The 143,044-nt window shown below is 40.7% G+C and overlaps 8 protein-coding genes across 10 annotated transcripts; all 8 read right to left on the bottom strand.

Moving 5' to 3' along the window:
• Positions 1 to 5,716: 5,716 nt before the first annotated feature.
• Positions 5,717 to 9,916, bottom strand: LOC108416412 (DLA class II histocompatibility antigen, DR-1 beta chain-like). Its single transcript, XM_017689381.2, has 6 exons — positions 9,843 to 9,916; positions 9,391 to 9,660; positions 7,097 to 7,378; positions 6,843 to 6,956; positions 6,731 to 6,753; positions 5,717 to 6,647 (listed from the first exon to the last, which is right to left on the bottom strand). The coding sequence occupies exons 1-5, from the start codon at positions 9,886 to 9,888 to the stop codon at positions 6,743 to 6,745; spliced, it is 723 nt and encodes a 240-aa protein (XP_017544870.1). The 5' UTR covers positions 9,889 to 9,916; the 3' UTR covers positions 5,717 to 6,647; positions 6,731 to 6,742.
• A 1,888-nt stretch (positions 9,917 to 11,804) lies between these two features.
• LOC108415515 (H-2 class II histocompatibility antigen, A-U alpha chain-like) lies at positions 11,805 to 16,031 on the bottom strand. Its single transcript, XM_037536270.1, has 4 exons — positions 15,916 to 16,031; positions 13,647 to 13,895; positions 12,914 to 13,195; positions 11,805 to 12,338 (listed from the first exon to the last, which is right to left on the bottom strand). Exons 1-4 carry the CDS (start codon positions 15,968 to 15,970, stop codon positions 12,088 to 12,090), a joined length of 837 nt encoding a protein of 278 aa, XP_037392167.1. The 5' UTR covers positions 15,971 to 16,031; the 3' UTR covers positions 11,805 to 12,087.
• An 8,835-nt stretch (positions 16,032 to 24,866) lies between these two features.
• Positions 24,867 to 34,551, bottom strand: LOC108415516 (DLA class II histocompatibility antigen, DR-1 beta chain-like). Its single transcript, XM_017688556.2, has 6 exons — positions 34,487 to 34,551; positions 33,812 to 34,081; positions 26,583 to 26,864; positions 26,278 to 26,391; positions 26,169 to 26,186; positions 24,867 to 25,749 (listed from the first exon to the last, which is right to left on the bottom strand). The coding sequence occupies exons 1-5, from the start codon at positions 34,536 to 34,538 to the stop codon at positions 26,176 to 26,178; spliced, it is 729 nt and encodes a 242-aa protein (XP_017544045.2). The 5' UTR covers positions 34,539 to 34,551; the 3' UTR covers positions 24,867 to 25,749; positions 26,169 to 26,175.
• A 2,315-nt stretch (positions 34,552 to 36,866) lies between these two features.
• LOC108415517 (H-2 class II histocompatibility antigen, A-R alpha chain-like) lies at positions 36,867 to 41,263 on the bottom strand. Its single transcript, XM_017688557.2, has 4 exons — positions 41,150 to 41,263; positions 40,383 to 40,631; positions 37,757 to 38,038; positions 36,867 to 37,428 (listed from the first exon to the last, which is right to left on the bottom strand). Exons 1-4 carry the CDS (start codon positions 41,202 to 41,204, stop codon positions 37,178 to 37,180), a joined length of 837 nt encoding a protein of 278 aa, XP_017544046.1. The 5' UTR covers positions 41,205 to 41,263; the 3' UTR covers positions 36,867 to 37,177.
• Positions 41,264 to 47,462: 6,199 nt separating this feature from the next.
• Positions 47,463 to 51,702, bottom strand: LOC108425024 (DLA class II histocompatibility antigen, DR-1 beta chain-like). Its single transcript, XM_037536278.1, has 6 exons — positions 51,644 to 51,702; positions 51,146 to 51,415; positions 48,869 to 49,150; positions 48,615 to 48,728; positions 48,503 to 48,525; positions 47,463 to 48,419 (listed from the first exon to the last, which is right to left on the bottom strand). Exons 1-5 carry the CDS (start codon positions 51,687 to 51,689, stop codon positions 48,515 to 48,517), a joined length of 723 nt encoding a protein of 240 aa, XP_037392175.1. The 5' UTR covers positions 51,690 to 51,702; the 3' UTR covers positions 47,463 to 48,419; positions 48,503 to 48,514.
• An 8,237-nt stretch (positions 51,703 to 59,939) lies between these two features.
• LOC108413978 (H-2 class II histocompatibility antigen, E-S beta chain-like) lies at positions 59,940 to 78,871 on the bottom strand. Of its 3 annotated transcripts, none has more exons than XM_037536276.1 (6): positions 78,808 to 78,871; positions 78,378 to 78,650; positions 76,190 to 76,471; positions 60,497 to 60,610; positions 60,373 to 60,401; positions 59,940 to 60,079 (listed from the first exon to the last, which is right to left on the bottom strand). In XM_037536276.1, the coding sequence occupies exons 1-5, from the start codon at positions 78,857 to 78,859 to the stop codon at positions 60,379 to 60,381; spliced, it is 744 nt and encodes a 247-aa protein (XP_037392173.1). In that variant the 5' UTR covers positions 78,860 to 78,871; the 3' UTR covers positions 59,940 to 60,079; positions 60,373 to 60,378. The 3 variants fall into 3 exon arrangements, with proteins under 3 accessions (XP_037392173.1, XP_037392171.1, XP_017542197.1); XM_017686708.2 differs by lacking the exons at positions 59,940 to 60,079; positions 60,373 to 60,401; positions 60,497 to 60,610 and adding exons at positions 74,093 to 74,387; positions 74,469 to 74,491; positions 74,572 to 74,685; XM_037536274.1 differs by lacking the exon at positions 59,940 to 60,079 and having other exon boundaries at positions 60,351 to 60,401.
• Positions 78,872 to 79,598: 727 nt separating this feature from the next.
• Positions 79,599 to 82,837, bottom strand: LOC108415462 (H-2 class II histocompatibility antigen, A-Q alpha chain-like). Its single transcript, XM_017688503.2, has 4 exons — positions 82,755 to 82,837; positions 82,243 to 82,497; positions 80,114 to 80,395; positions 79,599 to 79,871 (listed from the first exon to the last, which is right to left on the bottom strand). The coding sequence occupies exons 1-4, from the start codon at positions 82,807 to 82,809 to the stop codon at positions 79,750 to 79,752; spliced, it is 714 nt and encodes a 237-aa protein (XP_017543992.2). The 5' UTR covers positions 82,810 to 82,837; the 3' UTR covers positions 79,599 to 79,749.
• Positions 82,838 to 107,774: 24,937 nt separating this feature from the next.
• LOC108415461 (H-2 class II histocompatibility antigen, E-S beta chain-like) lies at positions 107,775 to 129,827 on the bottom strand. Its single transcript, XM_037536271.1, has 6 exons — positions 129,683 to 129,827; positions 112,902 to 113,171; positions 109,490 to 109,771; positions 108,580 to 108,693; positions 108,441 to 108,469; positions 107,775 to 108,317 (listed from the first exon to the last, which is right to left on the bottom strand). The coding sequence occupies exons 1-5, from the start codon at positions 129,789 to 129,791 to the stop codon at positions 108,447 to 108,449; spliced, it is 798 nt and encodes a 265-aa protein (XP_037392168.1). The 5' UTR covers positions 129,792 to 129,827; the 3' UTR covers positions 107,775 to 108,317; positions 108,441 to 108,446.
• Positions 129,828 to 143,044: the final 13,217 nt, after the last annotated feature.

The following is a 143,044-nucleotide window of genomic DNA, read 5'->3' as shown; positions in this document are numbered from 1 at the left end:
TGGTTCAGTTTCACACCTAGCGAATTACCCAAAATGTCCAGCGAAGCAAGTGACATGTTAAAAGTGTACAAAAATTGGTGACCGTACCAGACCTTACAGTTCTGAGCGTTACAACCCCATTCACTGCAGAGCAAAGAAAGAAGCTCACCTGTAAGGTGACTCTGAGTGATGATGATGGACAGTCCGTTCAAGTAGATCTGCTTGTAGATGCTGGTTCCGCTGTTTCAATTCTGCCTGTGCAGATTTTACAGACAATACTTTTCAACTCTGCCACTTTCTTCCCCAAAAGATCATCTGATGACGTATATGAAGAGATGAATTCCTGTGCTGGGGTGCATTGCTCTCAGTGTCACATGTTCTGCTCACTGTACACAAGCGGATCTTTATATTGTGGAGAAAGGAACTCCATTGCTTGGCATGGATTTGTTCACTGTGCTGCAACTTGAAATACGAGATGGATGTGTTATGCCTTCGGCTGGGTGTACTGCTGCTGTCAACCTTACTGATGCTTGTGGTGTAGCTGAAGGATTTGTACACAAAGCCAAACTACGCTCGGATGTGCCACCTGTGCAACAAAAGCTGCGTAGACTGCCATTTGCTGTGCGTGACTGTCTCACAAGAGTTAAAAAGACTGGAAAAGGAAGGCATCATCGAGAAAGTAGACTCCTCCGATTGGGTCTCACCCTTAGTCATTCAAAAGAAGTCAGGAGGAATCAGGTTGTCTGTTGACCTGAGAGAGCCGAGTAAGGCTGTTGTGATGGATAGCCACCCGTTACCGCATATCAAAGAAGTTTTTACAGAACTCAGGGGATCAGCTGTGTTTTCGACCATTGACTTGCAGAATGCATATCACCAAGTGACTTTGAATGAGATCAGTAGAGACCTTACAGCGTTTATTACGCATGACGGACTGTTTCGTTTTACACGGGTCCCGTACGGGCTGGCTTTGGCTCCTGGTGCATTTCAGAGAATAATGTCACAGATCTTGGATGGATTGGACGGTGTTCAATGTTACCTTGATCACATCATAATTCATGCTGACACACCTGAGACACATGAAAGAAGACTTTGTGCCGTGCTACATCGTCTGCAAGACCGTGGTCTTAAGCTCAACATGGAGAAATGCTCCTTCAGAAAAACGGAGCTTCCATTTTTAGGCCATGTCATTTCAGCTGCTGGTCTGCATCCAGATCCAGAGCATGTTCTGGCTGTTACACAAGCTCCGCCTCCACAGGATGCACATGCGCTACATTCCTTTCTTGGGCTGACAGGATGGTATGCTAAGTTCATTCCCAACTATGCTACTTTGGTGGAACTGCTCTGTGCTGTGCTGCGGAAATCTACTGGATTCTGTTGGACAGATGAGGCAAATGAAAATTTCTCTGGTGTGAAGCAGATCATTTCTACCAGCCATGCTCTGGCATTGTCTGATCCCTCATGCCCTACTACTGTCACAACAGATGCCTCAGATTATGGCTTAGGTGCTGTGCTTACGCAGTGGCATGGAGACACTGAACTGACGGTTGCTTTTGCCTCCAGAACACTGTCTGAATGTGAGCGTAAATACTCTGTGACCGAGAAAGAGGCCTTAGCATGTGTTTGGGCTACAGAGAAATGGCGCACCTACCTTTGGGGTCATCATTTCACCCTGCAAACAGATCACAACCCGCTAACGACCTTGCTGTCTGCAAAAGGCCTTGGTAGAGCAGGTATGAGAATTGCTAGATGGTCTGCACGCTTGCTGTGTTTTAATTACAGCATTGTCTACAAGCCTGGAACAGAAAATGTAACTGCTGACTGCTTATCACGTTTGCCATTACCCTGTACGAAGGAGGAACAAGAACAAGAGCCTGAAATGGTTGCAGTGGTGTCGCCAGGGTTCGCTGCTGTAACAGCTGAGGAACTCCAGCATGCTGTTGATCAGTGCCCAGTGTTGGCCTCGTACTGCTAAAGGTATGGATTCAGCTCTTACTCCCTTTTACCGCTTACGAGACGAACTAGCTGCGCAAGAGGGATACGTCATTCATGGCACTCATCGAGTGGTAGTACCTGCAACTTTGCAGCTCAAGTTCATTCAACTGGCACACGACATGCATCAAGGGATTGTTAGGACTAAACAGCGCTTAAGAGACCTCTACTGGTGGCCAGGTATGAACTTGCAAGTGGAAAATGCCATTAAAACATGCACTACATGCCTGCAGCATGACAAGACTGCTATAACGCATACTGCACCACTCCATCCAGTACCTATTCCTACAGCGGCTTGGGAGAAGGTAGCCATTGACATTGTTGGTCCCTTCCACCATGCTGTTCATGACTGTCGCTATGCAGTGACACTCTTTGACTATTACAGCAAATGGCCTGAGGTAGCATTTGCTTCTGAAGTTACTTCTGCCACAGTCATTGCATTCCTTTCTGTCGTGTTCAGCCGTGAAGGAAACCCGTGTGAAGTTGTATCAGACAATAGTCCGCAATTAATCTCTTCCGAGTTTGAAAGCTTTCTTGCCATGAGGGATATTAAGCACTGCCGCAGCTCCGTGTACTTTCCTCAAGCCAATGGGGAAATTGAAAGATTCAACAGAGTATTCAAGGACTGCCTTCAAACTACCACCATTGAAGGTAAACCATGGAAACCCTTTGTCACTGAATTTCTGCACACATACAGGGCGACACCTCATACCATTACTACGTGTTCTCCTGCTGAACTGCTACACGGCCAATCAATGCACACAAAACTTCATGTTCGAGATCTTCCGGCCGTGGCCCCTCCAAAGTCCGCAAAGACCTGGAAGCTGACAGTTCAAAGGAAGCCGCAAAAGGCAAAAGAGTACACAGACAAGCGTCAGGCGGCTACTGCTCCTGGCATTCAAGTGGATTCCTTTGTCCGCATTAGGAAACCAGGAATTGTCAGCAAAGGACAATCCAAATTCAGTCTGCCCTATAAAAGCTACTTATCTTCTGTCTGAGGGGAAAGTGTGGAATGCTGCTCACCTCGCCCCTACATCTTTGCCCTCTGCTGTTCCATCCACGTTGACTGTGCCTGAGGACACTTACGTGCCACACGAGGTGCATACACCTTGTGCTGTGCCATCTGAACATTCTGCCACAAACCAATTGCGTAGGGTTCGTCGTGCTCCATTCTTGCTTGTTTGAGAAAAAATTGCTCATTCTGTTTGTACTTGTTGTTTATGCTTTACATGTATGTTATTGTAATTTCTAGCACATAGTTCTTGTGTGGTAACAATACGCTTTTCTACAAAAGGGGAAATATGTTGTGTAGTATACTCCTGCCTGCAGGTGTCGCTGTGTGAGTAAAAAGAGAGCTCAATGTTCAGAGTGGAAGAAGTGAAGTAAAGAAAAGAACCGCGACAGCACTACAGTGTGTTTCCTGCTTATTTTCATTCTTATTACATTCTTTATCTTTTTTTACACAGATGCATTATTATGTATGAATGTATGCATGTTGTGTCAGTTTAGAAGGAATTAGTCCATATTTAGTCTTTAAGAATCTGCTTTATTTAATTCTAACAGTGCGGCCGTTATCAATGATGTTAATATGAAGAATATCAGAGTAAGAATGAAACACGGTCCTATTGTGTAGTTCATTTTAAATGAGTGCAGCGCTGATATTACATCAGTGACGTAATCAGATCTGTACTAATTAGACGTCCGATGAGCCGCGACCTTCAGAAACATTCACTTCAGTATAGATTAATATGCTTCAGCGTCTGGACGTCTGCATTTACACTTTTTCTGTCATATGATTTTTCAACATCTCACCGAAATTGGGATTCAAACTTTCCGAGCTGCTGAGTTTAAACCACTGACCAGTGAAACCGCACAACCAGTGAAAGAGCAGCAACAGAGCCGCTTTGTCAGCCTCTGTTAAACTGCACATCATTAAAACAGGAAGGGAAAGTAAGTTTCTTGTTTTGTACAGAGATTCATTAGAGGAAGTGACCGCACTGTCAGCAGACGGGCTTCAGGATCATAACATGTTTTCCTGACTACCAGACGGCACAACACAGATTAACAAACCCTGTTTTTGGAAAAGTTGGGACATTTTATAAAATGCAATAAAAACAAGAATCTGTGGTTTTGTTGATTCTCTCGAATGAATTTAACTGACAAAAGTACAAAGACATGGCTTTTAATATTCTGGCTGACAAACTTGGTTTTATTTTGTAAGTATGAACTAATTCTGAATTTCATGCCTGTAACTCATTAAAAAAAAAAGTTGGCACTTCAGGAATTGCGTGATGCAGTCAGGTCCACGTGGACCAGGATCTGGTCTTTACAGATGTTTGCACGCATAACAGCAGCGTATCAATAAGATGTACAATATTACAGAGCTCTACTGGTGACATCCTATATGAATAAAAATAATGAGTGACCACGACTTGGTAAGACATGGCCACATATTAGGATCTCGTTCCCACGCGTTAGTAAGGCGTGGCCACGCATTACTTTTATTTATACAGGATGTCACCAGCATGGCCCCCTGGAATATAAATAAAGGTCAACAATTAAATAACAACATCACAAAGACGTGTGGACTACAGCAAATGTTGTTGTTGTTGTTGTTGTTGTTGTTTAGGTCTTAATGTTTTGAGGTTTCAGCCAGATCTATTTAAACCGTTTGTAGCAACATCTGGAAGCCACATCAGGCAACATCAACTGAGAGCTCCTATCTGAGAGGCACAATGTTCCTACAGAGGACTCACTGCCCACCCACACCCATGGCGGTGAGATTGCTTTGTACTGAACAGAAATTGGCGGCAAGCAACACAAACTATGGAAAGCGAAACGTTAAATGGCCATTGTTGCCCACCAACCTTTCGTCCGTACAGACAAACTTCTCTGACGTTCCACAATTCCAGTGTTGCTTGCTGTTGACTTCTGTTCAGTGAGTGCGGTGCCGAGGGTTCGATTCGTGAAGGGAAATGTGAATTTGTGTGGGAACTGTGGGAACTGAACTGGATAACACTGGTAAGTGTCATGAACAGCTTCCAGAACATATGGATTTAGGGCCACTGCAGCAAACCCTGGCTGACCGGTGATGCAGTCTGCAACCTTGATGTCAAGCCGATGAAACTTTGTGACAGAGTTAAAAAAGAAATCCACTTTATTCATTCAGACTTCAGTGCATCTAAGAAACCAGGATTATATGGAATATGGACCTGCTGGACAGATAATTAGAAGCTAGCTGTCAGGGTTTTAGGAAATGTTCTATCGTTTGGCACCTCTTCCGTTCACATCCAATCATTTTCAAAATCATTGACGTCGTAAGACTCTCAGTTGCAAAAGCTCCATTTGATTATATCGCTCTCCATATTTTCTGGTAGGCCAACATATGCTAGCTCTAAAAACACAGCAGCCCAGCCGACCCGGGGTCCCTCGCAGCCCCACCTCCAAACACGTAGATCACTGCAGTGCCCCTTCCAGTGTGGCCGTCTCATTTTTGAGCATTTTTCAAAGTTGAGCCGGGGGTGGAGTCAGCTGAAAACAGTGGGGTGGAGTTACTTTTTAAGGAAAACAGTGATGATGTATGTGTCTGTGTCAGATAAACTGGCAAACGAGTTGTTCGCAAGTCACATGCTCAGAGTTGATCTGTGATTGTGACCCTGTAATTTACATTAATAAAATTATTGCATCCATCATGCGTCATATAATCAGTGTGATCGACTTTCACAGAGAGACTCAAAACACACTGACGTTAAAGAAATCTTTAAGAAATGTTTATTAGTAGCAGCAAAATACCCAAAATCAACAGCCACGTCAATAATGTTACACACACTGATCGCAATCTCTAAAAATCAGTGATTAATACAGAAAAGGCATTGACTGCAAACACATCGGCTCCTAAGGACTTTATATCAGCCTCTTAAAGAGGTCCTGGATAACCCACCCTGGACCTTTGTACCTTTTTGTTTTTTCTCTATTGGTGTAGTACGGAGCCTCGCTGGTAACATCCTGTATAAATAAAAATAATAGGTGGCCACTACTTAGTAAAGCGCAGGGCGAGATCCTAATGTTTGGCCACAACTTCGTAAGCCATGATCTCATTCCCATGCCTTACTAAGTTGTGGCCACACATTAGGATCTCATTCACACATTTTGATAAGGCGTGGCCATGCATTATTTTTATGTATACAGGATGTCATCAGCGGGGCTCCGTAGTACAGTGATGTAGGTGTACTTGTATTTTCCTTTGACCTGTTTGTCTAAACATGAGAAATGTAATCTCGTATCCTAAATTATGGAAACTACATTTATATAAAGAGGCATTATTTGCTAAAACAAAGTAAAAGATGGACCAATGTCTGATAGAACATGGATCTAGTTCAAACACTACTTGGTCCACTTTGTAATATACCAACCAAATATTTAAAACTTCAATATGTGCTTTAAAATGGGCTCTTTTTACAAAACCTATCCAGCAACCAAATCAAACATGTTTCTCTCATTATTAACATAACAAAGACATCCACAAAGCAAAATATGAGCTCATGCTTAAGAAAATTAAACAAATGATACAGACTAACGTTAATTCTGTAAACACAACGCAGGTAATTAAAGCTGTATTACAGACTTCAGTGCTTCACCACCTGACATTAAAGACGACGACTCTACATCATCAGAAGAACCTGCAAGAATTCAGATAAACGTGTAAAAGGTTTTATAACAGAACTGAGCCAATACAAAAAGAGTAAGACCAGTAAAAACTTACCAGCAGTGAACTTCACAGGAACTCTGTAAAACAGGAGAAGTGTTTTATACACATTAGTCACTCATCAATACTCCAGATGGATCAATGTCAGCTGAACTCTCTCGGATCTGACCTGGAGATTTCTTCTTGTAGTAGAGGAATCCAGCAGTGGACAGGATGATCCCCAACACGAACCCTGAAGCTCCGATAAAAATCTTGTCCCGGTCAGAATCAGGAAAAGAACCTCCTGCAGGACAAGAGCACCATTTCATTGATGTGATAGACATGCTGTTATGAATATGATGCCATTGTCACAGCCTTATAATGAACTCACTCTGAGTTCTGTTTACTCTTTATTGGTCTGTACTGATGTGTGTTCATTCTCACCCCAGTCAACAATGATGGGCTTCTTAGAGCTGGCGTGCTCCACCACACAGGAGATCTTCTCTCCAGATGTGGGCGTGTACTCCAGATGGGAATGGATCTGGTAGTACCAGTTTCCATCAGCCATCTCCTCAGTGGACACCACATCAGAGGTCACCTTTTCACCGTCTCTCAGCCAGTACACGTCGATGGCTGGGGGGTAGAAGCCATACGCGCTGCACATCAGCAGGGCTGGGTGACCCTGACTGGCCTGCTTTTCTGATGTGAGACGGATCTTCGGCTTGACTGTAAATATCAGATATTTAAATGACTGATGTAATATTAATAAACTATCATAATGGAACAGATTTAACTACTTAACAGCAATATTAGTGTATGGATAAATATAATAATAATTTATTCTTAAATATTGTAACATCTGGCCACTGGTTTGTACTGCTGTAGAGGCTCTGGAAGGGTGGTCATGCAGAGGGCCATGCAAAGAGGCTCATGAGAGGCATGCATTTCCCATATAAAGGTACATTTGTTGTTTATGTTGTTGTTGTTGTTGTTGTTGTTGTTGTTGTTGTTCCTGCATTTAAAGATGTGTGTATGAGTTTATTTTGTCATTTTGTGTTGGGCAGTGTTGTTAGTTTAAGAGGATAGCATCTACTGGAGAGTGAAGGGATATGGCCCTGCTACCCTTGTCTGTGTTTTGGGCTTTTCTGTGGCTGTGAAAAGTGGACATATTCCTATAAAATCATGCCATCTTCTGTGCATTATTGCATGCTTACTGGATGCTACGGTGGTGTCAAAAGTGGGATAGTGCACACAGGCCTTGAAGTTGTTTGAAGTGCAGTACAGGCGGCAGATGGTTCACTGTGCTCACCATCACATGTCCGCCAATAACCCTACTGAAACCAGGCGCGCTCACAAATGGCTGGAAGATGACCATCGTCCAGCTCAGATCAGCCATCATAGTCAGAACCCCAGTGTTGATGGCATGCTAGACAGCTGGGTGGAGTGCCGCTGTCACTGCCATCACCCATATCTGTGCAGAATTTGATGCAGCTCACTGTGGGGAGTTCCACCACACACAGGAGGAGCCACAATGGCTAGGAATCAGTCCTGGTGAAGGACTAGGGGCACTCGCTGCTGAGTAGAGAGTGCCCAGTGGCATTTGTGAAGGCCAGGACTGTGCACATTCAGGGACTAGCATCTCACTAATGGCTCATGCTGCCACAGAGGCTCTGGAGGCATGGCCGTGCAGAGGGCCATGCCACAAAGTTCATGCAGGGTTGTTTGTTAGTCTAAACTATGGTAAATGTTGCCTGTGTGCTTTTTTTTTTGTTGGCCAGTGGGCATAAACACTAGTTGAGTTGAGTGTCTACCACAAAACAGAGATGAATGGCCGGTGATGACCTTAATGAATGCTTAATGAATGAGCACTTCTTGCTCGCACCCACTGTGCCAAATATTTAAAGGTTTTTGAATCAAGTCATATGTTGTCCATTCAAAGCTTCAAGCTGTTGAGTCCGGAGGGCCAGACTAGAGTGTTAATAGGGGTTTTGATGCGTAGATGAGTCAGTCTGTGCCAGATAAACAAGTTTATCTAAGACTGGAAGAGAATAAAGAAAAGTATATTTATTTTAGAAATGTGTCTAACCTAATCAGTATAAACGTATCTTTTGATGTGTTAATGTTGTTTTACTATTTACATAATGTGAACTGTGTTAGTGTGTCCTTGAGCAAGACACCTAACCCCCAACTGCTCCCCAGGCGCCATACATAGGGCTGCCCACTGCTCCGGGCAGGTGTGCTCACTGCCCCCTAGTGTGTGTGTGTGTGTATGTGGTGTTTCATTTCACGGATGGGTTAAATGCGGAGGTGGAATTTCTCCGTTTGTCTCACCTTAATGTTTATGTTCTCTATTCAAAAAAGGTGTCATGCATAACATACGCAAGCTTATGAACGTGTCTTTAGTGTCCTGCTTTAAAAAATCCCCCTGTAGACACGAAAAGAACTGAAAACATTTTTTCTAAAGCAACTTTAAACACAATCACTCAAAATCACTGGAAGCAGCATAAAAATAGCACTGATGTATTATCAGCTGGCCAACATTCAACCAGCTGTGCAGTAAGTAAAAAAGAAACTGAACTCTGAACTGGTAATCTGTAAAGTCTGCGAATGAACAGTTTGAATCATGATTTAATAGTTTAGGACCCCTCACCTCCACCTCTGTTTTGCTGTGGTTTTAAAACTTTTGTATATTTTATTTTATCTGTTTTTTTTCAGTGGAGGTTACATGAGTTTCTTACCTGCTTTATCCAGAATATGAGTGTAGACTAACTGTAGGTTGGGTTTGCAGTATCTCTCCAGCTCGCCTCTCATCCGCTGTACTTCAGGTCCTTTATTAAAGAGCTCTGCGTTCTTCACTCCGAGCTCAGTGTATCCAACAAACTCCCCCACCGTGCTGTTAAACCGTAAGAATGGATCCTTATTGAAATAATATGTAGTAATATATTCCGAATCTGAGAGATCTGATGACCTGGAGATACAGTCTAAAACTTGGTACCAACTGTATCCATCTGGAAATAATAAGGAAAATAAATAGATTAGTTACAATTAAAGTTGTGTGTTTAAGACAAGCAAATAAATAAATAAATAAATCTTTCCTTCCTAACAGTCATTACAGAACAGAGAATCTAACAGAGAATCTACTTTACTCCAGTTAAAAAAACTGATTATATGACTGTAAATGTAACCAGACCTGCTCTCAGACTCAGAGCGAGCAGCAGCTGCAGAATCAGGATCATCTTGTTTCGACACCCAACGACAACTGAGAGTTTCAAAGCGTGAGTTCCTGATCATACAGACCCACTGACCAATCAGAAGCTCCTGACCTACTGCATCACATGTTCCTAAGCGGATATTAGTGCATTTTAATGGAATTGTTCAAAACAAGGGTTAAATTCTCAAACCAAAGAGTTTATTTGTGACTGTATGTGATTCTTTCTACTGAACTGGCTCTGAGTTCAAACACATTTCAGGCTTTTCACAGACTTTAAAATCCTCTTTGACTGCCTCTTCACCTTAATTATGCTTCCCTCATTAAAATAACTGATTTTGTTTGGTCATTAACAAAGCGGTTCTAATGCTACTAAAACTACCAAGAACTTCTGGAGTGACGGTTTCAGTTTTAGCTCATTTTGAGTGGAGCTATAAAACGCAGCCAGCGCATCAGCTGAACACAGAGAATCATTATATTTATCATTAAAACACACAAAACAGTTCACTAAACTGCAGAAAATCTGTTTCAGTGATGACAGTTCATAATGCTCCACACTGATTTTCAGATTTTGGGACACATTTACATCAAAAAGTCAAATTTAAGACTGAAATCTGTTTCTAAATATTCCCAAATGTCCAAGTAGATTATTGTTAGCAGTGCATCAGACGGTCAGCAGCAGTGGTTCGTGGTCAAGCGCAATCGCAGTATGATTCACAGCAGCGCTGCACTTTTTATCAAATGTAATATGAACAGAACACGATGAGGTTTAAGATCAACTCATTAAAAATCCATCTTAATTACAAGCAGTAATCAGGCAGCCCTTTTCTCAAGGAGCTAACATGATACTGTGAATCCAACAAGGTGGCATTTGAGAGTGATCGTTATTGCAGTGGTGTAAAAATCATGAAGATGCTGTCGTCTCATGAATTAAATTCTGAAAAATGATTTCACATCCACTCTGAGCAAGTCTCAGCCAATCAGATTTCAGAACCAGATCTGTCCTCCCCACCGAGCACTGATTCCAGACTGCAGGAAGGTGGAGCTGGACGTTCAGCACAGAATCACAGAGAGACTGAGTGAATCTACAGTTTGGATTGGATGTTTTTTAACCCCATCTTGGCCAATTTACATATTTCTTACCTTTTGCTGGCGCTATTGTTCTGTGGCCCACGTCAGCTTCCATTTGTTAACAGCAATCATAAATCAATTTAGATGCCAAAAAAAAAAGAAAACACTTTATTGCCATCTTTTTTTTAGTTTGAATTAGTTTGGGTACTTTGCATGGTCCATACTTACTAACAACCCCTTAGGCAAATATCACCAATTCTTCCTGCCAAAAGATTCTAGTTCTGTGAAATTCTTGGTCTGTCTTGCATGGAGATTCCACAGATTTTCAATGATGTTTTTGTTGGGTGACCAAACCTCCAGCTTGAGCCTCTTGAGGTAGTTCATTGTGGATTTTGAGGTGTATTTAGGATCATTATCTTGCTGTAAAACCATCCTCTTTTTTTGATTCAGTCTTATTCATCCACCCCCCATGTTTAACAGTTGGAGCGATGTTCTTATCATGAAATTCTGCTCCCTGTTTCTTAACCTTTGCTCAGTGCACCACCACTCCAGAGTCTTTGGCAAAATTTACTTGAGAGCTGAAATCTCTTGGGTGTAGTTCTACAGTTACAGGCTGTAGTCCATTTGATATTTTGTTTTGATCCAGTTATTCAGTGGTCAGTACCAGGAACCAATGGACTGCAGTCTGTAATTGAACCACACAGGGCTCATATGTGGTGAGTGGAGCTGATAAAATGGACAAAAAATGTAGACACATCAAAGTGTACCTAATGAATTGACCGGTGAGGATGTTTATTGACCGGTGAGGATATGATGTCATTTGTTTTCCAGTTAAGAGAGCAGGATTTCCTTAAGTCATGAAAAGTCATCAAGTGTGTTATTATAAAACTGGTGCTGTGTTTTTTCCACAGGCTTTTTATTTTTGAAGACAGATTTCAAAGTAAGATCATGTGTTCAAACCATCTGTTATCACACGCTTCATGTCATCATCCAGCTGTGATCGCTCGTCTGCAAACAAACTGGATTTCTATTCAAGCAGCACTATAAGATTTGGTTAAAGCTGTAAAAAGCAGCATTACAGAGTGAGGGGAATAAAAACAGGCTGAAATATGATGAGCGTGCTCTGCTGCGAGTCTCCCTGTAAAACCTGAAACAATCATTTAAAAGTCAGAGGCGTCGTTTTCCCAACCAGCTTCTTTTTCCCGAGGAGCTCGAGTAACTTCTGCTCTGAGAGTAAAGCCCACCGCACGAAGTCTGCACTCTGTTTCCCGCAGTTTCCTTTGCTGCTTCCTTTGTGGCTTCCTTTGATGAAGAAGAAGATTCCAACCGCGGTTCCCAGCAGTCCTGCAGCCAGACCCGCTACACAGAACACAGTCGGACCCAGACTGGGAGGAGGGACCTGCACATCTGTACAGCACAGAAAACACAAACATAAACGATGCTCATTCACAGAATGGAGTCCCAGTTTCTCACCACGTTTTAGCTCAATTCACAATATAAACTCAATGGCCCTGTTTACTCCATTACATCACTGCTGTCGGAACAAAACGGAAATTTCAGTTTTTGACATAATCTGAAAATGCCTGTTGTCTTTTACATGGTGTGTAAATTTCATGAAGAATGGACAAAAAGAAATGACCCAAAATGACTTGAAGACGTCTGGTTCCATTGACTTGCATTAAAAGTAAAGCAGTTTTTTTCCTTCTCCTCTAAAGTTTTTTTGAGGTTTTGATCATATAAGTTTCTGATTCTGTTCTTACTGACCACCAGTCTAGCAAATTTTAAATTATTTTCTACCACAACACGTCTGATCCACCTCATCAGGTAATTATTAAACCCATAATGATCAGAAAATAAATAACCCTGCTGACTTCTATCACACTACATCTGAACGGCCATCAGCAGCCTTTACTGTGATACTCAGATACTCATTAATGAAGTCCACTAACAGAATCAGGTCTATCAGTAGGTATAAATCTCACCCCATGCTTTGGTCAGTGGTCTGTCCAGGGCTGCATGGTCCACAGTGCAGGTGTAGATATCGTCCTTCTTTGGAATGAAGCTCAGACGAGAGACCAGGTTGAAGGTTCCATCATCAGTAACGTAATATCTGCTGAGGGAAGCTTCACTCGTCACATCTATATCATTCTTGGTCCATGAAACTTTCACGTGTGCTGGGTAGAATCCAGTGATGTAGCAGATGAGGGTGTTATTAGAGCCCAGCTCCACATCGTCCTCTGAGTAGAGTGAGCTTTGAGGAGCAACTGTGGATGAAGACACAACTTCAACATTAATCATCACGAATATTCAGAGAAAGCAACTTTCAATGTTAATATTGTGATAATGAGCATCTGATACTATGTGATGAGAACTTGATGCTATCAGGTGAGCATCCGATACTGTGTGGTCAGCACCCAATATCATCAGCTGAGCATCAGATGCTCTGCAGTGAGCATCCGATTCTATCAGGTGAGCACCCAATACCATCAGGTTATCACCTGGTACAGTTTGGTGAACACCTGAAACTATCAGATGAGCACTAGATACTATCAGAAAAATTTACTATGTCTGTATCTGGTGGTAACTTTTTCCCTAAACTGACATGAGGCATACATATTACTTATAATTTTAGGTAAATCTTTTTCTCTGCGCCATCTCTCTTTTATGTTTTATCTTCTCGTTATTAATTTTGTGCTACAGTGTCTCATGTCTTACTCTTTGGTTCTGCGGGGCTCTTGGTAGCTTCTACAAAAACAGCCAAGTTTTGTTTACAGACTTCCACATCAGCAACAGCCGCCTCATAGGTTCCTTCTACATAGGAGAAAGGATCTGCAAACTGTGGCAGGGTCATCACTCCTTTCCCCTCACTGAAGTCGGCGTGCCACATTTCTTCTCCATCCAGTCCGTACATCACCTCTTTCTCTGTCTCAGAGCACAGGGTTATGTAGGTGTTCTTGTGCTGAACTGAGGAAAGAAGGAGGAGAAAAGAACATCAGTACAGACATCCACACGCACTGGTTTACTGTGCTTTTTGATCGTAGGTTTGAGTGCAGCTGCTCGGCCATGGAAACCCATTTTGTGAAACTCCTAACATGAACTTCTTTTGCTGATGTTGCTTCCAGAGGCAGTTTGGGACTCTTTAGCGAGGGATTAATCAGAGGATAGGTACTGTGAGCTTCGGCACTCTGTGGCATGCTGTGACTTTTCCTTGGACTACAGACCACCAGACCATCATTTAGATAAGATAATACTTCCATCAGTGTCCATCAGAGTTAGCACAGTAAACAGTATGTACCTAATGAGAGAGAGTATACGCTCCTTCACCTGTGCCTTCTTCTATGTTCCTCCTCCCTCTTCCTCCCTTGCATAAACCCTAAAGCTACAAATTCACATCTTTAGATTTTTTTTTAACATAAATGATCAAGGAACAAACAAGAATTCAGATTCAGTAATTACACTCAACTGGCCACCAGGGCCCGATTCTGAGTTCTTATAGGAATTTGACTTTATCAAGTTTAATAACGCTCTCAAAGGCATTTGTGTCTAAGACTTTGCTGGTTCCTGTAGATCTGGTGGTTCATGGCTATAGAGTGTTATAATAAACTGGGAGTGCTGGTGCTGTCACACACTCACTCAGATTTGTTGATGGTGAAACATCTCAGGGAGCCTCATGTCTATTACCTTTCTGGCTCTCCCTGTTAGTCCGGCTGTAATAGCTCAACCTGCCAGAGCCTCTGCTGCTCTCTGTTAACACTGTAAACTGAAATCAGTGTCTTATAGCAGAACTAAATGTCTGTGTGTTTCCTTGCCAAGCAGAACAACTGCCCATCATGATCATGGGGTGCCCACTGCGCTCCCAGCTTCTGGACCAGTTTGACCACCATGGAGTTTCATGCTGTACAAAGCTGTGTAAACCTCACCTGCATGAACTGACCTTCCTGATGCTGATGCTGCTGCACAGACTCAAACTATTCAGTCAGAGCCATTTCTTCGCCTGCTTTTCCCCTTTTCTGTATAATGACATTTTAGACTAATGTTAAAATCCATCCATCCATCCATCCATTTTCTAAGCCGCTTCTCCGTCAGGGTCGCGGGGGGGAGCTGGAGCCTATCCCAGCAGTCTTCGGGCGGAAGGCAGGACACACCCTGGACAGGTCGCCAGTCCATCGCAGGGCAGACAGACAGACACAGACAGTCACTCACACATTCACACCTAGGGGCAATTTGGATGTCCAATTGGCCTGACTGCATGTCTTTGGACTGTGGGAGGAAACCGGAGAACCCGGAGGAAACCCACGCAGACACGGGGAGAACATGCAAACTCCACACAGAGAGGACCCCGGCCACCCTGCCAGGGAATCGAACCCAGGCCCTCCTTGCTGTGAGGCGACAGCGCTACCCACCACGCCACCGTGCCGCCCGACTAATGTTAAAATCTTATTGCTTATTGCAGTGCGGTGCTGACCAGAGGAGGACGAGTTTCCCTTTTGCGTCTTGGTTCCTCTCAAGGTTTCTGTCACCACTGCACACAGATTTTTCCGCAAAGCTACTTTGCAACAACATCTGATTTGAAAAGCACCATATAAATAAACTTTTACTTGACTTCATGTTGTTTTAGTAGCTCAGTTGTCTCAAAGATCTAGGTCCTTTTGTTTTAGCTATACTGTCCTTCCTGAGCTCAGAACATATGTAACCCTCACCTGGTCCCAGCCCTATCATTTCAACCCCCTCTTCACCTTCCTCCTCTGCCTTTCTGCTTTTCCCCCAACCCTCAGTATCTCTAGTGAAACCCTGTCAGGCTCTGTATTCATTGGTCTGGTGACTGACTGAGGACCAAGCTGTGCCCGTGCATGATCCTCAGCATGCACATGAATAAAACTCTGAATCAGATGATCCAGTCTCCGGACTCCTCCTCCTCCTGAATCTCCAGCACTAATATCCAGCACTACAGTTCACTATTAAACACTGAAGCATTGATACTCACTTTTAGCCTCTGTGGAGAGAAAAACTGACCAGATGAGAATCAAACACAGCTTCATCTTGATCAGCGTAGAGGAAACAAACTCCTACACAGTGAGAGCCGACTGATTAAAGTCTCACTGTTCCTCTGTCTCTCTAACGGAGACCTCTCGGAAAATCAGCCAATAGAATCATTACTTTTACTCTGGGACTGCAGTATCTGGGGAAGTTTCAGTCTCTTCTCCCTTAAAGGTGCAGTGTGTAAGGTTTAGGAGGATCTATTAGCAGAATTGGATTATAGTAGCAAAATGAACTTTTTATCACTGTATAATAAAATGACCTGTTACTATGAATCGTGGCTCTGTTTGCTTGGAATGAGCACAGAAGAAGCATAATCCTTATAGAAATGTCCTGCTGTGACAGCAGGTTTGTAATTTGTACTTTTTCAGTGCTTCTGCTCATAAACGTGGGACAACTGGGCTGCCAAAGTCAGAAAACATGGGATTCAACAAGTCGTTCAGACTTGGCTCCCTTTGTTAGATCAAGTGGGTTTATGACACCACCCCCACCTCCTCCCATGGCTTCAGAGCTGATCTCTCGCTGGTGGCGTTATGTAGAAGCTAACACCTAAAAGCTAAGACTTCGTCGTTTCTGAAAGGTTTTTTTTTTTTTGTTCACACCTTCATTCATGGAAAGTGCCAGTCTGATAATGCAGTAGCCCACTCAGGGGTGGAGCTTTCATGGGCCCACCCAGTCAGGTGAGGATTTTTATTATGTGACATTTTGTAAGGTCATGAAATCTGACTTGTTTTCTATGCGTGCTGTTTCTGTGTTATGGCCTTATCAGTGATCAGTGACTGGTTCTCTGACCTCTGACTGGCCACAGACTGAACTGCTCGCTCTGTGTATCTCTGTATGAGATGCTATGCCACCCAGAGCAAATTTGGCTTCTTGAGATGTTCAGATATGCAGTTCATTTACCGAAAGCTAATGTTGCTGTAATATAAAATGTGTGAGCTTTTTAACAGATGTGGTAAAAGGCCATTCATAACGTTGCAGTCAGCCAGCTTTAGTCTAGCGCCAGCAGCTTCTCGGTTTAGGCCCTGCAGTTGACAATATAAGTGATTAGATGAGAAATTGTTGTGTTTGTTGCTTTTTCTATGGTCTTACAACTGCAGTTTAAGTGTGTCTGGAAAAGTTGCTGTTTCCGAAGAATGATTTACAATGTCCAGCACACTTAGACCAAGACTGTGGAATACGTCTATCAAATGCTCTTTAGGATCGAGTCTGAAACACAGTTGAATTTAGCTGCATGGCAACTTTTTAAGGGTCTGTCTCATTGATCTTTTCAAAACTATTCAGTCTTTTGCTGTTGAAGAAAAATAGTCAACTATAAGTACTTTGGAAGTCATAACATGACGGAATGTGAATGATTTTTGTATTGACACAATGCAAAATTATTACATAATGATTTTAGTTTAGTTAATTTAGTTAAGTGAGTTTAGTTTAGTTTAGTTTAGTTTAGTTTAGTTTAATGAGTTTAGTTTCCCTCCATTGCTGTTCTGTTTCGGTCCCTTTTCAGCTGGTTACTCTGTTCATTTTTCCAGAGCTTGTTTGTGGTCAAGGACTTCTTCTTTAGTGTTCTGGTGCAACACTATCTAAAATAGATCTTAGCTTACTGATAGAGCTGCTGACCATATCATGCGCTGCTGAGTTAATATGTGCAAGAGTTGTGTAATGCAGTGTGTTACTAAAAGCAGCTGCTGTTGTTTTTAAGATTAAGTGACTCTTATTAGTCCCTTGTTGGGGCAATTTCACTTAACCCATCCGTGAAACGCCACATACAGACTGGTGAAGACATACACAAGGGGGCAGTGAGTACTTGCCCAGAGCGGTGGGCAGCCCTATCCCAGTTGGGGGTTGGGTGTCTTGCTCAAGGGCACTTCAGTCACGTACTATTGGCTCAGGGGATCAAACCAGAGACCTTCCAGTCGCATGGCTGGTTCCCTAACCTCCAGCCCACGACCGCCCCAGTCATGATTAAATACCACTGTGTTGTGTTAAATACTGTACTTTTCATTTTTTCTATCAACAGCAGCAATCCGATATGGCGAAATCCAAAATTTAATTTATGTTGATGAATAAACCTGGTGACATGAGTAAACCTGAAGTGGGACTATGAATGTGTGTCAGACCACTTATGTGCTCAGTAAAATTAAGTGTGTTTAAAAATTTAGCTCAGTAGCTGTTTGAGGCCTCAACATGGAAATTAAAAGCACCAAACAGAAGAATCCCATCATAATTAGTTACACAGATGAAAAATAGTTCAGACAATTCAAGTAAGAAAGAGCATATTTGGGTGGATGATAAACAACCATCAACAAGACTGGTTTCCTGACCCTTAGAACAGCAAAATATTCAAAAGAAGAAATTTTTCCAAATGAAATGTTTTTACAATAAAAAATACTGGAAAAAAAACAACTAGACCATCTCCCTTCTCACCTTCCTGTACAGTATGGATCAAATCATAATTCTGGAGCAGGTTCAATCAGAGAAACTGCCCTGTCTGAACTGAGCCAGGTTTCATTTTCATAAAATCCAGTTTCTGTTTAGAAATAAGATCATTGACAGGGCTGTTTTTGTTAGTTAGTTGCTCTTATATTCAGCAGTGCTATTAAAAAAATTTCTATCTGGCTTTGTTCCAGTGCAATAAGTAGGCTAACAAACTTCAACTGACTGCAAATATTTATTCCTTTTAGTTCCTGCAATGATATATGTGATGGCTCAGGTGTGGTCTGTCTTTGTGATAAAAATTTTTATAATTTTCAGTAAAATCCAACTTATTCCACATTTTCAGCAACTTGTTTAGAGCATAGAACAAAATACAATGATGTGCAAATAATTTAAAACCTATATTTAATTAAAACTAGTACAAAGACTACATATCAAATGTTGAAACTGAGAAATTGTATTGTTTTTTTAAAAATATGTCCATTTTGAATGTTATGCGAATAATACATTCCAAAAAACGTATGATGAGGCAACAAAAGCCTGGTAACTTTGTGTGATGTTTAAAAAACAAACAAACAAACAAACAAAAAAAAAACGCCTGTTGCCAGTAACATGATTGAATACAAAAAACAGCATCCCAGAGGGGCTGAGCCTTTCAGATGTAAAGATGAGGAGAGGTTCACCACTCTGTGAAAGACTGCACTATCAAGTAGAGCAACAATTCAAGAACATCAACATAAAATGGCAAAGAACTTCTGCTGTTAATCATCTATGGTACATAATAACATTAAAAGATTCAGAGAATCTGAGAAAGGTCTGTATGTAAGGGACAAGGCCAAAAACCAGTATTTGCTGGCTGTGATCTCTGGGCCATCAGGCAGCACTGCATTAAAAACAGTTATGATTCTGTAGTGGAAATCACTGCATGGGTTCAGAAACGCTATTGAAAAACACCATCTGTAAACACAGTTCATTAAAACCCTTAAATGCAAAGAAGAAACCAGATATAAACAGGATCCAGAAACACTGCCACCTTCTCTGGGCCCAAGCTCATTTAAAATGGACTGAGGTGAAGTGGAAAAGTGTCCTGTGGTCTGTAGAATCAGCATTTGAAATTCTTTTTGGAAATCATGGACACTGTCCTCCGGGCTAAAGACCACTCAGCTTGTTATGAGTGCACAGGTATGAAGCCAGTATTCACGATGGCTACGCTATGGGGGCAGAGACAGGCATAGATAGAAGAACTGCAGCCGATCTTTGACAGAACCCCCATTGTAATGCAGAGCAGCCGAGAGCTTCCTGTGTATCTCTGTTTGCAGAACTGTGTTGATGTAGAAGTTCCCTCAAAAAACACTATGGAACTGAATGGTGAACAACATTTGCCTAATCTCTAAGAAATGTGGGTGACCAGCTGACTCATAACTCTGGTTAACAGTAATTTCTGTAAAAGGCAGATATCAGGAACAGGTCTTAGAGGCCTGGGATTACGGGCAGCAGCATTCATTTTAATTCTGCCACAATAATAAAAATAGCTGCTATTGGAGTTGTTTTACTCGAGTCCAGTCTCAGTAGTATAAATTAGTGGTCTTGGTCTCAGCTCAGTCTCAACCACATCTGACTTGGTCTTGCCTTGGACTGAGGCTGAAGTGGACTCAGAAACTGTTGTCAAGATCAAGCGAGTGTCATGTCTCCGTCTGATGTAACTGGAAGCTGAAATATTTCTAAATATCAACAAAACCAGAATAACTACAGTCTTAAATAGAATCAAATTAGAATCATTAGGGTCATTCCTCTGCATCAGACCACTGTTTTCTAACATGCTTCATGTGAAGTTTGATGTGGCCCTAGTGTCAGGCTAAAGAGAGAAAAGCTGTAAACAGAGTTCTGGCTCAAATTGACAGGTTTAGATGGATATTCACTGTGTTCAGTCTCCTAGTGCTGGTTTATTTAATCAATGTCAATATGTCAGGTCATTTTTCAGAAGAAACGGTCACTGAGACTGTTGGAGCGAAGGCGAAATGGACCATTTAGACTGTTACCAGCAGTCAAACAAACCCAAAAGCCAGGATCAGTCCGGGTATGGGGCTGTGATGGCACCATTAATGCCAAAAGGTACATTTTGGAGCAACATATGCTGCCTTCAAGATGACGTCTTTTTCAGGGACAGTATTGCCTATTGCAACAAGACAGTACTAACTTCTAATTGACCAGGGTATATTTTGGTTTGTCCATCTGAATCTTACATGATCAAATCATATGGCAAATTATTCAATAACTGCATGAAATAAATGTAAATTATTTTATTTATTTTTTGTAAAGGTTCCCCTCAAATGAACAGAACATGTTTTATGATCTACACATATCACTATATGCTTACAATTTACTGCCAAAAGCCCAAAAATCTCCGACGCTCTTTGTGTTATTTTATAAAAGTAGTGTTTCCAGCGCAGATCACTGAAGAGACGCCGTCTGTTTATATTTTTAGCCCAGATTTGGGGAAAAACGGGTCGACTTTCAGTAGAAAAACGAACTGAGTTCAGCTTCTTTTATTATAAGGGTTTAAAATGACGTCACCGTCTATTAGACTGGAGAGAAGAGCTACAGCCTCACACGACGCCCAGCTTCTGAATGGAGCTTATGAAATATGAAAGTTATGAAGAACATGATGAAGTGCATTTTGGAACCACCGGTGGTCTCAAAGAGTTGAAAAGGCTAAACCACATTCTGCACACATTACAAAGGGGTGCGTTCACTTTAACAAACAGTGGGTCAGTTTAAGACCTGCTAGAAAAATCTTATGTACTTGAATCAGTATAAATCGTTGTTGTAAGTAGCAAATATATATTTAATTTTTGTTTTTCAACCATACTGCTTTATATCTTATTTATCTATAAGACGAACAGACAGCTCAGCTGACACACACACATCAAATTATATATGAACACTGACATGAGGTGAGCCATGATGAACAACATCAAACGGTGACAAATGTATTTTTATCCACTGTAGGACGGCAAGCAAAAACATCACACATGATTAAAATATGGAACATTAAAATTTGATTCCAGTACTGAATTATTCTTTTAATGGCGATCATGAATGAAAGAATTTGCAGCTTTGTTCAGTTTTCAATTTAATTTCGGTGCAATTATATGTGAATACTGGAAAAAACAGAAAATGGTTCGGAAAAAGGATCTTAAAAGTGGAAGCTGACGATGCTGCTTGATTTCTTAAGAATGTGCATGACCAGCTGACTCTTAATTACATTTAGGGGTGATTTGTGTGAAATGTGCAGATCAGGAACGCGTCTGAGAGGCCGGTGATGATCAGAGATCTGAATCCCCCAGAGAGCAGCGGTCATTTCAGTTCAGCCCCCATAATCAGTGACCACAGGAGGAGTTTTCCTTCTGTTTTCAGAGGTGAAACTAAACGTATTCCCAGAAAGGGACAGTCACAGACTTCCCCTTTTCCTGATACACCGCAGATGTTTGTCTTAACGGACAATGTTTGTCTGTATGCTGTCTCAATATAAAGGTGATGTAGCTCATATTTAGTCTTTAAGAATCTGCTTTATTTAATTCTAACAGTGCGGCTGTTATCAATGATGTTAATATGAAGAATATCAGAGTAAGAATGAAACACGGTCCTATTGTGTAGTTCATTTTAAATGAGTGCAGCGCTGATATTACATCAGTGACGTAATCAGATCTGTACTAATTAGACGTCCGATGAGCCGCGACCTTCAGAAACATTGGTTTCAATATAGATTAATATGCTTCAGCGTCTGGACGTCTGCATTTACACTTTTTCTGTCATATGATTTTTCATAATCTCACCACAACTGGGAGCTTCAAACTTTCCAAGCTGCTGAGTTTAAACCACTGACCAGTGAAACCACACAACCAGTGAAAGAGCAGCAACAGAGCCGCTTTGTCAGCCTCTGCACATCAGACCAATACGAGCCTGAAGGACTTCTCTAATACTGTTCTGTTCAACATGAGTGAAACTGAAAGATGCCAGTGAAGCAGAATATGAAAACCATTGTGAACACACTCTGCCACTACTTTAGAAGCTCTTACAGAACAGATGAGAGTTTGAGGTCATTCCTCTTTTATCACCTGCACTGCAGTGTTACTCTGAACACACTCAGGTAAAGCTGTGGTGATCACACGCTGCCTGAACTGAGCGGCTTTGTCTGTTGGCAGATCTGCACATAAAAACCACCACAGTGAGGAAAACAGGAAGGGAAAGGAAGTTTCTTAGTGGTGTTTGTACAGAGATTCATTGCTGCATTGTCAGCGTCTGTTAAACTGCAAATCAAGAATACTGTAGAGGATCAGGACTAAGGACTAAAGTCCATAGTGCAGGACTAAGAGAGTTCTGTTCAATATAAGTAACACAAAGTTGCTACAGCTACTACATAAGCCAAAGCTTAAAAATCACTTTAAGTGGTTCTTAAAATAAACCGTAAAAGTTTGGCTTTGTCATTTTGAAACACTGAGGAAGTGAAAGTACTTTTCTTATTAGATCCACTGCTGACAGAATGATATTTTGTGCAGAAATTCATAAAAACACGTAACAAGCCAGCAGACAGCCTTCATGATCTTAACAAGAAAGTTGTTTTGCAGGTGAAATGCAGTAAAAACTAAAATCTGTAATTTGTTGATTCTTTTGTTGTTTGAACCTTATTAAACTGACAAAAGTTTCCGTTCTAATCACAGTATGGAGACAGCATTGGTTTGTGTGGTGAATGAACTCAGGCTCAGCACTGATGCACAAAATCTATTTATTAGATACAGTTGACCATAAGATTTTAATTCAGCGTGTTCAGTGCTGTGTCGGCCTCTCGGCCAGTTTTAGAATGGTTTAAATCATATTCAGGCAATAGGCAGTTCGTGGTTTCAATAGGACATCATTCGTCAGAAAGATCTGGGGTGTCTTGTGCAGTCCCTCAAGGTTCAGTTTTAGGGCCTTTGCTTTTCTCCTTGTACATGCTACCTCTAGGTGATAACGTTAGAAAATTTTATATAAATTTTCATAGACAGTAACCCAGTTATATTCTATCCCTTCTGATGATCAAGACTCTGTGGATCGAGCTGACCAGCTGTGTGTGAAAGATTCTCAGTGGATATCACCAAATTTTCTACAATTAAATCACAAAAAAAAACTGAAATACTGATTGCAGCACTGGCTGTCTGCATCGTTCAGGACAGAGTTTAATGCTCTGCTACTGGACCTTAAAGCTCCACTTACATCACCGAGCGTCTGTCTGTTTATGTTCTTAGACCTGCGGATGTTGATCTTCTACAATCACAGAGAAAACGTGAAGAGACTCGTTCAGTTATTCTGCTTCTAAACTGTGGAGCTCAGTTCACTTTTTATTAGACAGTCAAGCTCAGTGCTCACTTTTAAGAGGGATCTAAAAATGTGTCTCTTTAATTTAACACTTAATTACTCTGCATCTCATGATATTTATCTTTTAATTTGATTCTGTGTCATTTTCTTATATGATTATAAATAAATACTTATAATTTCTTCTATCAATGTTAAGCTTTATCATCTGTCTGTAAAGCACTTTGAGCTGCCACCAGCATGAAATGTGCTATATAAATGAAATATTATTATTATTGTTATTATTATTATTATTATTATTATTGTTGTTGTTGTTGTTGTTGTTGTTGTTGTTACAAAAAATTACCATGAATGATTTGGCTGACCAACTTCAGTGTATTTTTAAAAATATAATCACATTTTGACTGCAGGAATTGCTTGATGCAATCAGGTCAACATGGACCAGAAACATAAACAAATGTTTCCAGCATCTTATTGGAAGAACTGAATGAAGAATTGAAGCTGTTCTGAGGGTAAATTAGGCTTTACACAGCATCACTATACCGTTCCTAATAAAGTGCTGTGAGGTGTATTTTATTTGTCTGTAATCAATAAAAACATTAAATGAAATAATGTCAGCACGCTTGTTCAGTCAGGCCTTCACACTCTGGAGCAGCTACACGTGAGTCTAAGCTCACCAAGCCCAGTGCTGAGCATCAGCTTGAGGAAAATAATAATATATCGCTGTTACTGGAACAAAACCTTGTATCTCCTTTTTTGTCGTTTTTCAGTTTTTGGCATAATTAGAAAATGTTTGTTGTCCTTTTAAATTGTGTGTTAATTTCATGATGAACCGACCAAAAGAAACGGCCCACAATGACATGTAAATACGTCTGGTTCCATTGACTTGCGTTAAACGTTAGGTATGTTTTTCCTTTCTCCTGTAAAGTCATTATTTTGGAGATACAAGGTTTTGTTCCGACAGTGATATGTACCTTTTGTCTTCAGTTTAACTGGTAAACATGTTTACTAGGTGTTCACAGTTAATTTACATTAATAAAAGAGCTGCTTCTATCAACTCAGTGTAACTGACTTTCACCGAGACACTTAAAGCACTGACGTTTCACAAAGAAATCTTTAAGAAATTTGTTTATTAGTGGCAGAAAAATCCACACAAAATCAACAGCCGGTTTACAACCGATTCAGTAATGTTACACACACTGATCACAACACCACTGAAAAGCCATCTGCTGCAGTGGTTGATAAAGCTAAACCTGAACCTGATACGGCATGAATTACATAGACATAGGTCTATTTTTTTGCCTGTTTGTTTCGTTGTTGTATTTTTTAGTATACAAACAGAATATTTGAGGCTTGAATATGTCCAGGGAGATTCACTTGAAAGAGGCCCCGAATATTCTGTTCTAACTCCCATTAAGATGAAGGAATCTGAACCAAAACAACTGATTGCATTACATGTGATGCCTTGAAGTGATCTACGTTTTCTTCCAGACACATGAAGGGGTACATGGGGTACCCCTGTACCTGGAAGTTGTAAAGGTTAAACATCATAACGGCTGTCCTGTGCCCACCTCACCGCTCCGACGCAGGGGCATCTCAGCTTGTTCGAAGGTCCATATACTGAGGAGCTCATGTTTAGTTCAGATTGCTTCATCCTAGAGTGAACTATTACGGGATATCTGGGGCCTCTTTCGAGTGAATCTCCCTGGACATTAAAATGGCCTCTTCATACAAAAGCTGTAGAAGACCTAAGTGACCGTTTTCATTTAAATTGGGATGATATCAAGTCCAAGTACATCTGTTGACCCAAAACAATCTAACAAAGAAGCCTCCACAAAGCAACCTATCAGCTCATGTTTAAGCAAACACTGATGTTCAATGAAACGGATATTTTAAATGAATTCTATAAACACAATGCAGGTAATTAAAGCTGTATTATAGACTTCAGTGCTTCACCACCTGACGTTAAAGATGACCCCACTATCAACAGAAGAACCTGCAAGAATTCAGACAGAATTTCAACAATTCAGTGTTATTGAATAAACACTAGATCTATTGGTCACACTTTTTTTTGGATGGTCCCCTATAGATGATAGAATCATTAAAAAACTTTCCGGTAGTGTTGAGTTGATTATCAACAACATTGTGATTAGGAGTAGATGCAGGTTTGGCCTTGAGGTTAGGCTTTAGGGTTGTACTTGTTGCATTTAATAGATATTTAGCTGAATGTTGCTTATAAACAGACTGAGCCTTTACCGAGCATCTATAATGGATCCTCCAAACAACAGTCAACTTAAAGTTCAGTTGCATTTAACAGATATTTAGCTGGGTTTTACTTATACAAAGCATCTATAGTGCACCAAGTGGCTTTTCTTGAATTACCAGCAAAAAGAGCAAACCCATGGTAAAGCTTACCGTTACTTCACAGGAAATCTGTAAAACAAACAAACAATTATATTATATAAATGACATTCATTCATGAAATACTCCAGATGAGTTAATGTCTGCTGGATCAATGTCTGACCTGGAGATTTCATCTTGTAGTAGAGGAACCCAGCAGTGGACAGGATGATCCCCAACACGAACCCTGAAGCTCCCACGATAATCTTAGCCATATCAGAATTAGTAAAAGAACCCTCTGTGGGACGAAAAACACCATTTCATTAGTGCTAAGTACCTTTAAATAGAAATGAGAATTTTTATTATAATCATAAACATATTGTTATGAATATAAAACCATTTCCCGCCTTTATGATCATTTCACCTTGAGTTTTGTTGAGTCTTCATTGACATTTCCTAACAATGTAATATATTTTGTGTATTTCTCACCCCACTCAACGATGATGGGCTCCTTGGAGCTGGTGTGCTCCACCACACAGGAGATCTTCTCTCCAGATGTGGGCATGTACTCCAGGAAGGAGTGGATCTGGTAGTACCAGTCTCCGTCAGCCATCTCCACAGTGGCGGTCACATCACTGGTCACCTTTTCACCGTCTATCAGCCAGTACACATCGATGACAGGTGGGTAGAAGCCATACGCGCTGCATACCAGCATTGCTGGATGACCACCACTGGCCTGCTTTATTGACCTAAGGCGGATCTTCGGCTTCACTGCAAATATCAGATATTATTAGTGCCTTCATAAAATTGTTTTTTAAATGACCATTTTTTAAATCACTGATTTAATAACTATAAAGTAAACTATGACACTGGCAGATGAAGATTTATCTGCTTAACCCAAATATATCAATAATCCTAAATATAATCTGAAAGAATTCATAAATACTACAGCATTCTGCTACTCATTTGTGCTGCTGTAGAAGGAGTGGAGGTGTGACCATGCAGAAGGCCATGTAGAGAGACTCATGTAGCATGTGACCCCCAGAAAAAAAGGACATTTTGTGTTGTTGTTCCATCATTGAAAGGTGTGTGTATGTGTTTATTGGGTGTTGGGTTTATTTAGCATGTGTAGCATCTACCATTGAGTGAAGAGCTATTGAAAGTAGTTCCCTGACCTGCTATCCCCACCCATGTTAGGGGCCTTTTTGCTGGTGTCAATTAAAAGATCACTTTTTGCAGCAGATGTATGTATTCTTTTGTGTCTTACTCTAAGGCAATGGTGTCAGAAGTGGGATACCCCCTCCCCATCAACAATGGGGCCATAACAGAAAGGCTTGATGGCAAATGTTACACATTGAGGCACAGCGATGTTGCTGGTGAAAGTGAAACCATTGAAAAACCTTGGTGTGGAAGCACCATAGCAAACAGTGGAGTGGTTAGTGAATCAGTGTTGGGGAGAGAGAGAGAGAGAGAGAGAGAGAGAGAGAGGGAGAGAGGCCACTGTTTCAGGTGGTGATGTGAGTCTGGACCAGCGGGTAAATAGATGTGGGCCAGAAGGTTCAGTGGTAGCCACAGGCTGTGGGTTGATTGCAGCATGGATGGCAGTGGGCTCATTGCACTTGCTATCGCAGGCTCACCATTATCCCTACTGCGACTTGGCATGCTCATGGACACTGAGAGAGGCATATCAAATAGCTGTTAGCTGACCATCATCCAGTTCAGGTCAGTCACCTGCGGCAGAGTTGGAGACCCAGAGCAAATGAATGGAGCTCACTCCATGGTGCATCAATAATGCGGTGGGAAGTGGAGAAAGTGAATGCACCCACAGTTGCACAAGGACTCGATGTGGTGTGCTGTGGGGAGTTACGCCATGTGAAAGACGAGCCACAGCAAGGAACAGCCTGCATGGTCATTGACTTGGCTCGAGCTGGAGGCGTAGCTATACAGAGGGCCATGCTAAGAGGCTCATGGGAGGTGCATGCTCCCCATAAAATGAGAATTAATTATTGCTTGTCATTGTTTGTTAGTTTAAGATCAGTGTACATGTTGCTGGTGTTATTGTGTGCCGGGCAGTGGGCTTAGGTAGTCAAGTTGATTATCTATCGTGAAGGAGAGATGTATGACCTCCCCGCTGTTTATGATGTGCCCAGAGCTTCATAAACGAGCACTTCTCACAGCAGAATCATGCCTCATCTGCCTCTTACTCCATGCTGAGGCCATCATATTAATACTTGAATCAGAGAAAACACACATACACACATGGGGAGGTGGAGCCTATCACAGTGGTCACTGGACGGATGGCAGGATACACCCTGGACAGGTCAGCAGTCCATTGCAGAGCTGAATCAAAATATATCTTGATATAATTTTGATGCCCAAATTGACAACAGAGATTCCTTAAAACACCCAAGTAAATGAACTGGGTTAATTAAGCCACCAAGACAAAAACAGACAGGCTGTTGCCTCATTTTCATCATATTTTTATAATACAGGTATTGCTAGCATTCGTTGATAGAAGATTGCATTGTGGGCACTGTTTGGAGTCTTTCAGAGCATGCATTGTTTGGATGAATTAGAGTGGCCACTGGGTGAATTTATTCCAAAGCAGCATTGTTTGCATTCATTCAGAGTGGGCACTAAATGCAAAGAAACTTTAAATCCATACTGTCTGTTAGTACAAGAGGAGGTATTTTATTATGGTTTAAATTCGATAGTTATTTATTAACAGTTTTCATATTTTTCCAGTGATTTGTACCAGAAGGTACTAAAAATGAATTAAGGCCTGGACCCCCTTAGACTTGGTCTTGGCTTGGCCTCAACTAGTCATGGTCTTACCCTTGACAACGGTGGTCTTGGCTCCAGCCCTACTTTCTTGCACTAGGTTTAGATAGATTGCCTATTTAAGATTGGCCCAGATTTGTTTTGGGGTTTAGATGGAGTAAATAATGAGAATTGTCATTACTTTTTCCTGGAAGTAATAAGTAAAGTGATCCCAAGACAGTATGAGGGATGTAGTGATTTGGATATTTGTTGAGTAACTACCCTGACCACTGGTTCTGTGATGAGTCCTTTTTTTATTTTGTAGCATAACCACAGTTTTGTGCTTTTGTAGTAGATCATGTGTCTAGCTAAAAACTTTAAAAGTCTAAATTTGCATTATATACTCACCGGCCACTTTATTAGGTACACCTTGGGACAATTTGCTAGTCAAAGGTTGGACCCCCTTTTGCCTTCAGAACTGCCTTAATTCTTTGTGGCAGACTTTCAACAAGGTGTTGGAAACGTTCCTCAGAGATTCTGGTTGGTTATTTGAGTTCCTGTTGCCTTTCTATCATCTGGAACCAGTCTGCCCATTCTCCTCTGACCTCTCACATCAACAAGGCATTTTCGTCCACACAACTGACCGCTCACTGGATATTTCCTCTTTTTCGGACCGTTCTCTGTAAACCCTGGAGATGGTTGTGCGTGAAAATCCCAGTAGATCAGCAGTTTCTGAAATACTCAGACCAGCCCATCTGGCACCAACAACCACGTCACGTTCAAAGTCCCTTAAATCCCCTTTCTTCCCCGTTCTGATGCTCGGTCTGCACTTCAGCAAGTTGTCTTGACCACCTCTACATGCCTAAATGCACTGAGTTGCAGCCATGTGATTGGCTGATTAGCTATTTGTGTTAACAAGCAACTGAACATTTACCTAATATTGTACCTAATAAAGTGGCCAGTGAGTGTATATGAGCTGCTTAATGTCCCTGTGGGTGTGTTCATATATTGCTCCCCCAAGCACTTCAACTGAGTTGATTAACAATGCACATACTGCTGAAGGCTTTATAATACTGGGCCTACAAGTGTGGGGTGTGGCGTTTAAGGGGTGTCATGAACTGACAACTGTGTCTCCCTCACTTTTAAAGTGGATGCCTTGTCCCTAGCGTTATTTACCAATAGCTGAAGAGGAGGGAGTGGGCAGTTTGGCGGTCCAGACAACCGAGGCTTGACTAGTCTTGTGTTTCCATTGTCTATACAGCTCAGCTCTGTACTGCATTAAAGTTCTCTGTTGTGTAGTACACTCCTGCCTGCAGGTGTCGCTGTGTGAGTGAAAGAGCTCCATGTTCAGAGTAGAAAAGAAGTAAAGTAAAGAACAGAAACAGTACCACAGAGTTCTTCGAGCTTATTTTTCCTTACATTTTTACCTACAAATACAACATATTGGCGACGAGGATGGCTTTACTTGGACTGCCACCACCACCTGCTTTTCTTGAGACTCCCCGTGATCCGTCTATGACATTCAGCTCCTGGATTCATATGTTCGCTAACTACATTCTGGCGCTTGGCCAAGACGACACTCCGGACATTAGCCTCGGTACCAGGGCCAACGCATCTTCTACACTTTGGAAGTGGAGAATGATACTTACGCGGCTGCTACTTTAGCAGATGACGTGATAAGAGATCAGCTTGTAGAGAAGACATGCAAAGCTCCTATTCGCGAGCGTTTGCTCTTGGAGACTGACCTTACTTTGCAAAAGGCAATTGCAATTGCGGGGCAAATGGAGTCGGCAGGCACTGAGGCTAAAGCAATGACATGCCCGGGCGATGTTGTGGTCAAGGCTGTAAATGCTTGTTCTTTTGTGTCTACAAAGCCTCATAGATCTTCCCAGTTTGAGGTGACACAAAAGCAAACAGCATCCAATTTTCACCGAACAGCCCATAATAAGACATGCTATCGCTGTGGTTCAGTTTCACACCTAGCGAATTACCCAAAATGTCCAGGGAAGCAAGTGACATGTAAAAAGTGTGCAAAAATTGGTCACTTTGCAAGAGTTTGCCGTAGTTCAGGAAATGCATGCAATGTACAAGAAGTGACCATACCAGACCTTACAGTTCTGAGCGTTACAACCCCATTCACTGCAGAGCAAAGAAAGAAGCTCATCTGTACTACCATTTGCTGTGCGTGACTCTGTCTCACAAGAGTTAAAAAGACTGGAAAAGGAAGACATCATCGAGAAAGTAGACTCCTCCGATTGGGTCTCACCCTTAGTCATTCAAAAGAAGTCGGGAGGAATCAGGTTGTGTGTTGACCTGAGAGAGCCGAGTAAGGCTGTTGTGATGGATAGCCACCCGTTACCGCATATCAAAGAAGTTTTTACAGAACTCAGGGGATCAGCTGTGTTTTCGACCATTGACTTGCAAAATGCATATCACCAAGTGACTTTGAATGAGATCAGTAGAGACCTTACAGCGTTTATTACTCATGACAGACTGTTTCGTTTTACACGGGTCCTGTACGGGCTGGCTTTGGCTCCTGGTGCATTTCAGAGGATGATGGCACAGATCTTGGATGGATTGGACGGTGTTCAATGTTACCTTGATGACATCATAATTCATGCTGACAGACCTGAGGCACATGAAAGAAGACTTTGTGCCGTGCTACATCGTCTGCAAGACCGTGGTCTTAAGCTCAACATGGAGAAATGCTCCTTCAGAAAAACGGAGCTTCCATTTTTAAGCCATGTCATTTCAGCTGCTGGTCTGCATCCAGATCCAGAGCATGTTCTGGCTGTGACACAAGCTCCGCCTCCACAGGATGCACGTGCGCTACGTTCCTTTCTTGGGTTGACAGGATGGTATGCTAAGTTCATTCCCAACTATGCTACTTTGGTGGAACTGCTCTGTGCTGTGCTGCGGAAATCTACTGGATTCTGTTGGACAGATGAGGCAAATGAAAATTTCTCTGGTGTGAAGCAGATCATTTCTACCAGCCATGCTCTGGCATTGTCTGATCCCTCATGCCCTACTACTGTCACAACAGATGCCTCAGATTATGGCTTAGGTGCTGTGCTTACGCAGTGGCATGGAGACACTGAACTGACGGTTGCTTTTGCCTCCAGAACACTGTCTGAATGTGAGCGTAAATACTCTGCGACCGAGAAAGAGGCCTTAGCATGTGTTTGGGCTACAGAGAAATGGCGCACCTACCTTTGGGGTCGTCATTTCACCCTGCAAACAGATCACAACCCGCTAACGACTTTGCTGTCTACAAAAGGCCTTAATAGAGCAGGTATGAGAATTGCTAGATGGTCTGCACACTTGCTGTGTTTTAATTACAGCATTGTCTACAAGCCTGGAACAGAAAATATAACTGCTGACTGCTTATCACGTTTGCCCAGTTGCCCAGTGTTGCACCAGGTTAAGGCCTACATAATGAAAGGTTGGCCTCGTACTGCTAAAGGTAGGAATTCAGCTCTCACACTCTTTTACTGCTTACAAGCTGAACTAGCTGTGCAAGAGGGATAAGTCATTCGTGGCACTCATCGAGTGGTAGTACCTGCAGCTTTGCAGCCCAAGTTCATTCAACTGGCACACGACATGCATCAAGGGATTGTTAGGACTAAACAGTGCTTAAGAGACCTCTACTGGTGGCCAGGTATAGACTTGCAAGTGGAAAATGCCATTAAAACATGCACTACATGCCAGCAGCATGACAAGACTGCTATAACACATACTGCACCACTCCATCCAGTACCTATTCCTACAGCGGCTTGGGAGAAGGTAGCCATTGACATTGTTGGTCCCTTCCGCCATGCTGTTCATGATTGTCGCTATGCAGTGACACTCATTGACTATTACAGCAAATGGCCTGAGGTAGCATTTGCTTCTGAAGTTACTTCTGCCACAGTCATTGCATTCCTTTCTGTTGTGTTCAGCCGTGAAGGAAAGCCGTGTGAAGTTGTATCGGACAATAGTCCGCAATTCATCTCTTCTGAGTTTGAAAGCTTTCTTGCCATGAGGGATATTAAGCACTGCCGCAGCTCCATGTACTTTCCCCAAGCCAATGGGGAAATTGAAAGATTCAACAGAGTGTTTAAGGACTGCCTTCAAACTGCTACCATTGAAGGTAAACCATGGAAACCCTTTGTCACTGAATTTCTGCACACATACAGGGCGACACCTCATACCATTACTACGTGTTCTCCTGCTGAACTGCTACACGGCCGCTCAATGCACACAAAACTTCATGTTCGAGATCTTCCGGCCGTGGCCCCTCCAAAGTCCGCAAAGACCTGGAAGCTGACAGTTCAAAGGAAGCCGCAAAAGGCAAAAGAGTACACAGACAAGCGTCAGGCGGCTACTGCTCCTGGCATTCAAGTGGATTCCTTTGTCCACATTAGGAAACCGAGACTTGTCAGCAAAGGACAATCCAAATTCAGTCTGCCCTATAAAGTCGTTGCAAAGCGTGGTCCAGCTACTTATCTTCTGTCTGAGGGGAAAGTGTGGAATGCTGCTCACCTCGCCCCTACATCTTTGCCCTCTGCTGTTCCATCCATGTTGACTGTGGACACTGAGGACACTTACGTGCCACACGAGGTGCATACACCTTGTGCTTTGCCATCTGAACATTCTGCCACAAACCAATTGCGTAGGGTTCGTCGTGCTCCATTCTGGGCTAAGGACTATGTTCCTTCATAGTGAGGAATAGACAAAATTCCTTAAAAGAAAATGCTTGTTTGAAGAAAAAAAAATAAAGAAATTGCTCATCCTGTTTGTACATGTTGTTAATGCACTACATTCATGTTGTTGTAATTTCTAATACAGTTCTTGTGTGGTAACAATATGCTTTTCTATAAAAGGTACACGCTCTTGTACCTTTTTTGTCAGTGAAGACTGCATTTATAGTGGAGTAATGTGTAGTAATGTACTACAGTGTTGTAGCACATATGTCTTACCTGCTTTATCCAGAATAGTAGAGTAGTATATTGGTAGGTTGTGTTTGCAGTATCTCTCCAGCTCGGCTCTCTCCTGCTGTACTTCAGGTCCCTTATTCCAGCGCTCTGCATTGTTCACTCCGAACTCAGTGAACCCTACAAACTCCCCCACCGTGCTGTTAAACTGTATATATGGGTCCTTATTAAAATAATATGTATTAATGTATTCCAAATCTGAGAGATCTGACGAACTGGTGATACAGTCTTTCACAGTGTAGTGATTATATCCATCTGGAAATGATATGAAGCGAAAAGGGAAGAAAGAATAAATGGATCAGTTATGGGAACAGTAATGTGTCTAAGACGAGCACAAAAATATAAAAGTTGTGAATCACAGTAACCGTTTAGTCTGGAAGCACTAAACACTGAATAAATTGGTTCTTGACATACAAAACGTCTTAGACTTTATATTTTTCTACCATAATTCATATATCATTATTCTATTAGTGAACCTTGAGCTATTTAAGGATGTTTTATAAACAGACTATGACATACAAGCTGTCTTTTGGATCATTTAAAACATCCTGTGTTACATAAATAAAGTTTCCCTCTAACAGTCATCACAGAATAAAGAATCTAACAGGAAATCTACGTAATTCCCATTAAAAACCGATATGACTGTAAATGTCAACAGACCTGCTCTTAAGCTCAGACTCAGAGCGAGCAGCAGCTGCAGAATCAGGATCATCTTGTCTCGACATCCAGCGACAACTGAGAGTTTCAGAGAGTGACTTTCTGTTCATACAGACTCACTGACCAATCAGAAGCTCCTGACCTGCTGCATCACAGGTTCCTAAGCAGATACGAGTGCTTTTTAATGTAAATGTTTCAAAAAGGGTGAAATTCTTAAGCAAAATGGTTTAATTGTGGACTATCATTGATCACTGGACCGTTCTGCAGAACTGGTTCAAAGTTCAACACATTATGGACTTTTAACTGACTTTAATGCCCTGTTGCTGTGACCCTTCACCATAATTATGCTTACTTTATTAAAGTAAATAACAATCCGATCATAAGACTACCGAAATGTTTTTACCGCAGTATCACGAGTAAAGTAGCTCTCCAGGACCAGGGTTTGAAACCACTGTAATAGCGATGAATTTTATTTAATGGTATAAAATCAGTATCATGTGTCTGTGTGATGTGGTCCGACTGGTTGAATGGTTTTTCTTATTTTGACCATAGAGAAAAATATCATGTTAGTGTTAAGATCAGTAAAAGTGGGTTAAATCCTTCAGCCTACGATGTATTATTTACTTTAAAGTACTTTTAGTACACTAGTTACAGTACTAAAGTATCATCTGACTGCATCGTAAAAATGAAATACATTTATATTGATTGTAATTATCAAGGTAAGGTAGCTCCTGTGTTTAAAAGATATATGTTTCAGTTTTGTGCATTTGATCAGGGTGTATTTGCATCTGTTCCTGTGATGTTTACAATCTTATTTCCAAAAAAGTTGCGATGCTAAGCACAATGTAAATAAAAACAAAATGCATTTCATATATTTCATTGAAAATAGTACAAAGACAACATATAAAATGTTGAAACTGAGAAATTCTATTGTTTATTGAAAAATATTTGCCCATTTTGAATTTGATGCCAACAACATGCTCCAAAAAAGTTAGGACGGGGGCATAAAGGCTGGTAAAGTTGTGTAATGCTAAAAAAGCACCTGGTGGTTGATTGGCAGCAGGTCAGTAACATGATTGGGTATAAAGAGCATCTCAGAGAGGCGGAGTCTTTCAGAAGGAAAGATGAGGAGGGGGTCATCACTCTGTGAAAGACTGCACCATCAAATAGAGCAACAATTCAAGAAAAAACATTTCTCAACATAAAATAGCAAAGAACCTCTGCTTTTCATCATCTACAGTATAGAATATTGTTAAGATTGAGAGAATCTGGAGAAATCTCTGTATGTAAGGGACAAGGCCAGAAACCAGTATCTTCTGGCTGTGGTATTTGGGCCCTCAGGCAGCGCTGCATTAAAACCAGTCATGATTCTGTAGTGGAAATCACTGCATGGGCTCAAACACTTCTGAAAACCACTGTCTGTGAAAACATTTAGTCATTGCACCCAAAAATGCAAGTTAAAACTATAAAATGCAAAGACGAATCCTGATATAAACAGGATCTAGAAATGCTGCCACCTTCTCTGGGCCTGAGCTCATTTAAAATGGACTGAGGGGAACTGGAAAAGTGTCCTGCAGTCTGTAGAATCATCGTTTAAAATTGTTTTTGGAAATCATGGACGTCTGGACTAAAGACGGCTCAGCTTGTTATCAGTGCACAGTTCAAAAGCCAGTATTTATGGTGATATAGGGGTGCATTAGTGTATATGGTACATGGGGCGTGTACATCAGTGACGACACCATTAATGCTGAATGATGATTATATGTTTTGGCAACATATTCTGCCATCCAGATGACGTCTTTTTCAGGGAAGGCCTTGATTATTTCAGCAAGACAATGTCAAACATTCTGCATGTATTACAACAGCATTGTTCCATATTAGAAGAGCCAAAATGAGCTTATTATTATTATTAGGTTTGACATCATAACAATAGAATAACTCTTCTTGGTGCTGTATATAGCCAAAAAGCATCTGTATAGAACCATCTACAGCACATTCATCATCAATCTGAAGAACCCTTACATGATGCAAAGGGTTCTTTGAGTGTTGATTGTTCTATATGGAACCATTAGAACCATTTTCTTAATTAAAGTAAGAATATATATACATATATATATGGCTGTTGTTGGAAGAAAACCTCATATCTCCGTTTTTGTTGTTTTTCAGTTTTTGATATAATTTGTATGTAGATTTCATAAAGAATGGACTAACAGAAACAGCCCAAAATGACATGGAAAAATTCTGGTTCCATTGACTTACATTAAAAGTAAAGTATGTATTTCCTTCTCCTGTAAAGTTATCTCCTGAAGATGAGGTTTTCCTCTGCAAACAGCGATATATATACATAGCACAACAGGATTCCCTTAAATCATCAAAACAGTCATACAGTTTTTTTTACAGGCTTTATATTTTTGAAAACATGGATTCCAAACAATGTTGGTGTATTAAAATAATCTGTTATGTAGGCTTCATATCATATAATCCAGCAGTGATTACTCTGGTCTGCAATCAAATCAGTTTCATATTTAAACATTTCCAAATTTATTTGGTCTCATATTCAAGTATGTTAAAACAGCATCACTTAAGATTTGGTTAAAGCTGTAAAAAGCAGCATTACAGAGTGAGGGGAATAAAAACAGGCTGAAATATGATGAGCGTGCTCTGCTGCGAGTCTCCCTGTAAAACCTGAAACAATCATTTAAAAGTCAGAGGCGTCGTTTTCCCAACCAGCTTCTTTTTCCCGAGGAGCTCGAGTAACTTCTGCTCTGAGAGTAAAGCCCACCGCACAAAGTCTGGACTCTGTTTCCCGCAGTTTCCTTTGCTGCTTCCTTTGTGGCTTCCTTTGATGAAGAAGAAGATTCCAACCGCGGTTCCCAGCAGTCCTGCAGCCAGACCCGCTACACAGAACACAGTCGGACCCAGACTGGGAGGAGGGACCTGCACATCTGTACAGCACAGAAAACACAAACATAAACGATGCTCATTCACAGAATGGAGTCCCAGTTTCTCACCACGTTTTAGCTCAATTCACAATATAAACTCAATGGAGTTGTTTATCAAAGGGTCCAGTTGTGTTTAAAGACCCCCGGTCTTGCAAACTTTAAACTATTCCCCACCACAACACACCTGATCCAGCTCAACAGGTAATTATCCAACCACTATATTAGCCAGATAATAAATAAACCTCCTTGGTTCTCATTCACTGTGATACTCAGATACTCATTAATGAAGTCCATTAACAGAATCAGGTCTATCAGTAGGTATAAATCTCACCCCATGTTTTGGTCAGTGGTCTGTCCAGGGCTGCATGGTCCACAGTGCAGGTGTAGATATCGTCCTTCTTTGGAATGAAGCTCAGACGAGAGACCAGGTTGAAGGTTCCATCATCAGTAACGTAATATCTGCTGAGGGAAGCTTCACTCGTCACATCTATATCGTTCTTGGTCCATGAAACTTTCACGTGTGCTGGGTAGAATCCAGTGATGTAGCAGATGAGGGTGTTATTAGAGCCCAGCTCCACATCGTCCTCTGAGTAGATTGAGCTTTGAGGAGCATCTGTGGATGAAGAAAGAATTTCGTCATTAGTCATAAAGACTATTTGTTCATATCAAGCAACTTCAATTTGCTGAGTTACTTAGATGCTGCAGGTAAACTGATCAAACTAGATATCATTGTTTTTATAATTATTGCTGAAATGTTTGCATTTAAAATGGTTTATTTCCAATGAATCTCTCTGATACTGAAAACAGTTACCATACAGGTGGGGAAAGAAGCCCACCCCAGGGGTCCCAATGACTGAATAATGTATCTAAATCTAACACGTTTGTAGCCCAGGGTCAAACCCATAACCCTAGTTTAACCTAGTCTCACTAAACATTTATTGAAATATGTTTTGTTGAAGTGTTTCTACCATGTGAAAGACTTTTAAGCTGGCGGGGCATAGCTAGCTGGCCTAACTAGCTGCTCCAGTTAATATGCCAAAGTAGTATGAAGCGTAGAGGAATCCCATGTGCTCCAAGATCTAGGAGAGGAGTCATGCAACTTGCGTGAATTAATAGTACTCCGTGTCTGAATTTATTCAGTTCTGTTTCTGTTTAAAGTGAGTAAACTGCTACCAGTCAGGGTTTAAACAGCAGTACAGACACTCTGCTGAAGTGCAGCCTGATAGGGGTGAGTTTGCAGTGGCTTCAGCATTAGCCGCTAACGCTAGCTCTAGTGCCATTCAGAGGTTAGAGTTTTGGACTGTAGTCTGCATGTCTGCCGTGATAAAACAAGCTACGCGGGACAACCGCTAGCTGATAGCGCCCTGGGTTACCGGAACGCTCAGGGTTCCTCAGTCTAGCCTCCGAGGGACGTGAATGCTGCCCGCTAGCGCTCCGAGTTACCGGAACGCTCGGAGTTCCTCGGGTGAGCCACCAGTTCAAGCCCCACTGTCTCCCAAGAGCCGCTTAAGGACGAGTTTGTAAGCACACCACACCTAAGAACTGACTAGAGTACTGTCCCAATAAAGGAAAAACAAGGGATTTCCGGAATACTATACTTCAACAGGCCTGCACCTTTTATTATTTTATTCTTTTCTTTGCCGGCTTTAAAAGATTCCTTAAAGAGTGACCGGTCACAGTAGCATTGTATAGATAGAGCCAGAGGCTTTTAAGTTTTATTTTCTCTAATATAACAATTATATTTGAGTTTACACTGGGTTTGAGAGTATAAATGCACGGTTGATTATTAACTCTGCTCAATTTTCAATAGTATTCAGGTTACTGGGTTAGAATTATTAATAGAGAGAGCAGTTACAATTTTTCCTATAAAGTCCAATAGGAGATTTCCTACTGCCTAGCAGTTATTTAACTAGTTAAGAGTATCCTTATCTAAATTGGTTATTTACAGCATTGGTACTTGTATATTGTCTTTTCGTTGCATAAAATATATTTTTATAACACACATTATTTTCAAAACTGTGTCTGACTCCACTCTATGGTTATATGGTTGGTACGTGTAGTACAGTTAGAACGGGTGAAGTTAAGTTAACTGGTAACAACGGGAGCTTAACTGGTGGGAAGCACACCCACGAACTCTGTATAACACAAACACCACCCCCTCTGTGGTAAAAGAGGGCTACACGTTTACTAAATATCCATGGTCAAATCAATTCCGAAATTTAACCTGGATTGCTGTATTCCCAGGATTTATTCCCTCATATTAGTCAGGTGTTAGTCAATCTAATGAAGTGTATTTGGTTTAGTCAACACTGGATTTAATCAGCATTGTGGTCATCTGGAGTTTAGCAGTTCAGGACAGTCCAGTCCACTCCAGCAGCTGTACATTAAGCTGGTTATGATGCGTTTACAAAGTTTATATTTACACCATTATTTTACACAGGTAGGCGAAGGTAGAAGGCTGACAGTCCATGATTGAAGTGTCCTTGAGCAAGGTACCTAACCCCCAACTGCTCCCCAGGCACTGTGGATAGGACTGCCCACCACGCCGGGCAAGTGTGCTCACTGCCCCCTAGTGTGTGTTCACTCATGTGCATGTATGAGGGTGTTTCCCTGCACGGATGGGTTAAATGCAGAGGTCTGATTCCACACAGTGTGCAAACGCAGTGACAAATGGTTCTAAATTCTATTCTAGTCTTAACCTCAACCTAATCCTAACCCTGGCCCTAATCCTATTTCTAACCTCAACCCCAAACCTAATTTTAAACCTCTACCTGGCCCTAATCCTAACCTTAACCTCAACCCAAAACTTTGGACTCCAAAAAAGTAATAAGTAAAAGTCTCTTGATAATCTACTAAATGTATTCACTGCTTTCACTATTTTAACAAATATTTTTCTTTGCATCGTCTCTATTCTGTGTGTTTTTCTTTTTTTAAACAATTGTTTGTTGCAGTCTTACCTTTTGGTTCTGCAGGGTATTTGTAAGCTTTTGTAATAATGTCCAAGTTTTGTTTACAGATTTCCGCCTCAGCAACGGCGCTCTCATATGTTCCCTCTGCATAGGAGAAAGGATCTGCAAACTCTGGCAGGGTAATCACTCCTTTCCCCTCACTGAAGTCGGCGTGCCACATTTCTTCTCCATCCAGTCCGTACAACACCTCTTTATCTGTCTCAGAGCACAGGACTATATGGCTGTCCTTGTGCTGAACTGAGGAAGGAAGAAGGCGTAAAGAACATCAGTACAGACACACACACACACACACACTGGTTTACTGGTTTAACGGTTTAACCCTTTGAGAACGGACAATAAACTGCTATTTCTGCTCTAAATCTCACAACCGGGGAAATTCCACCTCCGCATTTAACCCATCCGTGAAGTGAAACACCACATACACACTACTGAATACACACACACTAGGGGGCAGTGAGCACACTTGCCCGGAGCGGTGGGCAGCCCTATCCACGGTGCCCAGGGAGCAATTGGGGCTTAGGTGTCTTGCTCAAGGACACTTCAGTCATGGACTGTCAGCTGAGGGGATTGAACCGGCGACCTTCCGGTCACAGGGCCAGTTCCCTAACCTCCAGCCCACGACTCCATCAGGGTCCATCAGAGCCAGGACAGTAAACAGTAAATACCTAATGAGAGAAGGCTCCTGCTCTTTCACATGTGCCTTCTTCCAGCACTACAGTTCACTATTATGTACTGAAATATTCACTTTTACTCACATTTAGCCTCTGTGTGGAGAACAGCTGCACAGACGAGGATCAAACACAGCTTCATCTTGATCAGCGCAGAGGAACTGAACTCATACACAGCGAGTTCTGACTGACTGCAGTGTCTCTGTTCCTCTCTCTCTCTAACTGACACCTCTCAGAAAATCAGCCAATAAGATCGTTACTTTCACTCTGGCACTGCAGTTTCTGGGTGAGTTTCAGCCTCTCTGCTCCCTTAAAGGGGACGTATTATGAAAAACTCACTTTGCCAGTGTTCATACATTTGGGTATGTGGAGTGACTTCCAACCCAAAACCTGTAAAATAACAGAACCTAGTCGGTGTTTGGGAGCTGTCCGGATCAGAAAACATGTAGCAAGCCATTCAGATTTAGCTCCCCTTCTTACCTCAAGTGGGGACTCATTACAATAATCATTATAATAATTTACTGTTCCACCTTTAATTCTGCAGCAGTTACATGCTGGCAGCTCAGATTACCTATCCTGCTTCTTGTTTGCATTTTCCCATTCCACCTTAAATGGTGCACTTGGGACCTCCAGCCCATTTCACAGCAGACATGGTAACCACACAGTCTCGCACATAATATGCTCCTGAAATAATGAAGGTAACCTTGATTATTAAACCACCCGTGATTGCAAAGTCTGCTTTGAGTCCAGCACTGCCAACTTTCATGGATTCATCACGGAGATGCATTTCGGTCTGATCTCACGCCACATTCATCACGACTTGTCATTCTTATGCCTTGTGTCTCCCCTCTATACGATCTACTGATGAAAACTGAAAGCTGTTAAGCTCTTAAAAAGCTCTTAAAAGTCTGTTTTCCATTGCAGATATAGCGCCCCCTTCAGTGTAGCTTGTCATCATAACGAAACCAAATGAAACTCCCATGATGTGATGGGGACAATTTTGTTCAGAAGAGCCTGATGGCAGCAAGACAAAATACTGCTGACCAACAGGAAAGTTGTTTAAGCAGTGCTGCTGGAGTTTTTAAACACTGTGTCCACTCACTGTCCACTCTATTAGACACTCCTACCTTGTTGGTCCACCTTGTAGATGTAAAGTCAGAGACGACAGCTCATCTGCTGCTGTTGGTCGTCCTCTAGTCCTTCATCAGTGGTCACAGGACGCTGTTGGCTGGATATTTCTGGTTAGTGGACTATTCTTAGTCCAGCGGCGATACTGAGAGGTTTGAAAACTCCAACAGCACTGCTGTGTCTGATCCACTCAGCCAAGCACAACGCACACTAACACATCACCACCACGTCAGTGTTACTGCAGTGCTGAGAATGATCCACCACCCAAATAGTACCTGCTCTGTGAGGCTCCATGGGGGTCCTGACCACTGAAGAACAGCCTGTTAGGGGACTAACAAAGTATCAGAGAAACAGATGGACTACAGTCTGTAACTGTAGAACTACAAAGTGCACCTATAGAGTAAGACTTCAGGAAAACATGTGATAATCATGCCGCACTGCTCATCAGTGGCTTCTTCATGGAGAACATGATGGTTTGTAAGTGTACATCAGGACCACTGCTACCAGAAGAAAAGGGGTCAGAGGTGAGTCAGTGTTTTACTGATCTGTATTTATGAACAAATTCTCCCACAACTGAGGAATGAATCCCACTTATTTAGACTGGAACAGACACTTAGAGCAGTGTATAAAGGAACCCTTGAACCAGACAAGGTCTCTCGGTCTCTCTCTCTCTCTCTCTCTCTCTCTCTCTCTCTCTCTCTCTCTCTCTCTCTCATTAAGGAAATGTGAGCCTGTTTGGTGTTATATAACATTTTTGTTAACAGCTAAAGCTGTTTATAATAGCTCAGCAACGGCCTGCCTCACAGTCCTGCCCTCGGGTTGGTCCACAATGACAGGATCCACCAAATGGCTCCACTGGTGGGACTCTCTTCTTCCTGAAAGTTACTGCACTGAGCAGCCCTGTCACATTGTCACATTTTAGCCTTAAAACTCTCATAAAGATCCCAAAGGTCATTTCTGTCCTGACTCTAGTTTTTGTTTGAGCTGCACTGAACTGACTCTGAGGTCCCAGCGGTGGTTTGAGTGATCGAATTTGTTTCATATTCGAATGCGTCTTGTACGTTTATGCGACTTGGCCTCATCCAGATTTGGGCCCGAACCCATTTCACCCCTCGCCCCACCCACTTAGACTTCAGCCCTCTGTTTTGCGTGGTCAAGTCTAGGGGCAGGGTGTGGTGTTGAGGGGTTGGGTGAAGTGTTAGGGCTACATGGCCCTCCATGGCCCCTCTTTTTCACAGACTCCAAACAGAGAGTCTTGTGGATAAAACAGAAAATCCGGCAAGACGGCTGAAGAAGAGACCAAAGAAATCCACAAATGTGAGAATTTTCTTCTTTAAAAATGACAATAAGCACTATTTTCTTAGTTTAATGTCATTTCAATGTATTATGGTCCTTTTTTTGATGGTAAGCATAGAAAATGCACTAACAGTATGTTAACGTCTCGGTAGCTAGGTGGCTTAATTTCCCGTTCCACCTTAAATAGTCCAGCCGTACTTAAGCACCAGAATGTAACTGCTGCTCCATTTAAGGTGGAACAGAAAAATACAAATGAGAAGCTGGAGAATAGCTGATTCAGCTTTATGTCACCAAAGAATTAGGGGTGGGTGATAATAAATAATAATTACTATTAATTATTATTATTATTATTGCAACCCACCACTTTGAAGGCGTATGATTCCTTAAGTGTAACTAAAGCCCAGCAGTGAGGAGCTGAACTTTCCCCTCCTCTGCTGTCCCTGCAGACGGGCAGGGCGGCCTACAGAGCATCACTAGTAGCTGATAATGAAGTGATGCTCTTTTTATTTGAGGGGCTCATTTCAGAGGGAAGATTTCAACCACTGCCCTGTAACCCAGTTGTAAATTGTCACTCAAACACAAGGGGTAGGGGTACAGATAAGAAATAGGATTGAGCCCTAAATCTGATACTCAAGATGCATTAAGTAACCTTAGAAAAAAAAAAAAACTTTTTACAATATGAGCTCCAAGCTCAACAGGGTCCTCAAGGAATGTTTGGACCGGAGGTGGACTTTATTCATGCCCAGTGTGGTTAGCTTCAAATGAATCTGCCTGAAGCAACCAGCTCAGCTGAAAAGATGGTCAGAACAACAGCATAGCTCAAAGTTAGCTTGTAGGCCTCAGTTTGGGCAGCTCTGCTAAATTACAACAGCAACAACAACAGAAAACAGGACTACCTGTTTTAATGAAAGCAGTGAGGAACTTCTCAATCATTCAACCTTTATTTTGACTCAGAAGTACATTCAGGGCAACCCTCATTTTCAATGTAGCCGAGCGTTTACAAAAACAGGGATTTACATGACAAAGAAAATAATAACTACATTTAATCATTTTAACCCAGCTTCTGTCGGCATTTACTGACTAGTTTATTTATGTGTGGTTTCAACTTCTGAGTTGGAAAAATCTGTTATTTACAAAGCACGGGGTGGTAAACTGGGAACAGTCAGGAAAAACTGGTTTGCTAAGTCCGGCGAGCTCCACGGTGATCTCAGATTCACACCTGAAGGCCTTTGTAACGGCTATCCATTGTCTGAACACTGGAGGAATCAGGACATAAGGGTGTTTTTCACATGTGCTTTCAGTAAAGGAGTGTTTGTGTGGGGCTTCCCTTAAATAGTGGCTCAGAACGGGACCTTGAAACTGAGCGGTTTCAACGTCCTAAGCGGCTCATGACCAGCTGACTCTTAGTTACATTTAGGGGTGATTTGTGTGAAGTGTGCAGATCAGGAACGCGTCTGAGAGGCCGGTGATGATCAGAGATCTGAATCCCCCAGAGAGCAGCGGTTATTTCAGTTCAGCCCCCATAATCAGTGACCACAGGAGGAGTTTTCCTTCTGCTTTCAGAGGTGAAACTAAACGTATTCCCAGAAAGGGACAGTCACAGACTTCCCCTTTTCCTGATACACCGCAGATGTTTGTCTTAACGGACAATGTTTGTCTGTATGCTGTCTCAATATAAAGGTGATGTAGCTCATATTTAGTCTTTAAGAATCTGCTTTATTTAATTCTAACAGTGCGGCTGTTATCAATGATGTTAATATGAAGAATATCAGAGTAAGAATGAAACACGGTCCTATTGTGTAGTTCATTTTAAATGAGTGCAGCGCTGATATTACATCAGTGACGTAATCAGATCTGTACTAATTAGACGTCCGATGAGCCGCGACCTTCAGAAACATTCACTTCAATATAGATTAATATGCTTCAGCATCTGGACGTCTGCATTTACACTTTTTTCTGTCATATGATTTTTCAAAATTTCACCACAACTGGGAGCTTCAAACTTTCCGAGCTGCTGAGTTTAAACCACTGACCAGTGAAACCGCACAACCAGTGAAAGAGCAGCAACGGAGCCGCTTTGTCAGCCTCTGTTAAACTGCACATCAGACCAATACGGCCTGAAGGACTTCTCTAATACTGTTCTGTTCAACATGAGTGAAACTGAAAGATGCCAATGAAGCAGAATATGAAAACAATCGTGAACACACTTAATCACACGTTACCTGTTTGTTTAGTTGAAGCCAAAGTTTTAAAAATCTCTTTCATTGGTCAGTAAAAATTAAACTGTAGCTCTGCCACTACTTTAGAAACTCTTACAGAACAGATGAGAGTTTGAGGTCATTCCTCTTTTATCACCTGCACTGCAGTGTTACTCTGAACACACTCAGGTAAAGCTGTGGTGATCACACGCTGCCTGAACTGAGCGGCTTTGTCTGTTTGCAGATCTGCACATAAAAACCACCACAGTGAGGAAAACAGGAAGGGAAAGGAAGTTTCTTAGTGATGTTTGTACAGAGATTCATTAGAAGAAGTGCCAGTTCTGACGCCTTAAAACAGAAAAGGCTCCATACAAACCAGCAGACGGGCTTCAGGATCATAGCATGGAAGATGTTTTCCTGACTACCAGACGGCACAACACGGATTTCCAAACCCTGTTTTTGGAAAAGTCGGGGCATTTTATAAAATGCATTATAAAAACAGAATCTGTGGTTTGCTGATTCTCTTGAACCCTTTAATGTTTTGACTGAATAAAAAATGTGATGTGATTGCAGGAACTGAATGATGTGATCAGGTCAACGTGGACCAGAAACTCAAAGGAAGGTTTCCAACATCTTGTCGAATCCATATCATGAAGAATTGAGGCTTTTTTGAGAGTAAATTGAGGCTCTACTAGAAACTCTACAGTGATGCTGTGTGAAGTGTTTAGTTTATGTTTCAAGTTTCAAGTAGATTTGTCATTTGCACAACATGTCAGGACATTTATGCATCGAAATGCATGTGAGGCTGTGGTGAGGCCCAAATGATCACTCTACAGAAAGTAAATAAGTAAAATAAAATATAAAAAACTAATTGAAATATATGAAATATGCACAAAATACAGAGACAATATACATTTTAAAGTAGCTTAAGTGACTCAGTGTTGTTCTTAGTGTTAAGGTGTTATTGTCCATAGCAGAGATGAGTGAAATGATGATTGGGGAAGGACCCACAGCTTCACAGGTTGACCAGCCAGTGGTCACATTGGAATCCACTAAAGTCAGAGTACTTTATTCACTGCACTTGTTCAGTCAGGCCTTTGTTCATTAGTTTTCCTGTTAAATAGAAGACTCAGATCTGTGGGTGTTTCATTTTTAAACCTGAACGTCATCGAAATGTGTAGCTTTACAGGAATCTACATAGGAATAAGGCATTTTGTGGCTTCCTTTGTAGTTTTGCATGTGGATTTTTGAATCGCAAATTCCATTGCAAGCTGTCAGTCATTGTATTTGGTCAATGACATTTCGCTTTCTCTACAACATTAGAAAGAAGGTTCATTTGAAACACACTGTGAGGGCCAAGTGTGGTGGCATCAAGGCATATTTTGAGCTCCACCTTTTTATATACCTATGCCTGGAAGCCATCTCCAGCAATATCAACTGAGAGCTCGTATCTGAGAAGCACTATGTTCCTACTGAGGTCTCACTGCTCATGGTGGCAAGAGTTTGTATAAGTATTTCATTTAAAAAAACAAATTGGGTATTAAATGATCTCCTGCTTGCTTAGAGAAGGTTGCTGAACAAGCCTCAGATACCTAGGAAAAATGATGTTTCTGCTTTTGTTTCCAGATAAACTGCGAAATTGCTTGTCTTCAAATCACATGTGCTCACAGTTAATCTGTAATGGTGACCCTATAATTTACATTTATAAAATGTATAAAACATTTATAAAATATCAACTCATATAATCAGTGTAATTAACTTTCACCAAGAGACTTAAACCAGTACAACTGTATAAAATATGTTTATTAATAGCAACAGAACACATACAAAATCAGTAGTCAATTTACAGTCAATTCAATAATGTTACACATACTGATTACAACATCTCTAAAAAGCAGACGGCTGTCAAAGGTGTAAAGTCCAGGCCAAGAAAGTAAAAATCCTTCCCAGGATTTTCTTCCAACAGCTTGGTTTCTCTAGTTAGATCAAACCAGCCACAGAGCTGTCCATGCAGTTGCTACTGAAATGACAGGGACTGCTAATACACTGGATCTTAGCCTTATGAAGAGGTAGTGGTTGGTTAGTGTAGTGGTTAACACCTCTGCCTTCTACACTGTAGACTGGGGTGCAATCCCTATACCACTATACCAATAAGAGTCCTTGGGCAAGACTCCTTACATCACCTTGGCCTCCCTGTGTAAAATGATCAAATCGTAAGTCACTCTGGATAAGAGCGTCAGCCAAATGCCATAAATGTAAATGTATCCTGGATCCCCCACCCTGGACCCTGGACCTGTACCTGTGGTGTTTCTTGGTGGGTGTAATGATGTATATGTGTGCTTGTATTTTGCTGTGATTTTTGTCTAACACTGAATGATAAACATAATTTCCTAAATTATGGATACATATTTCTTAAAAAGGCATCAATGATCTAAGTTTTCATCTAAAACCTGTACATAAACATTTATTCATCAGTACAAGTTCAGAAGTTAACCTACTGACCCAAATCTAACATGTTTCTCTCATTATCAATCTAACTATAAAATATCAGCAAAGCAAAATATCGGCTCATGCTTAAGCAAACATTGATGTTTAGTTTTGTAACAAATTCTTGAAAATGAAAGACGTCTAACATTAATTCTGTAAACACAACGCAGGTAATTAAAGCTGTATTACAGACTTCAGTGCTTCACCACCTGACATTAAAGACGACTCCTCTACATCATCAGAAGAACCTGCAAGAATTCAGATAAACGTGTAAAAGGTTTTATAACAGAACTGAGCCAATACAAAAAGAGTAAGACCAGTTAAAACTTACCAGCAGTGAACTTCACAGGAACTCTGTAAAACAGGAGAAGTGTTTTATACACATTAGTCACTCATCAATACTCCAGATGGATCAATGTCAGCTGAACTCTCTCGGATCTGACCTGGAGATTTCTTCTTGTAGTAGAGGAATCCAGCAGTGGACAGGATGATCCCCAACACGAACCCTGAAGCTCCGATAAAAATCTTGTCCCGGTCAGAATCAGGAAAAGAACCTCCTGCAGGACAAGAGCACCATTTCATTGATGTGATAGACATGCTGTTATGAATATGATGCCATTGTCACAGCCTTATAATGAACTCACTCTGAGTTCTGTTTACTCTTTATTGGTCTGTACTGATGTGTGTTCATTCTCACCCCAGTCAACGATGATGGGCTTCTTAGAGCTGGTGTGCTCCACCACACAGGAGATCTTCTCTCCAGATGCGGGCGTGTACTCCAGGTAGGAGTGGATCTGGTAGTACCAGTTACCATTAGCCATCGGCTCACTGGTAATCACACCGGAGGTCACCTTTTCACCGTCTCTCAGCCAGTATATGTCGATGACTGGGGGGTAGAAGCCATACGCGCTGCACATCAGCAGGGCTGGGTGACCCTGACTGGCCTGCTTTTCTGACCTGAGGCGGATCTTTGGCTGCACTGTAAATATCAGATGACAGAACTTTTAAAATGACCTGTTATATTTGAGTCATTGATTTAATATGAATAGATTAATCTGTGGCACTAGCCGATGAAGATTTACCCACTTAATCTCAGATCAATTTTAAGGTACGGTTAAATATACCAATAAACATGTAATAATAAATATAATCAGGAGTCTGGAGTGGAGCAGCGCTTCAAAAACATTCGAGGTGAGTGGTGATGGAAGCAGAGCCTGGCAAAAGTCTGTGACAGTGGAGACATGCTTCCAGGCTCTACAGGGAAGCTTGACTGGGAAAGCTCAATGACAGAACCACCACAGTAACGTTCAATGACGGAGGCATGAGGCCGGTGCTGGTGAGAGGAAGACCAATGAAAACAAAAGCAAAACCATCAAAGGCCTCAACATGGAAGTGCCAAAGCCAACAGCAGAGTGGGTGGTAAGCCAGCATTGTGGCAAGAGAGGCCACTACATCAGGCGGGGACGTGATCCTGGGCTGGTGGGTAGAGAGATGCTGACTGGCGGCTTCAGCAGTGGCCGCAGACTGTGGGTCCAGTGCACCACAGACAGCGGATGACTCATTATGTTCACCCTTATGGGCCGATAACCCTACTGCGACCAGTCGTGCTCACAGATGGCTGGAAGGTGAACATCGTCCAGCTTAGGGCAGTCACCATCGGTGGAATTGGCCAGCACTGATGGTGCAGTGGGTGGTGCGCAAGGACTGGCAGTGTGTGCTCATTGCTGATTGGAGAGTGCCCAGTGGTGTTTGTGCTGGCTGGGTGTGCGAGTGCCCAGGGACTTGGTTCAACCTGGTGCTTTGGCAGGGCAGTCAAGGGGGGCAGTCAAACGTAATAGACTGACCAGTTTATTAAGTTTTAATAGCAGTTTTGATTCTTAGATGAGCCTCTCTGTGTTAGCTGAGTGACTTTATCTATAACTGGACGAGGATAACAAACAATCTAACTATTGTAGAAATGTTTCCAACCTAATCGGTTTAAAACAAAAATAATTTTTCTGACTTATTAATATCGTTTTACTCAAATACTCCACATGTTGTGAGCCGTGTTACTGTTGACATCATTTGAACCTTTTGCATTCATGCCATAACTGCATAATTGTCACGATTGGCTCCTCCCACTCCATGTGCATTTGTTTTTTTTTTTGTAACTCTGCCCTCATTCTTTTCACCTGACCCTCATTTTCCCTGTGTATTTAAGCCCTGTGTATTTAAGCCCTGTGTTCGCCGGTCTTTGTTTGGTGTATTCTGTCGTTGTCCTTGCCCCATGTAAATATTGATTGTCTGTCTGTCTGTCTGTCTGTCATGGCTTACCCCCGATCTATCCGTGTTGGCTCATTGACCCTGGACTGTTTTGACCACGACCCTGGATTTGCCCCTAATAAATCTCGCTTCTCTCAGCTCATGCATCCGCTTCCTCGCTCCACGTTACAATAATAAGACACTTCATGTTTATGCTGCCTCTTCAAAAAGCTGCCATGCATGAGATACAAATGCCCATTAATGTGTCTTCAGTGACGTGCACAGAGCTGCTCCATTAAAAATAAAAAGTCCTTGTGTAGATACAGACTTTGCTGCTGAAAACATTTTTTCTAAAGCAACCTGAACTACAAACTCACTCTATTAACAATTCAGTTCGTATTGGACTGCATCTGCTACGTCGCTTCTTTTAATACTGGATCATTTACTGTACAGAAAGCAGAATAAAACAGAGCACATGTAATATCAGCTGGTTAACGTTCAACCAGCTGTGCAGTCATTATGAAATAAACCAAACTCATTCGTACCAAAAGTAATCATCAGCATTTTATCTGCTTGTAATCAGTCTGGAGGTGTGATTCAGTCATTTAGGATCTCTGAGCACAGCTTACTCCAGAATACAGGAATATTTATCCATATTACTTTTACAGTGTCTGTACAGATCAGCTCGGCCTCGTGTGTCTTTTGATCAGTGGAGGCTACGTTTGTTTCTTACCTGCTTTCTCCAGAATGTTAGAGTAGTCTAACTTTAGGTTGGGTTTGCAGTATCTCTCCAGCTCGCCTCTCTGCTGCTGAACCTCAGGTCCCTTATTCCAGCGCTCTGCATTCATAATTCCGAACTCAGTGTACCCCACATACTCCCCCACCGTGCTGTTAAACCGTATATATGGGGCCTTATTGAAATAGTATGTATTAATGTATTCCACATCTGCCAGATCTGATGAGCTGCTGATACAGTCTACTACTATGTAAATGTAATATCCATCTGGAAATAATATGAAGAAAAAAAAAAACAGATTAGTTACAGACACAGTAATGTGTCTAAAACCACTGAAAAATATAAACGCTGTTTAAATTAATAACCATTTAAAGATGTAACGTGTAAAAACGAAACCCAATGTTTCTTAACAGTCAATACAAAATAGAGAATCTAACAGAAAAATCTATATAATTCCAGAAAAAACAGATAATCTGACTGTAAATGTCAACAGACCTGCTCTCAGACTCAGAGCGAGCAGCAGCTGCAGAATCAGGATCATCTTGTCTCGACATCCAGCGACAACTGAGAGTTTCAGAGAGTGACTTCCTGATCATACAGACTCACTGACCAATCAGAAGCTCCTGACCTGCTGCATCACATGTTCCTAAGTGGATATTAGTGCATTTTAATGTAAATGTTCAAAACAAGGGTTAAAGTCATAAGCCAAAGTCTTTGCTTGTGGACTGTATATGAGTCAGTCTACTGAACTGGTTCAAAGTCAGAGGTCAAACACGTTTGGGACTTTTAACTGACTTTAAAGTCCTTTAGCTTTGAGTGACCCTTCACCTTAATTAGGTTTACTTCATTAAAATAAATAATAAAATGTTTCCAAATGGCCATAACACAACTTAGACTTCACCAAAAAGTTCCACTAGTCACTGAACTCAAAAACGCTGGCCGGTACCAGTGCACAGGGGAACTGGGCCGTGGGTAATGGTGGGCCTGATTAACCAGGGCCCTGAGTGAATGGGAGACCCTCCAAAAGCCCTGCAAATAGATCGATTTTGCTTACTAATTTTGCTACTTTCTGTAATTGCACAAATAAATAATGCTTTAATGCTGCTTTATCTGCCTGACCCACACACTGACTGTTCCAGGTGCAGTAGCAGATGGCGAGAGAGACCAAGAGGAGGTTGAAGTGGTGGTGGAGCGGAGGGAGGTGGGGAGGTGGGGAGAACATTACTGTGTAACATTATCATCACATACTTTACATACTTCATTTTCGGTAGTGACCGTTTTGAATGTTCCACACTGATTTTCAGACTTGGACACATTTACTTGAAAACAATGGGATCTAACTGCTCACCGTGTGGCCACGAGGGACAGGGACGCAGTAAAGGGGTGTGGCTAAAGTAAGGCTCCACCAGCAGATTAAGGAGTCAGGATGTTTTTTTCTCAGTTCACAAAAGCAAAAAGTCTCAAATCTGCTTTACTTTTCCAAATCTTTCCAAAGCAGTGCACCCATCAGGCAGTCAGCAGCAGTGGCGGCCGGTCATAACAGCGTGTGGGAGGGCAAAAAGAATAACACCTATCACCCGTCACACTTCAGAGCTGCTTCACAACTACAGCAGTGAATCAAAGGAATGAGCAGACAGATGAGAACAGGTTGTGCTTTAATGTTTAAATGATGATGAGAACAGTTAGTTATATCATGCAGAATCACAGTGTAATTCACAGCATAGTCAGTCACAGCCTGATCCACAGCAGCACTACACGCTTTATGAAATACAACTGGAATGGAACATGATTAGGACTAAGCTTAAATTATTGCATTTGCATAGCAAATCACTCTTTAAGACAACAATATACATAATATAAATGTATAAACTGGAAATCATAAACATAAAGCTGTCTGTTTCCCTGAATTATGCACAGGTTTTAGCATTTTCACCCAATAAACACTAAACTCACACACAGATCTGATTTGGCTTCTTAAGCAGGGCTTCTTCCCCGAGTTCCCTCTGTAGTTAACCTTGCAAAGTAACTTTTTTCCCCATAAACAGTCATAATGCAGTCATAACACAAGCAGCTGTTGATGCATATCATACCATCTCTCTTTTCTGTTTTATCTTCTCGTTATTAATTTTGTGCTACAGTGTCTCATGTCTTAGCTCTTGGTTCTGCAGGGTGGTGTAAGCGTCTACACTAACAGCCAAGTTTTATTTACAGACTTCCACATTAACAACAGCCGCCTCATAAGCTCGTTCTACAGAGGAGGAAGGATCTGCAAACTCTGGCAGGTCTCCACTCCTTTCCCCTGAGTGAAGTCGGCGTGCCACATTTCTTCTCCATCCAGTCCGTACATGTCCTCTTTCTCTGACTCAGAGCACAGGGTTATGTGGGTGTTCTTGTGCTGAACTGAGGAAAGAAGGAGGAGAAAAGAACATCAGTACAGACATCCACACACACATACACACACACACTCATATACACACACACACACACACACACACACACACACACTGGTTTACTGGTTTAACCCTTTGAGAACAGACAACAAATGGCTATTCATAACTTCTTTTTCATCTCCTTCTTCTTCTTCTTTTTTCTTCTTCTTCTTCTTCTTCTTCTTCTTCTTCTTCTTATTATTATTATTATTATTACTAAATATCAGCCTTTAGTTACTTAATTAATTTTTTTGCAGAGCCGACAGCACATGACTGAAGTGTCCTTGAGCAAGACACCTAACCCCCAACTGCTCCCCGGGCATTGCGAATTGGGCTTTCTTCCCCGTTCTGATGCTCGGTCTGCACTTCAGCACGTTGTCTTGACCTCTACATGCCTAAATGCATTGAGTTGCAGCCGTGTGATTGGCTGATTAGCTATTTGTGTTAACAAGCAATTGAACCTAATAAAGTGGCCAATGAGTGTATAGAATCTCTATTGTTGGAGGAAAACCTTGTATCTCCAAAATGGCAACTTTTACAAGAGAAGGAAACTTTCACTGTAAACACACACACACACACACACACACACACACACACACACACACACAGTACTGGGAAAAAGTTTTAGGCACCTAAGACACAATATGTACCCAAGAAATTCTTGTTACTTTTTATTGTTTTTCTGTTTATTTGAATTATGAATACGACTTTATTCTAATGTATATTGTGATAAACTCACTGCTGAGGTAAAGTGTTTAAATATTTGCTTAGATGCTTAAAACTTTCACACAGTACTATATATGTATATATATCTAAATGTATATTTACATAAGTATGTGTATATGTGTGTGTATAAAAACACCAAAGATGAGAAGCGAGTAGGATCCAATGTTTATTTTCAACCAGAGTAATTTCAAAGGTAGTAGCCCAAAGACAGTCCAGTTAAAAAGGGGAAAAAAACGTTCACTGCAACCAAACCCAAAATTATGTCCAAATCTCAAAAACCAAGAAACGCAGGCACGGGTGAAAATCTAACGGGGCACAGAAAGAAACACCAAGACTCAGAACTGACAGAGAAACTTTCTAACAAGAGTTCACAAAGAGCCTGAGAACACAGAGGCTATAAACAGGGAAATATTTCACCAAACAACAGTCAGTGCAGTGAGGGGACTGGAACTGAGGCGCGAACGACCTCTGCAGGTGGGCAGGTGGATCTGCGGGCAAGGACCTGATTTTTATATGTCGCTGTTGTCGGAAACAAAACGTTTTTCCATTTTTGAAAATACTTGTTGCCCTTTACACTGTGTGCAAATTTCATGATGAATGGACTAAAAGAAACTGTCTGGTTCCATTGACTAACAGTAAAAGTAAAGTAGGCTTTTTTCCTTCTCCTGTAAAGTTCCCATTTTGGAGATCTTAGTTCTAATGGGGTGTGGAAAGAGTAAGCAAACAAACAAACAAACATTTTTTGACAAATCAAGTCAGAAGTGCAGACTGAAAGCTGTCAATATAGACTATTATATTCATTAATCTACTAATCTATCATTTTTTAATGAAGCTCCTCACTTGAGGCGATAACCTCATGGTAAGAGCTACACAGACCACACATTCACACCACACAGTGAGAGAGAGGCTGTTTCAGGACAGGTTTCTTTGAAAGTAACAACTGATCCAGTAACTCTTCTGAGTGTGAGTGTATGAAATAACCACAGGGCTGAAGGCTGGAAGGAGATACTGAGCACCTGTGTTTCCTGTATAGATTTTCCAATAGAGCGAGATCACAGTGGAGAAAAGGTCTGTTTTGTGTGTTTTGTCACTGAATTCACCACAAATCAGTAATCCGTGTCGTCACTAACAACACCTGACTGATGCGTACGTCACTTTAACATGATAACATGTTCAGAACCAATCAGTAAACCCGCAGCCATGGACACGCGATGGCAGTTGGCTCTGGCTGTTCATGGAAAAGATATCCAGCATGGAAGAGAATTTATTCTTTAATATTTCCCTGAGCAAAGCCAACATGCAGCTTTCCAAACGACGGTTTCCGGCTGACCAACACAACAGCCGCCTTAGTTTAGACATGTTGGCAGCTGCAGACTCTCACTGAGCTGGATCTGTGTATGTTGAGCTTCATGCTGTAAGGAAAATCACAGCGTATCATTTTCTCAGGAAAAATGTTTCTGGTCTTTTTTGTGCTTTGAATCTGTTTCTGATGGCTTCCCCAAAACTTACACCTGCTCAGGTCAACTTCAAAACTCCCTTTTGTGGTGCAACTTGATTGGATTTAGTAATACATAAACCTGTGCAACCAGCCACAGGTGCTACAAAGTGAAGTGCTAAATGTGCGCACCAATATGCAAACGTCCCAGTGGGCTTCCCCTCAACTGCAGACCACCAGACCATTCACTCAGATAAGACAATTACTTCCATCAGTGCTCAGAGTCAGGACAGTAAACCTCAACGTCCAGCACTACGGTTCACTATTAAACACAGAAATATTCACTTTTACTCGCTTTTAGCCTCTGTGGGCAGAAGAACTGACCAGACGAGAATCAAACACAGCTTCATCTTGGGAAATGAAGGAAATGAACTCATGAGTGAGTTCTGACTGATTACAGTCTCTCTGTTTCTCTCTAAGTGAGACCTCTCCAGTAAATCATCCAATAGGATTATTACCGTCACTCTGGCACTGCAGTATCTGGGTGAGTTCCAGCCTCTCTGCTTCCTTTAGACCTTCAGCAGAAGCACCAGCTCTACAGTGACACGCCGCTGTCACACACATTCAACAGTGGTCTGTGGCCTAGACTGAGATTTTTCCTGATTGTTAGTGTGTTTATGTGTGGTGGATGGTGGAAGTCTTTGTAATCTTTCAGAGACGCGTTTTTCATTCGCTTTGATAATTATCTATTTAAGTTTGGCATGAAGTGGTGAGCCCTGACCCAGCCTTTGGTGGCGGCTCCTTATATACCCAGTCATGAGACCCTCAACTCATACCAATTCACCTGCTTATTGTGGTGTAAGTTGAATGTTCTACCACCGTTTCACTCTTATTCTGCCCCTGTCCCAGCTTTTCTGAGTGTGTTGCAGGCATCAAATTCAAAAGGAGTTCATATCTACAAAATATAATCAAGTTGTTCAGTCAAAGCATTAAAAAATGTTTCTTTGTACTTTTTTCAGTTAAATAAAAGTTCAAGAGAATTTACAAATCACGGAGGGCAACAAAATGTCCCAACTTTCCCTTAAATTGGGTTTGTCTACAAATTATCAGCACTCAGTAGCAGTAATGTTACTGTCCTACTGCCCAAAATCTGCCTGCTGTATAAAACTGGAAACATACTGGCACATTTCTTTGGTTTTTTAATGAAATACATCCTTTTACTTTCAGTAAAGAAAGTTTCTGCACAAATAATTAGAGCTATTACATTAATGCTAATGCATGCAAGGCTTACATCACCAAGCACAATGCCAAGTGTCAGACTGAGTGGTGTAAAACACCTCCACTGGACCCTGGAGCAGTGGAAATTATTCTGTGGAGTCACAAATCAAACTTCTCTGTCTGAGAGTCTGATGGACGAGTCTAGGTTTTGACGTTACCTGCATGACTGCACTGTGCCACCTGTAAAGTTTGGTGGAGGAGGGATAATAATATAATGCTACGGGATAGTTTTTCAGGGGTTGGTCTGGAATCCTTAATTCCAGTGAAAGGAAATCTTAATGCTTCAGCAGACCAAGACATTTTGGACAATTGTACTCTTTCAACTTTGTGGGAAAAGTTTGTCAAAGAACCTTTTCTGTTCCAGCATGACTGAGAGTCAGTGCACCAAGCAGCTCCATGAATGGGTGAGTCTGGTGTGGAAGAACTTGACTGGCCTGCACAGAGTCCTGACCTCAACACCAGGGCTCATGAGTGAAGTGGCACACATGGAAACAAAAAAGACACTGTTTACCTGCAACCAAAAAAACAACAGTGCTGAATGTTGCAGTGCGAGGAATTAAGAAGGACCTTTAGATTCCTTCAGATTTCTGTTCACTGTTCATCTCCCCGGGCAGCCAGTTTCACTGAATGCTGTAATCCAAAAATACCTCAGTATAGGCAGAATTTCAACTAAATATTCGTATAAATAGATATTTTATGTAGAGTTCTCCCACTTAGGTGCCACCTTGTTACTACAAAATGTACAGTATCATGCAGTCGCCATAAAGTGTAAGATCTCAGCCACTAGATGTCACTCATTGCCTTTCTTCCACAGTTCAGGAGCCGCAGCAGAAAGAGATCTGTGTATCTGTGTTTTATCCTCATGTATTGTTTGTCATGTGTAAACATTATACATGGAGTAACAATTCCAAAACCTAGTTTATATGTTATTTATGTAAGGGCCAGGACTGGAGATCGCCCTCTGGTGGCCGGTGCAGGGCTGCTCCTAATCAGGGGAGGTCCGGTACACCTGTGGGACGGCCTATTTTAGGAGTGAGGATCAGTTTCAGCCTCGTTCAGTCACTGTATGAAGTTCCTACAAACAACTTGGCCGGTAACTTGGCTGGAGACAAGTCTCTTTTCACTCTCTAGCAACTCTAGATCTGTCCTGTCTCCTCTCGAGTTGCTACTCCTTACCAATGGTGGACAGTAACTAAGTAAACGTAATTCTGTACTGAAGTTTCTCCATTTCTGGGCGACTTTTTCCTTTCACTCCATTACATTTCAGAGTCTAATATCTGACTTTTTCCTCCGCTACATTTTGAGAAATCTGTCGTTCCTTTTGGTTTCTGGAACCATGGTTACCTGACTGAGGAATCAAACCCAGGCACTTTTTCCATTTGATCCAATATACTAGATCATCTGCATTAGAACCTGCAGCTCAGCAGTGTAAGATCTTGACTGGTATTCTGTGGCAACATGTTCTCATTTAGGGTTTAGTGTTAATCTGGAGCTTGAGCAGGTGCTGCGGGCCTCTGTTTTAGCAGCTTTGCTTATATGAATAAATACTGAGGGCTCGTGTCCCTCTCATCTCAAAGGAGAAATCTGTAATCAATCTGTAGTAATCAATCTGGGATTATCTGCTGATCAGAGTTTTGTTATTTACTGACTCCAGCACTGAAAGCTATTAGAGGAAATGAGATCAATGAGGAACCTCAGAGCTGAAACACCCATTGTGTGTGCAGGACAAAACTGACTTGGGAAAGTCATGAGAACTTCACCACGTGAAGCTCTGTGTGTCTGAACCCTGAAAGAAGTCAAGACATTTTTTTCATGGGGCCTGCTGTTAGTAACGGCCAGTCTTTTCCCAGAGTCTATAGACGTCTGGGCGTGACCGGCTGCCTCTTAATCACAGTTAACAATGATTTCTGCAAAAAAGTGGACATCAGGAACACATCTGAGAGGCCTGAGATGAGCAGAGACTAGAATTAGACTGAGACAGCAGTCTATCAACCTAACTTTTATTCCATACGGATATTACAGATATATTACAGGCGGATGAGGACCAGTGGCTAGCTGCATAGAAGCGATGTGACTAAATGTCTGGACATATGCAAATGTATTATTTTTTATTGCCTGCTCTCAACATGTGGCCCCACAGCTGGTCATTGAAAGCATGTTGAACATGTTGAACATGCAGAGTGTTTTCTAACCAGTTTGATGAATGCTGACAGGCCCCACGCTCACCAAAGACTCACTAAGACTGCTAGGAGAAATAGGTAGCCTACTGGAGACATTTACACAACTATATGTGGGGTGTATCGGGCAGCACTTCCACTGTCATATGTACTAAACATGCAACAACGCTAGTTACTATTAAAAATAGCTTTTATACTGTGTTACTGATCATGCTGTGCACTGCTCCACATCTAATGTAGAGAAGCCACTGGTTTAGTTTAGTTGACCCTATAATGTAGTTTCATAAATGCATGCTTTTCATAAAATGGTAACACCTCAAATGATCAGAGTCATTGACTTTAACACAGTTTGCAAAGAAACGTTTATTTATGTTTGCAGTGAAATGACTTTAAAACCTAAAGAGCCAATTCTACCATATTATAAATATAGCTACTGATGATAATGTGTAATTGTCAGTTAACAGAGTATCATCTCCTTCATGCCAGTCTAGTAATAAAAGCATTGGCATGAGACTAATTAAGGAAGGAAAGATATACATCATTCCAAAAGGGGTTCTTTACTGAGACAAGGCCAGATTAACCCAGTGCAGTAATACAGGCAGTGAGTTAATCTGGTCTTGCCTAAAAATAATGTCTTAGTATAATCATGCATACCTGCTAAGTATGATTAAGTATAACTAAGTATAATTTCATATCATTAATTATACATAAAAACAGTAATCAAGCTTGTGCTTGCATGGGTAGACAGTGACATACTTTTAGAAAAGCTTCTTCATGAGTTACAAGCTGTTTAAAATGTATTCTATGAAAAGGAGGCAGGTGATAACGTCTGCTTTAGCTCCCTCTGCTTCTCCAGGCTGCTTCTCCTCTATAACATCACAAAGACCTGCAAGGTGTGGAGACAGGTGTGTAAGAAGCAAAGTAACAAGTACCAATAGTAAGTAACAATAACAGCCAATGGATAAAAATGTGATTACATTTACAGCATTTGGCTGACACTCTTGTCCAGAGCGACTTACAGTTTGATCATTTTACACAGGCAGGCGAAGGCGGTGTTAGGAGTCTTGCCCAAGGACTCTTATTGGTGTAATGTAGGGTGTTTTACCAAGGTGGGGATTGAACCTCAGTCTACAGCGTAGAAGGCAGAGGTGTTACCCACTACACTAACCCAGCACTTACCAGAGCTTAACTCGGCACCAGGATCCTCCCTGTAAAGCAAATTAATAATTCAATTAAATCGGGCTAACACATTAATACTCCAGATGGATCATTACTGGTCACTCTCTCTCGAATCTCCACTGACCTGAGGATTTCTTCTTGTAGTAGATGAATCCAGAAGCTGACAGGATGATCCCCAGCACCAGCCCTGAAGCTCCGATAGCGATCTTGTTCCTCTCAGACTCAGGAAGAGAAGGATCTGATGTGAACATAAATATTTCATATTGATTTTAATGTTAAGTGCATTTGAAGAAATTAAGACCTATTATTACTGTTTGGAACTTTGGAGCCAGTTTCATAGCTTTATGATCATTTCACTGATGATTACTGATACACCACTGACATATACTTACATTTACAGCCAAATTAAAGTTATGCATTTCAATTTATACCTCCTGAAATAATCAGATATAATCTATCACAAAAGTCTGACTGCATTTACGCTTGAATGTTTTCATGATTAGATCTGCTCAGCCTAAGAAGCAAGAAGTGGTTCAGTGCAATAATCTGACTCTCTCTTCTCACCCCAATGGTAGATGATGGGTTCCTTGGAGCTGGCGTGCTCCACCACACAGGAGATCTTCTCTCCAGATGTGGGCGTGTACTCCAGGTGGGAGTGGATCTGGTAGTACCAGTTTCCATCAGCCATCTCCTCAGTGGAAATCATATCAGAGGTCACCTTTTGACCGTCTCTCAGCCAGTACACATCAATGGCTGGGGGGTAGAAGTCATATGCGCTGCACATCAGTAAGGCTGGAAGTTCGACTTTTGGCTTCACTGCAAAAAACAGATATTATTAGCTGGTTCATTCATAAAGCTTTCTTATTGCTACTGTTGGAACAAAACCCATATCTCCAAAATTTACAGGAGAAGGGAAAAACCTACTTTACTTTTAATGTAAGTCAATGGAACCAGACTTTTACCACAGATTTTGGGCTGTTACTTTTGGTCCATCCTTCATGAAATTTACATACAATATAAAGGCTAACAGGCATTTTCAAATTATGTCATGAACTGAAAACTGGCAAAAATTGAGATATGAGGTTCTGGCAGCAACAATATACGCTGGGTTTAAAAACTCCAGCAGCACTGCTGTGTCTGATCCACTCATACCAGCACAACACACACTAACACACCACCACCATGTCAGTGTTACTGCAATGCTGAGATTGACCCACTGTCCAAACTGTACCTGCTCTGTGAGGGTCCATGGGGGTCCTGACCACTGAAGAACAGGGTAACAGAGTATCAGAGAAACAGATGGACTTCAGTCTGTAACTGTAGAACTACAGAGTGCAGCTATACAGTAAGTGGAGCTGATAAGATGGACAATGAGCGTAGAAACAAGGACGTGGTCAGAGTGTTATGAGTGATCGGTGTATGTGTTGATATATATAATAGTTATATCATATATATATATATATATATATATATATATATATATATATATATGATAATAGTGCATTCAGACAAACTTGTGTTTAGTGTGATGTTTTAGCAAGTTACCACTGTGATGTCTTTCGCAGTCACAGTGGATACACACCTCTGCTGTGATACAAACATTCACAAAGACCTTATTTCTGCACTCTTTTTCAACAGGATCATGCACCACCCCATTTGGTCCATGTTGACCTGTGCAGACCACCTGAAAGAATGTATTGTGGATGTGTCCCAGACAGCAAGCATATGTTGCGCCGCTGGTTTGAAAAGGTCTGCATCCTACTGACTGTTTACCACTGTTGGTCCATCATATCCACGACTCCCCGGGGAGCAGTTGGGTGTCATGTACTCTTGGCCAAGGGTATTGAGCCGACGACCTTCCGGTCATAAGGCTGGTTCCCTAACCTCAAGCCCACGACTGCCCTCATTATTTACTAATCTAAGTTATAAACTGTACCTAAAGAATAGAAAGAAGTATAATTCAGTAAATTGGATTGTGAGTGGAAAATGAGTGATGAGAAGTGGTCTTTTGTCTGGGACTCTGCTTCACTGCCAGTGGACAGCCTGGAAAACGCAGAGCAAAACACCAGCGGACTGTCATTAGCGGGCTGACAGTGGACCACTCTCCTCTGGCTATCAGGGTGGTGTTACCCTCAGCATGATAAATGTGAAGAGGAACGACGTCTTTGACTGTGTCTGGCTGAAAATGGCATATTACACATATTTTGTGCAATGTGTTTTTATGCTTGTTGGCATGTGTGAAGGACATGAGGAGCTAAGGCGGAAGGAGTTTCCCCAGAATAACTTTACTACAGCTGTCTGCAATAGACTGTTTACTTCTGTCAGGAATGATCACATCCATTTATCACAGGCTGATTGGTGTTTTTTATTGTAGATGAATACATTTACATTTATGGCGTTTGGCTGACGCTCTTATCCAGAGCGACTTACAGTTTGATCATTTTACACAGGGAGGCCAAGGCGGTGTTAGGAGTCTTGCCCAAGGACTCTTATTGGTATAGTGTAGGGTGTTTGCCCAGGTAGGGACTGAATCCCAGTCTACAGTGTAGAAGGCAGAGGTGTTAACCACTACACTAACCAAGCACTACACTCACCAACCACCTTTTACTTTGAGACATTGCAGAGTGCCTAGGGAATACAGACATTTCATACATAAAAACACTGTTACATTTGAAGCATTAAAGGCATCACTGTCACACATCCCTCAGGCTCAGAGGCCTCTAGAGACTCCATTTCCCAGAATCCCCAGGGGAATCACATGATTCTCAGCCCTCCATCCCGCTCCAATCACGACTCTCTGTCACCTGAATACTGACTTGTCACACCTGCTCTTATGATTAGATTAGTGTAAAGCTGGCACTTGTAGACTAATTCAGGGCGAGGTATTGCTGCTTGTGTCAAGAGTTACCAAACGTTTTTCTTCTGACTCTTGTGACTTCTCCAGTTTCTTGCCTTTGTCCTTTGGACTTCTTTGCCAGGTTATGTTTGTCTTTTCGTGCCTTTTCGTGTCTTTGCCTGTTCTTTGACCACGTTTTTTTGGATCATGATTCTAACATTAAACATTAAAGCCTGAGTTATTCGATCTCCTTACACACTGAGCTTTAACCTCACACGTCCAAATATTTAAGTTATTAAGTTTTCCTTTATTGATCCTGAAGTGGGAAATTTGCCTCCGTGTGTCATTGGCTGGTCCTTATTCAAAGACTGCGTACAATCAAAAGGTCTTGACCTTTAATTGAAACAAGACCTTTTTATTTTAACATCTGGAGTGTGGTTTGGTCTCTGTTCCATTAAATTGACCACGTCTGATTTCACTCCAATTAATAGCTTTTAGAAAAAAATGCTAGTAAACAAGCCGTTAAATTCCAGTGGATTTAAAGAGACACACACTGGCTTAATGACATTTGACCACAGCATGAAGGGGTGGTCCACAGAACACAGACGGACCCACACCGGACAGAGCCACCTGCACATCTGTACAACACACACACACACATTTTTTTTTCCTGAAAAATCAGTGTCTTGATGTCTGTAGATGGTTCCTAACATACCAGCTAGAGGTGTTGCTAGGAGGTTGCTAAGGTGTTGCTAGGTGGTTGCCAAAGTGTCCTGAGCAGTTGCTATGTAGTTGCTGTGGTGTTGCTAGGCAGTTGCTAAGGTGTTGCTTGGCAGTTCCCAAGGTGTCCTTAGTGGCTGCTAAAGTGTTGCTAGGTGGTTGCTAAAGTGTTGCTTTGAGATAGTTGTGGTGTACAAGGCATTTGCTGATTGGTCGTTAGGGGTTGCCAAGAGGTTGCTAGGTGCTGTTGAAAATGAATGGGAGTCCAAAACAGGAACAAGGGATGAAAAAATGACATGGGTCAGTACGGCTCGGGCTTAAAGATCGGAGATTAGAGCTTGTGTCCTGAGAGAGTATCTGCAGTTTGGTGGCTGTCAGGCAAAGGAAACAATAGGTCTTAAGTGTTGAAAATGAATGGGACTCTATGGGAGGAATGTCCAGTAGATACATTAACAAAAACAGATCTGTAATCACCCCATGTTTTGGTCAGTGGTCTGTGCAGGGCCGCGTGGTCCGCAGTGCAGGTGTAGATGTCGTCCTCCTCTGGAGTGATGCTCAGATGAGATATCAGGTTGAAGGTTCCATCATCAGTAACATAATATCTACTGAGGGTAGCTTCACTCGTCACATTGACGTTGTTCTTGGTCCATGAAACCCCGATATGTGCTGGGTAGAATCCAGTGATGTAACAGATGAGAGTGTTTTTAGAGCCGAGCTGGACTCTGTTCTTGGTGTAAATTGAGCTTTGAGGAGCGTCTGTGGAAAAAAGGAATTAATGTGCTATTCATCAGCATTTAGACTGTAAAATGACATCATATTAATAAAACATTAAAACTATTTATATAGGCATAACATCTTTACATCACAATAAACACTGCCTGCTTTGGAAATATTATATTAGGGTCATTCTCCATTTGGATGGGATACCATTTCACAAAGGTTGCAGGGCTTAAAAAGATGCTTAAAATATCAGCAACAGCTCCGAAAGTCAGGATGTACCTTCACACAGTTGACCTAAAGATGAAATAACACGTTTCCTTCATGATTCTCTGACTTTTTTTTATCCTGTATCATAGCCGCTCTGCATCTGTGAAACAGCTCGTCACAAAACCAACCTTAAACACTTGAGAAACCGTTCTTAATATAAAACAAAATTTCCTCAAGAGCTTTAATTAAGGAATTGGTAAAAAAATTTTACTTTTTATATCATTAACATTTTACTATATTTAAAAATGTGTTTTATTAAACTCATTTATTTGTCACAGAGATTGTGGTCACTGGTGGTCTCAGGTCTCTTATTTGGGATTTTAATGTAGTATTTTTACTCTATTAAACTGCTACTTTGGGTCGAGGCTCATCACAGAGGAAGCATCTAAAGGCATGAGGAGACATGAAAGTCCACACTTGTTCACTATATTTTATTAATTTATTAATGCAGAACTTCTATGTGTCATTGTTTTGTGCTTAATATTAATATTTTGTCAAAATAATGCCACCTATCACTTTTATTACTGATTTTAATTAGTTGCACAAGGTCATGTGATCACCAATGATCCAGCCAGTTTACAAAATCAACCAGAATGTCACTGGAGTCGCTGTCATATATTCATATGTCGTGGGCAGGAGGTTGGGGAACCAGTCTCGTGACCGGAAGGTCGCTGGTTTGATCGCCAGAGCTGACAGTACATGACTGAGGTGTCCTTGAGCAAGACACCTAACCCTCAACTGCTCCCTGGGCACTGTGGATTGGGCTGCCCACCACTCTGGGTAAGTGTGCTCACTGCCCCCTAGTGTGTGTGTGTGTGTGTGTGTGTGTGTGTTCACTAGTGTGTATGTGGTGTTTCACTTCACGGATGGGTAAAATGGGGAGGTGAAATTTCCCTGTTGTGGGACTAATAAGGGTCAATCTAATCTAACCTATAACACCAGTGACTGTAAAATATGTTTAAAATTAAGCTCTCCTTTTTGCATATATGGTAATAGATATTCATGGACATTAAATAAGAGCATTACGTTTTGTGATAAAAGAAATAGATTTGTTTTAAACATATCCACCTGAATTCCTGCTACAAATGGAAGATGACCCATAACAGGATTTTTACATGTGAACTGACCAACCCAAACACCCAAACTGACCACATAAATAAATAAATTAATAACAGTAAGTGCCTTTATACACGGTTAGAAATGCAGGTTCTGTTCAGGTACATTTTTCATTCATCAAGGTACAAGCAATGCAAATGCTTCCTCAGAGCTCCAGCAGTGGTTTTAAGGTCCGATTGTGGAGTTTAAATCAGTTTCTCCAGGTGAAAAGTTGGTATTTGTACCTTTTCATAACCGAATGTTTTAAAACAGAACAGTAGAGTAAAGGCCTGGAGGCGAGGCGGGGCGGGGTGTGTGGAGTCAGTACAGCTTAGAACACATAATTTTTAAGTGGATTACGGTTCAGTGATGTTCCCTGACTAAAGCTACTGAGATGAACCCTTGAGGGTCCCACCCATGTGACAAGAGGGGGGCTGCCCCAAAGACAGTTTAGGACCTTTATTTCTGAGAGTGTACATTGCCACACAGAGCTGTGATGCTGAAACCTGCATAGTAACATGCCATTTTCCCAGAGCTACAGCATCCATCAGTAGTCTTATCACTCAGAGGTTTTTTATACCAGGATTTTACCGTTGATAATGGTTTTTCTATTTGCTACGTGGTTCCTACTCTACATCTTATTTATGGGTTTAGAAACATGCGCTGCAGGCACGGCCGTGTCTTACCCTTTGGCTCTTCAGGGTACTTGTAACTTTTTATGCAGACATCTAAGTTTTGTTTGCAAGCTGCCTGATCAGTAACAGCCATCTCATAGACCACATCTGCGTAGTAGTAACGATCTGCAAACTGCGGCAGGGTCTCCACTCCTTTCCCCTGACTGAAGTCGGCGTGCCACTTCTCTTCTCCGTCCAGTCCGTATATCGTCTCTTTCTCTGTATCCGAGCACAGGTTTATGTAGATCTCCTTGTGCTGAACTGGGGAACAAAGTGAAAGAACAGTCAGTGCAGACACTCACATGCGCTGTTTCACTGGTTCATCCCTTGATGAGCTGCTTCGGTCTCGTTGTCTTTCTGCTTTAATTTGTAACGTTTTTATGACTTGACTACTGTTTTAATTTAGACTTTTTCTTCTCTATTGTGGGTGGCGCGGTGGGTAGCGCTGTCGCCTCACAGCAAGGAGGGCCTGGGTTCAATTCTGTGTGGAGTTTGCATGTTCTCCCCGTGTCTGCGTGGGTTTCCTATGGTTTCCCCCCGCTGTCCAAAGACATGCAGTCAGGCCAATTGGACATGGTAAATTGCCCTGAGATGTGAGTGACTGTCTATTTCTGTCTGCGCTGCGATGGACTGGCAACATGTCCATGGTGGAACCTGCCTTCTGCTGGATGACAGCTGGGATAGGCTCCATCACTCCCTTCGACCCAGAAGGAGAAGCGGCTTAGAAGATGTGTGTGTGCGTGTTCTCCGTTGTGTTTCTAATCACATTATAAAGCATTTTGAGATGCATTTTAAATGCATGAACGGTGGTATAACAATAAAATAATAGGGAAAGAATAAATACAAAATAAAGGAAGAAGAAGAAGATAAGACTAGAATACAGAGCAGTACACACTGAAAGCCCACATTTCTGGGTATCACACACAGTTAAGACAGTAAATGTTGCTATCATTAATCTCTCTAGGTTCTATGCAGGTACATTTTTGTTCATCAAGTTACAAACAATGTAAATGTTCCCTCAAAGCTACAGCAGTGGTTTTAAGGTCTGATGAAGCTTAAATCAGTTTCTCCAGGTGAAAAAAAAAAAAACAGAAGAGTAGAATAAAAGCCTGGAGGCGAGGCGGGGTGTGTGGAGTCAGTACAGCTTAGAACACATCATTTCAGTGGATTATGGTTCAGTTATGTTCCCTGACTGAAGGCACTGAGATAAACCCTTGAGGGTCCCACCCCAGTGACAGTTTAATACCCCTATTTCTGAGAGTTTACACCAGATGTCTCAGTTCACTGCTGAATACTGACATTTACTCACTTTTAGCCTCTGTGTATTGAAGAGCTGCACAGACGAGAATCAAACACAGCTTCATCTTGATCAGCGTAGAGGAAACGAACTCGTACATGAGGGAGAGCCGACTGACAACTCTCTCTGATTGTCTCACTTCACCTGAAGTGTCTCAGGTAAATCGTCCAATAGGAGTTTTGCTTCACTGACACTGCAGTATCTGGGTAAGTTCAGGTTTCAGCTTTCTGCTGATCGTGTAACAGTTCAGCAGACGCTCCAGACCTACAGTGTGACATGAACACAGTTGTTCTCGCATTGATTCTTCAGCACAACAGAAAGTATTGTTTCCTTCAGCGTCATAGACCTTGGAACCTTTCATTATTTCTTGGCTTGTCTCATGCATTACATAATACACTTAACGTTGTGATATTACTATTAAAATTAAACCATTTTACCGAGATAAAATAAAGTAAATGACGTGAAAAAAAGTCATACAAGGAGATTGTCAAATGAAAAGGCTCCCTTTTGTGAAAAACTCTCTGAGCCCCAAGTGACACTGTAATACCTTCGTGGCCCACCAGGGAGAAGTGTTAGGCCAAAGGTACCCAGATGATGTGCAGCGCTGTCATAGTCTAAAGGGTGTTTTTGATAGCATTATAGATGAGACCCCGTCTGGGTTTATGAAGAATAGACATATTTCAGATGTTCAGTTGCCTGATTTCACCCATTTATTTCTGTTATCCACTCCGATACTTGCTGACTGTATTCAGATCAGCAGTTTGAGAGGCAGCTTCACTGTGAGAAGACAAATGATCAGTCAACTGAAAGATGATACCAAATTAAAAAAAAAGATTCCCCTTTCTCTTACTGTTAGTCAGGTGTTTTTAAATGCTTCCAGTCATCGCCTGAATATGCATAAGGTACCACTTTCAAATAAGGCTTATGAAGGGTTAATGAATGGCTTAAAATAGCTTTGTTCATGGTCATTATTAGGCTATAAACACTTTAAAAAGCATTCATAACAGTTGTAGCCGCTGTATAAAAAGGGCAGAAGTGAGCTGAGGTATCTGATGAGTATGAATGTGTGATGAAGCTGACAGGTTTAATGTCGACTGACGAATAAGACAAAATAAGATCAGTAGATGTGACGCATTAAAAAAAAAAAGGGGGGGGGGTATGTTCTAAGAAAAGAGTACGTTTTCAACTCTTAACACTGTTACAAAACACTATGTGAGCCTTTACTGCGTAATCGATTGGTCGAGCATGGGATCTATGCACGATTGGTTCGGACTAAGTGAAGCAGCTGTGAGCAGTACGCATCGTGTCTTGTTTGCTCTAAAGCTAATTCTCTATCATTCCCCCTCTCAGGTACGAAATATATGTAGAAAATTGTGAGTATGATATTTAAAGAAGGATTTTGTTTGTTAAATCCTGTTTAACTGTGGTTTAGTAGCGAATTCATCAACTTTATGTGGCGTTTCTAAACTGCAAGTGACCAGCTTGGTCCATTGACCTGATGCTCTGACAAAAGCTCGAAGAGAAAAATAAGCTACCAAGCCTCATTCTAAGGAGTTCTATGCTCATTTAACAAGGGATTTCTGTAAAGACTAAGTTTATTCATCTTTCACTGTTCATACTGTATGGAAACTACTTATATGTTCTTTAGTAACTTTGTATTGAGCGATACACATGGAGTGTGTATAGTTAAAAGACTAAGCAGCTCAGCTAAACATTGCAAATGTGCCTGTCGTTTATCTTTAAGCCTGTGGTGATGTATAAATTTGCTGCTATGGTTTGTGTTCAAAATGTGTCTGCTATGATTTAGATAGGGGTTTGTGGAATTTACTAGCTTTAAGTACCGAGTTAATAAGGTACTACTGTTCTGTGTAAGTGGAAGTTGTGGGGAATATGGGGAAAATATTGAAATTGTGTTACTTGTGATTATGAGAAGCCAGAAGTGAGTAACAGTACAATGAATGTATATTGAGAGGACCGTTTAGGAGCTTCTGCATTTAATTTATGTATTTCTTTCCTTTTGAAAACTGTGAAGTGAACTATTTTGTTATGGTTGTCAAGCATGTGTTAGCTCATGAACAGTGTATGCTTTTCTACTGCTATGAAGCGAGTTTAATGTAATGAATGCTAGTTCTATGCATGGTATCACATGACTTATAAAGTGAAGCAGCTGTGAGCAGAACACATTGTGTCTTGTTTGCTCTAAAGCTAATTCTCTATCATTCCCCCTCTCAGGGGCGTAACATAGACATCATAATCTGAGGTTTGACCCTATAAATGAATGAGTGTTTACTATTAAGCAAACACGCTGGCCATTTTTATTTGTGTTGTAAATGCTTATTAATGATTTTAAGGTCTCTATGGCCTAATTAATAACCATTAATAAGCCATTTAAAACCATTCATGAACCCTTTATAAAGGTCGTCTTATTTTAAAGTGGTACCATGCATTAAATGGGAGTTCCCGGCGGTTAAAGGTGGTTAGATGCTTTTTATCTGTAACAATTTTGTTAAAGACACTGGGATCTGCTGGACTTGCTATGACTAAAATCAAACAGATGCAGTGTAACCTACATTTTAGAGATTTCTCCACAGTTTAGAAGTGTTTGAGCCTTTTTCACTGAAGTAATCAGAAAATAATAATAATATAACTATATATATATATATATATATATATATGGAATATTATTATTATTGTTATTATTATTATTATTATTATTATTATTATTATTGTTAGTAATGGTGGTAGTAGTAGTAGTTTAATATTGCCGCTTCCTAATGTGCTGGGATTGTATTTGTGCCCCTATAACAGGGTTTTGGGTGATGCTCCATGGTCTCGGCCTTTGGTTCCCCCCTCCCCTTCCAGGTCACTGCTCTGCTCAGAGGTGTGTGTGTGTGTGTGTGTGTGTGTGTGTGTGTGTGTGTGTGTGTGTGTGTGTGTGCTTTATTTATTTATTTTTATTTACTGTTTATCGCCACTGGTCTCCGTTCAGACGTCCTTGCCTGCACCTCGCGCGCTCCAGCATTCAGTTACTCACCTGTTGGGCTGACGGCGCTTGACCAGTCAGGAAGTTTCTCTGCGGCGATTCATTCATTCCGCATCACATTTGGCTGCTGAGAAATACTAGTGCGCTTGTTTTGTGCACTTGGTAACAACTTTGTGTAGTTCAAGCCATTTTTTGGCGGTGCCTGAGATTAAGCCCAGTAACCCACTAGCGGAGCGGCACTGCAGCCGTGGTCTCCTGTTCTCTCTCTTCTGGGTGTTGAGTTGGGTGATTGTACTGCAGGTGCTGAGCTCCAGGGGAAGAGGGTTACTTTGTGTTCACTTTACTTTTGGGAATTTGTGTGTTTTGGTTTGCTTCTCTTTGCACGGGTGACTTGTGTTGAGATGTTTGGTGTTGCTGTAGGTGGTCTGCCTCCCCTGGAGAGTCTCTGCCCTACAGGGTTTTGTTTGTTTGTATTATATCTTATTGAATCAGTTAGCAGCCAAAAGATTTTAATATTAATTATATTATTTTTTAATAATTGTTGTATTAATACATTTTCATTCCTAGTTTGATCAACCTAGTATTATATTGTTGTTGCTGTTAATATTAAATGCTTATTTTTGCAGGTGTCTTGTGTGTGTGTGTCTTGTGTATGTGTGTCTCTCTCTCTCTAGTTTGATTTAAATTTGATTAAATAAAACGTTTGTTTGGGAAATCTTAGTCTCACTGTTCCTTTGTGGTGCCCACGAACCGGTGTCCTTCACTTAAAATTCTCTGGGTGCAAAACCCAGAGTGGCGTAGTTGGCTACACTAGTCTTATTTAAAATATGAATCTTGTACAACTTATAGTTCCCTGCTGGCCATATATATATATATATATATACTGTATATGTATGTGTGTGTGTGTGTGTGTGTGTGTGTGTATGTGTGTGTGTGTGTGTGTGTGTGCAGGTATGTAAGCAATGTTTACACATAGGTTTGTTGGTTCTGATTGCTTGATTCGCTTTTTCCAAAAGGTAACACCTTTTCTATCTTGTTCCTCTGCAGATGTCTTTACTGGGAGGTTCTAGCGTGTTTCTACAGGAACACTTGAACAGTTAGAGCCCCTTTCACTCCAGTTATAGTCCAGTCATAAGAAGTTAGCACTTATGGGGTCTTTATGAATCTGCAGCCTGCTTTATTTGATGTGGTCTGGCATAAGCTGCTTTTACATCCTGAAGCATTGCTTTATAAACGTGTTATTAAAGTCGTAATCATTTGTAAAATCATATATAAAATCATAATCATCGATGGTGTGAAATGGGGGGCTATTGTTCTGTATGGACTGACATTTTTTGGGATGGCGTGCCGCTCAGATCAAACCCCGGTGGCAGCCAGTGGTGTGCTAGTGTAACAGAATAATAAATAACTTTATTTTAAGTAACTTATTTTAGTAGAATTCGCCAAAATTAGTTCTAAAAAGGGAATACAACAGAATATGTGGTTCTATGAGTAAACAGCGACACTCGCTGGTTGGAGGGGGTATTGCGTATACGGTAAAGCAGCACCTACCGAGTCCGGCTCAGTTCGGTTCTGCCACTGAAGGGATGTGGTAGGTTCCGACGTCCTCTCCTCCTCTCTGTTTAAGTACTGTGAGTTTTACTGTTGTGCTTTCAGGAAAAGAATTGGTGCGTTGAAGTTGGAGAAAGTCGCTAAGCACGAGTTGTAGCCGGTTTCAGTCGCAGCTAGTTATGCTAGCTCTGTACGCCATGTGGTCTGAGTGCTATAAACTGATGCGATTCCTTTGCTGCCTCATCGCTGTAAGACTGGAGAAGTCCGATACTGACTCTCTGCTGAACTCCCTCTGACTACACTCACAGGTATGCAGACTATTTTCTTTAGTTTCGTGTAATATTTCAAGTTGTATTGTGTTCTTTTGTTTTTACTGTTTTTGTTGTACAATCAAATGAGCTGAGCTGATACTGAACAGCTGAGTCAATGCTGTAAAGATGTATATTGTAATTGCTGTAAGTTCAGTTCGGTTCTGCCTCTGAAGGGACGTGCTGTAAGACTGGAGAAGTCCGATACTGACTAGCTGCTGAATTCCCTCTGACTACACTCAAACAGGCTCCAGCAGGTGAACTCCAGTAAAAGCTCAGAACCAACGTGTCGTGAAGCGTGATTTGCTGAAGGACCTGCAGCCAGGGGGTTACAAGGGGGCCACGAATTAGGAAGTGACACTAGTAAAGCAAACAGCATGTGCTACTTAAAAAATAAACTCTTCAGCCGTTATTTCTTTAGTATTTGGCCATAAAAGTCCTTTTTTTGTTTCCTAGAGTTCTGTAAAAGTACGATGCGTAGAGGGAATCCATGCTGCAGCCAGGGCTGGGTAGTAACCGAATGCATTATGTAATCAGGACGGTAACAGTGACAGTAATAAAGACAGTAATCAGATTAAAGGTACAGTATAAATACAGAGCGATTGCCAGCAGGATTACATTCAAATGCAAACTCAGTTTACTATTTTAATGATGGGTCTTTTAATTTAGGAGGAAGGGGGTGGGCTGCTGTTAGGAGACTTCTGAAGAATGAAATCTGGGATTATCCGCTGATCAGAGTTTTGTTATTTACTGACTCCAGCACTGAAAGCTATTAGAGGAAGTGAGATCAATGAGGAACTTCAGAGCTGAAACACCCATTGTGTGTGTGGGACAGTGTGGCAAGCTGAGCAGAGTCGGGTAAAAGTGATTCGGAAAAGTCATGAGAACTTCACCACGTGAAGCTCTGTGTGTCTGAACACTGAAAGAATTCAAGATGTTTCTCTTATTCAGCCTGCTGTTACTAACGGTCAGTCTTTTCCCAGAGCTTATAGACGTCTGGGGATGACCGGCTGCCTCTTAATCACAGTTAACAGGGTTTTCTGCAAAAGGATTTGCCCCTAATAAATCTCGCTTATCTCAGCATATGCGTCCGCCTCCTCGCTCCGCGTTACGAGGAAATCATTGATGGTGTTTTGAGAAAGCTTTTGACTCCAGATAAACTGGTAAACTGCATTCAAGATCATAGTTTAATTTAATAATGACCCTATAATAAAATTAATCCTTAAACAGCTCAAATGATCAGACTAATTGACACAGAGAGGCTTAAAATACAGTCCACAAAATAGTGTTTATTTAGAGCAGTACAAAAATAAAAAACCTTATTATCCACTTTCAATGTCTTTTAAAATGCAACAGTGGAAATAACATTAAACCAATTGAGAAGAAAAGGTATCTAGTTTTTTGGTATCATATTTGGCCTTGTTTTGTTTTTATTAATATACCTCATATTAAATACCTGAGTGTATGTTATAAATGGCTGGAGTGACTTCCTAAAAGCCGATCACAGACTCCACTACTTCACCACCTGAGATTAAAGACAAGTCCTCAGCATCAACACAAGAACCTGCAAGAATTCAGATACATGTGTAAGTCGTTTTTCAGTGGAAGTAACTCAGCAGAAGAGTAGAGCTACTAGTGGACTTACCAAGACTTAACTTCACAGAATTCCTGTAAAAATAAATAATTGTATGATAAATTAAACAAATACACCAATACTGAAGATGGATTAACGTCATATCTCCACTGACCTGAGGATTTCTTCTTGTAGTAGATGAATCCACCAGCTGACAGGATGATCCCCAACACCAGCCCTGAAGCTCCGAAAGCGATCTTGTTCCTCTCAGACTCAGGAAGAGATGGATCTGTGAGACACATGGACCCAGGTTCATGTTGAATTTGAGAGTTCAGATTATGCCTTCAACATGCGGTGGTAGTATGACGGAAGACTGATTGAGGGAGGGGGAGAACTCTGAGAACTTGGGCTGGAGTTCTAGGCAGCTTCTGCCCATAGTTAGGAGAGCAGAGCCCCATCATAGCTGTGATAGGACTGAGGAACAGGGAGGAGATGGGGTGGCAGTGGGGACTGGGAACACTTCGTCATTAGAATGTAACTTGATGTGAATTTATAGAGCAGTAGATTGAGGAAGGAGGTGTTTCAGGCATGCTGCCCCCTCAAACTTCAGTTATAGAATAACTACATAAAGGTTTAAAAAGTCTCAGAAAAAAGGCACTAAACTGTCACTGGGGTGATAACTGAACCGGACCTTTGGCAGGGGCACGTAATTGTACCGTTTTCCACTGAGATTAGATTTTAAAGATTAAATTGAGTGTGTTTATATGCACCAATAACTGCAGGAAATCAGATTTTTACATGCATTGTATTTTACATTTACATGCATTGAATAACCAGATAATGGGGAAACTCTCTGTCTACACAAGTCTGAGAATAATCAGATTTCTACTTGGCAACCAGTCAATAAACTCACAGATGAAGATATAATATAAAACTCAGATCTGATGACGGGGCATTTTTTTTCGGACATTGCGCCGCTTTACCTGAAAATATTAACATACGTCATCAAGAAGATGAAGAATATTTAAATTCCCCATTCGTCAAGCATGAAGTTGGTTTCAGTGTCGCTTCAAAGGTCGCTGCTCGCTTATTTCCAATACAGCAGTCTGTTTTCACACATGCTCAGACTGAGAAATCCGAAAGAAATCAGAGTAAGAGTTCACATACACTGAGAAATCTGATTGCTGAGCTAAAATCCTGCCTCTTTATCTGATTTCTTCATCAGATTTCTAGACCTTACTCTGATCTGAGAAATCAGAGTGTGCTGACCATTTGAATAATCAGATATCTGATTGTGCTCGGACTATTGAGTGCATGTAGACACACTCATTGACTCCACACCTCGTCTCATCTCCAGCCTTTTTCTTTAATTGTTCCGTTTTAAAACATTAGGTTATGAAAATGCGTAAATACATACCACTGTTGTACATTTAAACTCTCTGTAATTAACCTGCACAGAGCCTTCATTTCTGTGAATCTGTGAACTGTGTATCCTAAGAAATGTTCACAACCTCACGATAAATCGATCTTGAGAATTGGTGAAGTTTTTTTTTTTAAATGTTTTTTTAAAATTAATTACTGTCCGAGCAAGGTAGCGGACACATGTGCGGAGGTAAGCGACCTTTATTGAGGGCAAATCCAGGGTCATCCAGGGAAATCCTGATCACATAGACCAGAAACAAATCAACTTACACAGACAGAGATAGAAATAAAGCAACCCTCAAACAACAAACACAAACAATCGTGACAATTACATTTAAAGCATCTTAAATATTCTGACTCTTTAGTCTCACCCCAGTCGTAGATGAAGGGCTCTTTAAAGCTGGCATGTTCCACCACACAGGAGATCTTCTCTCCAGATGTGGGCATGTGCTCCAGGTGGGAGTGGATCTGGTAGTACCAGTCTCCGTCAGCCATCTCCTCAGTTGAAATCACATCAGTGGTCACCTTTTCACCGTCTCTCAGCCAGTACACGTCGATGGCTGGTGGGTAGAAATCATACGCACTGCACATCAGCATGGCTGGATGACCACCACCAGCCTGCTGTTCTGACCTGAGCTGGACCGTTGGCTTCACTGCAAATAGAAAACGAAGATTTTGCTTGTGCATTTATGAAATCATTTTGAAAATAAGTGATGTTTTTATTAATGCTGGGAAAAGCGTCCCTTTGCTCTAAATTAATCAAGGCATGGCTTCCATAAGATGTTAGAAACAGATTCTGCTCCACGTTGACCTGATTGCAACGTGCAATTTTTCAGGTGCACAGGTGCTGCGAATCTCCTGCTCTACCACGTCCCAAAGGAGTTCTACTGGATTCAAATCCATGAACCTGCCTGTTGTAATATCATCAGAAGGCTAGTACGGGCCCCTGAGGAACACTCAACTCATTGTCACTTTTGCTTTGGATATGTTTCATTGTCATGGAAGTGGTCCTGAATGAATGCACATGGTCATTAACAATACTGAGATCACAGTTTTTCCCCATTCTGATGGCTGATATGAACATTACCTGAAGCTGCTGGCTCCTATCTACATGATTTTATCTACTGTACTGCTGCCACACGATTGGCTGATTAGATAATTGCATGAATGAGATCATGAGAATTATGTTAAGTATGTCTGAAAGTGAAAGAGAAAAGAGATAAAGAGAAACTTGGAATAAGTTTTCCACCCTAATAATTGAAGACTGATGCTGCCTCTACAAGACGACACAATGCATGAGAGGCAAATGTTTACAAAAAATTATTTTGGCACAATGTGTGGTCTGCACAGAGTGATGTGTGGTCTGCACAGAGCGATGTGTGGTCTGCACAGAGCTGTTAGTGACACTTATTTATAGAGGTAATAACCTTTCACTTATATAACAACTGAATTAAAATATCACTAATTTGCATAAAAAAATACTAGACATTCAGTTTTGAATCACATTACAAGACGTCTGGGAAAAATAATCCCGTCTGAATAGAGCTTAAGAGCATGCGGAGAGACGTCCGGCAGAGAGGCTTTTTGGTCATTCCTTACTGCTACTGTAAGAGTCCAGCCTGTGCCATCGGCTGCCGGCGGAGAGGCCCTCGGGCTGATTAGACCCAACCTGGCATACCTGTGGACTCCTCTACTTAAGGCTGTGACAAACAGCAGCCCTTTTCACACCTTTGTAGAGGGGTGACCAGTGTGGTGTGCAGCCCAGGTGGGTATAAACAAAAAGAAAACAAAGTAGGAGAAATTTCCACAAAACAACAGAAAGAAGAAAAAGAGGCCTAAAAAATTTAAATAAATTGCCCTGAAACTACATAAAATTACGGAGCCCCACTGGGGACATCCTGTATGAATAAAATAATGTGTGGCCACAACTTAGTTAGGCGTGGGAACGAGATCCTAATGGATGGCCACGACTTGGTATGCCATGATCTCACACATCACACCTCTCATTCTTATAGTCCAGTTATATATTTTAACATTGCAGTTAAAGATGTGCAACTTCTGACTGCAAGCTGTTGACCATCTTCTGCATTCTTATTGTTTGACACTTCAGCTTACAGTCATTATTTGTCAACCTGCACTGAAAGATCTCTTTTCACAAATAATGTAAATATTTGTTTCTGATTTTTAAAACATTTGAAAATCTTTGTTCATCTTGAACAATACAAGCAGGAAAATGTGCTCGGAAAAATGTTATTTTGCTCTTAAGCAGCAGTTTTTAAAAAGTGAGAAATGTAAACGAGGTTTAAATGAATTAATGAGTTAAACAACTGAGACTGCTAACGGTTTTGTACTGGCAGCTTACACACTTTTGATTGTTTTTCACTTCGTGGCTTTTGTCATTGTTTTAAACCTGATATTCTGACTGTTTTTAGTGCTTTTCCTCTCCATCTTTGCTGCTTGCTGCTCATCTGCCTTGTCTTAAATATATTTCCTCACATTTCGTGTTTGCAGGAATCCGTATCACACCTCTCATCGTTGCTCATCCTGTGTGCGGCTTACCTGTTTTATCCAGAACACTGGAGTAAAACAGTGGCAGGTTCTGTTTGCAGTATTCGTCCAGCACGGTTCGCATCGTCTTTACATAAGAGCTATTGTTCCATTTCTCTGCTGCGTGCAGTCCGAAGCCAGTGAAGCCCACAAACTTCCCCACGGTGCTGTTGAACTGAACCCACAGATCCTTATTAAAATAATACGTCCTGAGATACTCCACATCTGTCAGATCTGGTAAAGAACTGCTAATGCATTCATCTACCCAAAACAAATAATATCCACCTGGCAGTGAAACAGAGAAAAAGCAAATAAACAGTCTAATCTCCAAAACAATCTGGGACAACCAAACAGTTCTAAATAAAAAAAGTCATTCATAAACCAGAGAAGTGTGAATAATACGGTAGACCGTATGATCGGTGTTCCATCCTAATAAACATACCGGTTCTTATGGTCAGAGTCAGAGCGAGCAGCAGCTGCAGAATCAACAACATTGTGTCTCCACATCCAACAGCAACTGAGAGAGTGAGTTCCAGTTCATACAGACTCTTCAGTTCACTGACCAATCAGAATCAGCTACACCACTGCACCACAGGTTACTAGGCAGATTCAGAAATACACTGCAGACGAATACACACAAAAAGAATTCTTAAATTTAAAAAGTTCTTAAAATTAATGCTCAAATATTTGTATTAATATACACTAATTTACAGTCCATTCTTGTGGGCATTTAGTGTCCAGTTGCAGTGGAATGGACAGGAATGGGTGCTTTGTTGACTTTCTAAGTGAAAGTATATTAACACAACCTCTACAGAGAACACACTTCTTTACATTTTTACACACATATACTGCTTATTTGCTGAATTTAACCTACTGAGGGATAAAGAAAGATGTTATTGTGTTATTTAAGCAGTAGAACACGAGAACCAGTGAGTTATTGAGAAATAACAATAACATTCACAATAACACACGACCTCGAGTGTTCTGCTGCTTTTATACAACAGTTAAATAAATAAACACATAAATAAACTGGAGCGTGAATGTGGTGTTTAATATGTTTGAGTGGATCAGACACAGCAGCGAGAACAGTCCAACAACCAAAGACATTCAGCCAGCAGCGTCCTGTGGGCAGCGTCCTGTGACCACTGATGAAGGACTAGAGGATGACCAGCACAGACTGTGCAGCAGTTGATGAGCTGTCGTCTCTGACTTTACATCTACAAGGTGGACCGACAAGGTAGGAGTGTCTAATAGAGTGGACGGTGAGTGGACACAGTGTTTCTTTATTGAAGAAAGCCTCTTTTTTTTAAGCTTGTACTAAAAAATCCCGCATGATTTGATCACCTCTAATCTGAAAGCATTAAAAATGTTTATAGTCTGATTCTCAGTTACAGTTGTTTCCTTTGACGATGAAGAAAGTTCCAACAGCGACTCCCAGCAGTCCAGCAGCCAGACCCACTCCACAGAACACAGCTGGACCCACACCGGGCAGAGCCACCTGCACATCTGTACAACACACACACACACACGTGTGCATTGAAACATTCATAATAATAATTTAGGATATGTTTCATTTCTTTTAGGATTTTATGAAATAGCACTGTTTTATATGCTTGGTCAGCTTTAACTGAAAGAGGTTCAGTGTCCAGCTGTGCTGTGTGGTGCTTTGTGCAGCCATATGCGGCACTCGTGGCTCTCGTGATGCTGTTATTAACAGAATCAGGTCTGTAAGCAGGTATAAATCTCACCCCATGTTCTGGTCAGTGGTCTGTCCAGGGCCGTGTGCTCCACAGTGCAGGTGTAGATGTCGCCCTCCTCTGGAGTGAAGCTCAGAGTGGAGACCAGCTTGAAAGTTCCATCACTGGTTGGATAATTTCTACTAAGAGTGGCTTCACTCGTCACATTGATGTTGTTCCTGGTCCACTGTACTCCAACATGGGGTGGGTAGAATCCAGTGACGTAACAGATGAGGGTGTTTTTAGAGCCCAGCTGAACATCGTACTTGGAGTAGATTGAACTCTGAGGGGCAACTGTGGATGAAGTTATTCATATTTTATTAGTTAGAAAACATATGCACTTCCAAATGGAATAACAGGAAAAAAGAATAAACAAAAAGAATACAAAAGAATAAATGCACATACTAAAGCTTATCATCACATCCAAAAAGCAAGTCAGTCGAAAGTGGAGCAGATTTTGCCGTTTTCATTTTAATATTTACATATCACTCCAGTTTGCAGCACAATTTCAGCAGTTTTTACAGGTGAGAGGTCAGAGGAGAATGGGCAGACTGGTTCCAGATGATAGAAAGGCAACAGGAACTCAAATAACCAACCAAAATCTCTGAGGAACGTTTCCAACACCTTGTTGAAAGTGCCATGAAGAATCAAAGCAGTTTTGAAGGCAAAAGGGGTCCAACCTTTTACTAGCAAGTAGTGGCAATAAAGTGGCAGGTGAATGTATATTCAATCTATAAACAACAGTTGGGACATTTTGTAAAATGCAGTGAAAAACAGAATCTTTGAATTTTTAATTCTTTTTAACTTTTATTTACAGTTTTTAAGTACTTTCCACAAGGTTAGGAGTGTGTTTATGGGAATTTTTGACCGCTTTTTCAGAAGCACATTTGTGAGGTCAGACACTGATGTTGGATGAGAAGGCCTGGCTCACAGTCTCCACTCTAATTCAGCCCAAAGGTGTTCTATCAGGTTGAGGTCTGGACTCTGTGCAGGCCAGTCAAGTTCTTCCACACTAAACTCGCTCATCCACGTCTTTATGGACCTGCTTTGTGCACTGGTGTGCAGTCATGGTGGAGCAGGAAGGGACCGTCCCCAAACTGTTCCCACAAAGTTGGGAGCATGAAATTGTCCAAAATCTCTTGGTGCTGAAGCTTTAAGAGTTCCTTTCACTGGAACTAATGGGCCGAGCCCAATTCCTGAAAAACAACCCCACACCATGATCCCCCCTCCACCAAACTTTACACTCGGCACAATGCAGTCAGACAAGTACCGTCTCCTGGCAACCGCCAAACCCAGACTCATCCATCGGATTCCCAGACAGAGAAGCGTGATTGGTCACTCCAGAGAACACGTCTCCACTGCTCTAGAGTCCAGTGGCGGCGCTTTACACCACTGCATTCCACGCTTTGCATTGCGCTTGGTGATGTAAGGCTTGGATGCAGCTGCTCGGCCATGGAAACCCTTTCCATGAAGCTCTCTACGCCGTTCTTGAGCTGATCTGAAGGCCACATGAAGTTTGGAGGTCTGTAGTGATTGACTCTGCAGAATGTTGGTGACCTCTGCGCACTATGCCCCTCAGCATCCGCTGACCCCACTCTGTCATTTTACAACCCCAATTCCAATGAAGTTGGGATTTTGTGTAAAACATAAATAAAAGCAGAATACGATGATCTGCAAATCCTTTTCAACCTATATTCAATTGAATACACTACAAAGACTTCATAATGCGCCACACATTTTCAATGGGAGACAGGTCTGGAATTGGGGTTGTATGTGGCTGACCACTTCGTGGCTGAGTTGCTGTCGCTCCCAGTCACTTCCACTTTGATATAATCCCACTGACAGTCGACTGTGGAATATTTAGTAGCGAGGAAATTTCACAACTGGACTTGCTGCACAGGTGGCGTCCGATCACGGCACCACGCTGGAATTCACTGAGCTCCTGAGAGCGACCCATTCTTTCACTAATGTCTGTAGAAGCAGTCTGCAGGCCTAGGGGCTCGGCTTTATACACCTGTGGCCATGGAAGTGATTGGAACCCCTGAATTCAATGATTTGGATGGGTGAGTGAAAACATTTCCAGTATAGTGTATGTTTTTCTTTTACTCATGAATAAATGTGTGCTGATGATCATGTCTTACCCTTCACTTCTGCAGGGTAATTGTGACCTTCTATACAAACATCCAAGTTCTGTCTACAGAACCCCATATTATAAACAGCCTGTTCATAATCTCCTTCCAAAAAGAAGGAAGGATTAGCGAACTGCGGTAGGGTCATCACTCCTTTCTCCTGAAAGAAGTCAGAGTGAAACATTTCTTCTCCATCAAGCCCACATATCATCTCTTTGTCTCTATCTGTATCAGAGCACAGGGTTAATACGAGGTCCTTGTGTACATCTGAGGAAGAAAGAAAGGAAAAGCGTGTCAGTGAACACATTCACACACTGCTTTACTTTTTATGAAAAGACGGAACAACTTTCTAAGTAACTGCTGATTCTCTTTCATAGTGCAGTGTCCACTTTTAAAATGTAAGGAAATGAATCTTCCAAAGACAGAAACAGGCTTTTCCCCAAACTGTCATTGTGAGCACCAATAGACGCAGGAATAAACTCCACTCTGTCACTCTGATCAAGTGAAAATAAGAAATTACTCACTTTTAGCCTCTGTGTATTGAAGAGCTGCACAGACGAGAATCAAACACAGCTTCATCTTGATCAGCGTAGAGGAAACTAACTCATACAGGAGAGAGTTCTGACTGACTGCAGTCTCTGATTCTCTCACTTCACTACCTATTTCAGGTAAATCGTCCAATAGGAGTTTTACTTCACCGACAATGCAGTATCTGGGCAAGTCTGGCTTTCAGATCCTCTGGTCTTTTTACAATTTACTTCTAGTACTACTACTACTGCTATTACTACTACTATTACTACTGCTACTGCTGCTGCTACTACCACTACTACTACTGCTACTACTATTACTGCTACTACTACTGTACTACTACTGCTATTACTACTACTACTACTACTACTACTACTACCCCTATTACTACTGCTGATGCTACTATCATTACTACTACTGCTACTACTATACCTACTACTGCTACTACTATTATTACTACTAGTACTCCTGCTGCTACTACTACTACTACTATTACTACAACTGCTGCTACTACTACTACTGCTACTATTACTAACACTACTACTACTGATTCTAGTACTATTAGTACCACTGTTACTACTACTATCACTGTTATTACTACTGCTACTACTACTGCTACTACTGCACTACTACCACTCCTGCTACTAATAATTATAATTATAATAAATAAAAACATCCCCATCCCCCTACCACTGAACCAGCCCTAGTACCCATCCCCATACCCCTACCACTGAACCAGCCCTAGCACCCATCCCCATACCCCTACCACTGAACCAGCCCTAGTACCCATCCCCATACCCCTACCACTGAACCAGCCCTAGTACCCATCCCCATACCCCTACCACTGAACCAACCCTAGTACCCATCCCCATACCCCTACCACTGAACCAGCCCTAGTACCCATCCCCATACCCCTACCACTGAACCAACCCTAGTACCCATCCACATACCCCTATCACTGAACCAGCCCTAGTACCCATCTCCATACCCCTATCACTAAACCAGCCCTAGTACCCATCCACATACCCCTATCACTGAACCAGCCCTAGTACCCATCCACATACCCCTATCACTGAACCAGCCCTAGTACCCATCCACATACCCCTATCACTGAACCATTCCTAGTACCCATCCACATACCCCTATCACTGAACCAGCCCTAGTACCCATCCACATACCCCTATCACTGAACCATCCCTAGTACCCATCCCCAAAACCCTACCAATGATCCAACCCTGTCTCCCAACTGGCTGCCTCACTGATTTTGAGTAGTATTGGATTTAATTATATGTCAGTTGTCATAATTGCAGGGACTACATGGGAAGTTATTATTGTTCATTTATGTTGTAAAAAGAATAATGAGTTAATGAACTGCTTAGAATTCAAATACTGTAATTATTTCCAAATGGAGACATGGTTGGACATCCCAAACATGGTTGACATGCACCCTCCTGTGGTCAAAGTCAATACTGTAGCCACAACAGTTTACCCTTACAGTACAAGGGTACCCTGTGTTTTCTTTTCTTGAGTGCCTTGTTGTCCCCTTTGCTGCTGTAACACTGAGAAGTTCCCCACTGTGGCACTAATAAAGGATTTTCTTATCTTATCTTATCTTATCTTATCTTAACAAGTAGTGCTATTGAGTCTGAGGTGACAAGCATTATTAGAAATGAAAATGTGTATCCTTTGCATAGGCGAGAATTGAGAATTATTGAAAAAAAATGAAGTTGCTCAAAAAGATGAACAACAATATGGAGAGAGAAATTACAAAAAGCTCTGAAAAAGGTTTTGATGAAAACCCAATCATAGAAGATGTCATTCACACAATCGTGCCTGGTGTCAAATTGTAAAGTTAACTCAAAAACAGATCTGATCTGACTTTAAATTCACTAAGACAACCAAAGACGACCCACTCCTATGAGAAAGATGAACTGTAACAGATTTTCTTATTTGCTTGTCCATTCATTCTGTATAGTCTAAGAAGTTCTCGTTCCCTGCTTTTTTATATAACCTCAGTAGGAAAAGGGTCCTCCTGGATGTTATAGTACCATGCCCTTACCCGTGCAGTCCAACAGCTGAAGGAGTCCTCAGTTCAGAGCTTGATGCACACAAGAGACCTCAGACAACAAGGTCCTTTTGCAACTGAACGAGCCAAAGATGGGCTAAAATCTAATGCTGAACTCATAAAATCAGGGTTTTTTCTGACAGTAATGACAGGTCTCCAGTATGATTCAGTTCTTTTTTATCTCAGACCATACCGGCAAGATCCAAGCATTGAAGATCAGACTGTGCTGGAGAAAATAAGCAACCTGTGTGCAACCTGGAGTTAGAGAAGAAGAACAAGCTACATATCTATGAAGAGTGACTAACAATCACTATTTTTAAAAACTTTAAGCAAGACCCCCCTTTCAAAATGTTTCAAAGAAAATCTTTGTTGCTTCTGTGGTATCTGGGGTTCCATACGGTATCTGGCTTATGGGTTCAGTATGTTTAAGTTAAGGGACCCCTGGTCCAAAGGTTAAGGTCCCACTGGAGATGAGCCCCTCTCACCCTCTCTCTCTGTTCCAGACAGATGACATCATTTCCTTAGTTTCACAAAAACAACCAACATATATAAGTTAGCTCTTATTTAGAGGAGATTCATATTTGGCTTCAAACCCTCTATCAAGTAAACCATGGTGCTTGATTTGATGCCGAACTTATTTGTAATTAACCTTTTTATATAGAAGTAAGACCGTGTCAGCGGAGATTCCTTCATTATCTTCACATCATCGCTGTTTGATAAACAACAAGAATTTGGTGTCACAAATTTTTGACGGTTATTCATTCAGCCTAATGAGAAACTGTAGAACAGACTCGGTTTATATCACAATACCTACATTTAGAGTCGGTTATTCATTCAGCCTAATGAGAAACTGTAGAACGGACTCGGTTTATATCACAATACCTACATTTAGAGCCGGTTATTCATTCAGCCTAACGAGAAAATGTAGAACAGACTCGGTTTATATCACAATACCTACATTTAGAGCCGGTTATTCATTCAGTCTAATGAGAAACTGTAGAACGGACTCGGTTTATATCACAATACCTACATTTAGAGTCGGTTATTCATTCAGTCTAATGAGAAACTGTAGAACGGACTCGGTTTATATCACAATACCTACATTTAGAGCCGGTTATTCATTCAGTCTAATGAGAAACTGTAGAACGGACTCGGTTTATATCACAATACCTACATTTAGAGCCGGTTATTCATTCAGTCTAATGAGAAACTATAGAACAGACTCGGTTTATATCACAATACCTACATTTAGAGTTGGTTATTCATTCAGCCTAACGAGAAACTGTAGAACGGACTCGGTTTATATCACAATACCTACATTTAGAGCCGGTTATTCATTCAGTCTAATGAGAAACTGTAGAACAGACTCGGTTTATATCACAATACCTACATTTAGAGCCGGTTATTCATTCAGCCTAATGAGAAACTGTAGAACAGACTCGGTTTATATCACAATACCTACATTTAGAGCCGGTTATTCATTCAGCCTAACGAGAAACTGTAGAACGGACTCGGTTTATATCACAATACCTACATTTAGAGCCGGTTATTCATTCAGCCTAATGAGAAACTGTAGAACGGACTCGGTTTATATCACAATACCTACATTTAGAGCCGGTTATTCATTCAGCCTAATGAGAAACTGTAGAACGGACTCGGTTTATATCACAATACCTACATTTAGAGCCGGTTATTCATTCAGCCTAATGAGAAACTGTAGAACGGACTCGGTTTATATCACAATACCTACATTTAGAGTCGGTTATTCATTCAGCCTAATGAGAAACTGTAGAACTGACTCGGTTTATATCACAATACCTACATTTAGAGCCGGTTATTCATTCAGCCTAACGAGAAACTGTAGAACGGACTCGGTTTATATCACAATACCTACATTTAGAGCCGGTTATTCATTCAGCCTAATGAGAAACTGTAGAACGGACTCGGTTTATATCACAATACCTACATTTAGAGCCGGTTATTCATTCAGTCTAATGAGAAACTGTAGAACAGACTCGGTTTATATCACAATACCTACATTTAGAGCCGGTTATTCATTCAGCCTAATGAGAAACTGTAGAACAGACTCGGTTTATATCACAATACCTACATTTAGAGCCGGTTATTCATTCAGTCTAATGAGAAACTGTAGAACGGACTCGGTTTATATCACAATACCTACATTTAGAGTCGGTTATTCATTCAGTCTAATGAGAAACTGTAGAACAGACTCGGTTTATATCACAATACCTACATTTAGAGTCGGTTATTCATTCAGCCTAATGAGAAACTGTAGAACGGACTCGGTTTATATCACAATACCTACATTTAGAGTCGGTTATTCATTCAGTCTAACGAGAAACTGTAGAACTGACTGAGTTCATATCACAATACCTACATTTAGAGTCGGCTCTAAATTTGTTAAAAAAAAAAAAAAGCTTGTTATCTGTGGCGCAGCAGTCAAATTCTAACAATTATTCCCCTTCTTACTACCTGTAATTACTCTAATTCTCTCACCCATATGTTATGCTATGATCTCACTACCAGATCTGACTGAATCAGATCAGGTATCAGAACATATTCAGATCATAATCAGCCAGATTTGCTCATTTATGCCAGGGAGCTGCAAAATATAATCTTCATAAAGTGTGAGAAAGATTTTTAGTATTTATCTCAATATTTTAAGTGGGTGTTGCAAAAGTAAATCTTCATCAGGATAAACCCTCACAGGATAAAGCGAAAACATACCTTACTTTTAAGGTAAGCCAATGGGACCAGACTTTTTTTTTCCTAAATAATTTTGGTCTAGGTTAATTTCCAAATTTCTTTTTGTCCATTTATAACAAAAAATATGCATATATACATAAGGAACACCTTTTAAAAGAGAGATACCCCACCAACCTTTCATCCTCCCCCACCAACCTTTTATTTTGAACATGAGCTCCTATGGTGGCAAGCAGCAAAAATAGAATTGAAGTCACAGTGCACTTTGCACACTCCAGTATAAAAGGCTACATTGTTTAACATAGGACAGTGTGCATGCATTGCTGTGTATTGCATTGTAGGGATTTAATTAGCATGTATTCTAAATGGGTGGACCAGTCTCCTGAATGTGTAGCTCCAGTGAAGATCACTGCTATTCAGATCTATTATAGATTTATCTGCCACATGTTCTCTAGTTTTATGCTCTGTGGATGTTCTGCCCCCTGTGGTTTTCCAAATGTCTCACTCATGATATAGTCCCTGTGCCAAGCTTGTCTGGACCATTTAACCTAAAAATCATACAGCAGCTTCCACTGGACAGAGGTCCAGGACCCCATGCTCTGCACATTTTTGCTTTTCCCCTACTCCACACACCTGACTCAGACCAAGACAAAGCACGTAATTGTGCTTGTGGGGTTGCCACGACTGAGACTGGGAGCCTACACACTGGGATTCAGCAGAGTATTAGCTGCACTTTGTTTGTTTAACCACCAGATGCCACTGACGTCCACTGTTTTGAAAAATCTTTGGGCAAGAGCCCTTTTCTGGGGGTTGATATACATGTATAAGTTTTAAAGGAAATCTTCAAAAAGCTTCTTCACTAGAGAATATACACTTTATTTATTTATTTATTTATTTATTTATTTATTTATTTAGTCTAACTGGGTATGTCTTAACTTACACTGACCAAGGTGCCATCTGTACAGTGTCGTGCCGTTAGCTTGGTTTAAGCTTCATCTTCCATGTGAGTTTTTTAATGAGCTTCAGTTGCAAGAGTGTAATGTTCATTTACAGCCACTAGATGTCACCAACTCCTTTTGCTTCATGTTTTCAGCAGTTGCCCCAGAAAGGGATGTATGCTTGTGTTGTACTTGCCACTCACACTTATCTTATACAGCACGGCATAACAACTTCTAAACCTTCTTTACACCGTATTTAACCATTTAACTCCTTCATTTCCTCTCAAAGTAAGAGATGTGGAGTGAATCCGTGTGGCAGCTCATTGTGAAGGTGCTAACATTAGAACCCACGGCTCTACAACAGAAGATCTCAAGAAGATGTTGACAATTAGGGGAAATCAAATGAGGAACTTCAGAGCTAACAAAGGAAACAGTGTGGTGAACTGAGAACAGTCCGGTTCTGGTTTGGAAAAGCCCTGAGAGCTTCACCACGATCACCAATACGTTTTGTCACATTAGGCCTACTGCAGTAAATCTAGACGTTCCCTAAAAGCAATGGTTCTGACACAGACCCTGAAATGGAAGGGTGAACTGTATTGCTTCATTTCTCAACAGTGTGGATGACCAGCTGACTCGTAAGGCCTGTGATAAGAAGCTAGAATCTCTGACCGACTGAGCAGCACTCATTTACATTGTGCCATAATCAGTGACTGCCATGCAGTTCACACGAGCCGTTTTCTTCCTGCTTTCACAGCTGAGGTTCGCTTCATTCTCATCCAGATTCAGTGACACATTTCCTCTTTTATTGTTCCTCTGCAGGTGTCTTTACTGGAAAATTGCTATTTATTCAGATTCTAAGATTTTTATGTAAGAACATTTGAACAGCGTATATAAAACCTGAATCACCCAGCTGGAGCTGTATGGACCTCTTTGTGAACGTGTTAGTGTAAAGTCTAGTGCTGGTATTGCTTTACACTGATGATGTCATCATATTTCTTCATAAACCGGAATAAAAAAATAAGAAGATTGATTTCAGCGTGGAGCATTGCTCACTGAAGTGGATTTATTTCACTTCTTCCTTTGGTCATCAAAAATGGAAGCTTCAAACTTTCAGAACTGCTGTGATTGACGACTGCGGGTAACAAACAAAACGCGACGCTGTTTTGGTTCGAGTTTTGGAGAGTTAGCGTGAGCCAAATGACACCACAACCACAAGGTGATCAAACCAGCCTGGAAAAGTCCCTGCTGAGCCTAAACGACTTTCACCAAGAGAACCAATGAACGAGCAGAAACAGAGCTGCATTATCAGTCACTGGGGAGAGTTCATATAGAAAGCTAAGCACTTTATAGGAGCACCTTCACAGACTTTTCACTCCCTAGTTATAAATAAACATTGTGGAATTTTTCATATATTCAGTAAGTGGCCACCATGCAGGTCAAACAGCTTTTAATAAATAAAAACGTCAGACCGGCGATGAATTTCAGAACAACAAAAGGCCTCATTATTTACCTGAAGTAACAAAAACAGGATTGCGGTGTTCAACCCGGCATTAAAGCTGCTCTACTTGTAGTGTTCAGTGTGGCTTTATGTACCAAATAGAGTCTTAATTCATTTTTATCTGTCGTTTGTTTCTCTAAATTAAACAGGCTGTTTTAGATACTGTGCCTTCAAGAACGATATATGTAAATATACTCTGTTCTGATTGGCAGCTTCATTCAGCCGTCCAGGCTGAAACACTCCTTATAACTTCAGCACGAATGCTGGAGCTGTAGGCTAAACCGCTGTAGGCTATGCTGGCAGATATATATGTTGGTTTGCATGACACCATAAAAACAGTGAAATCAAAACAGGCTGTTTATGCAGTTTAGGGTCTAGATATTGTATGAACTGAGGAGTTAATGGTACGTCTTACTTTAGCAGTGTTTCATACCATATCAAACTATTCAATTTAAAAACAATTTGGGACATTTTAATTTTCAGTAGTTCTGGCCATAATGTAGGTGGATCTGAAGCCATTTAGTGTCGCCAATATTCAGAAATAGAGGAAATCGAGAGGGGCTAATACTTTTTACAACATTGTACAACAACATTTTTCCAATGAGAAATTTTCCCTGAACCTTCTTCAGTCAATCTTCACTGTCTGTAAATTGTCAGGCAGTCAAGCTGGTTTCCTCCTGTGACTTTTCCTTCATTCACGTTTTAAACGTGATAATTATAATTATGTGTTCACAGACAACAGACGTCACACTTTGGCTTTGCATCAATTTCCACTTCTGCTGTATGAAGAGTTATGGGTGACTCTTTATTTGAAGGCTGCATGCATGAGGATTTTATAACATATGCACAAGCATTGAATAACGTATTTATAAAACAATGAAAATGAATGAGCTGCTTAAAACCACCACCTTATTTCTACGCTCACTGTCCCTTATATAAGCTTCACTGACCATATACAAGGACTTTGTAGCTCTACAGTTACAGACTGTAGTAGTATTTTTATCTGCATACTTTGTTAGCCCCCTTTTATCCTGCTCCTCAGTGGTCAGGACCCCCATGCTGCTATGAATGGATCACAATAGCACTGCTGGAGTTTTTTTCTGTTAACTGGACTGATCCGAAACAGTCATTGACACACATAACACCAAAATGCTGAAGAAAACGGAAAACAAAAGTAATATTTCATCTTATCAAAAGTTGTTACTGTAAATGAAGGAACTGTAACGTCATTTCTAATAAAACGGCCCCATATAATCCACCATACAGGCTTCGGGATTATAATATGTAATGCGTTTACCAGCAGCTTGGGGGCAGGTGTTTCCTTTCCCTCACGCTTCAGCGGCTGCTGCTGAGGAGTTTTAAGGACTTTGACCTGTGATAGACCCAGGCGTCACACCCAGTCATAGCAGTGCTATTAAAACAATAAAGTCAGTGTCTCTTAAAAACATCTTATGTAACACTGTACATTACAAAAATAATGATGCGCACATTTCCAAGTTTACAAATTTAGGTTCTTTAATTAGAACTATCCATTTTATATTTGAAAAATCTGAAGCTCGAAGCGTTTTAGTGTTAGGCTTCTTGTGCAGGAAATCAGCCTTCCGTAAAAGTACAACGCTAGTTCCGAAGAAGTTGGGAAAGGAGGTGAAGTGCAAAAGAAACTGACAGCAGTGACTTGTAAATCTACAATGACCTGTGTTTGAATGAAAACAGTACAAAGACAAGATATACAATGTTTTATCTCATCAACTTCATTGTTCTTTTGTAAATGTACATTCATTCTGAAATTGTTGCTGCTTCAAAAATGTTGGGACATGGGCAATTTAAGACTAGGGACATTGTGAAATGTTAAAAAACAGCTTTAAGTGGTAATGCAGTCATGCTTAGGTATAAAAGGTGAGTCCATATCATTCCTTAGCCAGAGTTTGCAAGGATTTTAGGTATTTCACCCACTATAGTGCATCATATCTTTAAAAGATTCAGGGAATCTGGAGAAATCCCTGTGTGTAAAGGAAAATGGTGAAAACCACAATTTAATCTCTGAGATCTTTGAACCTCCTGGTGGCACTGCATTAAAAACCAACATGTTTCTGTGATGAATACTGCATGGGCTCAAGAATTCAAAAAGCACTCGTGGGTGAATCTACAAATGCAGGTTAAGACCGTACTGTGTCAGTAGTATATTATATGCCAACAGCGTCCAGAGATGCTGCCAACTTCTCTAGGTTTGAGCTCATCTGAAATTGACTGATCCTCAGTGTAAACATGTATTGTAGTCTGACATGTAAATTTTTCAGATTGTTTACTGAAATAATGGATAATGGAGAAACTTGTTCTCCAGGCCAAAGTGGAAAACCACCCAGATTGTTACCAGCATAAAGTGAGTCTGTCCTGGAATCGGGGGGTTAATAGTAGGTAACCTGCACAAGTGTGAAACCACCTTTAACAGTGAACACATTTTGAAGCAACATATGCTGCCTTTTAGGTACTGTCTATTTCACTGACATCTCTACATGTTAAGAGCAACATCTGTAATCAGAGAGTGCTGTTGCTAGACTGTCCTGCCCACAGTCTAGAACTGTCTCTCATTGTATATGTGTGTCTTATTAAGCTCAAAATACGACAACAATGGTTCTGTATGGATGCAAAGCTAAAGGCTAGTATAACAGGAGACCAGCATAATACTTCACTTTCTAGTCTGAATCAGCTTGAACAAAGAATGAAGTTCAAAAAACAATGTTCATATAAAACATCAAATACTGTGCTTTGGCACCATGTCCAGTTGATTACAGGCCAAACAGAATTTACTAATCAATGCTTTCTGTTTTTATTAGCATGTTACACACTGTCCCAACTTTTGGAATTGGGGTTGTAAATTTGTTTCCACCTTCAAACTTTGAAAACTTTTCTGACTGACCGCTGTGGCTAATTTGGCAACATTGTAAATGAGGCGCCCCCTTAATGTTTTCTGAGATTAAATAAAGGTTGATTGGTTGAAATTTCCAGGCCTACGTAACAAACAAAGCATGGCCCTGTCCAAGGCTGCACGTTTAAAGACTGAATGTGAATTAAAGCACTAGTTACTAATCTGTACGTTATATTATTTGTAGGTATTCCCCTCCTACCTCCCTATCAGTTTGGAAAGTCCCAGTCCCAGTGCCAGCACTGCCACTTTGCTTTGTGAGGCTGCAATTCTGCACATAAACGTCATAAACATGAAAATGAAAGTAGTTCGTCGTTTTAGATCCCCTGCTCAGAAAATGATGTCCCTTCAGATCTTCTCTAAAATAAGAAACTGTAATGTTTTTTTGATGAAGGCAGGTCCAAACCACCACACAGGCTTCAGAGACTCGTACCAGGGATTCTCCACCTTTAGGAGAAATTGCAAATCTCAGCCATTTAGCATTGGGGAGAAGTGTAACGCCAAGCTCGGCCAATCAGATCAGACCTGAGTTATAAGTCAATCATGTCTGACCTTGACACCTGTGAAGCTCTATCAAGTGTTAAGACAGTTACTTCAGCAACAGTAAAACAGGTCATGACTATAGTTCTGAGCACTAACGATAGCAATTTAAAAAGGTAGCTTGATGAAATCACTAATTCACGGCTATTGTAATGTGCTAAAGTACTGATGCTTGCAGTCTACAGTCGTTCAGTCCTGCATGTATGCTGAAAAAGATTTAGAGCTGTTGTTATGAGATCATGTTCTGGGTTACTGTCTGCTGCAGGCTGTCGTGTAACGTGGGCATAACCATTTATTGCTCAAAGATTGTGAAATAAAAATAAACCTGTGGGAAAACCTCTCACTTTGGATTTCTGTAGGCTTTCCAGTTAGTTAGCTGTGTGCTAGTTTGTTCTGCTTCAGCTCATTTTCTCGTGTAAAACAATGGAAATTGGCATCAATAAAGCAGCGCTGACATGACTAAACTTGCTGAGTTAAATCTTGGAGATTCATGAGCTGTTTAGGTTATCACTGAAGTGTTTATGATGGAGGTGGCACGGTTTGCGGTGGGTAGCCCTGCGTCCGATTCCCTGGCTGGGTGACCAGGGTTCCTTCTGTGTCAGGCTAAATCGCCCCTAGGTGTGAGTGAATCTGTATGTCTGTCTGCCCTGACAGGGTGTATCCTGCTTTCCACCTGATGACAGCTGGGATAGGCTCCAGGATTCAGTAAGTAGCCACCATGCAGGTCAAACTAGCCTGTAATAAGTAAAAATGAATGGAAATAAAATTCAAAACAACAAAAGGCCTCATTATTTACCTGAAGTAACACAAACAGGTTCAGCCCGGCATTAAAGCTGCTCCATTTATAGCATTAGGTGTGGCTTTATGTATCAAATAGTCTTAATTCACTTTTATCTGTCTTCCTCTAAATTAAACAGGCTGTTTTTGATACTGTACATTCAAGACTGATATATGTAAATGAGCTCTGTTCTGATTGGCTGCTTCATTCAGAAAGCAGTCCAGGCTCTAACACCATAGATTAAGCTGCCGTAGGCTGAATACGCAGCTATATGTGTTTGTTTTCGTGACATCAGAGAACAACAAATTCAAAACAGGCTGTTTATTATAGGAATTTAGTTTCCAGATATGAACTGAGACATAAGTACTTTACTTTTCTATAAGTACTTTAGTACTGCATAGAACCATCTTACTGTAAAAGTACACATATTTTCAATGACAGCAGATGTTTTCCTTAATTACACATGCTGTGATTGTGAAAAACATAGTTTATTTGTAAAGGTTTTGTAATCCTTACATTGTTTATTTATCATAGGCCCAAAGAGAAATCACTTTTTACTGTGTAGATTGCCCTAAAATTTGAAGTGGAGAAGAAATCCACGTTGGATGGTTTCTGTTGGCTTATTCATCGTGAAATTTTAACCCAATACAAAGAATATATATATAATGTTCTGCAAGTTACTGCAGAGATGTTACACTATTGTAATTAGTATTTTCTATTAAAATTATAGAACTTTTATTTTTGCTTTATTTCCAGTAAAATACACATGAAGGGTTTAAAAAACACTGAAAAAGTCATTTTGCAAGCAAACTCTTCATATTAGAACTGAATTTGGTGTTTTTACTTGGGCATCTGTGTTTAAAGTTTAATTTTAGTGAATGATGCTTTATAACAATATTATAAATGGAATTAATGTCTTTAATTTAAGGCCATTTCCATCAATAACGTATTATGTCATCTGCACCTGCTGATATACGCTGCATATAAATGCTAAAGTGTTGCTTTATAAATGTGTTATGCGTGTGATATAAAGTCTATATGAAGGTGGGGGGGGCTGTTTTATATAAGGGTAATTCCACCCACACCCCTTCAAATCAAGCTTTGGTTACAGCCAGTAGTGTGTTAACAAAGCAAATCATGTTTTTCACGTATATATTTCACTTATATGCAGTGTGAGGAAGCAGCTTTAGAAGTAAGATCTTGACTCTTATGCTGCTGTAACAGGTTCTGATTTAGGGTTTAGTCTTAATCTGGAGCTTGAGCAGGTGCTGCGGGCCTCAGTTCTAGCAGCTATATGATTGAACACTGATGGCTCGTGCTCCCCTCATCTCAAATGAGAAATCTGTAATTATCTGCTGATCTGAGACTCATGCAGAGCTCATTTACTGACTTCAGCACTGAAAACTATTAGAGGAAGTGAAAGCAATGAGGAACTTCAGAATGGAAACCTTCTATTATGTATGTGGCACAGTGTGGTAAACTGAGCACAGTCAGGTGTGGAGAGCTCCACCATGATCACACTGCCAGTCCTCTGAAGGCCTGTAAAATACAGACATGTTCCTCGTTGGGCTGCTGTTAGTAGCACACTATTTCAATAGGAGCTCTTTAGATGAATGCTGAACTGTAATGCTGACTATCTTACTGTATCGGAGAGGCCTGTGATGAACAGGATTAGAGTCAGACTGAAACAGCAGTATTTAGATCAGTTTTGCCACAATAATCAAGCTAAATTTGATGCCTGATTAACCAAGACCTCACAGAACATAACATTAGTTTCAACACAGATTAATGTGCTTTAACATTTGTACGTTCTGTGATGTGAGATTTCAGCTTCTCATCAAAACCTGGAAGCTTCAAACTTCCAGAACTGCTGTGATTGACGGCTGCGGCTAACAAACAAAACGAGACGCTGTTTTGGTTCTAGTTTTGGAGAGTTAGCGTGAGCCAAATGACACCACAACCACAAGGTGATCAAACCAGCGTGGAAAGTCCCGACTGAGTCAAAAACACTTCAAATAAACCAATGAACGAGCAGCAATACAGCTGCATCTTCAGTCTCTAGGAAGAGTTTATATAGAAAATTGAACTGCAGCACATGAACACTGTACAGGATCAATGCAGGCCTAAAGGAGCTCCTTAAAGCTACACTATGTAAGATGCGGGATCTGGAAATCTCTCTGGTGGAAATGTGTAACTGCATGCCTTGCCATTTGTGTGACATGTGTGAAAGTTATTTAGCAACCTGGTCTGATTTAAACAGATCATCTGCATATAAATCACCAAAATATTGACGAAAACAGAAAATAGAAGTAATATTTCTTTTTAACAGAAACTTGTTTATATACGGTTCCTATAAACAAAGGAACTATAATGTCATTTCTAATAAAACAATTTTAAAAATCAGAAGCGTGAAACATTTTAGATATGTTTCTTATGTGTACTTTGTATTGTGTTGTGCTGGTACGAGTGGATCAGGTACAGCAGTGCTTTTTTAAACACTGTGTGCACTCACTGCCTATTAGACACTCCTACCTTGTCAGTCCACATTGTAGATGTCCTTCATCAGTGGTCACAGGATGCCGCCCACAGGACGCTGCTGGCTGGATATTTTTGGTTGGTGGACTATTCTCAGCCCAGCAGTGACACTGAGGACTTTATCAGCTCCACTTACTGTATAGCTGCACTCTGTAGTTCTACAGTTACAGACTGTAGTCCATCTGTTTCTCTGATACTCTGTTACCCTGTTCTTCAGTGGGCAGGACCCCCATGGACCCTCACAGAGCAGGTGCTATTTGGGTGGTGGGTCATTCTCAGCACTGCAGTAACACTGACGTGGTGCTGCTGCAGTTTGTGTTTTTCATCCTCTAGACCATCTGTGGTCACAGGACACTGTCGGCTGGATGTTTTTGGTTGGTGGACTGTTCTCAGTCCGGCAGCGACACTGAGGTGTTTAAAACTCCAGCAGCACTGCTGTGACTGATCCACTCACACCAGCACAACACACACTAACACACCACCATCACATCAGTGTTACTGCAGTGCTGAGAATGACCCACCACCCAAATAGTACCTGCTCTGTCAGGGTGCATGGGGGTCCTGACCACTGAAGAAAAGGGTAAATATATAAGGTGATATATATTACCTGAGTAAAGGTAAAAGTTTCCTGTGTGTTGGTCTACTTGAAAACAAAAGTACAGAATGACTTGCTTTTTCATCTACATAAACATTCAAAGTAGATGTGCTGTAAGTAACTGCAGAGATGTTGCAGTATTTTCTATTAAAATTTTAAAAATAGAACTTTTATACTTTCTAGTGAAATATACATGAAGGGTTTCAATCCAAAATGCTGTATATCCATTTGTAACTATTTTTAATGTAGCTTTCTTTTGAAATAACAAACAGAACAAAACAAGAAACTAATGGGAAACATACTTTTGTTTCTCTAAGAAAAGCGGTATTTATTTTAGCATAGCAGATGTTCTGTGTATCTGCTCACTCATACAACTTGTTGGTCACATAAAGCCCCCACGAGTTGGTTTCTTCGTACTTTAAATGTGAACCTCATCGTAGTCCCATAAAGACACAATTACACACTTCCTCTTTCCTTGTTCCTCTGCAGATGTTTTGAATGCCGATGTTTTGTTTATTCAGCTATAAACTAATGCAAAAGTAAGAACTCCTGAAAAGCTGCTTTCGAGCCAAATATAGTCCACTAATAAGTGATTAGCACACATTTAGTCTTTAATATTCTGTAAACTACTTTATTTAATTATAACAGGCCAGTAAATATAGAAGATGTTTATATGACACCAGAATGTCAGAGTAAGAATTGAACACATTCCTATTGTGGAATTCATTTTTAATGTATTACAGTAAATGTGTAGCTTTGCCATTACATTACTGACATAATGAGATCTAAATTTAATGTCTGATTAACTAAGACCTCACAGAACATAACATTAGTTTCAACACAGATTAATGTGCTTTAACATTTGTACGTTCCGTGATGTGAGATTTCAGCTTCTCATCAAAAACTGGAAGCTTCAAACTTCCAGAACTGCTGTGATTGACGGCTGCGGCTAACAAACAAAACGCGACGCTGTTTTGGTTCTAGTTTTGGAGAGTTAGCGTGAGCCAAATGACACCACAACCACGAGGTGATCAAGCCAGTCTGGAAAATTCCCTGCTGAGCCTAAACAACCTTCACCAAGAGAACCAATGAAAGAGCAGCAATACAGCTGCATCTTCAGTCTCTGGGGAGAGTTCATATAGAGTTCAACTGAAGAACATGAATACTGCTCTGGATCACTACAGGCCTAAAGGAGATCTTTAAAGCTACACTATATAAGATGTGGGGATCTGGAGACCTCTCTGGTGGAACTGTAGAATTGGTAGCCACTTCATTTTTGTAATGTGGGTTGTGCTTCTGACCCCTTCCCTGACAAGATGAATGAGATTAATGTGAGGGTAACGACAGAGAATTGAAAGAGAACTCAGTCAAAAGTGCCTATCCCAGCGGTCTTCTAAGTAAATCTAAGTAATCTAAGTAAAACAGTCTGTAATGTATAAAAATGCCACCAGTTTGAAAGGTTTATTTTATTTATTTATTTTATTTTTTGCAAACTGGTCTCAGTTAGACTAGTCTGATCTGAACACCAAAATATTGATGAAAACACAAAATAGACGTAATATGCATATGACGTTGTTTATATACAGCTTCTATAAACAAAGAAACTGTACTGTAATTTCTAAGAAAACAGCTCCATATAATCCACCATACAGGCTTCAAGCAGCTAGGTGTCATGTTCCCTTCCTTCATATTTCAGCAGCTACTGCTCAAGATCTTTGAGACCTTTGACCTGTGAGAGATCTGACCGAGTGTCTGAGTGTTATGCAGCACTGTAGATTACAAGAAGTGATGTTTGCAAGTTGTGATGTTTTATCATAAAGGCATTCAGATCCATATATTTCTTCTTTCTGAATGTAGAAATTCAGTTTCTTTCATGAGAATGATCTGTTTTACATTTGAAAATCTGAAGCACAGAAGATTTTAGTGCTGTTTCTTGTGTATGTACTGTACTATTGAACCAACTTACTGTGAAAGTACATAATCACAGCAATGTACTGTGATACTAAAACAGAAAGCAAAAAAATTGTATGTTATTTGTAAAAAAAATGTAAACTTTACACTGTTTATTGATCATAGGCCCAATTAATAATCATTTTAAATGTTCTACTTTGAGAGGCAGGATGCTGAATGGCTGCTTGATGGTTTAAAGCTCACCTGAGGGTTAATCTAGTGCTGTAGGCCTCAATTTTACTTTATAAGAATAAATAATCTTCTAATTATCTGCTGATCAGAGGTTTTTGTACAGAGCTCATTTACTGACTTCAGCACTGACGACTATTAGGGAAACGAAAGCAATGAGGAACTTCTGTGCTGGAAAAACTCTATTATGTATGTGGTACAGTGTGGTAAACTGAGCACGGTCAGGTAAAACCGGTTTGGGAAAGTCCTGAGAGCATCATGATCATCACAGTGCCAAACCTGCGTGGCTTTTTAAAGGCTTTTCTAATATTATGCCTTGTTATTAATGAACAAAGATGAGAAGGAATTGGTTGTTCACTCCTTAATTATTATATTACTATATTACTTAATCTGTAAATCTGTCATTCTGTAAATTTATTCTATAAAGTTTATTTGATGCTAGCAACTACAGGAATAACCAGTTCCTTCTTGTGTTTGTTCATTAGTAATGAAGCATAATGCATCAACGTTGTTATGTTGCAGGTCAAATTGACTCATTTCAAAGTTTAAAAGTACAGAAAAAGATTAAGAATTTTTGAAGCATTAAACCTTTATTGTAATCAACATGTAAATGTTAATTGATAAGACATTATATTGCAAGTATGTTGCTCCAGATTTGAGAATTAAAACTCTATTTCAAGTGTTCTTGAACAACCCCGTTTCTAAAGAAGTTGGGACACTGCACAATGTAAAGAAAAATAGGATGCAATGATATGCAAATCATGTAAAACATATTCCATCCATCCATCCATCCATCCATCCATTTTCTAAGCCGCTTCTCCGTCAGGGTCACAGGGGGATGCTGGAGCATATCCCAGCGGTCATCGGGCGGAAGGCAGGATACACCCTGGACAGGTCGCCAGTCCATCGCAGGGCAGACAGACAGACTTGTCTGTCTGATCTACTGGCATTTTCACACACAACCATCTCTAGGGTTTACAGAGAACGGTCCGAAAAAGAGGAAACATCCAGTGAGCGGTCAGTTGTGTGGACGAAAATGCCTTGTTGATGTGAGAGGTCAGTGGAAAATGGGCAGACTGGTTCCAGATGATAGAAAGACAAATGTAACTTAAATAACCATTTGTTACAACCAAGAAATGCAGAATACTCTCTGAACGCACAACACGTCAAACCTTGAAGAAGATGGGCTAAAGCAAAAGGTGGTCCAATGGTCAGGACCCCCATGGACCCTCACAGAGCAGGTACTATTTGGGTGGTGGGTCATTCTCAGCACTGCAGTAACACTGACGTGGTGGTGGTGTGTTAGTGTGTGTGGTGCTGGTCTGAGTGGATCAGACAGCAGTGCTGCTGGAGTTTTAAACGCCTCAGTGTCACTGCTGGACTGAGAATAGTCCACCAACCAGGAATATCCAGCCGACCACATCCTGTGACCACAGATGGTCTAGAGGATGAGCACCACGTAAGTGTTACTGCAGTGCTGAGAATGATCCACCACCCAAATAGTACCTGCTCTGTGAGGGTCCATGGGGGTCCTGACCACTGAAGAACAGGGTAACAGAGTATCAGAGAAACAGATGGACTACAGTCTGTAACTGTAGAACTACAGAGTGCAGCTATACAGTAAGTGGAGCTGATAAGATGGACAGTGAGCGTAGAAACAAGGAGGTGCTCATAGTGTTGTGTCTGATTGGTGTAAATATGTGGAGGCAGAACAGTGTGAAGGCACTGAAAATGGGTTCTACACAGAAAACGAGCAAAGGCCAAGAGATCTGAGGTTGAAATAATAATAAATTGCATCATTTTTTATTTTGGTAAGCATTGAAAATGGGTCCCACAGATATGAACAGCACACAAGGGTTAATTTACACATTTCTGTATTTTGGGGGGCAGTGGGTGCACTGTTGATCACTGTTTTAGAATAAATACTCCTTACCAAATATATAAAGTAAAATAAATACTCGTTATTATGAAATATATAAACACTCATTATTATGAGGTATAAAATGACAGCTGAAACTATAGAACTGAGGAATTAATCTGGAATCTTTTCACAGAACTTTGTCTTGGTTCCATTATAGACTGAATAGCTTTGGCCAGACAAGAGAAAAGCCGATATCTTCATTTCTGCCATTGGAGTTCTTCTGTAATAAAGCAATACAGCATGTAACACTCAACTTGAGGACCAGAGACTTTCTTATGCCTTTTGTAAATCATTTGGTATATGGACTTTATAATATAAATAAAACTCACCTCCACTCAGCCTGCAGCTGTTTTATCTGATGTCCGTTCTTTTACTGTTCCATTTTATTTTGCTATTTTATTGCATCATTTTATTTGTAAAGATGGTTTACAAATAAAATGTTTGCTGTAATTTAAGCTTCATTTGGCTGTGCTGACAGCCGCAACTTCACGTTATCCCAGAACCTCAAACAACAAAATGAGAACTTAAAAGTTCTTTATCTTCATTAAAAACATCAATGAATGACGCTTCCGCTGCCTAATCAGATGTTTCAGCCATAATCTCAAAACAAGGTGGTCACACGAAAATCAATCAACCTTTATTTAGTCTCGGAGAACATTGAGGGCGCCCCTCATTTACAGTGTTGCCGAGTTAGTACAGAGTAAGTGGGTTGATAATGTGTAAGAACCTATCAGATGATAAAAGTAAATTTAATAAATGAAGACTCAAATCAGGTAAGTATAAAAAGTGAAACATTAATAATAATAAAAAATACATAAAAATATAATAATAAAATAAAAATAAATAATAAAACAGATATGAAAACATACTTAAGATGTAAAGGTTAATAAAATCAAGTTAAAATAAAATGAAGAAGATAAGATAAAAATCATAAAATAATAAATAAATAAAAATAAAAAACATATAAATATAAAAAAAGACTTATTATAAAAAAAGTACATATTTAATTTTGCTAACTCACAGAAGGTAAAAAACTTAATCCATTGTACAAAATGGATTTGTTTAACACCGTCAAACCCAAAATACCATAAAAAGGTTTATGTACAATCCTATGTTCTACATGATATCTGGGATGTGACTGAAGAATGTATCATGTTAACTTGATGCTATATATATATATATATATATATATATATATATATATATATATACTGCTCAAAAAAATAAAGGGATATATATATATATATATATTCAATTTTTTTATTTATTTAACCTTTAATTTTGAAGTTGGGCCACTGTGTAAAACAAATAAAAACAGAATACGATGATTTGCAAATCCTTTTCAACCTGTATTCAATTGAATACACTACAAAGACGAGATATTTAATGTTCAAACGGATAAACTTTATTGTTTTTTGCAAATATTCACTCATTTTGAATTTGATGCCTGCAACCCTAACCCTAACACGAATATAGGTTGAAAAGGATTTGCAATTCATTGTATTTTGTTTTTATTTATGTTTTACACAACGTCCCAACTTCATTGGAATTGGGGTTGTATGTATAATGGTTGCCTGGCAAGCACAAAATCCACTTGAGGAAGGATTGTATTAGGATTAGGATTGTATGTATTGTTTGTATTAGGGTCCGTACACTGGGTGTCGTCTGGCCTAGAAGAGTCTTATAATAAATGTAAACCAGTTTAAATTGTGTAAAGAGGTCCAATTAACCAGAAAGTAAAGAGAGCAGTGATGAGTGCTGAAAGGGGCATGCGTAACAAAAGCGATAGCAGAATGATGAAGAATATCACACTTCTGAAGTGCACCTTCACATACCAGTGTGTAAAGTTCATCACTATGATTGAGCAGAGGATGAACAGAAATCAAGTGATTTTGGCAGCACTAGTGAAAGAGGAATGATTTCTATATAAAAAGCCGAGCTTGGCCTTGACCTTTGTAGCTTGTCAATATGATCAGAGATGGATAAAGAACTGTCCATCAAAATAACTAGATATTTTTATATGTTGTAACTTCTTTCAGCCACATGATCTTGGTCTTTGAAATGTTTGACAGTTAATGATAAGGTTAGCAAAGGCATTTTTTTGACTCCATGCACAAAGGACACAAACAATTGTGTACCCTACCCAGGGGAGGTTCACTGGGACCTACCCCTGGAGCCAGGCCTGGGGATAGCGTTCCTTGGCGAGTGCCTGGTGGGGAGACCATGTGGACCCATGACCCGCAGGTCCAGCATGGGGGATCGGTGCAGTGCCATATAGGCAGTGGGAGATTGCAGGGAGGCCCTTGGTGGTCTAGGCCCCTGCGGGAGAAAGTGGCTCTTGGTACGTGGAATGTAACCTCACTGGGGGGAAAGAGCCAGAGCTTGTGCAGGAGGTTGAGAGGTACCAACTAGATATAGCTGGGCTCACCTCCACCCACAGTGTTGGCTCTGGATGGAAATGAGCCTCTTCGTAGGGTGGAGGCCACACTCTATTTGATAGAGTGAGGAGTTCGGTCATCCAGGAGGAGCTCAGAGAAGAGCCGCTACTCCTCCGCATTGAGAGGAGCCAGCTGAGGTGGTTCGAGCATCTGATCCAGATGCCCCCTGGATGCCTCCCGGTGGGGGTGTACCAGGAACGGCCTACCAGGACAAGACCCCGGGGTCGTCCTAATACTTGCTGGAGGTATTATATCTCCAAGTTGGCCTGGGAGCGGCTTGGGGTCCCCGGGAATGAGCTGGAGGAAGTTGTGGGGGACAGGGTCATCTGGGATTCTCTGCTCTCTCAGCTGCTACCGCGACCCTGTCTGGACTGAGCGGTTAACGATGATGAAGATGAAATTAAAGGCATTTTGAACCTACAGGAATCTACCCTGGAGTATTGACAGCACAGATTCAGGGCATGAGCCAGTAGCATATAGGATAGTATAATTAGCATATAAATGAATGAAGGCATCACCAGCAGCATGGGAAATATTGTTATATGAGTGCAGATGGTGTGGAAGGTGGATACCAGGCCACACTGAAAACTTTTATATACACTATAGTCCAAAATAAACACCAACATAATCACATTTCTGTTCTATTTCAGCCCCTAAAGCACATGAATGTAATTAAAGACTACTAAGACACCAGTTACCTGAGTTAAGTGTGTTAAGAGGTGGAGCAGGGTTGTATTATTGACTTAAGAAACACTGTAAATGATATGTTGCAGAATTAATCTACAATCTAGTCCATGTCTTTATGCAAAAAGAGGATTTTGTTAATCTTTGGGAACACAGGGAATAGAAAATCCTGCAGACTCTGAAAAGAAGTAAAAATAACACTTCTTTCTCTCACTTCTGCTTTCATTTGGTTCCAAAAATTCACATCAGCTGACATACAGAAAGACACTATATGACCAAAAGTATGTGGATATACCTCCTTTTTCATTGAGTTTAGAAAAACAAGCACATAGTCTTGCAGTCTCGACAGAGAAACACTGGCAATAGAATGGGTCATGCTGATGAGCCACTTTTGCCACAAGTCAGTTCATGAAATGTCTGTCCTACTAGATCTGCCCCTGTCAACTGTAAGTGCTATTTCTGTGACATAAAACAGTCTTGGAGCAACACAGTTCATGAAGCTGTAGACCAACCAAACCCACACAGCGGGACTGCCGTGTACTGAAGCATGTAGTGCATAACATTTAGTGCATGTATTGCATCTCATACTACAGAGTTCTAAACTGCCTCTGGAAGCAACACCAGCACAAGAACTGCTGAAGGCAAAATGTGTTTCCATGGCTGAGCAGCTGCACACAAACCTACGATCACTATGCACAGTGCCAAGGGTCAGCTGGAGTGGTGTAAAGCATTCTGCCACTGGTCTCTGGAGCAGTGGAAACGTTCTCTGCAGTGACAAATCACTTCACTATCTGGCAGTCTGATGGATGAATCTGGGTTTAGTGGATGCCAGGAGAATTTTACCCATTCAGAATGCATAGTGAGAATAGTAAAGTTTGGTGGAGGAGGGATTATGGGCTGGGTATGTTTTTCAGGGTTTGGGCCCCTCAGCTCCAGTGAAAGGTGATGTTAATGCTGCAGCACAAATACATTTTAGACCATTTTAGGCTTCCAATGTTGTGCCAACAGTTTGGTAAAGTTCCTTTCCTGTACCAGCATTACTGAGACCCTGTAGACAAAATGAGCTCCATAAAGACATGGTTTGATGAGTTTGGATAAACTTTAATGGCCAAAGCAGAATTCTGACCTCAACCTCACTGAACACCATTGGGATGAACTGGAACATTATTTGCAAGCCAGGCCTTGTTGTCCAGCATCAGAACCTGACTACACCAATGCTCTTTTGGTTGAATGGGAACAAATATCTAGTGGAAAGCCTTCCCAGAAGTGTGGAGACTACTCTGTATGAATGCACTTGGTTGAGAAATGGGATGTCCAATAAGCTCATATAGGTGTGATGGTTAGGTGTCTACATACTTTTGGCCATTTAGTTTATGAGCTATGATTATTTTATTGCAAGACAGAAGTAAATAAAATAAATTAAATTCCATTTTTAATTTTACATATAATAAATTATTTGGATATCAAAAAACTGGGATGCTGTGAAAAATGTAAATAAAAACAAAACGCAATGATGTGAAAACCATGTAAACTATACATTTTATTGAAAATAGTACAAAGACAACATATCAAATGTTAAAACTAAGAAATTTTATTGTATTTATTAATTGTATTTATATATATATATACACACACACACACACACATATATATATATATATATATATATATATATATATATATATTTTTTTTTTTTTTTTTTTTTTTTCCCCAACAACAGGTTCCAAAAAACATTTGAAATTCTTTTTGGAAATCATGGACACTGTGTCCTCCGGGCTGAAGACCACTCAGCTTATTATCAGTGCTCAGTTCAAAAGCCAGTATTCATGATGGCATAAGGGGGCATTAGCTCACATAGCATGGGTGATGTGCACATCTGTGAAGGCACCATTAATGCTGAACGATACATTTTGACGACATGTTTTGGCAACATCTGCTGCCATACAGACGACTCGCCATCCCGTCTTTTTCAAGGAAGACTCTTCTTATTTCAGCTGTATTACAACAGCCTGGCTCCTTATTAAAAGAGTCTGGGTGCTAAACTGACCTGCCTGCAGTCCAGATCTGTCACCACTGGAAACATTTGGCACATTACAAAATGAAAAATACGACAAAGGAGACCCCAAACTGTCGAGCAGCTTTCAAAACTACAGCAGCGTCTCCTCAGTTCCCAAACGTTTAGAGTGCTGTTAAAAGAGGAGGTGCTGAAACACAGCAGTAAACAGGCCCCTATCCCAACTTTTTTGAATGTGTTGTTGGCATCAAATCAAAATGGGCAAATATTTCTCAAAAAACAATAAAATTTCTCAGTTTCAACATTTGATATGTTGTCTTTGTAGTATTTTCCTTTAAAATATGGTTTACTGGCGTCCCAATTTTTTTAGAAATGGGATTGTATTACTGGATGAACGGATACAATTCAGTCTTATTTATACTTCAATGACAATTCTAAAAACACAACATATTTAAGTGTACTTTTATAGAACATAATTAAACATACACATATATTGTTAGAAAAAACTAAACACAATTTACATATTCTTAGATTATATTTAAGTAATGTTGAAATATTCTATGCCTACAAGTGCCTTTCTGTTTTAAACTGGAACAACTTATGTTACAGCTAATATTAAACTACAAATCCTTCTGCACTTCAAACATATTTTAAATGTATAGTCTTGGCTGTATATCTACCCATATTTTATTGCTAGTTAGTTTGTATTATATTGTAACCAAAATACAACTAAAATGTACTAAAGCATTATTTAAATGTCAGTGCTTTAAAATATACTTCTAAATAATACATTTAAGTTGATGATAAATATACTTTTAAATAAGACTCTATCTCAAGAAATACCTTCATTTAAGTATTTCCATAAAATGTTAAATAAATAAATATACATTTAGAAATCTCTATATACTTCAAGTATAAGATAAACTCATGTTCTTCGCTGTAGTAAAAAATCAGTGCTTAACAGTTTATAAAAGTGAGGCTGACTTACTAAGCAAAATTTACTTGTTAGTTTCAGTATCATCAGTGAGCTGTTTTAGCTTAAATCTGCTCCAGCCCTTCATGGATTAGGCCAAATAAACGTAATAGATGAAAATTAATAATTAACAGGAGTGACTGGTCCCTCTTCATCACATGATGTACACAAGCTTAGGTAATTCATCCACATGACTCATAATTTCATAAAGACTAAAGACTGTATATCAATTTAAGAGACTAAACACAAAATAATTTAGAAATATTTATTAAAAGCAGTCAAATACACAGAAAATCAAGAGCCAATTCCACCTTAAAGTATTTTACATAGAGCGACTGATGATAATAGAAATGTGTTTGTTAATAGAAGTTTGTCTCTTTGGTGCTGGTCTGTTAAGGAAAAGCTAAAAGTTTGAATAATTACAGAAGCAGATTTAAAGAGTTCTTCAGTTAGTCAAAGCCAGATTTGCTCACACATACCTAATAATAAAGTCTCCAGTAAAGATGGTCTATAAATGTTTTTACTAATTCTGTAATAGATCAATGTAAAATCAGTTTTCATGTCCTCACAGAAATTTGTGCAGTAAAGAATATTTCTAATAGCTCCTCTCATCATTAATAATGCATAAAAACTCATAAGAAGAAAACAATCAAGCTTGTGCTTTTAGTGAAGATTCTTAGAAATAAAAGAGCTGTTTAAATGTTTTCTATAAAGAATGCAGACGACAAAATCTGTTGTAGTTTCTGCTGCTTCACCACCTGAGAGTAAAGGCGAGTCCTCAACACCACAAAGACCTGCAGGAATCCAGATAAACATGTAAGAGCTGAACAACTGAATTTAATACATGATCTATGTCTGAGTTTGATAAAACCAGTTCATAGATTTCAAACAAAAGGAGAAAAAGAAATGAAGTTTACCAGAGCTTAACTGGGCACCAGGATCCGGCCTGTGAAACACAGTAATAAATGTCATGGTAAATCAGATTAATGCACCAGTACTCCAGATGGATCAGGACTAGTCACTTTCTCTAGTCTCTAGTCTCGTTTCTCCACTGACCTGAGGACTTCTTCTTGTAGTAGAGGAATCCAGCAGCTGTCAGGATGATCCCCAACACCAGCCCTGAAGCTCCGATAGCGATCTTGTTCTTCTCAGACTCAGGAAGAGAGCCATCTGTGTGAACATTAATATTTAATATTACTTTAATTGTTAGTAATATATATATATATATATATATATATATATATATATATATATATATTAGACAGATCAGTCTGACTTGCATAAGCCCTGCTTTTTCAATATTATATGCAAATCCAAGGAGCCTTCTTCTGAAATCCCCTCAGATGATCTCATGCCAGATCTTTTTTTTCTGTGCAATTAAGCATTTAATAATAGAGGAACTCCAGTTTTAGGAGACTTGTGGTGTAAAAGGCCACAGAAGTTGTTGTTTTCAGCTTTTTTGCCAGACTGTATTTCCAGTATGTAGCATTCCCATTTTTTGAATGACGGCTTTGGTCTTGACTAGTGGTTTATCACTGGATTTATTGCTCACAAACAGGAATCAGCAAACAATAATAAAGAAAATAAACCAACGTAAGAGCTTGTGCCTCAACAAAAAACGGGAGCTTAAACCCTGAGCAATCACTTTAGCTTGCGCTGTAATGGGGCGCCTAATATCGCCTTCAAAATAAAAGTCCGCCTTTATCAAATACATATGTAAGAAAGAAACAATTTATGCTCTCAATCATAAAACTATTAATAAATGAAACATATCTTTAGTACACCTTTGGGGGTTATTTACACAGTATGACTTAAACCATCTCCTGAAATGCAGTCAATCATGAAATTACCACTTTTCCACTTGACCTTTTCATGATTAGCTATTTTCTCAGTATGAAGTAAGAAGTATGAAGCAGCTCAGTGTAAATTGGCTATAAAGTCTGTACTGATGTGTGTTCATTCTCACCCCACTCAATGATGATGGGCTTCTTGGAGCTGGCGTGCTCCACCACACAGGAGATCTTCTCTCCAGATGTGGGCGTGTACTCCAGGTGGGAGTGGATCTGGTAGTACCAGTCTCCGTCAGCCATCTCCTCAGTGGCGGTCACATCACTGGTCACCTTTTCACCGTTTCTCAGCCAGTACACATCAATGATTCGGGGGTAGAAGTTGTACGCACTGCACATCAGCATGGCTGGATGACCACCACTGGCCTGCTTTTCTGCCACGAGTTTGATCCTCGGCTTCACTGTAAATAACAGAGATGTTACTGGTACGTTAATTAAACCATCTGGTACATGAAGTCATATTAGTGCATTCAGACCAAATATGTGCAATATGGCATCTATTTTCAGCTTGATGTCTTTTCTACATACACAGAACACACTGAGGCACCTCTGGGGTGGCACTAAAACAAACATCCACAATGCGTTTCCCTCAAATGGTCCACAGTAAAGAACTTTCTCCAAAACAACACTCTGTTTGAATGTGGACCAGTAAGGATGCTTCAGTGAGTTCAGTGAGTGGGAAAGATGTCTTCTACTGTCCTGCTGAAAACAGACAGCATAGTGAATATAGGTTGTGATTATAACAGAGTGCTGAGCCAGAAGTGAAAAAGAGGGAAGAAAATGATCGACTGATTCATACAAAACCAAAAAGCCTTGTGGTTGTTGGATCAAATGTATTGAACTACATCTCACAAGTAGGGGTGTTCAATCTCATTTGAAAAGGGCTGGAGTGACTGTGGGCTTGCTTTCCAAAAAGGTGATTAAACATGTGGAATCAGGTCTTCGTTTGTCTGGAATGAACACCAGGCCCCTTTCAGATAAGTTCATGCCAGGTTTTGACCCTCTACAGTGTAACTCCTGCCATAAACCTCTCACAGCACACCAACGCTAAGTCACGTAATCAAGCTCTTTAGGTCTGAAGGTTTTAAAAATCTTCACACAACGTTAAGGTTCTATTCCGATTCCATACCTTTCACTATACTGAGGTTCTTCAAACTTCAAAAAGGTTCTTTACCCCATAAAGATCCATTCATTAAAAGATCTTTATCAAAGCAGCTTCCAGAGCAAGAGTCATGAATGTAGACTCTCTGTTAAATCTGATGACGTTGGAACAGATTCCTGTCCCATTTTACTGCTGATTCTTTCCTTCTGCTCCTCCCCAGGAGACAGGAGGACAGGAGAGGAGCAATAGAAAGTGAGGAGGAGGAGTTGTAGCAAAAGTTTCTGGATGCAGCCACTATAGAACAGAGGCATGATGGGGTGGAAAGAGGAATCAGAACCAGGACAGAGAGCTTCTGATGCTGAATACTCGGAGGCCTCATCCACACATGTATGGACATTTTGACCTTCCATCCATGTGGACATGTAAAAGGTATCATTTTGAGAACATTGACATCTCTGTGAAGTTGTGCACAGTCGTTGTTATTCTGCATGTGTTGAGCGTGCAAATCTGACAAGGCTGACGTTTCTGGAAGGTCAGTAACATCAGAGCTACAGACCTGACATCACGTCCATATTAGGAAATCCAGGGCTAAGCCAGTTTTCATCATGGGGAAAAATTAATGCCACTTAAAGTGAAAAATATTCCAACCCACCCAACAAAAACTTGTTGAAAAGTCAAAGACAGACGTCTCAACAGTGTTGAGATTTGGTTGAAAGTGAAAGTCCTTAAAAAGCATTTTAATCATATTTATATTTGTGTTGTAGGGGCTTCTGCACACATATATAATTCACACACACAGACATGTAGTCAGTCACATGGGGTGATTATTCTAAAAGCTTCCAGGTCTATTTTTGGGCTAAATCAAGGCTATGATGGTCGACCAGATTGAACTCATATGTTTGTGAAAATTAGCACCAGTTTCCCACATAAATGTCTGTAAAGGATGTTATGGACGAGTAAACCGTTAATATTTTATCTTATTTTGCAGGCTGTGGATTGAGAAGTCTTACTTCATTCGTTTAATTTCAGCTTGTTTTCTCTTTTCATTAACCTCAATAGCTGCCTTATTCACCTCTAGCCCAAACAAACAGCTCAAACTTCAGCCTCAGTGGGCGTCCTCAACAGGACAATGATGTGTCCAGGCTTTTTCTAACACATGTTTTTAGAGCGTACCCCAATATGTTAAATTCACCAAATCAATAATAATTATTAAAATGTGTGAAAGTGTGTTCTCTGTTCTCTGTGTCGAGTGAGTTTGACATCAGTTTTTATTTTTCTTTTGGAGTGAAAGTGTTGGACCTTTGAGGTAAGAAGTCCCTCCAGTCACGGCTCCCTTTAGCGTTTCACCATAAATACATAGTTCAGTTAGATTTTCATCATAAAGAGGCTCAGACTTTACTGGAGTTTGACTGACCAGCCTGAACTGCTGTTACATGCTGGTTGTAGTGATGGTTAACGCTACTTTTTAGCCCTCTTGCTGGAGAAGCCTTTACATGTGAGTTTTACAGCTTGGAGTTCCAGCTGATCTGTTCAGTCATAGACAAGAATCAGTTGCACTCACTAAATAGATATTAATTATGCAAATTAGGCGCAAAGAAATAAACACAATGTTGAATGCTTTTGCTTCGTTATGTTAATAATAATAATAATAATAATAATAATAATTAATGTGCTTCTAATGTACTGTAATTTGTATTTTTTCATAGTCTAAAATATTAATTTTTTAGTTTAATGACATTGACTTAATTAAAATGTCCATGAAGTTAGCAGGCTTGCTATACAAAATATCACTATATAATATCAGAGCTGGAGAGCGGATGATTTACAGTTAATCATTTCTAAATGTATTATTACAGCATGAATTGTAAACAGTGTCACTGTAAAGCTCTGAAATAGTTGATCTTATTATGAGAGGCTCTTAACAGCCGGACACCAACTTCAAATTAAGAGCCCAGGTATTTTACAGTGAGTACATCATGCAGCCAAACGGCATCATAATAATCTCTCAGTCGCGATTAGTGTGGAAAATGTTTTGTTGTTGCTTTAATAAACAACGCGCGCGCTGTAAAAATATTTGTCTTTAATAAATAATAATGAATATATTTTATAATAAATAAAACGATAATAAATAAACTTCCTGCTATAAAGTTTTATATCATCAGACTTTAATTACCCGTCATATTGATCTTCTGTGTTATGTAATGTAAGATCCCCGAAATCGATGAAATGAAGTCTAAACTTCAGGTGCGCTCATTATTCTCCAACATAAACTCGGGATCAGCGCCACGGCGCTGTGGAAGTGCTCGCTCTGCTCCTCCTGCGCTGATTCTGTAAATCACTATTTCTCAGTTTCTCTGCAGCTCAGCTCTGATCTGCTGCTGCTACAGCGGTGGGCTTTTCTTTATCAGCGCGGCGTCTGAGTCTCTCACCTGTTTTCTCCAGAACATTAGAGAAGAATGTTGGCAGGTTGTGTTTGCAGTATCTCTCCAGCTCGCCTCTCGCCTGCTGTACTTCAGATCCTTTATTAAAGCGCTCTGCGTTCTTCACTCCGAGCTCAGTGTATCCAACATACTCCCCCACCGTGCTGTTAAACCGTATCACTGGATCCTTATTGAAATGATAGGTCAGAATGAGTTCCGCATCTCTCAGATCTGATGAACTGGTGATACATTCAGATGTCATGTAAAAGTTATATCCATCTGCCAATGAAACAGAGAAGAAGAAGATTAACAGCCACAGTAACAAACACGTCTGTGAAACACATTAAAATAACGATGTTATTAAATTAAGACGTCGCGATATTTTATGAAACTTCATCACATCATAGATCAGAGAACTGTAAGGTCTAAACAGTTTAGAGCAGGTCTGAAGGAGCATTTAAAGTGTTTCTGTAAATTCCCTGTTAAAGAGGTTTTGTGAGCAGAAGGTTTGCCAGAACAAGCTCCTCACAACGGGCATCTCATTAATGAAGAGAGAGCGGGGTGCTCCCCTTACTGCTCCCTACTGGCGACCTGAGGTATTGCAGATCAGAAAAAGCTGAAAGTGTTCAGAACAAATTCAGAACAAATTCAGAACAAAGTTAAACAGCTTTAAATCTTCATTAATTTTGACCTCTTACATTTTGTTGTAAACACGTTATGTAATATTAGAGTAAACATGAATGCAATTTAAAAAAGTTCTTGTTTAAAGAAAACATGATGAGTCGGCCTGGTTGTGATATTTTCTTTCTTGATATTTGTGCTGCTTTTTTCCTCATTTTGCATGTTACAGGTTTGAAATTGGCCACTTTAACTACAAAAGGCTGTTCGACCACAGGCTGCAGCTCTGTAGAGAGACAGGCCGGTCTGCTCTTGACAGTATAAATTGCCGTCCCGCTGTTTTCAGTCTACATTCGTTTCTCTGATTTAGTCTCTAGTCTTAAAATCGTTAGTGTTATTGTTTGACCAGTGCCTGTCGCTGAGGTCATTCGTTTCTCTGATTTAGTCTCTAGTCTTAAAATTGTTAGTGTTGTTGTTTGACCAGTGCCTGTCACTGAGGTCAATCGTTTCTCTGATTTAGTCACTAGTCTTAAAATCGTTAGTGTTATTGTTTGACCAGTGCCTGTCGCTGAGGTCATTCGTTTCTCTGATTTAGTCTCTAGTCTTAAAATCGTTGGTTTTATTGTTTGACCAGTGCCTGTCGCTGAGGTCATTCGTTTCTCTGATTTAGTCTCTAGTCTTAAAATCGTTAGTGTTATTGTTTGACCAGTGCCTGTCACTGAGGTCATTCGTTTCTCTGATTTAGTCTCTAGTCTTAAAATCGTTAGTGTTATTGTTTGACCAGTGCCTGTCGCTGAGGTCATTCGTTTCTCTGATTTAGTCTCTAGTCTTAAAATCGCTAGTGTTATTGTTTGACCAGTGCCTGTCGCTGAGGTCATTCGTTTCTCTGATTTAGTCTCTAGTCTTAAAATCGTTAGTGTTATTGTTTGACCAGTGCCTGTCGCTGAGGTCGTTCATTTCTCTGATTTAGTCTCTAGTCTTAAAATCGTTGGTTTTATTGTTTGACCAGTGCCTGTCGCTGAGGTCATTCGTTTCTCTGATTTAGTCTCTAGTCTTAAAATCGCTAGTGTTATTGTTTGACCAGTGCTGGTCGCTGAGGTCATTCGTTTCTCTGATTTAGTCTCTTGTCTTAAAATCGCTAGTGTTATTGTTTGACCAGTGCCTGTCGCTGAGGTCATTCGTTTCTCTGATTTAGTCTCTAGTCTTAAAATCGTTAGTGTTATTGTTTGACCAGTGCCTGTCACTGAGGTCATTCATTTCTCTGATTTAGTCTCTAGTCTTAAAATCATTAGTGTTATTGTTTGACCAGTGCCTGTCGCTGAGGTCATTCGTTTCTCTGATTTAGTCTCTAGTCTTAAAATCGCTAGTGTTATTGTTTGACCAGTGCCTGTCGCTGAGGTCATTCGTTTCTCTGATTTAGTCTCTAGTCTTAAAATCGTTAGTGTTATTGTTTGACCAGTGCCTGTCGCTGAGGTCATTCGTTTCTCTGATTTAGTCTCTAGTCTTAAAATCTTTAGTGTTATTGTTTGACCAGTGCCTGTCGCTGAGGTCATTCGTTTCTCTGATTTAGTCTCTAGTCTTAAAATCTTTAGTGTTATTGTTTGACCAGTGCCTGTCGCTGAGGTCATTCGTTTCTCTGATTTAGTCTCTTGTCTTAAAATCGCTAGTGCTATTGTTTGACCAGTGCCTGTCGCTGAGGTCATTCGTTTCTCTGATTTAGTCTCTAGTCTTAAAATCGTTAGAGATATTGTTTGACCAGTGCCTGTCGCTGAGGTCATTCGTTTCTCTGATTTAGTCTCTAGTCTTAAAATCGCTAGTGTTACTGTTTGACCAGTGCCTGTCACTGAGGTCATTCATTTCTCTGATTTAGTCTCTAGTATTAAAATCGATAATGTTATTGTTTGACCAGTGCCTGTCGCTGAGGTCATTCGTTTCTCTGATTTAGTCTCTAGTCTTAAAATCGCTAGTGTTATTGTTTGACCAGTGCCTGTCGCTGAGGTCATTCGTTTCTCTGATTTAGTCTCTAGTCTTAAAATCTTTAGTGTTATTGTTTGACCAGTGCCTGTCGCTGAGGTCATTCGTTTCTCTGTGTAGCCCAGGGTCAAACCCATAACCCTAGTCTAACCTAGTCTCACTAAACGTTTATTGAAATATGTTTTGTTGAAGTGTGTTCTACCATGCGAAAGACTTTTAAGCTGGCGGGGCATAGCTAGCTGGCCTAACTAGCTGCTCCAATTAATATGCCAAAGTAGAGTGAAGCGTAGAGGGATCCCATGTGCTTCCACGATCTAACCTTACTAGCAGAGCTCTGAAATCTCATTGGTACAGAGACAATCTGTCTACCCTTTTCTCCAATCAGAGTGGTACTGGTGAGCAGGGGAGGGGCAAGCGCGCACACGCACGCTGATGCGCGGGCTCAGAGTCAGAGGGCTCGGACCGAGAGTCAGAGGCAGACAGAGAGTCAGAGGGCTCAGACAGAGATAGAGAGAGAGACGTGGGAGAGGAGTCGTGCAGATCGCGTGACTTAATAGTACTCCGTGTTTGAGTTTATTCAGTTCTGTTACTGTTTAAAGTGAGTAAACTGCTACCAGTCAGGGTTTAAACAGCAGTAACGACACTCTGCTGAAGTGCAGCCCGATAGGGGTGAGTTTGCAGTGGGTTTCCCTGTTGCTAATGCTGGGTGCAGTAGCTTTAGCTTTAGCATTAGCCGCTAGCCGTTAACCGCTAACGCTAGCTCCAGAGCCATTCAGAGGCTAGAGTTTTGGACTGTAGTCTGCGTGTCTGCCGTGATAAACCAAGCTATGTGGGACAACCACTAGCTGATAGCGCCCTGGGTTACCGGAACGCTCAGGGTTCCTCAGTCTAGCCTCCGAGGGACGTGAAGGCTGCCCGATAGCGCTCCGAGTTACCGGAATGCTCGGAGTTCCTCGGGTGAGCCACCATTTCAAGCCCCACTGTCTCCCAAGAGCCGCTGAAGGACCAGTTTGTAAGCACACCACACCTAAGAACTGACTAGAGTACTGTCCCGATAAAGAAAACCAAGGGATTTCCGGAATACTACACTTCAACAGGCCTGCACCTTTTGTTATTTTATTCTTTTCTTTGCCGGCTTTAAAAGGTTCCTTAAAGAGTGACCGGTCACAGTAGCAGTTGTTTAACTAGTTAAGAGTATCCTTATCTAAATTGTTTATTTACAGCATTTGGTTATTTACATCTTTGGTATTCGTGTATTGTTTTTTTTTTTTGTTGCATAAAATATATTTTTATAATACACACTATTTTCAAAACTGTGTCTGACTCCACTCTATGGTTATATGGTTGGTACGTGTAGTACAGTTAGAACGGGTGAAGTTAAGTTAACTGGTAACAACGGGAGCTTAACTGGTGGGAACCACACCCACGAACTCAGTATAACACAAACACCACCCCCTCTGTGGTAAAAGAGGGCTACATCTGATTTAGTCTCTAGTCTTAAAATCATTAGTGTTAATGTTTGACCAGTGCCTGTCGCTGAGGTCATTCGTTTCTCTGATTTAGTCTCTAGTCTTAAAATCGTTAGTGTTATTGTTTGACCAGTGCCGGTCGCTGAGGTCATTCGTTTCTCTGATTTAGTCTCTAGTCTTAAAATCGTTAGTGTTATTGTTTGACCAGTGCCTGTCGCTGAGGTCATTCTTTTCTCTGATTTAGTCTCTAGTCTTAAAATCGTTAGTGTTATTGTTTGACCAGTGCCGGTCGCTGAGGTCATTCATTTCTCTGATTTAGTCTCTAGTCTTAAAATCATTAGTGTTATTGTTTGACCAGTGCCTGTCGCTGAGGTCATTCGTTTCTCTGCTTTAGTGTCTAGTCTTAAAATCGTTAGTGTTACTGTTTGACCAGTGCCTGTCGCTGAGGTCATTCGTTTCTCTGATTTAGTCTCTAGTCTTAAAATCGTTAGTGTTATTGTTTGACCAGTGCCTGTCGCTGAGGTCATTCATTTCTCTGATTTAGTCTCTAGTCTTAAAATCATTAGTGTTATTGTTTGACCAGTGCCTGTCGCTGAGGTCATTCGTTTCTCTGCTTTAGTGTCTAGTCTTAAAATCGTTAGTGTTACTGTTTGACCAGTGCCTGTCGCTGAGGTCATTCGTTTCTCTGATTTAGTCTCTAGTCTTAAAATCGCTAGTGTTACTGTTTGACCAGTGCCTGTCGCTGAGGTCATTCGTTTCTCTGATTTAGTCTCTAGTCTTAAAATCGCTAGTGTTATTGTTTGACCAGTGCCTGTCGCTGAGGTCATTCGTTTCTCTGATTTAGTCTCTAGTCTTAAAATCGTTAGTGTTATTGTTTGACCAGTGCCTGTCGCTGAGGTCATTCGTTTCTCTGATTTAGTCTCTAGTCTTAAAATCATTAGTGTTATTGTTTGGCCAGTGCCTGTCGCTGAGGTCATTCGTTTCTGTGATTTAGTCTCTAGTCTTAAAATCGTTAGTGTTATTGTTTGACCAGTGCCTGTCGCTGAGGTCATTCGTTTCTCTGATTTAGTCTCTAGTCTTAAAATCGCTAGTGTTATTGTTTGACCAGTGCCTGTCGCTGAGGTCATTCGTTTCTCTGATTTAGCCTCTAGTCTTAAAATCGCTAGTGTTATTGTTTGACCAGTGCCTGTCGCTGAGGTCATTCATTTCTCTGATTTAGTCTCTAGTCTTAAAATCATTAGTGTTATTGTTTGACCAGTGCCTGTCGCTGAGGTCATTCGTTTCTCTGATTTAGTCTCTAGTCTTAAAATCGCTAGTGTTACTGTTTGACCAGTGCCTGTCGCTGAGGTCATTCATTTCTCTGATTTAGTCTCTAGTCTTAAAATCATTGGTTTTATTGTTTGACCAGTGCCTGTCGCTGAGGTCATTCGTTTCTCTGATTTAGTCTCTAGTCTTAAAATCGCTAGTGTTACTGTTTGACCAGTGCCTGTCGCTGAGGTCATTCGTTTCTCTGATTTAGTCTCTAGTCTTAAAATCGTTAGTGTTATTGTTTGACCAGTGCCTGTCGCTGAGGTCATTCGTTTCTCTGATTTAGTCTCTAGTCTTAAAATCATTAGTGTTATTGTTTGGCCAGTGCCTGTCGCTGAGGTCATTCGTTTCTCTGATTTAGTCTCTTGTCTTAAAATCGTTAGTTTTATTGTTTGACCAGTGCCTGTCGCTGAGGTCATTCGTTTCTGTGATTTAGTCTCTAGTCTTAAAATCGTTAGTGTTATTGTTTGACCAGTGCCTGTCGCTGAGGTCATTCGTTTCTGTGATTTAGGTCTCTAGTCTTAAAATCGTTAGTGTTATTGTTTGACCAGTGCCTGTCGCTGAGGTCATTCGTTTCTCTGATTTAGTCTCTAGTCTTAAAATCGCTAGTGTTATTGTTTGACCAGTGCCTTGTCGCTGAGGTCATTCGTTTCTCTGATTTAGTCTCTAGTCTTAAAATCGTTAGTGTTATTGTTTGACCAGTGCCTGTCGCTGAGGTCATTCGTTTCTCTGATTTAGTCTCTAGTCTTAAAATCATTAGTGTTATTGTTTGACCAGTGCCTGTCGCTGAGGTCATTCGTTTCTCTGATTTAGTCTCTAGTCTTAAAATCGTTAGTGTTATTGTTTGACCAGTGCCTGTCGCTGAGGTCATTCGTTTCTCTGCTTTAGTGTCTAGTCTTAAAATCGTTAGTTTTATTGTTTGACCAGTGCCTGTCGCTGAGGTCATTCGTTTTCTCTGAGTTAGTCTCTAGTCTTAAAATCGCTAGTGTTAGTGTTTGACCAGTGCCTGTCGCTGAGGTCATTCGTTTCTCTGATTTAGTCTCTAGTCTTAAAATCGCTAGTGTTACTGTTTGACCAGTGCCTATCGCTGAGGTCATTCGTTTCTCTGATTTAGTCTCTAGTCTTAAAATCGTAGTGTTATTGTTTGACCAGTGCCTGTCGCTGAGGTCATTCGTTTCTCTGATTTAGTCTCTAGTCTTAAAATCGCTAGTGTTATTGTTTGACCAGTGCCTGTCGCTGAGGTCATTCGTTTCTCTGCTTTAGTCTCTAGTCTTAAAATCATTAGTGTTATTGTTTGACCAGTGCCTGTCGCTGAGGTCATTCGTTTCTCTGCTTTAGTGTCTAGTCTTAAAATCATTAGTGTTATTGTTGACCAGTGCCTGTCGCTGAGGTCATTCGTTTCTCTGCTTTAGTGTCTAGTCTTAAAATCATTAGTGTTATTGTTTGACCAGTGCCTGTCGCTGAGGTCATTCGTTTTCTCTGCTTTAGTGTCTAGTCTTAAAATCGTTAGTTTTATTGTTTGACCAGTGCCTGTCGCTGAGGTCATTCGTTTCTCTGATTTAGTCTCTAGTCTTAAAATCGCTAGTGTTACTGTTTGACCAGTGCCTGTCGCTGAGGTCATTCGTTTCTCTGATTTAGTCTCTAGTCTTAAAATCATTAGTGTTATTGTTTGACCAGTGCCTGTCGCTGAGGTCATTCATTTCTCTGATTTAGTCTCTAGTCTTAAAATCATTAGTGTTATTGTTTGACCAGTGCCTGTCGCTGAGGTCATTCGTTTCTCTGATTTAGTCTCTAGGTCTTAAAATCGCTAGTGTACTGTTTGACCAGTGCCTGTCGCTGAGGTCATTCGTTTCTCTGATTTAGTCTCTAGTCTTAAAATCGCTAGTGTTACTGTTTGACCAGTGCCTGTCGCTGAGGTCATTCGTTTCTCTGATTTAGTCTCTAGTCTTAAAATCGCTTAGTGTTATGTTTGACCAGTGCCTGTCGCTGAGGTCATTCATTTCTCTGATTTAGTCTCTAGTCTTAAAATCATTGGTTTTATTGTTTGACCAGTGCCTGTCGCTGAGGTCATTCGTTTCTCTGATTTAGTCTCTAGTCTTAAAATTGTTAGTGTTATTGTTTGACCAGTGCCGGTCGCTGAGGTCATTCGTTTCTCTGATTTAGTCTCTAGTCTTAAAATCGCTAGTGTTATTGTTTGACCAGTGCCTGTCGCTGAGGTCATTCGTTTCTCTGATTTAGCCTCTAGTCCTAAAATCGTTAGTGTTATTGTTTGACCAGTGCCTGTCGCTGAGGTCATTCGTTTCTCTGATTTAGTCTCTAGTCTTAAAATCGTTAGTGTTATTGTTTGACCAGTGCCTGTCGCTGAGGTCATTCGTTTCTCTGATTTAGTCTCTAGTCTTAAAATCGTTAGTGTTATTGTTTGACCAGTGCCGGTCGCTGAGGTCATTCGTTTCTCTGATTTAGTCTCTAGTCTTAAAATCGCTAGTGTTACTGTTTGACCAGTGCCTGTCGCTGAGGTCATTCGTTTCTCTGATTTAGTCTCTAGTCTTAAAATCGCTAGTGTTACTGTTTGACCAGTGCCTGTCGCTGAGGTCATTCGTTTCTCTGATTTAGTCTCTAGTCTTAAAATCGCTAGTGTTACTGTTTGACCAGTGCCTGTCGCTGAGGTCATTCATTTCTCTGATTTAGTCTCTAGTCTTAAAATCATTGGTTTTATTGTTTGACCAGTGCCTGTCGCTGAGGTCATTCGTTTCTCTGATTTAGTCTCTAGTCTTAAAATCGCTAGTGTTACTGTTTGACCAGTGCCTGTCGCTGAGGTCATTCGTTTCTCTGATTTAGTCTCTAGTCTTAAAATCGTTAGTGTTATTGTTTGACCAGTGCCTGTCGCTGAGGTCATTCGTTTCTCTGATTTAGTCTCTAGTCTTAAAATCATTAGTGTTATTGTTTGGCCAGTGCCTGTCGCTGAGGTCATTCGTTTCTCTGATTTAGTCTCTTGTCTTAAAATCGTTAGTGTTATTGTTTGACCAGTGCCTGTCGCTGAGGTCATTCTTTTCTCTGATTTAGTCTCTAGTCTTAAAATCGTTAGTGTTATTGTTTGACCAGTGCCTGTCACTGAGGTCATTCGTTTCTCTGATTTAGTCTCTAGTCTTAAAATCGTTAGTGTTATTGTTTGACCAGTTCCTGTCGCTGAGGTCATTCTTTTCTCTGATTTAGTCTCTAGTCTTAAAATCGTTAGTTTTATTGTTTGACCAGTGCCTGTCGCTGAGGTCATTCGTTTCTCTGATTTAGTCTCTAGTCTTAAAATCGTTAGTGTTATTGTTTGACCAGTGCCTGTCGCTGAGGTCATTCGTTTCTCTGATTTAGTCTCTAGTCTTAAAATCGTTAGTGTTATTGTTTGACCACTGACTGTCGCTGAGGTCATTCGTTTCTCTGATTTAGTCTCTTGTCTTAAAATCGTTAGTGTTATTGTTTGACCAGTGCCGGTCGCTGAGGTCAATCGTTTCTCTGATTTAGTCTCTAGTCTTAAAATCGTTAGTGTTATTGTTGACCAGTGCCGGTCGCTGAGGTCATTCGTTTCTCTGATTTAGTCTCTAGTCTTAAAATCGTTAGTGTTATTGTTTGACCAGTGCCGGTCGCTGAGGTCATTCGTTTCTCTGATTTAGTCTCTAGTCTTAAAATTGTTAGTGTTATTGTTTGACCAGTGCCGGTCGCTGAGGTCATTCGTTTCTCTGATTTAGTCTCTAGTCTTAAAATCGCTAGTGTTATTGTTTGACCAGTGCCTGTCGCTGAGGTCATTCGTTTCTCTGATTTAGCCTCTAGTCCTAAAATCGTTAGTGTTATTGTTTGACCAGTGCCTGTCGCTGAGGTCATTCGTTTCTCTGATTTAGTCTCTAGTCTTAAAATCGTTAGTGTTATTGTTTGACCAGTGCCTGTCGCTGAGGTCATTCGTTTCTCTGATTTAGTCTCTAGTCTTAAAATCGTTAGTGTTATTGTTTGACCAGTGCCGGTCGCTGAGGTCATTCGTTTCTCTGATTTAGTCTCTAGTCTTAAAATCGCTAGTGTTACTGTTTGACCAGTGCCTGTCGCTGAGGTCATTCGTTTCTCTGATTTAGTCTCTAGTCTTAAAATCATTGGTTTTATTGTTTGACCAGTGCCTGTCGCTGAGGTCATTCGTTTCTCTGATTTAGTCTCTAGTCTTAAAATCGCTAGTGTTACTGTTTGACCAGTGCCTGTCGCTGAGGTCATTCGTTTCTCTGATTTAGTCTCTAGTCTTAAAATCGTTAGTGTTATTGTTTGACCAGTGCCTGTCGCTGAGGTCATTCGTTTCTCTGATTTAGTCTCTAGTCTTAAAATCATTAGTGTTATTGTTTGGCCAGTGCCTGTCGCTGAGGTCATTCGTTTCTCTGATTTAGTCTCTTGTCTTAAAATCGTTAGTTTTATTGTTTGACCAGTGCCTGTCGCTGAGGTCATTCGTTTCTGTGATTTAGTCTCTAGTCTTAAAATCGTTAGTGTTATTGTTTGACCAGTGCCTGTCGCTGAGGTCATTCGTTTCTGTGATTTAGTCTCTAGTCTTAAAATCGTTAGTGTTATTGTTTGACCAGTGCCTGTCGCTGAGGTCATTCGTTTCTCTGATTTAGTCTCTAGTCTTAAAATCGCTAGTGTTATTGTTTGACCAGTGCCTGTCGCTGAGGTCATTCGTTTCTCTGATTTAGTCTCTAGTCTTAAAATCGTTAGTGTTATTGTTTGACCAGTGCCTGTCGCTGAGGTCATTCGTTTCTCTGATTTAGTCTCTAGTCTTAAAATCATTAGTGTTATTGTTTGACCAGTGCCTGTCGCTGAGGTCATTCGTTTCTCTGCTTTAGTGTCTAGTCTTAAAATCGTTAGTGTTATTGTTTGACCAGTGCCTGTCGCTGAGGTCATTCGTTTCTCTGCTTTAGTGTCTAGTCTTAAAATCGTTAGTTTTATTGTTTGACCAGTGCCTGTCGCTGAGGTCATTCGTTTCTCTGAGTTAGTCTCTAGTCTTAAAATCGCTAGTGTTATTGTTTGACCAGTGCCTGTCGCTGAGGTCATTCGTTTCTCTGATTTAGTCTCTAGTCTTAAAATCGCTAGTGTTACTGTTTGACCAGTGCCTGTCGCTGAGGTCATTCGTTTCTCTGATTTAGTCTCTAGTCTTAAAATCGTTAGTGTTATTGTTTGACCAGTGCCTGTCGCTGAGGTCATTCGTTTCTCTGATTTAGTCTCTAGTCTTAAAATCATTAGTGTTATTGTTTGGCCAGTGCCTGTCGCTGAGGTCATTCGTTTCTGTGATTTAGTCTCTAGTCTTAAAATCGTTAGTGTTATTGTTTGACCAGTGCCTGTCGCTGAGGTCATTCGTTTCTCTGATTTAGTCTCTAGTCTTAAAATCGCTAGTGTTATTGTTTGGCCAGTGCCTGTCGCTGAGGTCATTCGTTTCTGTGATTTAGTCTCTAGTCTTAAAATCGTTAGTGTTATTGTTTGACCAGTGCCTGTCGCTGAGGTCATTCGTTTCTCTGATTTAGTCTCTAGTCTTAAAATCGCTAGTGTTACTGTTTGACCAGTGCCTGTCGCTGAGGTCATTCGTTTCTCTGATTTAGTCTCTAGTCTTAAAATCGCTAGTGTTACTGTTTGACCAGTGCCTGTCGCTGAGGTCATTCGTTTCTCTGATTTAGTCTCTAGTCTTAAAATCGTTAGTGTTATTGTTTGACCAGTGCCTGTCGCTGAGGTCATTCGTTTCTCTGCTTTAGTGTCTAGTCTTAAAATCATTAGTGTTATTGTTTGACCAGTGCCTGTCGCTGAGGTCATTCGTTTCTCTGCTTTAGTGTCTAGTCTTAAAATCATTAGTGTTATTGTTTGACCAGTGCCTGTCGCTGAGGTCATTCGTTTCTCTGCTTTAGTGTCTAGTCTTAAAATCGTTAGTTTTATTGTTTGACCAGTGCCTGTCGCTGAGGTCATTCGTTTCTCTGATTTAGTCTCTAGTCTTAAAATCGCTAGTGTTACTGTTTGACCAGTGCCTGTCGCTGAGGTCATTCGTTTCTCTGATTTAGTCTCTAGTCTTAAAATCATTAGTGTTATTGTTTGACCAGTGCCTGTCGCTGAGGTCATTCATTTCTCTGATTTAGTCTCTAGTCTTAAAATCATTAGTGTTATTGTTTGACCAGTGCCTGTCGCTGAGGTCATTCGTTTCTCTGATTTAGTCTCTAGTCTTAAAATCGCTAGTGTTACTGTTTGACCAGTGCCTGTCGCTGAGGTCATTCGTTTCTCTGATTTAGTCTCTAGTCTTAAAATCGCTAGTGTTACTGTTTGACCAGTGCCTGTCGCTGAGGTCATTCGTTTCTCTGATTTAGTCTCTAGTCTTAAAATCGCTAGTGTTACTGTTTGACCAGTGCCTGTCGCTGAGGTCATTCATTTCTCTGATTTAGTCTCTAGTCTTAAAATCATTGGTTTTATTGTTTGACCAGTGCCTGTCGCTGAGGTCATTCGTTTCTCTGATTTAGTCTCTAGTCTTAAAATCGCTAGTGTTACTGTTTGACCAGTGCCTGTCGCTGAGGTCATTCGTTTCTCTGATTTAGTCTCTAGTCTTAAAATCGTTAGTGTTATTGTTTGACCAGTGCCTGTCGCTGAGGTCATTCGTTTCTCTGATTTAGTCTCTAGTCTTAAAATCATTAGTGTTATTGTTTGGCCAGTGCCTGTCGCTGAGGTCATTCGTTTCTCTGATTTAGTCTCTTGTCTTAAAATCGTTAGTTTTATTGTTTGACCAGTGCCTGTCGCTGAGGTCATTCGTTTCTGTGATTTAGTCTCTAGTCTTAAAATCGTTAGTGTTATTGTTTGACCAGTGCCTGTCGCTGAGGTCATTCGTTTCTGTGATTTAGTCTCTAGTCTTAAAATCGTTAGTGTTATTGTTTGACCAGTGCCTGTCGCTGAGGTCATTCGTTTCTCTGATTTAGTCTCTAGTCTTAAAATCGCTAGTGTTATTGTTTGACCAGTGCCTGTCGCTGAGGTCATTCGTTTCTCTGCTTTAGTGTCTAGTCTTAAAATCGTTAGTGTTATTGTTTGACCAGTGCCTGTCGCTGAGGTCATTCGTTTCTCTGCTTTAGTGTCTAGTCTTAAAATCGTTAGTTTTATTGTTTGACCAGTGCCTGTCGCTGAGGTCATTCGTTTCTCTGAGTTAGTCTCTAGTCTTAAAATCGCTAGTGTTATTGTTTGACCAGTGCCTGTCGCTGAGGTCATTCGTTTCTCTGATTTAGTCTCTAGTCTTAAAATCGCTAGTGTTACTGTTTGACCAGTGCCTGTCGCTGAGGTCATTCGTTTCTCTGATTTAGTCTCTAGTCTTAAAATCGTTAGTGTTATTGTTTGACCAGTGCCTGTCGCTGAGGTCATTCGTTTCTCTGATTTAGTCTCTAGTCTTAAAATCGTTAGTGTTATTGTTTGGCCAGTGCCTGTCGCTGAGGTCATTCGTTTCTGTGATTTAGTCTCTAGTCTTAAAATCGTTAGTGTTATTGTTTGACCAGTGCCTGTCGCTGAGGTCATTCGTTTCTCTGATTTAGTCTCTAGTCTTAAAATCGCTAGTGTTATTGTTTGACCAGTGCCTGTCGCTGAGGTCATTCGTTTCTCTGATTTAGTCTCTAGTCTTAAAATCGTTAGTGTTATTGTTTGACCAGTGCCTGTCGCTGAGGTCATTCGTTTCTCTGATTTAGTCTCTAGTCTTAAAATCGCTAGTGTTATTGTTTGACCAGTGCCTGTCGCTGAGGTCATTCGTTTCTCTGATTTAGTCTCTAGTCTTAAAATCGTTAGTGTTATTGTTTGACCAGTGCCTGTCGCTGAGGTCATTCGTTTCTCTGATTTAGTCTCTAGTCTTAAAATCGTTAGTGTTATTGTTTGACCAGTGCCTGTCGCTGAGGTCATTCGTTTCTCTGCTTTAGTGTCTAGTCTTAAAATCATTAGTGTTATTGTTTGACCAGTGCCTGTCGCTGAGGTCATTCGTTTCTCTGCTTTAGTGTCTAGTCTTAAAATCATTAGTGTTATTGTTTGACCAGTGCCTGTCGCTGAGGTCATTCGTTTCTCTGCTTTAGTGTCTAGTCTTAAAATCGTTAGTTTTATTGTTTGACCAGTGCCTGTCGCTGAGGTCATTCGTTTCTCTGATTTAGTCTCTAGTCTTAAAATCGTTAGTGTTATTGTTTGACCAGTGCCTGTCGCTGAGGTCATTCGTTTCTCTGATTTAGTCTCTAGTCTTAAAATCGTTAGTGTTATTGTTTGACCACTGACTGTCGCTGAGGTCATTCGTTTCTCTGATTTAGTCTCTTGTCTTAAAATCGTTAGTGTTATTGTTTGACCAGTGCCGGTCGCTGAGGTCAATCGTTTCTCTGATTTAGTCTCTAGTCTTAAAATCGTTAGTGTTATTGTTTGACCAGTGCCGGTCGCTGAGGTCATTCGTTTCTCTGATTTAGTCTCTAGTCTTAAAATCGTTAGTGTTATTGTTTGACCAGTGCCGGTCGCTGAGGTCATTCGTTTCTCTGATTTAGCCTCTAGTCCTAAAATCGTTAGTGTTATTGTTTGACCAGTGCCTGTCGCTGAGGTCATTCGTTTCTCTGATTTAGTCTCTAGTCTTAAAATCGCTAGTGTTATTGTTTGACCAGTGCCTGTCGCTGAGGTCATTCGTTTCTCTGATTTAGTCTCTAGTCTTAAAATCGTTAGTGTTATTGTTTGACCAGTGCCGGTCGCTGAGGTCATTCGTTTCTCTGATTTAGTCTCTAGTCTTAAAATCGTTAGTGTTATTGTTTGACCAGTGCTGGTCGCTGAGGTCATTCGTTTCTCTGATTTAGTCTCTAGTCTTAAAATCGTTAGTGTTATTGTTTGACCAGTGCCTGTCGCTGAGGTCGTTCGTTTCTCTGATTTAGTCTCTAGTCTTAAAATCGTTAGTTTTATTGTTTGACCAGTGCCGGTCGCTGAGGTCATTGCATCCAGAGCAGCTCCTGTCTTTTATTCTTGTGACTGTAACAACCTATAAAATAAATTCGGGCTCATTTGTTATGTAGTGTATTGAGTTTTGGTCTGAAGGGTCTTGGTGACAGAATCTGCTGTCATCCATGTTACGGCCTGTCCTAGATGGGTCATTGCACTGGGTGAGTGAGCTGGTCAGAGGAACAGAAAATAGAAACGCTCAGAAAATATAATCCCATTTCCAAAAAACTTGGGACGCTGTGCAAAATGTTAATAAAACAAAATGCAGTCATTTAAACCACATGTTTAGTTCAAAATAGCACAAAAACAACATATAAAAAGTTGATCAAAGTTGAAACTGATAAATTGTTGTTTTTTAAAAATCTTTGCCCATTTTGAATTTGATATCAACAACACATTCCATATAAGTTGAGACGGGAACAAAAGGCTGGTAAAGTTGTGTAATGCTAAAAAAACACCTGGTGGTTGATTGACTGCAGGTCAGTAACATGACTCAGTATAAATAGAGCATCTCAGAGAGTCGGAGTCTTTCAGAAATAAAGAGGAGGGGGGTCACCACTCTGTGAAAGACAATCAAATAGCACAACAATGAAATAATAATGTTGACATAAAATAGCAAAGAGCTTCTGCTTTTCATCGTCTACGGTACAGAATATCATTAAAAGACTCAGAGAATCTGGAGAAATCTCTGTATGAAAGGGACAAGGCCAAAAACCAGTATCTGCTGGCCGTCGTCTCCTGGCCCTCAGGCAGCACTGCATTAAAAACAGACATGATTCTGTAGTGGAAATCACTGCATGGGCCACATGAAAATCACTGACTGTGAAAACAGTTTGTCGCTATATCCACACATGCAAGTTAAAACACAAAGAAGAAACCAAATATAAACAGGATCCAGAAATGCTGCCACCTTCTCTGGGCCTGAGCTCATCTAAAATGGACTGATGTGTAGTAGAAAAGTGTCCTGTGGTCAAACGAATGAACGTATGAAATTCTTTTTGGAAATCATGGACGCTGTGTCCCCCTGCCTAAAGATCACCCAGCTTATCAGTGCACAGTTCAAAAGCCAGTATTCATGAAGGTTTAGGGGGGCATTAGTTCACATGGCATGGGTGACCTGCACATCTGTGAAGGCACCATTAAAGCTGAATGATGTATACAGGTTTTGGTAACATCTGCTGCCATCCAGACGACGTCTTTTTCAGGGAAGGCCTTGATTATTTCAGCAAGACAGAGTCAAACCACATTCTGCATGTATTACAGCAGCATTGCTCCATATTAAAAGAGTCCGGGCACTAAACTGACCTCCCTGCAGTTCAGAATGTTCAGTGCCTGCACTGAGAACATTTGACACATTATGAAATGACAAATATGACAAATTTTGATGAGCAGCTGAAATCCTGAATCAAACAAGAACAGAAAACATTTCACTGTCAAAACTACAGAAGCGTCTCCTCAGTTCCCAAACACTCACAGAGTGCTGTTAAAAGAAGAGGTGATGAAACACAGCGGTAAACAGGCCCCTGTCCAAACTTTTTTGGAGTGTGTTATTGGGATCAAATTCAAAATGGGCTTATATTTTTCAAAAAACAATAAAATGTATCAGTTTCATTTGATATTTTGTAATATTTTCAATCAAAAATATGGTTTACATTATTTGCACATCATTGCATCCTATTTTTATTTACATTGAACAGTGTCCAAATTTTTTTGGAAATGGGATTGTAATAAAATAAATAAGTCTATTTAGTTTATTGTAGTTTAATGTGTTTTAGCTTAACCATCTGATGCCTAGTTTATCTAATCAGTCCTGCTTTAATTTACATTGTTTAATCAGCTTTTCATTAAATCAGTTTATTCAGCCTTTTCTTAAGTTTAATCAGTTCAATCAGCATATCATTAAGGCTAATCTGTCTAATTGAGCCTTAATTAAATTACATCAGTCTGATCTTTCATTAAGTTAAATCAAATTAAAAATCCTGCATTAAATGAAATTTTGTGTGCTGCTGTTGGAAACTCAGTGTCTGGAGCTGCATCACCAAGAAGAGGAACCAAACCTGCCGTGACTTATTTAAATGAGTGCATCATTTTCACATTATTTAATATATTAAATCAACACAGTTTGTCTTTCAGTTATTTGTGTAATTATTGTTATTAATTATGTGCTCAGTTGTCACATTTACACACCATTTACACATTCTTTCACAGTTTTTCACACTTCAGTGTGCTTTTCTAATCAGCTCCCAACATAGAAATAACTTTACTGAAAACTGAAACATCTATAATTTTTACTGTATTCTTTTTAGTTAATATTTATATTGAACACATTTAGCCAGATGGACAATTATCTGTACTGTTTGAAATTGCCATATATGAATAAACAATGTCTGATATGTTTATTTCATTAAAATAGGATTTATAAAATAATAATGAATATTAACGTACCTGTTCTTATAGTCAGAGTCAGTAGGAGCAGCAGCTGCAGACCCAGCAACATTTTGTCTCTACACCCAACAGAAACTGAGAGAGTTTGAGAGACTGAGCTCCAGTTCATACAGACGCTTCAGTTCACTGACCAATCAGAATCAGCTACACCACTGCATCACAGGTTACTGAGCAGCAGCCTCACTGAATTTCAGAGTGGATGAATAAGGAATAATAAGATGATGCAGTTGCCAAACAAAATGCCAGAAAAATAGTTTTCTACAAACACTTTTGCAATATGTCTAATAAATATAACATGGGTCAGCTTTTAGATTAGCTTTTATTTCACATGTAGCTCATAATGTGTATAATAATGAATAATAGTGCGCATGCGCGTGCGTGCAGCAGCTCCCGTTCGTGTTATTTCGTTTTACTCTTAACTTTTATTTACCTTTTTAATCGTTTATTTATTTTGACGAGGCAATTTAGGGAAGCTGTGCCCTCTCGAAACATGCGAGTAGAGAGAGAGTTTTGGTCTGTTTTTCGCCGTGAAAGCGCTTCTTTCACTCACTCTCCGTGTCCGCCGCGGCGATGCAGCATGGCCGCTTTGTTTACTCCCGGGACCAGCTGATCGCGCCGCAGCCGGTGTTCTGTTGAACTGTGCTACTCATCGAGCTGTCCTACTTCGATTTACTGCGCATGCGTACATCGCTTTCTAAGCTAATTTGTAGGAAGGCTCATCAATTCTTGCTACCTTGGTTAGAAAGTGTGTAATTAATGGTGAGTGTTTATTGCTTTTAATTAATTTAATACTTTACACTATTACTACTGTATATATACTGTCTCGACGAAGTAGGACAAATCGATAGAACACCGGTCGGCATGGCGAACAGGACAACGAACATCCCCACAGGGGATGCAGAGGGGGAATTAACCAGCGCAAGGGGAAAGCGAGGGAGAGACGGCGGAGGCTTATGGAGAAGAAGGGAAGGGCCCTCCGTCATCATCATGGGCAACGTGAGGTCGCTGGCGAATAAGATGGACGAGCTGACAGCACTAGCCAGGAGTCAGAGGGAGTACCGGGAGTGTAGTCTCATGTGCTTTTCGGAGACATGGCTACACCAGGACATCCCGGATGACCATGTTTCCATCGATGGCTTCCAGACTGTTCGGGCCGACCGGGGCTGCACCGAGTGCGGTAAGCGAAAGGAGGTGGGCTCGCTGTGCTAGTTAATAACCGCTGGTGTAACCCTGGTCACATTACCATCAAGGAACGTGCCTGTTGCCCGGACATTGAGCTGTTGGCTGTCGGACTCAGGCCATATTATTTACCACGCGAGTATTCGCATGCCATCATCGTGACTGTCTACATTACCACCTCTGCCAACCCGACGTCAGCAAGTGACGTCAGAGAGAGCACGTCAGCGCGAGCGACCGAGAGAGCACAAGGCTGACTAGCCTGTTAACTTTTAATCACATTTTATTTATTTTAACTTTAGTTATTTATCTTTAATTTGTTATTTATTTATTTATTTTTAATAAAAATTAAATGTCTAAAGACATGGCCCCACTCACTTCTCCAGCTGGTTGTAGTAGCTGTCCGTGGCTGAGCCAGAAGGTCGTGGAACTCGAGGGAAGAATCTCGGTGCTCCACCAGATTAAAGACGATGAGGATCTCCTTGACTCCATGATGGCAACATCTCAGGCGATCAGCGCTGGGTTAGACGGCAGTCTACCTCAAGCGGCTGCTTCGGCTGCGGGAGCTAAGCCTAAGACCGTGAAGGTGTACTGCTCCACGCCGAGCCAGGCCGAGCCATGGTCCGTTGGATGGTAAGCGCTCCGCCCGCCACCCGACAATTAGGAAGATCTGTGTAAACAACAGGTTCTCCGTACTGGAAGAGCTGGATGACGCCGCTCCAACAACACCCATCAGAGTGAGCTCTCCAGCCATCAACTTCACCCCCGCTCCATCCAAAAACTCCACCGGGCAGCGGGCCGCACCTGACCTGCAGAACTGTGGTTTAGCTCCGAGGGACATCCCCACCTCCAGAAGACCATCCGGCCAAGCTCCCTCCCAGACCCACACCCTGAGCGATCAGCCTGAACCCCCACGAGAAACTGCTGATCAAACACCACTGATCACCGAGCCGCGACCGCATCGTTTACCCCCGCGACAGACCCGCAGGCCTCAACATACCACCTTCATAGTTGCCGACTCAATCGTCAGGAACATTCAGCATCGCTCAGCTGCTGTCCACTCTCTGGTGCAAAGGTCTCTGACATTACGCTGCAGCTTCCCAGTCTTTTAAAGAAACACCATTCAGTGGAGAGGATAATAATCCATGTGGGATGTAATGACATCAGAAACCAGAGCACAGAACTGTTAAAAAAGGACTTCACGTGCCTGCTGTCCTCCATACAAGACTGTGGTAAATCTGTTTTTATTTCTGGACCAATTCCTTCATTGGGAAGAGGCTCAGGTCATTTTAGTAGACTTTTTAACCTCCATACCTGGCTTCAGAATACCTGCCTTTCCAAAGGTTTGACTTTTATAGACAATTTTAACCTCTTCTGGAATCGCCCCTCCTTCTATAGATCTGATGGGATTCATCCCAATAGGCTGGGTGCTCAGATTTTAGGACACAATATGTTTTACTCTGTTTTTAATTTTAATTTAATTTAATTTTTTAATGACAACTCAAGACCTACAATGCAAGTTCAATTATACCAGTAGTCATTAATAGTAGGAGACCTAGGACCAACATTTTTACAAGAAATGCCAAGAATCCTCATAATTTTAATGTTTTTATTAATCGTGATAATCTTATTAGCATTAAGCCATCTCTAATTTCCATAAACCCCCAAGAAAACTGTACTGATAACCCAATGAGTAGTCTTGAGAGTTTTAAGAAAAGAAAAGGTTTAGGTATAATCCATCTGAATATTAGAAGCCTACTACAAAAAGAATGGATCATCTTAAAATCCTGGCTGCACAGTCTGATCCTGATATAATCGTTTTAACAGAGACCTGGCTTAGACATCGTACCACTGATGAAGATATAGCTTTAAATCATTTTATCCTCCATAGAAAAGACAGAGTTTCAAGGGGAGGGGGAGTTGATATTTATACCAGTGTAAATCTACAAGCTAATGTTTTATGTGCAGTATCCAAAGAAAAATGTTATGAGTTCTTAGCCCTCCAGGTTTCACTCGGAAAAAATAACTCTTTTGTTTTAATTGGGATATACAGGCCTCCCTCTGCCCCACACTCTGCAGTCAAGGAATTAGCGGATCTTTTATCCAAATTTAGTGCTTCTGAATTGCTGGTCCTTGGTGATTTTAACCTCAACTAGCTTTCTAATGCATCCGATCACTTAAAGGAAATATGTGGCAATCTTAACTTAACACAGTTAATCAATGAACTGACTCGCCCAAATCTGAAAGAACCCACCAAGTCAACCCTGATAGATCTAATACTCTCCAATAAAGCTGACAAAATTACTGCCTCAGGAGTTTTTGAACTTGGCATAAGTGATCATTGTCCCATCGGATGTATTAGAAACAATTGCACAAAAAAAAAAACAGGCTCTCAGTTGGTGGTTAGAAGAAATTTTTATAATTTTAATGAGCAAGATTTCCTTTCTGACTTAGCAATGAGTGAAATCCACCTTACACTAGAAATCTCCGATGTTGATGGGGCACTAAACCACTTCAGTAAAACTTTCCTAACAGTGGTAAACAAACATGCCCCATTCAAAAAGTCAAGAATCAGAGACAGATCAAGTCCCTGGTTCACGGGTGAGGTTTTCTCGTTGTTTAAGGCCAGAAATAAAGCTTGGTCAACTGCTAGACGCTCAGGGGAGAGAGACCATTGGCTTACCTTTAGACAGCTGAGAAATAAATGTACCTCTGCTGTTAGAAAAGCTAAATCAGAATATTACTGTAGCTTAATCACCAGCACTAGAAACCCTCAAAACATCTGGAAAATAGTAAATTCTCTAAAAAATAATTCCCCCCTTTTCCCAACAAGCGTTTTAGTTGGCGATCAGCTGATTTCTGCCCAGAAGGAAATATGTCAAGCCTTTAACTCACATTTTGCTGCAGCCGGCCACATCTTTGATAAGAACAGCACAAACCCATTGAATAAAACTGATCTCAGCTCTACTGTTTCTAAAACGCGTGGTCTTTTCTCACTCCAGCCATTTTCTCCATATTTAGTTGCTAATGCCCTGGCTAAAATTAATCCACGAAAAGCCACTGGAGAAGACGGGCTGGACCCCTTTTGCGTCTCGCAGCCCCGATTATTTTAGAATACATTTTATACATTTTTAATCTTTCAGTTTTATCTTGCAGAATTCCCAGGGTCTGGAAAACAGCTCAAGTAATTCCTCTGCATAAAGGTAGTGACACAACAGATCTGAATAATTATAGGCCAATCTCAAAACTGTCGTGTTTAGCAAAAATGTTAGAATCTCTAGTGAACCAGCAAATGAAATCATTTCTTCATGAAAATTCTGTTTTATCTAAATATCAGTCTGGTTTCAGAGAAGGTCACAGCACTATCTCTGCTACGACACTGGTTTTAAACAATCTTTATTCAGACATAGACGAGAAGAAACATTGTGCAGCTGTTTTGGATTTTTTTTGTTTTGGAGTTTTGTGCGCCCCATGGATTTTGTGGCTGGTTTGCTGCCCAGACTTTTGGGTGGAGAGGGTTTTGGTCTGCCCTTGCTGGTGGGCCGGGCGCGTGGATCGCTCCATCCTCGCCCGGCTGGGGGTGCCGGGCCTCGACCGTTCATCGCACGGATTCATCTGTTTTGGGTCGGGGAGGGGATCTTGCGGCGGCTCCGTTGTGGAGAGGGGGGAGCGGTTCGCGGAGGTGTTGCAAGAGCTCAGGAACTTGAAAATAAGAGCTTTTCTGAACTGGCAGAAGCGAAGGCATTTGTGAGTTCTGTCTCGAAGACTAACAAGGATGAGTGAAGGGTGAGCTTATTTAGTCTTCTGACCTACAAAGAGGTAAAAGCTGAACATTACCTAAGAATTTGTTCAAAACTACTTGTTATCGTTCGGCTTAGCTGTGAACTGTGTCATATTGTTTTATTACTATTTTTAACACTGCCGTGTTTACCTGTTTGTATTGGAACAGAATAATATTTTATTTTAATTTATTCCTTTTTTAAGTATTTAGAGACATGTGTGATCTAACTTCTCTTTTTGTGTTATGTGATTTGCTTGGTTCTGGGGCTCCTGACAGCCGTTGCTGCAGGTTTGCGTAGTAGAGGTAGTTACTCTATAGCTGTTGGCCTACCTAAACTTATGGGATTATTTAGACATTCCCGGGGTGGGAATAGGTCTATTTGTGGGTTTGGGACTGAGGGGTGGGTTTTTTCTTTTTTAGTTGTATGTTTTTTTTTTCTAGTTGTCAGTTTTCTTTTTCTTGTAGTTTCTTTGGTCTCTTCAGATAAAGTTACTCCTGTGCACTATGAGTCAGATGTCATCTAGGATTAATACTTGTACTTCTGGCATCACCTTAGCCTCATGGAATGTTAGAGGAATGGGTCATCCAATCAAAAGGGGTCGGGTTTTCTCGCATCTGAAGATGCTGATATAATTTTTTTGCAAGAAACGCATATTAGTCCCACCCAGCAATCTACGTTTAGAGCACGTTGGATATCCCAGGTATTCCAGGCCTCATTTTCTTCAAAAGCTAGGGGTGTGGCTATTCTTTTTTAAAAAAATATCCCATTTCATCTTGCGAAGATGATAGCAGATCCACAGGGCCGATACATGATTGTATCTGGCCATATTAATTCATTTCCTCTCACACTGATTAATATCTATGGCCCTAGTTTTGATTGTCCTGATTTTTTTCATAAAATTTTTGGTCTGATCCCACTTGCCTTGAGTGAGAATATTATTATGGGAGGTGATTTCAACTGCTATTTAGATCCATATCTGGATAGACTCTCTACTAAGACTCCACCCACGTTGGCCACAGTACAAACTCTTAATAATCTACTCAAAACAGGGAACATGGTGGATATCTGGAAGCTATGTCATCCAACTGGCAGGGACTTTTCATATTACTCGCATGTACATAAGTCTTATACAAGGATTGATTACTTCCTTGTGTCTTCTGAGTTAGTATCCAAAGTTTGCAATGTTAAATATCATAATATATTAATATCCGATCACAGCCCAATTACATGTGAGCTTCAGAACATTGTCTCTAAACCAGCGTATGCATGGCAATTTAATCCTAATCCTTTATCAGATCCTGCCTTTGTCAATTACATGAAGGTAAAGTTTGCAGAATTTGCAGAATTTAACGACACAGCAGATGTATCAGACTCCACTCTCTGGGAAACGCTCAAAGTTGTTGTCCATGGCTATATTTTGGCATTCGAATCCTCAAAGAAAAAAGAAATGAATCAGAGACTTGTCGAAATTGAGAATATGCTAAAAATAACAGAACAGAAATATAAGTCTTCCCTTTCAATTTCAGATTATAATAAAATTTTACAACTTAGGTATGAATATAATACTATTCTCAGACAGAGAGTTGAGCACCTTTTACTTAAACTTAAGAGGAAACAATTCGAGTTAGGAGACAAACCAGAGGGACTTTTTGGCAAGGCAGCTTAGAGGAATTCGTGCGAAACAAGTCATTCATAGGATTCAGTCAAGATCAGGGGAATTAATTACAGATCATAAGGAGATCAATAATAGATTTAGAGATTTTTTACACAGAATTGTACTCTGCCAAATTCTCGGCTTCAGAATCTGATCTGGACTCTTTCTTTAAAGATCTTGCCTTGCCGAGACTATCTGACTCAGCTAGAGAGTCACTGGATTCCCCTGTTACTCAGTCTGAGATCTTTGAGGCCATTAAAAGCTTGCCTTCTGGTAAAGCAGCTGGGCCAGATGGTTTTGGCTGTGAATTCTATAAATTTTTTTCTTCCAAGCTCTGCCCGTTTCTGCTGAGAATGTATGACGAATCTATTGTAAACAAACAATTCCCTGATTCCTTATATCATGCCAACATATGTCTTTTGCTGAAAAAGGGGAAGGATGATACAGACCCCGCCTCATATAGACCCATTGCCCTGCTTAATTTTGATCAAAAAATAATATCTAAGATAATGGCCAATCGATTAGCTAAACACATATCAGAGATCATTCACCCTGATCAGACAGGGTTTATTCCTGGTAGATTTTCCTTTTGTAATGTGCGTTTGCTTCTTAATGCCATGTATGTGGCACAAAAAAGCAATTCTACTGCGGCTGTTGTTTCACTTGATGCACAAAAAGCCTTTGACCAAGTGGAATGACCCTATATGCTTTATACATTGAGGAAATTTGGATTTGGGGACTTTTTTATTGATTTGGTTAAGGCCATATATTTGCACCCATCATCTTCTATTTTAACCAATGCTGACAGTTCAACTCCTTTTTCACTTCAGCGTGGTGTTCGACAAGGGGATCCCCTCTCCCCACTTCTTTTCAATATTGCATTAGAGCCTAAACTTTCAAGCTGCGTTAGAAAAGTTAAGAACAGACGTTGAAAGGTGGAAATTGCTCCCCTTGTCTTTGATTGGTAGAATAAATGCAGTTAAAATGATTACACTCCCAAGAATTTTAGATATTTTTCAAAATCTTCCTATTTTTCTCCCAAACTCTTTTTTTCAACAACTGGATGCAATTGTCTCATCCTTTGTCTGGGCTCAGAAGACCCCACGTATTGCCAAAATTCATTTACAGAAAGCTTCAGTCGATGGTGGACTAGGCCTGCCCAACTTTAAACACTATTACTGTGCTGTGAACGCCAGAGCAATTTCCTTTTGGCAACTGGGATCACGTGAGGGACTCATTTTGGATTCTACACCACTGTGGGTTAAATATGAGGCCGGATCAGTTACAAAGACATCCTTACCGGTTTTCTGTTTTCTAAGGTGTCACCTAGCAATACTTTAATAAATAATAAATTCATTATTAAAAACTCACTTAAGATCTTAAACCAGATTAAATGCTTTACTAATGCACCACTAACTTCGGTTTATACCCCAATTATGTGGAACCATTTTTTTCTACCTGCTAAGATGGATAAAGCCTTTTCTGTTTTCGAAAGCAAAGGACTAAGAACTGTAGAGGACTTATATGTAGATGGGACCTTTATTTCATTTAATCAATTCAAAGATAAATTTAACCTTTCTCATATATATTTTTTCCGTTATTTACAGCTTCGGCATTACGTAAGACAAAATATTTCTCATTTTGAATCAAAGCCAAGTGATCACACATTATTTGGTTTTTTACACACAGACCCCACATCTAAACAATTGATTTCACATTTTATTACAGTTTTGAGATCTACTCCAGACACAACTAAATTTAGAGAGGCTTGGGCGAGAGAGATTGGTAGCGAAATTACAGAAGAGGTGTGGGTGGAGAGCTTGTCTCGGGTATTATGCTGCTCTGTAAATTCTCGATACAGGCTGATTCAGTTTAAGGTGCTTCACCGCCTGCATTATTCAAGGACCAAATTACATAAGATTTTTGAATCCATCTCACCTCTTTGTGAAAGATGCAAAATTGAGGAGGGCTCTTTGACTCTGTTTATAACCTGCCCTGTGCTGCAGACCTTTTGGTCAAGAATTTTTGATTGGCTTTCCAAAATCCTTGAAATAAAATTAGACTTTGATCCCATAATCGTAATATGCGGGTGTTCTGCATTATTATTTACCTTCCCTTACAAGATACAAGAGGTGATGATGGCTGCTATGATTGTGGCTAAGAAGCTGCTCCTTTTAAATTGGAAATCGCCTTCAGCTCCATCGTTCAAGCATTGGCTAGCTGAGATGCTTAATTTTGCCTCTATGGAGCATTTATGTAGTTTTGTTTGTTTGAACTGATTATACAACCAAAATAAGCTAAAATAAAGTATTCAAAAAAAAAGAGAAAAGATTGGCTTTGATGCAACTGCGCTGGACTGGACCCAAAACTACCTCACTGACAAAATCAATGCATGGCATTGAATAATTATAAATCAGAGTTGGTATCTGTATCTAAAGGTGTACCACAAGGTTCAATTTTGGGTCCAGTCTTATTTAATATCTACATAAATGATATTGCTGCCTCTGCTTCAACCTCAGACTGCAAAATTCACCTTTATGCAGATGACACGATTTTATATTGCTCAGCTGATTCTATTCATGCTGCAACAAGAAAATTACAGAGCTCATTTAATGCTCTGCAGGTGGCATTATATAAGCACAAACTAGTTTTAAATGCCATGAAAACTAAGTTCATGCTGTTTTCCAGATCTTTTAATACTGATTTTAGTACTGTAAATATTACTACCCTGGCAGGATCCACTATTGAGAGAGTCACAGAATATAAATACCTTGGCATATGGCTGGATGATAAACTCAGTTTTAAACCACACATAAATAAACTAGTCAGTGAATGCCGACAGAAGCTGGGTTATTTTTATAGACATAAGTCCTGTTTCCCCATCCACGCTAGAAAAAGACTAGTTGAAGCAACTTTACTATCAGTGCTGGACTATGGCAACGTTATCTATAAATATGCTCCCTCCAGCTCTCTCAAATTACTGGACCCAGTGTATCACTCAGGTTCATCACTGGAGATCCGTACAGAACTCACCACTGTGAGCTGTATGCGAAAGTTGGGTGGCCCTCTTTAATGGGACGAAGGGAAACACACTGGTTGATTTATTTTATAAGACACTCTCCGGTCATTAGCCAGAATACATCAATGATGAATACAAATAAAACAATAATAAATACAATAATACAATAATAAAACAGTAATTATCAGACTCGCTCTAGTGATTGGATCAGCTGCCAGGTACCAAGAGTTTTTACTGAACTGGGAAAATCTGCTTTTAGTCACAGCACCAGCTGGAATTCACTACAGGACACACTAAAACTCGGCTCACTGGTGTCACTCAGTCATTTTAAACTTTTAATTTCAAACCACCTACAGACAGCCTGGACCTGTTTTACTTAATCATATTTATTCGTAACTTTTATTTTTGTGTTAGTTCTCCTTAGTTCTTTATCTCTTTTTATTTACTTCCTCTCATTTTATTTTTAAGTTTATCATTACTTTTTTAAATTTGTGATATTGTATTATTACCTTACTAATTTCTTATCTACTTTTGATCTTAATTCCTCAGCAGCTCATTCCACTCAACCCCCCCCCCCCCTCCTGATAGCCTGCCCCCTCTTGTGACAGCCCATCTCACACCTCCATCCCTCCCGAACCCATCAGCATTACAGTGAGTCTCACTGCTGACCAGGTGAGAAGACAACTGAAGAGACTCCACACAAACAAGGCTGCAGGCCCTGATGGGGTTCCCCCAGGATCCCCCAAGGGGGTCCCACAAGGAAATGTCCTCTCTCCCTTCCTCTTCACCCTCTACACCATGGACTTCAGCTACTGCACAGAGACTTGCCACCTTCAGAAGATTTCTGATGACTCTGCAATAGTTGGATGTATCAGCAAGGGAGTTGAGGATGAGTACAGGGCGACGGTGAAGGACTTTGTCGCATGGTGTGAGCAGAACCACCTGCAAAGTGTGACAAAGACAAAGGAACTGGTGGTGGACCTGAAGAGGGACAAGGCACCGGTGACCCCTGTGTCCATCAGCGGGGTCAGTGTGGACACTGTGGAGGATTACAAATATCTGGGTGTGTATATTGACAATAAACTGGATTGGGCTAAGAACACTGACGCCCTCTACAGGAAGGGCCAAGGTCGCCTCTATTTTGTGAGGTGCCTGAGGTCCTTCAACATCTGCCGGACTATGCTCAGGATCTTCTATGAATCTGTGGTGGCGAGTGCTATCCTCTTTGCTGTTGCAGGCTGGGGAAGCAGGCTGAGGGTGGCAGACGCCAACAGACTCAACAAATTGATCCGCAAGGCTGGTTGTGGGTGTGGAGCTGGACTCCTCGAGCTGACGGCCGTGTCAGAGAGGAGGACGCTGTCTAAGCTGCAGGCCATTATGGACAATGACTCCCACCCACTCTATGACATGGTGATGAGAGACAGGAGCGCATTCAGTGCAAGACTCATCATCCCGAAATGACCACAGAGCGCCACAGGAAGTCATTCTTACCTGTGGCCATCAAACTCTATAACTCCTCCCTCAGGGTGTGATTCAAAAAACTCAATACCAAACTGTTCATATGTGCAATAACAACAATTGTGTGTGCAATAAGAGGGACACTAATTTAATTTAAATAATTTAAATAATTGAACCTTTTACTTTTTACTGAATTTTACTATTACAGTCACCGCCACTTTACTATATTCATAAGTACTTAAATCTCGTGAAGAAATCTGAGAGAAATCTGACCAGCACCCTCTGCTTTTAAAGACAGAGCAGGGGTCAGAAACCCAAATGTTAAGAAGATTAACATTTGCCATTTTGTCATTTCAACAAAAATTAAACCACCTTGGGAGCCACAAGATTTTATGTCTGTTTTGCCAGTGTGGCTGTAAATATGTCTCAGTATGTGCTAATATATTAGTATAGGTTAGGCCTGTTACGATAACAAAATTTTCAGAACGATATATTGTCCAAGAAATTATTGCGATAAACGATAATATTGTCATTTTAAAGTGCCATTATAGAATTTTTTCTTGCTTCTGGGCTCCCCAAAGCCAGGAGCTTTAAGACAATGTGCCACTATAATAATATAGTAGCATAATAATACAATTACACCATTTTAACATGAAATGAACTTTTTTATTATTAAGAACAGACATTTGACTTCCAATATGAAAATATTTTAATATCCCAAATAAATAAAACAAATAAAATACAACCACACTTGTAATTGCCAAAATTGCACAAAATATTAAACAGACCTTTATAACAAAATAAACTCTTTAACAAAATGTGCAAAAGAATGGCATTGCAACATTAAGTAACAACATAAATATTAAAGTAACATTTACATTAATTCAACTTTTTTAAACTCTGAACATAACACAAAGGTACTTGGAGTCTCTCTTATCTGATAATATATGTATATGCTATAAATCACAGTGATATGAATCACAAATTCACAAAAAGTGTCCATATGATCAAAGAGACGGGTGGCTCAGCAGGCCATAGCTCTTGCTATATATGTATTTTAACTGTCAGACAAATTCCGAGCAAGGAACACCAACATGTTTACCTTGTGGGGCTTGAGGCAGGATCTCTCTGGGGTAACAATATTCCCAGCTATGCTGAACATTCTCTCTGAGCTAGTGCTTGTTGCACAAATGCACATATATTTTTGTGCCAGCTTGCCTATAAGAGGAAATCTTCTGTGATTGTCACGCCACCACATCAGAGGATCAGATGTTGCATCCACAACTTCTTCCTGGATGAATTTGGTCAGCTCTGCATCAGCCTGCACTCTTTTTGGTACTGATACAGTCTGCGTCTGAAGACTTGTGAGTTTAGCTCTTCTGTTCTGAAGAAGGTCACTCAGCCTTTTCTTCTTGGATGCTGCATGTTCAGAACCACCATCTCCATCGTTTTCAGTACTGGCACTTTCTTCACTTCGTCCCTCTTCTTTCATGTCAAGTAGCTCTTGCACAAGTTGATGTTTGACATCATCCAAGACCTCTTCATCCTCCATGCTACCACGGTACATTGGATCCAAGATGGTGGCTTTTCTCAGGAGGTCTTGGATTTCAGGAGGGCTGTATTTCTCTGTCAGTACTCTGCACATGTTTTCCTTTATCTTTGCTGTAAGTTCAGTGTCGCTGGGGTCTGGAGATAACAGTTCACTGTCTATCATCTTTTGCTTGCTGCCCCATCTTGTAGCAACATCCTGTGGGAAAGATAACATTGTTCTTTTTTAATTGTTAGTCTACATCAGCATGTTGCTTTAAATGTCCATAAATCACAATTTTTCATGGATATGTAACATGTAACCAATTAGATAATACATACATACATACTCAAAAAAATATGTATATTACAGGCCCCAAACTAAGTTATAAATTAAGCGAGAGGGGGTGCGAGAGAGCAGCACTGCGTGACTTTCTGAAATCTAACGTAGTTGCGGTTTATTCTCATGTAAACAAATTTGCGCGGAAACCCAATGGCCAATTATCGACATCGGCAAAAATTATCGCGGTTTAAAAAATTATCGTACGATAAGTCGATAATGTAATTATCGCGACAGGCCTAGTATAGGTTAAAAAAATCCAAACAAAACACAGACTTATAGCTGTTTTTCTCACATCACCTGTAGGAAACTAATCCTATAAAGTTGAAGCGTTTCTTGTAAAATGTTTCTCAACATTTGATTTTTCACTAGGCTGAAGTGAAGTTTCTCCTTCACCAGCTTCTAG

Source organism: Pygocentrus nattereri, chromosome 29 (genome assembly GCF_015220715.1).
Source record: "Pygocentrus nattereri isolate fPygNat1 chromosome 29, fPygNat1.pri, whole genome shotgun sequence".
Taxonomy (NCBI): Eukaryota; Metazoa; Chordata; class Actinopteri; order Characiformes; family Serrasalmidae; genus Pygocentrus; species Pygocentrus nattereri.
The sequence above is the reverse complement of the archived record's forward strand: the minus strand, read 5'-3'. Positions and strand labels throughout refer to the sequence as shown.

Coding starts and splice junctions, on each gene's coding strand:
- LOC108425024 (XM_037536278.1), bottom strand. CDS start 51,689: ATGATCCTGATTCTGCAGCTGCTGCTCGCTCTGAGTCTGAGAGCAG. Junction 51,416..51,643: donor CGCTCTGAGTCTGAGAGCAG/GTCTGTTGACAT, acceptor TATTATTTCCAG/ATGGATATTACATTTACATA. Junction 49,151..51,145: donor TAACATTCTGGAGAAAGCAG/GTAAGAAACAAA, acceptor TGATATTTACAG/TGCAGCCAAAGATCCGCCTC.
- LOC108416412 (XM_017689381.2), bottom strand. CDS start 9,888: ATGATCCTGATTCTGCAGCTGCTGCTCGCTCTGAGTCTGAGAGCAG. Junction 7,379..9,390: donor TCATATTCTGGATAAAGCAG/GTAAGAAACTCA, acceptor TGATATTTACAG/TCAAGCCGAAGATCCGTCTC. Junction 6,957..7,096: donor GCCCATCATTGTTGACTGGG/GTGAGAATGAAC, acceptor CTTGTCCTGCAG/GAGGTTCTTTTCCTGATTCT.
- LOC108413978 (XM_037536276.1), bottom strand. CDS start 78,859: ATGTTGTTGATTCTGCAGCTGCTGCTCGCTCTGACTCTGACCATAAGA. Junction 78,651..78,807: donor GACTCTGACCATAAGAACCG/GTATGTTTATTA, acceptor TTTCACTGCCAG/GTGGATATTATTTGTTTTGG. Junction 60,402..60,496: donor CTACAAGAAGAAATCCTCAG/GTCAGTGGAGAT, acceptor TTTGCTTTACAG/GGAGGATCCTGGTGCCGAGT.
- LOC108415462 (XM_017688503.2), bottom strand. CDS start 82,809: ATGAAGCTGTGTTTGATTCTCGTCTGTGCAGCTCTTCAATACACAGAG. Junction 82,498..82,754: donor TCAATACACAGAGGCTAAAA/GTGAGTAATTTC, acceptor TTTCTTCCTCAG/ATGTACACAAGGACCTCGTA. Junction 79,872..80,113: donor ACCACTGACCAGAACATGGG/GTGAGATTTATA, acceptor TGTGTTGTACAG/ATGTGCAGGTGGCTCTGCCC.
- LOC108415516 (XM_017688556.2), bottom strand. CDS start 34,538: ATGATCCTGATTCTGCAGCTGCTGCTCGCTCTGAGTCTGAGCTTAAGA. Junction 34,082..34,486: donor GAGTCTGAGCTTAAGAGCAG/GTCTGTTGACAT, acceptor TATCATTTCCAG/ATGGATATAATCACTACACT. Junction 26,865..33,811: donor TACTATTCTGGATAAAGCAG/GTAAGACATATG, acceptor TGATATTTGCAG/TGAAGCCGAAGATCCGCCTT.
- LOC108415515 (XM_037536270.1), bottom strand. CDS start 15,970: ATGAAGCTGTGTTTGATTCTCATCTGGTCAGTTTTTCTCTCCACAGAG. Junction 13,896..15,915: donor TCTCTCCACAGAGGCTAAAA/GTGAGTATCAAT, acceptor TTCTTTCCTCAG/TTCAGCACAAGAACACCTAC. Junction 13,196..13,646: donor GAGCCCCGCAGAACCAAAGA/GTAAGACATGAG, acceptor CTTCATCCACAG/TTGCTCCTCAAAGCTCACTC.
- LOC108415517 (XM_017688557.2), bottom strand. CDS start 41,204: ATGAAGCTGTGTTTGATCCTCGTCTGTGCAGCTGTTCTCCACACAGAG. Junction 40,632..41,149: donor TCTCCACACAGAGGCTAAAT/GTGAGTAAAAGT, acceptor TTCCTTCCTCAG/TTCAGCACAAGGACAGCCAT. Junction 37,429..37,756: donor ACCACTGACCAAAACATGGG/GTGAGATTTATA, acceptor TGTGCTGTACAG/ATGTGCAGGTCCCTCCTCCC.
- LOC108415461 (XM_037536271.1), bottom strand. CDS start 129,791: ATGAACTGGAGCTCAGTCTCTCAAACTCTCTCAGTTTCTGTTGGGTGT. Junction 109,772..112,901: donor TAATGTTCTGGAGAAAACAG/GTGAGAGACTCA, acceptor TGTTATTTACAG/TGAAGCCGAGGATCAAACTC. Junction 108,470..108,579: donor CTACAAGAAGAAGTCCTCAG/GTCAGTGGAGAA, acceptor TGTGTTTCACAG/GCCGGATCCTGGTGCCCAGT.